The sequence below is a fragment of the Tachyglossus aculeatus genome, chromosome 5, assembly GCF_015852505.1.
Source record: "Tachyglossus aculeatus isolate mTacAcu1 chromosome 5, mTacAcu1.pri, whole genome shotgun sequence".
In the NCBI taxonomy this organism is placed as follows: domain Eukaryota; kingdom Metazoa; phylum Chordata; class Mammalia; order Monotremata; family Tachyglossidae; genus Tachyglossus; species Tachyglossus aculeatus.
In genome coordinates this window covers 39,559,591-39,703,769 of record NC_052070.1, presented here as the reverse complement: position 1 = coordinate 39,703,769, position 144,179 = coordinate 39,559,591, and positions in this window count along the sequence as shown.

Genomic DNA, 144,179 nt, shown 5'->3' with positions numbered 1-144,179 from the left:
CCCATTTTACAGATGAGGTACCTGAGGTGCAGGGAAGTTAAGTGACTTGCCCGGAGTCACACAGTAGACATGAGGCAGAGCCAGGATTAGAACCCACATCCTCTGACTCTCAGGCTTGGGCTCTTTCCATTAGATGACGCTGCTCCTTAGCAGGGAATCTACTGCTAAACTTGGGCTTGGGCTGTCCTGCCCCGGGAAGGGCAAGGTGTGAAAGCAAGGAAGATGGATGCAGAAGAAGAGCTCAGCAGAGCCCAGGGTGGCCTAACTCCATAACTTCGAATCTTTGGAGTTCCAAGACTACTTTCTGCTTGAAACTGCCATGAAGATTGAAGAACTTCTGGGGTTTCTGGAACCATCACCCAGGTGTCTGAGAAAAAGAGTCTAAATACTCAGCAGTAATGCTGCCAACTAATGAGAAAATCAATGGCCATTCCAAATAGTTGGGAACAAGTCTGTCTTCTCATGAGCAATGAAAAAAGACTCTATCCTGTGGCAACTTCATGGACCAGTCAGCATCGGATTCTCCGTCCCACTGAAGGAAAGCTAAAGTGAAATGGCAGTCAACCGAAAAGTAGTATGATCTAGTGGTTAGACCATGGGCATGGGAGTCAAAAGGACCTGTGTTCTAATCCAGGCTCCACTACGTGTCTGCTGTGTGTCTTGTCTTATCTTATGCCATCGAGTCATTTCTGACCCTTAGCAACACCACGGACACATCTCTCCCAGAACGCCCCGCTCTCCATCTGTAATCATTCTGGTAGTGTATCCATAGAGTTTTCTTGGTAAAAATAAGGAAGTGATTTACAATCGTTGCCTTCCGCGCAGTAAACTCGTCTCCACCCTCTACTGTCTCCCCTGCCGCTGCTGCCCAGCATGGTTGAGTTTTGACTTGTAACAGATTGCTTTCCACTAGCTAGCCACTTTCCAAGCTATGAATGGAATGGGTAAGGCGGTGCTTGACTCTCCCTCCTGTAGCTGAAACTGGTAGAATACTGGAAACATTCCAGGTGAGACCCTGAGAGGGGGGGTCTGCTGTGTGACCTTGGGTAAATCGCTTAACTTGTCTGGGCCTCAGCTCATCCATAAAATTGGGATTTAGATTCTGAGCCCCAAGTGGGATATGGACTGTGTCCAACCTGATTATCGTGTATATACCCCAGTGCTTAATACAGTGCATGACACATAACTTCTTAACTATTATCATTATGGTATTTGTTAAGAGCTTACTATGTGCCAGGCACTGTTCAAAGTGCTGGGATAGTTACAAGACAATCGTGTTGGATACAGTCCCTGTCCCACGTGGGACTCACAGCCATAATCCCCATTTTAGAAATGAGGGAACTGAGGCACAGAGAAGTGAAGTGACTTGCCCATGGCCACACAGCAGACAAATGATGGAGCCAGGATTAGAATCCATGACCTTCTGACTCCCAGGCCCATGCTCTAACAACTAGGTCATGATCAAATACCATTAAAAGTTTATTTAATCAATCAGTGGCATTTATTGAGTACCTATTGAGAATTAGGCACTGTATTGAGTGCTTTGGGAGAATGAGAGATGTCAGTTGCACTATCACTGCTCTCAAGGAGCTTAAAACCTAGTAGAGGGGACAGACAAAAATATTTTTTCAAGTAGTGGGAGCAGAAGGAAACCAACACAAAGTTGTACAACTATATCAAGTGAAATAGCTGAATAAATTATTTGAATATACAAATGTGTTCACAAGCAAATGTACATAGTTGTATCTAAGTGCTGAAACTATCCCTACTTTTCACCAGCAATTATATTCAGCCGTAGAAATGACTTGCCTATGGCTTTCTGAGATCCAATCAATCAATCAATAGTATTTGTAGAGCACTTACTGTGTGCAGATTTATTATTTTTAAGGCTCTATATATTTAGGCCTGAGACTGTAAGTTGCTTGAGGGAAGGTATTGTTTCTCCTCCTTCTGTACTTCCCCTCAGCATTGAAAAGAGTTTGTGTGCATGTGTGAATGTGCGTGCCTTGTTTTCCCCCTCAGTCCGTCAGCCTCTCTACGGCAGAGAATGTGTCTCCTCCTCCTTTGTCCCTCCTAGAGAGCCCTATATTTTGTATGTTTGTATATGTATGTGTGCATGTGTGTCTGTGTGTGTGTCCAGTCTTCCCCAATCAATTAATCAATCCTTGGTATTTTTTGAGTGAGTATTTACTGCATGCGCAGAGTACTGTACTAAGTGCTGGAGAGATTATAATACAATAGAATTTGTAGACTCAATCCCTGCCCATAAGGAACTTACAGTCTGCAGGGAGCGACAAATAATAAAATATGTTACAGAGAGGGAAAATGGTAGAGTGTAAGGATATACACTAGGTGTATACCTAACTATACATTAGGTGCTGTGGCACTGGGTTGAGTATCAGAGTGCTTAAGCCAAGTTCATAGCTGACACGGAAGAGACGGTGGAGAGGAAATAAGGACATAATCAAGGAAGGGCCCCAGAGAAAAGATGTGAATTTTGGAAGGATTTTTGAGGGTGGGAAAAGTGGTTGTCTGGGGTATATGAAGGGGAAGGGAGTTCCAGGACAGAAAGAGGACATAGCCAAGAGGACAGGTGGCAAAATAAATGAGACGAAGGAAAAGTGAGTAGTTGGCATCAGAGGAACAAAGTGTGAGGATTGGATAGTAGTAGGAAATCGCTGAGTTAAAGTAGGAAGCGATGAGATGATTGAGTGCTTTCAAACCAATGGTAAAGAGTTTCTGTTTAATGCAGAGGTGGGTAGGGAACCGTTGGAGGCTTTTGAGGAGTGGGGAGATATTTCTGAATTTTTTTTTTTCCAGAAAAGTGATCCAGGCAGGAGAGTAAAGTATGGATTGGAATCCATTCATTCATTCACTCAATCGTATTTATTGAGCGCTTACTGTGTGCAGAGCAATGTACTAAGCACTTGGGAAGTACAGGTTGGCAACATATAGAGATGGTCCCTACCTAACAGCAGGCTCACAGTCTAGAAGGGGGAGACAGACAACAAAACAAAACATATTAACAAAATAAAATAAATAGAATAAATATGTACAAGTAAAATAAATGAGTAATAAATATGTACAAATATAAATATAAATATGTATATATATATATATACAGGTGCTGTGAGGAGGGGAAGGAGGTAAGGCAGGGGGGAGGGGGAGGGGGAGGGGGAGGAAGGGGAGAGGAAGGAGGGGGCTCAGTCTGGGAAGGCCTCCAGGATGCAGGGAGGTCAGTGAGGAGGTTAATGAAATAATCAAGGCAGAAAATGATGAGCGCTTGTATCAGCATGGTAATGGTTTGGATCAATCAGTCATTTATTCATTCAATTGTATTTATTGAGTGCTTACTCTGTTCAGAGCACTGTACTAACTGCTTGGAAAGTACAATTTGGCAACAAATAGAGACAATCCCTACCCAACAAAGGGTCATATTTATTGAGCACTTAGTGTATGCAGAGCACTGTACTAAGCTCTTTGGAGGGTACAATAGAGTTGGTAGACATGTTCTTTGTCTATAAGGAGCTTACAGTCTAGAGGGGGAGGCAGATTTTCAAATAAATTACAGTCATGTACATAGGTACTGAGGGACTAAGGGTAAGGGGACTATCAAGCACTTAAAGGACACAGACACAAGGGCAAAAGTGATGCAGAAGGGAGAGGGAGATGGGGAAGTGAGGGCTTGGTCAGGGAAGGCCTCTTGGAGGAGGTGAGATTTTAATAAGGCTTTGAAGGTGGGGAGAGATGATGATGTCGGACATGAAGACAGAGAGAGTTCCAGACCAGAGAGAGACATGGGCAAGGAGATGTTTGTGAGGCAGAGATGAGGAAATGGCAGAGTCTAGAGAAGTTGTGATGGTAGAAGTGACAGGATTGACAGAATGAATAAACTGAGTTGAATAAGAGAGTTGTCAAGGATAATGCCAAGGTTATGGAAAGGCAGTAGTGTTGTCTGCAGTGATGGAAAAGGCAGAGAGAGGACAAGGCTTGGATGGGAAGATCAGGAGTTCTGTTTTGGGTCTATTAAGTTTGGGCATCAAAGTAGAGATATCTACTACACAATCTACACAATGATTTGTAGACAAATCAACAGCATAAGACAAGACCAAGATATTAGTCCCCTTCTAGACTGTGAGCCCACTGTTGGGTAGGGACCATCCCCATGTGTTGCCAACTTGTACTTCCCAAGCGCTTAGTACAGTGCTCTGCACACAGTAAGCGCTCAATAAATACGATTGAATGAATGAATATCTTGAAGGCAGGAGGAAACGTGAGACTGCAGAGAAGGAAAGAGGTCAAGGCTGGAGAGGTAGATATGGGAATCATTCTCATAAGGTGGTAATTGAAGCCATAGGAGCGAATGATTTCTCCAAAGGAATGGGTGTAGATGGAGAATAGAAGGGGACCCAGAACTGAACCTTGAGGAACTCCCACAGTTAGAGGGTGGAAGGAAGAGGAGAAGACTGCAACTGAGTCTGAGAAGGAGCAGACAGAGAGATAGAAGGAAAACCAGGAGAGGACAGTGTCAGTGAAGCCGAGATTGGATCATGTTTCCAGGTGAAAGGGTTGTTCCATAGTGTCAAAGGCAGCAGAAATATTGAGGAGAATTAGGGTAGAATAGAGCCATTGGATTTGGCAGGAAGGAGGTCATTTGTGACCTCAAAGCAGGACGTTTCCTCAGAGTGAACAGGGCTGAAGCCAGATCGTAAGACCTCAAGGGCAAGGGCCCAGTCTTCTCCTTCCTCTGTTACTCCTCCTCTGGAGCCCAGTGTAGAGCTTGGCATCCAGTACAGATTCAATACAAACTGCTGGATGACTTGCTCGATGTGTCTGCTAACTCAGCAGCTTGGCTTAGTGGATAGAGCAAGGCTCTGGGAGTCAGAAGGACCTGGGTTCTTATCTTGGCTCGGCCACATGTTTCCTGTGTGACTTTGAACAAATTACTTAACTCCTCTGGGCCTCAGTTCCCTCATCTGTAAAATGGAGATTAAGAGTGTGAGCCCCATGTGGGACAGGGACTGTGTCCAACCTGATTAACTTTTATCTCCCCCAGTGCTTAGAACAGTACTTGGAACATGGAAGGGCTTAACAAGTGCCATTATTATTATTATTCTCTCCCAAGCACATAATACAGTGCTCTGCATATAGTAAGAGCTCAATAAATGTCATTGATTGATTGACTGTTGAGTGGAAGCAAAGATCATATAAAGATGGAACTATCAGACTTCAACTAAACGTTCCATTAGCAAGGTTTAAAGGAAAGAGTGTAAGACTGCAAGTTCTACATGCCCAAGTGCCAATTTTGGGCATGAATCAATACATAAATGCTGCAAGAGACTGGCAGGTTGATTTGGACTAAGACTCCCTCTCAGGAAACAGCCAGAGAGCTGTACTGAATATCATCTGATGTCCAAGGTTTGTGAGAAGAGGCAGAGGAAGGTAAAAACACAGTCATTCATTCATTCAATTGTATTTATTGAGCACTTACTGTGTGCAGAGCAATGTACAAAGCACTTGGGAGAATACAATGCAACAATAAACAGTCACATTCCCAGCCCACAATGAGCTTACAGTCTAGACTGGAGAAAACAGACATGTACTGGGCAGCAGAGGAATGGGAGAGAATCGAGGGTGGAGACAGGTTTATTGAGCAGAGGGAGGCAATGGTAAGCCACTTCCGTATTTTTCCCAAGAAAACTCTAGGATCCACTACCAGAATGATTGCAGAAGGAGGTGGGGGGTTCTGGGAGAGATGTGTCCTTGTAGTCGCTAGGGTTGGAGACAAATCAACAGCATAAGACAAGACCAAGATATTAGTGCTGGGAGATGAGGGGAAGAGAAATAGGAGCAAGTCAGGGCGACACAAAAAGGAATGGGAGATGAGGAAAAGTAGGGCTCAGTCTGGGAAGACCTCTTGGAGGAGATGTGCCTTCAAATAAGACTTTGAAGGTAGGGAGAGTAATTGTCTCTCGGATTTGAGGAGGGAGGGTGTTCCAGGCCAGAGCCAGGACATAGGCTAGGGGTCAACGGCGGGACAGATGAGAACAAAGCACAGTGAGAAGGTTAGCATCAGAGGAGCAGAGTGCACAGGCTGGGTTGTAGAAGGAGAGAAGTTAGGTGAGATATGAAGGGGCAAGGTTGTGGAGTGCTTTAAGGCCAGTGGTGAGTTTTTGTTAGATGTGATGGTGCATGGGCAATCGCTGGAGTTTTTTGAGGAGTGGGGTGACATGTTCCAAACATTTTTGTAGAAAAATGATCCAGGCAGCAGAGTGAAATATGGACGGTAGTGGGTAGAGATGGAAGGTCAGAGATGGAAGGTCTACCTTTGTGAAGCTGTCTGACCTTGGGCAAGTCACTCAAATTCTCTTTGCCTTGTTTCCTCATCTGTAAAGCAAAGATTAAAAACCTGTTCTTTCTTCCTCAGACTGAGCTCTGTGAGGGATAGGGAATAAATTCATTCATTCATTTAATTGTATTTATTCAGCACTTACTGTGTGCAGAGCACGGTACTAAGCACTTGGGAAGTACAAGTTGGCAACATATAGAGACACGGTCCCTACCCAACAGCGGGCTCACAGTCTCGAAGGGGGAGACGGACAACAAAACAAAACATATTAACAAAATAAAATAAATGGAATAAATACGTACAAGTAAAATAAATAGAGTAATAAATACGTACAAACATATATACATATATACAGGTGCTGTGGGGAGGGGAAGGAGGTAAGGCGGGGGGATGGGGAGGGGGAGGAGGCGAATAAATCTGATCTGATTGTATCGGATTCACCCCAGTGTTTATTATGGTGCTTGGCACATAGTGCTTAACAAATGCCACAATTATTATTAGAAGATGACAACCTAGTAGAAGACTCAAGGCAGACCTGACACATTAACTGCAAATGATCATGAAACACACAGGAATATGTAGACTTAATACCATGAATTTGTAGGGGACTTTTTCCAAGGACTCTCACATTTTGTATTTCATTTTGTCCTCAAAATGTGAGATAAGTGGTGGCAGGTATCATGATCACTCTGTGGAGGATGAGGAAACTAATGTAGAGAGGTTAAGTGACTTACCCAAGATCACACAATGGGCTTGGGGCTGAGCTGGGTCTAGAACCCAGATCTTCATCTCCCAGACCAGTGTTCTCTCCACTGGACCATGCTGCTTGTTGTTATTTGAGATGTGATAAATGTATACCAAATATACAAGAACCCATCAATCAATTATATTTTTGAGCACTTACTGTGTGCGGACGTTATCTACATTTCCCTAGGTCGTAATCATTCATTCATTCATTCAATCGTATTTATTGAGCACTTACTGTGTGCAGAGCACTGTACTAAGCGCTTGGGAAGTACAAGCTGGCAACATATAGAGAAGGTCCCTACCCAACAGCGGGCTCACAGTCTAGAAGGGGGAGACAGACAACAAAACAAAACATATTAACAAAATAAAATAGAGTAGTAAATATGTACAAATAAAATAGAGTAATAAATCTGTACAAACATATATGCAGGTGCTGTGGGGAGGGGAAGGAGGTAGGGTGGGGGGGATGGGGAGGGAGAGAGAAGGAGGGGGCTCAGTCTAGGAAGGCCTCCTGGAGGAGGTGAGCTCTCAGTACGGCTTTGAAGGGAGGAAGAGAACTAGCTTGGCAGATGTGCGGAGGGAGGGCATTCCAGGCCAGGGGGATGACGTGGACCGGGGGTCGATGGCGGGACAGGTAAGAACGAGGCATAGTGACGAGGTTAGTGGCAGAGGAGTGGAGGGTGCTGGCTGGGCTGGAGAAGGAAAGACTTAGCAGTCTGTATCCTCTTTATTTGACAGTCCTCCCCATCTATGAACCCCCTGAAATTCCAATTCCTCCAGAAAGTTTTCACTACTAATTTTCTCCTCCCCCAGCCCCATCCACCTAATGGCCACCTCAGCACTTCTGCCCTCACAGCAGGACCTGGGTTCTAATCCTGCCTCCACCACTTGAATGCCACGTGACCTTGGGTAAGTCACTTAAGTTGTCTGTGCCTGTTACCTCATTTGTAAAATGGGGATTAGGACCGTGAGCCCCAACTGGGAAATGGACTGTGTCCAACCTGACTCGCAGGTATCTACCCCAGCACTTAGAACAGTGCTTGGCATATAGTAAGCGATTAACAGATACCATAAACCCCCTCAAAAAAAACAGCACATTAGTATATACTGATTGACATATATCCTACTATTTAAGCACAATTTACTCACCCAACCATCTTTTCAATCTTTTCCCTCCTAACTGTAAATTGTTTGGGATCTGTCTCCCCTCTTGTCTTATGCCGTCGAGTCATTTCGGACCCATAGCGACACCACGGACACATCTCTCCCAGAACACCCTGCTCTCCACCTGCAATCGTTCTGGTAGTGTATCCATAAAGTTTTCTTGGTAAAAATATGGAAATGTTTTACCATTCCCGCCATCCGCGCAATAAACTCGAGTCTCCGCCCTCGACTCTCTTCCATGCTGCTGCTGCACAGCATGGGTGAGTTTTGACTTGTAGCAGATTGCCTTCCACTTGCTATCCACTGCCCAAGCTAGGAATGGAATGGGTAGGCCTCTGCTTGATCCTCCCTCCTGTAGCTGAGACTGGTAGACTCCTGGAAACTCTCCAGGTATGGCCCTGAGAGGGGCACACAGGGTTCACAGGAGGGGATCTGTCTCCCCTGTTGTCTGTAATCTCCTCCAGGGGCAGGGAACTTGCTTGTGACCGCTATTGTACTCTCCGAGACCTCAGTTCAATGCTGTGCCCATAATAGGTGCTAAATCCCGTGTTCTTCAAATAGTACGTGCTTGATAAATGAGACAGATTGTTGACCGATGGCTAACTGCTATTCCATTCCACATAATCCCTACCTAAAAGAGAGTCCAGCATTTGGGGGAAGAAGAAAGAGGGGTCTCGTGTACAGAACTGCTTTCCAAAGTAACACCTTGCTCATCAATCAATCAATCAGTCGTATTGACTGAACGCTTACTGTAGTGCAGAAAATGCAATACAACAGAGCTGGTAGACGTGGTCCCTGCCCACAAGAAGCTGTCTGTCTACATCCTACAGTCTCGTCGATATCTTACCCCTATTCAACTCGATGAAAAAATCTCAACAAAAATCCCAAGTCATTCCACCCACTTCCTTCCCTCACCCGCCTCTCAGCTCTGTGCTGGTTCTTGCTGATGGTTTTCTTTTCTCGTTTCCCCCGGCACACTTTATTATTGTAAGGCCATTTTCTCATGGATACATTCTGCATTCCATTATTTCTAGCTTGTACCCCGTGTTGAAAGACTGCAAAAATGATAAATTAAATGAGATGGAAATGTTTAAGAGCCTCTATTCATAACCAAAATACTTAGGGAGTCCGAGGTCATGAATCTTCTGGGCGAAAGTTGAGATGTACATAAAGAGTTTGATTCAAACAGGAAAGTTGAGGACTTTCGAGGATGCCTGATGCTTGGTGGATTTATGGGCAAGGGAGCTGGTATGTAGGGAAGGTTCAGGAGAGCAATTAGTTCGTGGCCGAAATCAAATCTGGACGAACCTTTGGGCCAGTTCAAAAGTTTTCCTTTAAATCCAAATAGGCATGCTTATTGCTAACCACAAAACCCATCTATTTTCCCCAGGCTGCTCCCTTTCTCTGAATGACCTTCTCCCAGGTGTGCAAAGAATAACTAATTGCAAAAACATGTTCCTGTTTAGTTAGGAGAAAACCCTGCGTGCCACATTTTCTAAGTAATGAATTCAAGCAAGTGGCATAGGTACCAGGAGACTCATACGTTGCGGGTATGCGTGCACACACGTGTGTTCCGATCCTTCCCGACAAGAGCTGGCCTTCATTAAAGCTTCCGCTTGTTTTTTGATGGAAAACTCATCTGTGGGCCCATTCTTGACTGGCTGTGGGAGCGATGAAAGGTAGCATAGAGGCAGGCTCAGGAATGGAGGACGGGATCTCTCGGGGGTCAGGAGAATTTGGGTAGGTCCAGTCCCCCTAGACATCCTCCATGCCCTTCTGCAGGGAGTGGGGAGGTGAAGGAGAGGACCGTCTGTTTCTCCCGGCATGGCAGAAAGGGTGAGGTGTGGTGAGATGTGAGGTTGGTTGTGGGAATCTTGCTGGCAGCCTCATAATAATGACGGCATTTGTTAAGTGCTTTCTATGAGTTAACCACTGTTCTAAGTGCTGGGGTAGATACAAGCCAATCAGGTTGGACACAGTCCCTGTCCCCCATGGGGCTCACAGTCTTAATCCCCATTTTACAGATGAAGTAACTGAGGAACAGAGAAATTAAGTGACTTGCCTGAGATCGTATGGCTGACAAGTAGAGGAGCCGGGATTAGAACTCAAGTCCTTCTGACCCCCAGGCCTGCACTCTGTCCTGAAGGCTAGGCTGCCTGGCCTAGTACTGTCTCCAACAGCAGAACCAAGACACTTGGGGGAACCGTGGGCTGGTCTCCCTCCTGGACACTCACCCTCATAGTTAGGGATGCATCATCCAGCCCCTTAGTTCTCAGTCGTATTTATTGAGCACTTACTGAGTGCAGAGCGCTGTGCTAAGCATCTGGGGGTGTGTAATAATAATAATAATGATAATGGGATTTATTAAGCACTTACTATGTGCAAAGCACTGTTCTAAGCACTGGAGAGTTTACAAGGTGATCAGGTTGTCCCACGGGGGGCTCACAGTCTTAATCCCCATTTTACTGATGAGGTAACTGAGGCCCAGAGAAGTTGTGACTTGCCCAAAGTCACACAGCTGACAAGTGGCAGAGCCAGGATTTGACCCGATGACCTCTCACTCCAAAGCCCGTGCTCTTTCCACTGAGCCACAATATAACAGTATAACAGACACATTCCCAGCCCTTAATGAGTTTACAGTCTAGAGGACTAGCTCTCCTCTCTCCATCCCTGACTGTTCCTCCTGTGACCCAGCATGGACTATTCAACCCCCTAGTTCTCCCTTCTCAACTCTCCTCCCAGTGACCTAGTATGGACCATTAAACACTCCTTACACTTCCCTCTCCATCCCTGATTCTCTTTCAAATAAGCCAGCACAGATCAGACAACACCCCAAACTTCCCCTTCTCCATCCCCGACTCCGTCCGGTCACCTAGAAAGGACTAGTTAATGTCCAACTCTCCCCTCTCAATCTGTAACTCTCCTTCCAGTGATCCAGCAGGGAACAGCCAGCACCTCTACTCTCCCCTCCACTCCTGACCTTCCTTCCTTCCTTCACCCTCGGATCTGTCCGAAGTTTTAGGGAACTTTTTATTGTTTCAGGCTGCAGATCTTTCCCACACACTGGGTGAAGAAATGTTTCCTTTCCTTTGAACTTGCTCCCAGGCAGCTCCAGTGGGTGCTGTTGTCCTGGTGCTGTGAGATTTGGAGGAAACAAAATTCTACACTTGCCCTGCCCACATCCTTCAGGGTTTGGGGCAGGATTGGAGGTCTCAGACATGGCCAGTGGGTAGAGTGGTCCCAATGAAGATCTTCTGTAAATAGTTTTATGTTTGTCTCCTCCTTTAGAACAATATCAATACTAGTTATTGAATGCCCTATCGAGTTCAGAGCACTCTAAGGGAACAACTGAGTTAGCCGACAACCTGTCTCAGCCACTTGTCTGCTGTATGACCTTGGGCAAGTTACTTAACTTCTCTGTGCCTGTTACCTCATCTGTAAAATGTGGATCAAGACTGTGAGCCCCATGTGGGACAGGGACTGTGTCCAACCCGATTTGCTGTATTCACCACAGCACTTAATCAGTGCCTGGACCATATTAAGCACTTAACAACAAATGTCATTATGAATGCATAAATAAGTGATCACTCCCCTCAGTGAGCTTGCAGTTTAGAATAAGCCTTTTGAGGACAAGGGACAATGGGCCTGGGAGTTAGGTGACCTGTATTCAAATCCCAGCTTTGCCACTTGCCTGCTGTGTGTCTTTTGGCAAGTACTTTCACTTCCCTTTGCCATTGAGTGGAGATTCAATGCCTGTCCTCCCTTCTTTTTAGATTATGAGCTGTGCTGTGCCCAATGTGATTATCTTATATCTACCCCAGCACTTATTACAATGCTTTGCATATCTTGTCTTATGCTGTTGAGTCGTTTCTGACCCATAGTGACTCCATGGACACATCTCTCCCAGAATACCCCACTCTCTATCTGTAATAGTTCTGGCAGTATAGCCATAGGGTTTTCTTGGTAAAAATACAGATGCAGTTTACTACTGCCTTCTTCCACACAGTAAACTTGAGTCTCCATCCTTGACTCTTTCCTATGCCACTGCTGTCCAGCACAGGTGAGTTTTGACTTGTAGCAGATTGTCTTCCACTCGCTAGCCACTGTCCAAGCTAGTAATGGAATGGCTGTGCCTCTTCTTGACTCTCTCTCTCATAGCCGAAATTGGTAGAGTACTGGTGTGATCCTGAGAGAGGCTTTGCACATAACAAGTACTTAATACTTAGAGAAGCAGCAGGGCATAGTGAATAGAGCACACTCTTGGGAGTCAGGAGGTCATGGGCTCTAATCCTGGCTCTGCCACTTGTCTGCTGTCTGACCTTAGACAAGTCACTTAACTTCTCTGTGCCTCAGTTACCTCATCTCTAAGATGGGGCTATTCATTCATTCAATGGTATTTATTGAGCACTTACTGTGTGCAGAGCACTGTACTAAGCACTTGGGAAGTACAAGTTGGCAACATATAGAGACGGTCCCTACCTAACAATGGGCTCACAGTCTAGAAGGGGCTAGAAACTGTGAGCCCTACGTGACACAGAGACTGTGTCCAACCTGATTTGCTTCTATCCACCCCAGTACTTAGTACAGTGCCTGGCACATAGGAAACACTTATGAAATACCACTATTATTATTAATACATTTATATTATTATTATATTATTATTGCATCATCATTATATATTATATCATTATTATTATATCCCTTCTCAGTGTGAATCTCGATAATAAAAGTAAGAATAACAATGTTAATAATGACAATAGTAGTGGTAATGATAATAATAATAATGATGGTATTTGTTAAGTGCTTACTATGTGCAAAGCACTGTGAACACTTTCTGCAGGCCATGCATTATTCTAAGCCCTGGGGAAAGAACAACAGAGGCAAGAGACATATCACCTGCCCACAAGGAGCTTGTACTTCAGTGGGGAAGACAGAACTAGAATTATTGACAAATAGTGGGAGGAGACTACATAATTGAATGGACAGTTGAAAATATATATGTATATATTTCTACAGGTTCTGTAGATGTGCATAAATAAACATGTAAATACTTGAGGTGTCAGGCAATTAAATTTGAAGTGCTGGGAATGAATTGGCAAGGGCTGGCTAGAGGAGTTAGGGTTTTAAGCCACTTTTGAAGGTGGGGAGAACTAAAGCCTGGCAGATTTGGTTGGGGAAGGGGGTTCTGGGATGAAGGAATAGGATAAGCAAGGGGTTGGAGGCACTAGATTGGAGAAAGGAGAACTATGTGGGGTTGGACGGTCTAATGCTGGGCCACAAAATGGAGGGTGTTGCTCTCCCACCCTCCATCTTGTGACCCAGCATAGACCATCCTCACTTAACAGAGGAGGAAACTGAGGCTGAGGGAGGTTAAGTGACTTGCCCACGGTCATACAGCAGGGCTGGGACAAAACTGGGACTACAACCCAAGTCTCCAGCCACCCAGTTCTGTGCTCTTTCCATTAGTCCACATTGTCTCTCCAGCCTGAAGAGTACAAGGCCCTCAGTCTCTCCTCCTGTGCAAGTCTCTCCATCCTCCGACCATCCAGGTTGCCTTTCTCTGTCTCCTACCCAACTTGTTTTCTTCTGCCTGAGAGGAGAATAGTGGGCCTGCAGAATCAATCAATCAATCTATCAATTGTATTTATTAAGCGCTTACTGTGTGCAGAGCACTGCCAGTGGGGGTGGGGGCAGAGCAGGATGAGGCAGATCCTTGCTTCAGTGGGCATCAGAACTGGTTCTTTGCTTTCCTCGTCTCTCCCCTCCCTGGTGGAGTTCAGCATTTGGGACCCTTTGAATGGCCTTTCTGCTTTCCCAGGCTGGAGCAGGGCATTAAAAGGGAGAAGGAACTCTTGGCAGGATCCCTTGCTGCCCCATCAGGTGGTTGCTGGTGATACAGACAGGCAGCCCGGCGACCACCCCCTGCCCCACACTGGGCCCCAAACTCCCAGTCCAGGACAGGGCTGGTTGGGTTGTCTGTCGATTGAACCACTGGGCCTTTGACACTGTGGACCATCCCCTTCTCCTCAACACGTTATCCAACCTTGGCTTTGCTGAATCTATCCTCTCCTGGTTGGTTCGCCTCATCTCTCTGGCCATTCATTCTCAGTATCCTTTGTGGGCTCCTCCTCCCCCTCCCATCACCTAACTGTAGGGGTGCTATAAGGTTCAGTTTTTGGTCCCCTTCTATTCTTCATCTATACTCACTCCATTGGAGAACTCATTCTCTCCCACAGCTTCAACTATCATCTCTGTGAGGATGACACCCAAATGTATATCTCCTCCTGTGTTCTCTCTCTCTCCTTGCAGGCTTGCATCTCTTCCTGCCTGCAGGACATCTCTACTTGGATGTCTTTCCACCACCTGAAACCCAACATGTCTAAGACAGAGCTCCTTATCTTCCCTGCCAAACCCTGCCTTCTCCTTGACTTTCCCATGACTGTGAACAGCACAACCATCCTTCCCATCTCACAAGGCCACAACCTTGGTGTCATCCTTGACTCCACTCTCTCATTTACCCCACACATCCAATCCATCACCAAGGCCTGCCGGTCTCACCTTCACAACATCACCAAGATCCACTCTTTCCTCTCTATCCAAACCACTACCATGTTAATACAGTTATTCATACTAGTTCAACTGGATTATTGCATCAGCCTCCTTTCTGACCTCCCAACCTCCTGTCTCTCCCCACTTCAGTCCATACGTCACTTTGTTGCCCAGATTATCTTTCTACAGAAACGTTCTGGGCATGTTGCCCCCCTCCTTAAAAAATTTCAGTGGTTGCCTATCAACCTCCATATCAACCAAAAACTCCTCACTATTGGCTTCAAAGCTCTCCATCACCTTGCCCCCTCTTACCTCACCTCCCTTCTCTCCTTCTACAGCCCAGCCCACACACTCTACTCTTCTTGTGCTCACCTCCTTACTGGACACTTGGTGGCCAGTTAGTGGCCTGGATAGGTCCAGGCTCACCCCAAAGGGCTTGACTATTGCCACCATGTTGCTTGAGGCATGGAATATTGGCATCAACATAATAATAAAAATAATACATTATGGTATTTATTGAGCACTTACTCTGTGCCAAGCACTGGGGTAGGTATGACATAGCCAGATTAGACAGAGTCCCCATCCCATGTGAGGCAAACAATCACAGAGGTAGGAAGAGCAGGAATCCCAATTCCATCCTGAAGAGGAGGAAACTGAGGCTCAGAATAATAATAAAAATAATAGTAATAATAATGATATTTGTTAAGCGCTTACTGTGTAGCAACCACTGTTCTAAGCACTTGGGTAGATACAAGTTGGGTTGGACAGAGTCCCTGTCCCACTTAGGACTCACACTCAGTGAAGCAGCATGGCTCAGTGGAAAGAGCATGGGCTTTGGAGTCAGAGGTCATGGGTTTGAATCCTGAGTCTGCCAATTGTCAGCTGTGTGACTATGGGCAAGTCACTTAACTTCTCTGTGCCTCCATTACCTCATCTGTAAAATGGGGATTAAGACTGTGAGCCCCCCATGGGACAACCTGATCACCTTGTAACCTCCCCAGCGCTTAGAACAGTGCTTTGCACATAGTAAGCATGTAATAAATGCTATTATTATTATTATTATTATTATTATTATTATTATTATTAATCCCCATTTTACAGGTGAAATAACTGAGGCCCAGAGAAGTGAAGTGACTTGTCCAAGGTTACACAGCAGACATTTGGTAGAGCTGGGATAAGAACTCATGACCTTCTATCAGGCTTGTACTCTATCCACTAAGCCATGCTGCAAGCAGGTTGCCTTGGGTCACACAAAAGGTCACTGCCAATTTTTATGATGGATTTTGAATGTCTTCTCTAATAATTCAGTTGAATCGAAGGCCCCGATTGGGAATTCACCAAGCAATAGTGCTCTCGTGACCTAATGTATATGAAATGGGCCATTCTATAGGGTGTTGTGTTGGCTAGTTGGGAGAGCGAGGATCTTCAGGTCACGCTGGAAGCAGATCAAGGTGTCCAGGGAGGTGGCATTCCTCTTCAACTCACACATCTGGCATGCTTTGTCCTGATTCAGCTTTGAGTTAATAACTGCTGGTGTCTGTTCCAGGGCAGATTCCCGAATGAAGCAGGGAGGACCAAGTAGGATGGATCAACTGTCCAGTTTTATGCCACGTGGACAGTCCGGTTTCCAGGTGATCATTCCCTCTTCGATTGGAATATGGCACCAGACCCCTTTATTCATTCATTCATTCAACAGTATTTATTGAGCACTTACTGTGTGCGGAGCACTGTACTAAGCGCTTGGGAAGTACAAGTTGGCAACATATAGAGTGATCCCTACCCAACAATGGGCTCATAGTCTAGAAGGGGGAGACAGACAATAAAACAGAACATGTGGACAGGTGTCATCACAATAAATAGAAATAAAGCTAGATGCACATCATTAACAAAATAAATAGAATAGTAAATATGTACAAGTAAAATAGAGTAATAAATCTGTACAACCATGGGTATTTGGCATAACAGAGCACGGGGCTGGGAGTCAAAAAGTCATGGGTTCTGATCCCAGATTCATTCATTCATTCAATCGTATTTATTGAGTGCTTACTGTGTGCAGAGCACTGTACTAAGCGCTTGGGAAGTACAAGTTGGCAACATATAGAGATGGTCCCTACCCAACAGTGGGCTCACAGTCTAGAAGGGGGAGACAGAGAACAAAACAAAACACATTAACAGAATAAAATAAATAGAATAAATATGTACAAGTAAAATAAATAAATAGACTTGTCTACTAAGTGGCCTTGGGCAAGTCACTTCACTTCTCTGTGCCGCAGTTATCTGTAAAATGCGGATTGAGACTGTGAGCCCCATGTGGGACAGGGGTTGTGTCCAACCCAATTTCCTCATATCCACCCCAGCGCTTAGTACAGTGCCTGGGACAAAGCAGGCACTTAACAAATACCACAATTATTTTATGTTCAACGCACAGCCTCCCTCTCCCTCGGTTCCTCCCGCTGAATTTGGTGTCTCGGAAACTGTGCCCATGGTCAGAGAGAACTAGGGGTAGGGAAAGCACCTTCTCTGGAGTTAGGGTGGGGTTCAGGGGTCAGCCAGGGGAAACACTCTCCCATCTAGAGGACTTGGCAAACTTCCCCCTTTAGACTGAAAATTCCTTGAGGGCAGGGATCATGCCCACCAGCTCTGTTGAATTGTAGTCTCTCAAGCTCTTACTATGGTGCTTTGCACACAGTAACCACTTGATAAAAATCATCAATTTATTAACTGATTCTGCAAATTGTCACTTTTTTATGGTATTCTTTAAGCACTACTATGCGTAGAGCACTTATCTGAGAGCTGGGTAGATACAACTTAATCGGGTCAGATAGAATCCCTGTCTCATATGGGATTGTGGTCTAAGTAGGAGGGAGAACAGGTACTGAATACCCATTTTGCAGTTGAGGAAACTGAGTCACATAGAAGTTAAGTGACTTGCCCAAGGTCATACAGCACATAAGTGTTGGAGGCGGCATTAGAACCCAGGTCTTCTGGCTTCCAGGCCCATTCTTTATTCACTAGGCATACTGCTTCAGGCTTAGAGAAGCAGCGTGGCTCAGTGGAAAGAGCATGGGCTTTGGAGACAGAGGTCATGGGTTCAAAACCCGGCTCCGCCAATTGTCAGCTGTGTGACTTGGGCAAGTCACTTAACTTCTCTGGGCCTCAGTTACTTCATCTGTAAAATGAGGATTAAGACTGTGAGCCCCCCATGGGACAACCTGATCACCTTATAACCTCCCCAGTGCTTAGAACAGTGCTTTGCACACAGTAAGTGCTTAATAAATGCCATTATCATTATTATTATTATTATTATTATAAGAAGAATTATAGTAAAAATTATGGCATTTGTTAAGCACTTACCATGTGCCTGGCACTGTACTAAGCGCTGGGGTGGATACAAGCAAATCGTGGACACAGTCTCTGTCCCATGTGGGGCTCACAGTCTCAGTCCCCAGATGAGGATAACAGATGAGGTAACTGAGGGAGAGAGAAGTGACTTGCCCAAGGTCACACAGCAGACAAGTGGCAAAGCCAGGATTAGAACCCATGAACTTCTGATTCCCAGTCCTGGGCTCTATCCACTGCACCATGCTGCTTCTCTATGTTGTCATTATATTATGCTGGGTGCCCAGCATAATACACGCGATGTCATATGTGTCGGGTATCCAAGGGCCAAGTACCCATGAGTCAGTCTGTGCCTGGACCAGAAATGAGGTCAGGGGAGCCAGGGGATGGGGATTGTGGTGGCAGTGATTAGGGGGACAAAGGGGCCAACAGAGGACCTGGATTCTAATCCCCACTCTGCCACTTGTCTGCTGTGTGGCCTTGGGCAAATCACTTCTCTCTGCCTCAGTTACCTCATCTGTAAAATGGGGATTAATTCTGTAACCCCCGTGTAGGACATGAACTGTGTCCAATCTGATTAACTTGTATTTACCCTAGTGCTTAGTTCAGTGCCTGACACACAGTAAGCGTTTAACCAATACCATTAAAAAAAAAAAGCCGTTAGCCACGTTCATCCTGAATTCAAACCCTATATGCACACAGCTGCCCGAAGTACTAAAACCTTCACATTTAAAGCCTCCTTAATATCCAAATTTGTCTGGACTTTCAATTATCCCACCAGTCATGAAAGCACGTCGTTGAAGGCCCGCATCAGGTTACAATCACAAATTCTGACTTCAATAACTGTCATAAAACTGAGACCCCCGAAAGCATGTTTTCCCTTTTTCTTCCAACATTAGCAACTCATCTGATACTTACTCTCCGGTTCCAGTTTCCTGAGAGCTGATGACATGGGAGACCACAAGCCCAAAGCTGATATTATATTCTATGGAATATGTATATGTGCGCGTCCGCAGAAAGCAGAAAACCAACCGTGAAGTGGCAGGCGCAGATGTGTTGTTGGTGTCATAATTTTTTTTCATTAAACACCACATTAGGCTTATCCCGTTTATACCTGAAAATCTCTGAGCGTTAAAGATGAAGAGGACTTTCTCCTGGGGGTGGTTGTGGTTTAACCCTGCTCGGAGCAGCCGAGCGTGGAATCGAGCACTCGGCTTCTCTTCCCTCCGCTTTCCATCTTGTAGCGGGAAACCAGCCTTTCCTGAGCCGATCCCGAAGCAGATCCTGGAGGCAGAGTGAGGGATCTCTGTCTTTGACTGAAGGAGCGATGCTTTCTCAGCATTGCTGTGAGGAAGAGTGGCTCAGCTGGACTCTGGATGTTCACCCGTGAGCCCCCCCAACCTCTTTTCTTCATCTCCCACTCTCTTCTACATCATCTCATGGGCCAGTGGGACAGACTGGCCCAGGTTTCGTCTGTCCGTCCATGGTGGCGGATATCCGTGGGCTGCTTGGGCCCTGCTCTGCCGCTGGATCTTCCGTGTGGTTATATTTCGACATGGAAAGGCCCTGAGAATTAGGTCTTGTCTTATGCCATTGTCGTCTCCAACCCATAGCGATGCCATTGACACATCTCTCCTAGAATGCCCCACCTCCATCTGCAATCGTTCTGCTAGCATATCCGTAGAGTTTTCTTGGTAAAAATATGGAAGTGGTTTACCATTGCCGTCTTCTGTGCATTAAACTCGAGTCTCCACCCTCGTCCCTCTCTTATGTTGCTGCTGCCCAGCACAAGGGAGTCTTGACTTGTAGCGTATTGCCTTCCACTTGCTAGCCACTGCCCAAGCTAGGAATGGAATGGATATGCTTCTGCTTGACTGTCCCTCCCACAGTCAAGACTCGCCAGGTGCGACCCTGAGGCAGGGAGAACTAGGTGGAAATGTAGAATTAAGGGCTAGAAAGCAAAGCCTCGCTTACCTCAAGCCTGTCTGGTCTCTACTCCAAGATGAATAGTACAAGGGACCAACCCAATCCCTAGAGTTCTTAAAGAAGAGTGTGAGCCCAATGTGAGATGGGGACTGTGTCCAACCTGACTAAATTGTATTGACCCTAGGTTTTAGAACAGTGATTGGCACAGAATAAGCAGAAGCAGCATGGCATAGTAGTTGGAGGACAGGGCTGCAAGGCAGAAGGTCATGGGTTCTAATCCCAAATCGGCCACTTCTCTGCTGTGTGATGTTGGGCAAATCACTTCCAGCACTTAGAGCGCTTAACAAATGCCATCATCATCATCGTCATCATCATCATCATTCTCGGGGCCTCAATTACCTCATCTGTAAAATGGGGATTGAGACTGTGAGCCCCATGTGGGACAGGGACTGTGTCCCACCTGATTTGCCTGTATCCACCCCAGCACTTAGGGCAGTGGTACATAGCAAGCGCTTACCAAATGCCACAATCATTATTAGTAAGTCCTTAACAAGTATCATAATTATTAATTTATTATTGTTATTAAGAGGTAACCTTATGGCCCCGGTAGTTTGGCCATTCATCTCGTGGATGCAAGGGGTTGGACCAAATGACCCCTTGAAGCTCCCCCTTTGCCCCAGTTCTGGGATTCTAGGTTCCTACGTTATACCCAGTGACTTTCCTGGAATTCTCAATCTACAAGTGTGCTCCTTTATACTCCTCTTCTTCAACACCAATATCTTCTGGATCCCTACTGTGGGCAGAGCTCTGTACCATGGGCCTATCATGTACAGAGTATAGTCATGGGCCCCTACTATGTGCATAGCACTGGACTGAGCACATGCTGTGTGCAGAGCACTGGTCAAAACACCTACTGTGTGCAGAGCCTTGTCCTGAAAACCTACCATCTGCAGAGCACTAAACTGAGCACCTATTCATTCATGTATTCATTCAATCAAATTTATTAAGCACTGACTGTGTGCAGAGCACTGTACTCAGCACCCGGGAAAGTACAATGCAACAATAAACAGTGACATTCCCCACATGAGACAGGGTCCAATCCAATTCGCTTGTAACCACCCCAGCGCTTAGTATAGTGCCTCGCACATAGTAAGCGCTTAACAGATACCATGATCATTATTGTTAGGATTATTACTCGTGGATCAATGGATTAAATGTCACCGGATTGACCCAGGTGCAGATAGGTGAGGTGCATAAAGAAGCCTTGAGCTGTTCATAATAATTATAAGGTGGTATTTATTAAGGTCTGTGCATAATAATCAGATCAACTCAGTCCCTGTGCTACATGGGGTTCACAGTTTGAGATAGAGAATGGTTATTTCATTCCTGTTTTACAGATGAGGAAGCTGAGGCACAGTGAAGTGACTTCCCCAAGGCCACATAACAGGGAAGATCCAGGATTAGAACCCAAGTCCTCTGACTCCCATTCCCATGCTCTTTCCACTAGGCCATACTCGCTTCTCCCTCTCCATGGGCTGAAACAGCTGGGTGTTACTTTCCCTGTCCGCTTATTGGTATCGACACCTAGCCCCAGAGGTCGTGAAACACCAAACAAAATGATAATCGGGAAAATCACGCCGCTCCGCCCCACGTGCCTTGAACTGATGCCATAACCCTATCACCAATCCAGTTATCATCCAGGCACAACGGCAACTGCTGTTGTGTTCTGGGTGGGGTCCAAGAAGCTGGTTTGCAAAGCCGCTCCTGCTGTTGTCACCCTCAGCAGCCCAACGCTTTGTTTCCGGGACTTTATGTCAGAAAGATCCCTTCTCCTCCCAGATGCTCAGGGGGAGAGACATCTGTGAGCCTTATGTATTTTCAAATGATCTAAACAGAAACATTGACTTCGAAGGGAAGACCTTGGAAACTGCACAGTAAAGATCCTCAATATTTCTCCTTGACATTTTCATGACAGAATCCATGTTAGAACATAATAAAAATATAATGTATGTTTGCTGGAAGGTTTATAGCTCCATAAAACATAAACAAACAGCTTTTTAGATCAAAGTAGCATAAATAACAGAAGCGGCGGCTTTTGGAATAAAATGAATAAATTGTAGTTTTTCAGGTTTAAAAAGATATTTCTAGCGTCGAATATCTCCAGCTGCTCAGAAATAGGAAGGAATGGGAATGAAGGGAGTTAAAATTCATCATGATCATGATCATCATGGCTCAGTGGAAAGAGCACGGACTTTGGAGTCAGAGGTCATGGGTTCAAATGCCAGCTCCACCAACAGTCAGCTTTGACTTTGGGCAAGTCACTTAACTTCTCTGTGCCTCAGTTACCTCATCTGTAAAATGGGGATTAAAACTGCTAGCCCCCCATGGGACAACTTGATCACCTTGTAACCTCCCCAGCGCTTAGAACAGTGCTTTGCATGTAGTAAGCGCTTAACAAATACCACCATTATTATTATTATTATCAATAACATTTACTGTGAAACTACTGTGTACAGCTCTGTGTGGTTACCTATTGTGTGCGGAGCACTGTACCTACTGCTTATTAATAATAATAATCGTGGTATTTAAGTGCTTACTATGTGTCCTGCACTCTACTAAGTCTTGGGTAGGTATAGAAGATCAGGTCCTTCATGGGGCTTGCAATCAGGAGGGAGCACAGGTGTTGAATCCCCATTCTGCAGATGAGGGAAGTGAGGCACGATAAGTGATTTGCCCAGGGGTCACACAGCAGGCAAGTGGTAGAGTTTGGCTTAGAACCCAAGCCCTCTGACACCCAGGCTGGTGCTCTATCCACTAGACCACACCATTTACTGTGGCCACACCACTGGGCTAAGGGCCTTTAGGGTATGGGTCATGGACTAAATGTTTGGGAAAATAACTTAGAAGTAAAAGAAATGACTCTTGCTTTCGAGTTGCTTGCTGTCATATGGGAAAGGTAAGAAACACATCTTGCCAAATCTACTGAATTTTAAATATAGAGTTGTAATAATAATATTCGAAGAAGACACCCTACGAGGCAGTGCGAGGGTGAAAGGGCCGATGTGGGATCTACAGCGCTTAGTATAGTGCTCTGCACACAGTCAGCACTCAATAAATACGACTGAATGAATCTACAGTTCCCGCCACACTGGACGCGCAAAAACGTTGTTCCTTGTGTGTTGTGCTTAATGTTTATAGCACCTGGTGCTATTTTCTCTTTTGCCTCCTTGTTCTCTTTCCATATGCTGCTTTGCTCTTAATGGCAGCATGCTTCAACCAATTGTGTTAACCACTGTACTAAGCGATTGGGAGAATCCAATGTAACAGAGCTGGTAAAAGTGTTTCCTGCCCACGGGGAGCTTACAGTTTAGGGGGGAGACAGACATTATTATAAATAAATTACAGATATTTACATAAGTGCTGTGGGGCTGACAGTGGGGTCAATAAAATCCAAGGGCAAGGGTGGTGCAGAAGCGAGAGGGAGTAGGGGAAATGAGGGCTTAGTCCGGGGAAGGCGTATTAGAAGAGATATGATTTTAATAAGACTTTTAAGGTGGGGAGAGTGATCACCTGCCTGTTAGGAAGTGGGAGGACATTCTAGGCCAGAGGTAGGATGTGGGCGAGGGGTTGGCCACTAGATAGATGAAATTGAAGTACAGTAAGTAGGTTGACACTAGGGGAGCGAAGCATCCTGGTTGGGAAGGAGAATAGTGAGGTGAGGTAAGAGAGGGCAAGGTGACTAAGTGCTTTAAAGCCTATGATAAGGAAATTCTGTTTGATGAAGAGGTGGACAGAGGTTCTTGAGGAGTGGGAAAACATAGCCTGAACATTTTTGTAGAAAAATGATCTGGGCAGCAGAGTGAAGGATGGACTGGAGTGGGGAGAGACAGGAGGCAGAGAGGTCATCAAGGAGACTAATGCAGTAATAATATTAATAATGATGGCATTTGGTAAGCGTTTACTATGTGCCAAACACTGTTCTAAGTGCTGGGGGATATAAGGTAATCAGGTTGTCCCACATGGGGCTCACAGTCTTAATCCCCATTTTACAGATGAGGTAACTGAAGCACAGAGAAGTTGAGACCTGCCCCAAGTCACACAGCCGACAAGTGGCAGAACAGGGATTAGTACCCATGACCTCTGACTCCCAAGCCCGGGCTCTTTCCACTGAGTCACACTGCTTCTCAGTAATGAATGTGGGATAGATAGATGCTTGGATTAACATGGCAGCTGAATGGGTGGAGAGAAAAGGGAGGGTTTTAGTGATTTTGTGAAGGTAGAACTGATAGGATTTGGCTCCTGATTGGTTGTCCTCCTAGTTTAAATTATGAAGTTGCCCGATCGCCATCAGGGGAAAACAACAGGGAAGAAGGAGGACGGACTTCCGGAACTGACCCTCATGGTGGACAGAGTGGTTGCTCCAGCAAGAGCGGAGAGTGGGGTGGCCAGTCTTAATCCCCATTCTAGACTGTGAGCCTGTCTTCTAGACTGTGAGCCTGCTGTTGGGTAGGGACCGTCTCTATATGTTGCCGACTTGTACTTCCCAAGTGCTTAGTACAGTGCTCTGCACACAGTAAGCGCTCAATAAATACGATTGAATGAATGAATGACTCTGGCGCAGCTGGTTAGTGGACCGTCAGCTGGGCATGTATCGGGGTTGGGGGGGGAGGAGGGGGAGGCGGGCTCCAGACTGGCATCTGATTGCATTACATGACTGGCAAATGTCAATCATAGGGGAGGTGGCACCATGAAGGTCATAATTCAACCTCTTCTACTAAGAATTGGTAATAATAATAATAATGGCGTTTATTAAGCACTTACTATGTGCAAAGCACTGTTCTAAGCGCTGGGGAGGTTACAAGGTGATCAGGTTGTCCCACGGGGGGCTCACAGTTTTAATCCCCATTTTACAGATGAGGTAAAAGGCACAGAGAAGTTAAGTGACTTGCCTGAAGTCGCACATCTGACAATTGGCAGAGCCGGGATTTGAACCCATGACCTCTGACTCCAAAGCCTGGGCTCTTTCCACTGAGCCATGCTGCTTCTCTGCCAATGGTAGAATTGATAGGATGCTCACTACACCATGGTGAAGCAAGATGGCATAGTAGATAAAGCCCGGGCTTTATCAGAAGGACATGGGTTCTAATCCCAGCTACACCACTTGTCTGCTGTGTGACCTTGGGCAAATCACTTCACTTCTCTGGGCCTCAGTTACCTCATCTGTAAAAACAGGGGATTAAGAGTGTGAACCCCGTGTGTCCAACCTGATTACCTTGTATCTACCCTAGTGCTTACAACAGTGCTTGTCACACAGTAAGTACTTAACAAGTACCATAATTATTATAATTGTTATGAATATTATTATTATTACATTCATAACCCAACCAAATGCCTCTAAGTCAAATCACATCCCTGTCACATACTCATTTGACAGTCTCCTAAAGATGTTGATTCTGGTCTTGTTGAATTATAGTCTCCCAAATGCTTAGTACAGTGTTCTGCACATAGTGAGCTGCAGTTTTGGTAATGGGCCCATGAAGTGGCTTTGTGTTTTAACTTCAGCAGGCTGAACAGCTGCCAGATTTTGTAGAGGACAATCTGAGGAGGATGGGGATGTCTGTTCCCCAGCTTCAAAGCCTTATTGAAGGCACATCTCCTCCAAGATACCTTCCCAGATTAAGCCCTCCTTTCCCCTTCTCCCACTCCCTTCTGCATCACCCCAACTGGCTTCCTTTATTCACCCCCATCCCAGCCCCAGGGCACTTATGTACATATCTGTTATTTAGTTATATTAATGTCTGTCTCCCCCTCTAGACTGGAAGCTCATGGTGGTCAGAGAATGTGTCTGTTTATTTTATATTGTACTCTCCTAAGTGCTTAATACAGTGCTCTGCATACAGTAAGTGCTCAATAAATACGATTGAATGAATGTGAACAGCTTCTAGCCCCCAGTCTGGGTATTTCCCTCTATACTCCTTATTTTGGAAAAAAACACTCCATTGATCTGCACTAGTAATAATAGTAATAATAATAATTGTGGCATTTGTTAAACCCTTACTACGCATGTACATATCTGTAATTTATTTATTTATATTAATGTCTGTCTCCCCCTCTAGACTGTCATCTCATGGTGGTCAGGGAATGTGTCCACTTATTTTATAGTGTACTCTCCCAAGTGCTTAGGACAGTGCTCTGCACACAGTAAGTGCTCAATAAATACGATTGAATGAATGTGAGCAGCCTCTAGCCCCCAGTCTGGGTATTTCACTCCATACTCTTTATTTTGGAAAAAACACTCTGTTGATCTGCACTAGTAATAACAATAGTAATAATTGTGGCATTTGTTAAACCCTTACTATATGTCAGGCACTGTACTATCGCCTTATCACTTTATCACCTTATATTCTCCCCAGAGCTTAGAACAGTGCTTTGCACATAGTAAGCACTTAACAAATGCCATCATCATTATTATTATTATTATTACTAAGCAGTGGGGTGGATTCAAGCAAATCGGGTTGGACACAGTCCCTGTCCCACACGGGGCTCATAGTCTCAATTCCTATTTTACAGTTGAGGTAATGGAGGCCCGGAAAAGGGAAGTGATTTGCCCAAGGTCACCCAGCAGACAAATGGCAGAGGCGGGATTAGAACCTACATTCTTCCGACTCCGGGGCCCATGTTCTTTCTGCTAGGCCACACTGCTCTCCAAAACTCCCCTGGGGAGATCCCATTTGTTAAATTTCTCTTCATCCTAAACCGTCCCCATCTAACTCAATCTAGTCTCTGCCTCGTCAATGCACAGAACCTGTTGAATGATTATGACGGTAGTGATTAAGCCCTTTCTATGAGCCAGAACCTGTGCTAAGCACTGGGGTACACACGTGTTCATCGGAGAGGACACAACCCTTAGCCCCACACAGGGCTCTCAGTAGGAGAGCAGATACCCTATCCCCTTTTTACAGATGAGGAAACTGAGACCCAAAGACCTTAAATGACTTGTTCAGGGTCAATAGATTTTAACCAATGGCTGAGTTGGGATTAGAACCCAGATCTTCTGACTCCCAGTCCTGTGATTTTTCCACTAGGCCACCCTGCCTCCCGGTATAGAGATGTATGGGGTTGTCCCACTGAAGGTATTGCAAGGGGGGAGATGTGTGTTTATGTGTGTGTGTGTGTGTGTGTGTGTGTGTGTGCGTGTGTGTGTTGTAAGTAGGTAAGACGATATCTGTTGTTTGCTTTGGATGGAGAAATAATTTTTATGTCTTCCCCCATTTTACATTCACTGAATCACTGGCATTTACTGAGTGCTTACCACATGCTGGGGAGTGTTCTAAACACTTTGGAGCATACAACGATACAAAACATACGTTTCCACCTTCAAGGAGCATGTCACCCTTTGGGGAAGCCAAATAAAGCAGGAAGCCATACAAACACATCAGATGAAACAGCTGAACAAATGACTGAATGTACGAATGAATATATACAGAGAATACACACATCAATAAGATCTATTAATGTACGAAGTGCTTAGGATGGAGATTGGGCTGCTGGGAATCGGTTGTTGTACATTCATTCATTCATTCAATCAATCATATCTATTGAGCGCTTACTGTGTGCAGAGTACATGCCTGGGTGGCTCTTCAGAAGCAGGGTCTCTGCTGATGACCCCATCTTCTCCCCACCCTCGCAGTGAAAGTAGATTTCCAGAGGAGGTGGATTAGGCTGGTCGAAAGAGCACAGGTCAGAGGGCAAGAGGCCCGGGCTGTGGTCCCAGCTCTGCCACACATCCCCTGGATGATCTTGGACAAATTGGGCAAATACAGTAGGCACTCAGTAAATACCACTGATTGACTGAATGTAAAATGGGAGAAGATGTGCAAATTATTTTTAAATCCAAAGCAAATAAAATATATCATTTTTCCTATGCGCGGTGCTCACGCACAAAGACATACACATACACAAACACACATGCGAACACAAACCCCTTAACCTTGGATGGGACAACCTTATATGAGAAGCTGCATGGCACTGGGGTGGTTACAAGGTTATCAGATTGTCCTACATGGGGCTCACAGTCTTAATCCTCATTTTACAGATGAGGCAACTGAGGCACAGAGAAGTGAAGTGACTTGCCCAAAGTCACACAGCTGACAAATGGCAGATTAGAACCCACAACCTCTGACTCCCAAGCCCATGCTCTTTCCACTAAGCCACGCTTTTTCATTCATTCATTCAATTGTATTTAGTGAGCCCTTACTGTGTGCAGAGCACTGTACTAAGTGCTTGGAAAGTACAATTTGGCAACAAATAGAGAACCCCTACCCAACAATGGGCTCCCAGTCTAGATGGAGGGAGACAGACAAGAAAACAAAGCAAAACAAGTAGACAGGCATCAGTAACATCAATATAAATAAATAGAATTATATGTATATGTATATATATACATACAGTAATAAAATAAGTAGAATAATAAATATGTACATCTATACAAAAGTGCTGTGGGGTGGGGAGGGGGTAGAGCAGAGGGAGGGAGTCAGAGCGATGGGGAAGGGAGGAGGAGTAGAGAAAAAGGGGGGCTCAGTCTGGGAAGACCTCCTGGAGGAGATGAGCTTTCAGGAGGGCTTTGAAAGGGGGAAATGTGCTAGTTTGGCAGATAGTGTGCTACTTTGCTAAGTTTGGTAAGATAGGGATCATGTTTATTCACTCAACTGTATCGTACTCTTCCAAGCACTTAATCCAATGCTCAGCATAAAGACAGCCATCGATTGATTCGAAGATGCAGTCTTTGTTACTCTTAATTCCGTAATGGGGAGAAGGAGAAAGTGCTCGATGTTGGCAGGAAATGAGAGAGGAGAAACCTTTGTAGAAACGATGCAGATCCACCTGCCAGAAAGCATTCAGGGGGCAATGTTTCACCACCTCTGCTGTCCCGAGCAGGGTTGAATTAATGATAGTCAGTTGATCTTTGGTAAGTGGTGTTCACCGCATCAGCCCTACGGCCTTTGCGATGGAATTTCGATTACTTACAGCGACAAAGAGCATCCCAGCCAGTCTGCAAAAACAACTCGAGGGGGTCCCCTTGTTTATTCCGTCTGGATGGTTTTCGTGTTGTGTTGGCACTGTTTACCAGGAAAGACAAGGTTTGTCACACTGGCACCCACTGTTGGGTAGGGACCATCTCTATATTTTGCCAACTTGTACTTCCCAAGCGCTTAGTACAGTGCTCTGCACACAGTAAGTGCTCAATAAATATGATTGAATGAATGAATACTGGCAACCTTGAAAAGTCAGAGTCCATTATCCATGAGGGTGTAGGGGCACTCCCTCTGATGTGCACATCCCCCCCGACCAAGGCCCTCCCCGTCCCCCCACACCTCCCACATCAGGATGCAAACCTTCAATTTGGATTACGATAATTACAATAATAATAATAATGATAATAATGGTATTTGTTAAGCTCTTACTATATGCCAAGCACTGTTCTAAGCACTGGCGTAGATACATGTAATCAGGTTAGACACAGTCCCTGTCCCACATGGGGCTCACAGTCTTAATACTCATTTTACAGACGGGGTAACTGAGACAGAGAGAAGTAAAGTGATTTGCCCAAAGTCACACTGCAGACAAGTGGCAGAGCTGGGATTAGAACCTGGTAGGAGAAGCAGTGTGGCTTAATAGAAAGAGCTCAGGCTTGGGAGTCAGAGGTTGTGGGTTCTAATCCCGGCTCCGCCACTTGTCAGCTGTGTGACTTGGGGCAAGTCACTTACCTTATCTATGCCTCAGTTACCTCATATGTAAAATGGGGATTAAGACTGTGAGCCCCACGTGGGACAACCTAATTACCTTGCATCTACTCCAATGTTTAGGACAGTGCTTGGCACAGAGTAAGCGCTTAACAAATGCCATCATTATTACCATTATTATTATTAGAACAGTGTGCCCAGTAGAGTAGGTGGCTGGGGCAGCTTGGACCCAGAGAACTACGTGGGGCATCTAGGAGGAAACGGATGGAAAAATCCCAATATTCACCTACAAATTCCTCTATTTTTTATGGTATTTGTTAAGCGCTTACTATGTGCCAGGCACTGTACTAAGCACTGAGATAGATACAAGCTAATCAGGTTGGATACAGTCCATGTCCCACATGGGGTTCACAATCTTACTATCCGTTTTACCGAGGAGGGAACTGAGGCATAGAGAAGTGAAGTGACTTGTCCAAGTTCACCCAGTAGGCAACTTGTACTTCCCAAGTGCTTCGTACAGTGCTCTGCACACAGTAAGCACTCAATAAATATGATTGAATGAATGAATGAATGAATGAATGAATGAAGTGGAGGAGCCGGGTATGGAACCCAGATTCTCTGGCTCCCAGGCACTTCTCCACTCACTTGGAGGGCTATCCCTTCTGACAGGCTGAGAGGGGAGGCTGAGTTTCTGGAAGGGCATTTTCCATCACAATTCCCACCTTCCAAACGAACCAGAGGACCCAGGCCCTCAAAGCAGCGTAGCTCAGTGGCAAGAGTCCTGGCTTGGGAATCAGAGGTCGTGGGTTCTAATCCCAGCTCTGCCACTTGTCAGCTGTGTGACTCTGGGCAAGACACTTCACTTCTCTGTGCCTCGGTTACCTCATCTGTAAAATGAGGATTAAGACTGTGAGTCCCACAAGGGACAATCTGATTACCTTGTATCTCCCCCAGTGCTTAGAATGGTGCTTGGAACATAGCAAGCGCTTAGCAAATACTATCATCATTATTATTATTAACACATTTTTCCTCCTCTAGACTGTAAGCCTGGTGGGTAGGGAAAGTATATACCAACTTTTTTTCATTTTTTATTTTTTGGTATTTGTTTAATGCTTAGTATGTATCCAGCCCTGTTCCAAGACTGGGTAGATATAAGGTAATCAGGCTGGACACCATACCTTTTCCACATGGGGCTGACAGTCTAAATTGGAGGGAGGAGGATTTAATTCCCATTTTACAAATGAGGTGTCTGAGTCACAGAGAAGTGAAATAACTTGCCCAAGGTGACAAAGCAAGCAATTGGCAGAGCCGGGATTAAAACCCAGGTCCTCTGTCTTTCAGGCTGGTATTCTTTCTAGTAGACCATACTGCTTCTCACAGCTCTTTTGGATTATACTCTCCCAAGTGCCTAGTATAGTGCTCTGCACACAGTAAGTGTTCAATAAATACCATTGACTGATTGTTTATCCATCTTTATTTGTCACTGCAAACAAGTTCAGTTTAGTCCAAGACTGTCAACCGACTTGAGTTCATGACTCCCTACACGGATCTGGAAACCAGTCAATCAATCAATCAGTCAATCGATCATATTTATTGAGTGCCTACACTGCATTAAGCCCTTGGGAGAATACAATAGGGTTAGTAGACACTGCCCTGACTTGAAGGAGGTTACAATCTAGCAGAGGAGACAGACATTAAAATCAATTATAGGCAAGGGAAGCAACCTAATATAAAGATATCATGCATTAAGTGTTGTGGTGAAGAGGGTGAGGTGAGTAATTGCTTAGAGGGTTTGGACTCAGATGCATAGGTGATTCATTCATTCATTCAATCGTATTTATTGAGCGCTTTCTGTGTGCAAAGCACTGTACTAAGCACTTGGGAAGTACAAGTTGGCAACACATAGAGACGGTCCCTACCCAACAGTGGGCTCACAGTCTAGAAGGGGGAGACAGAGAACAAAACAAAACATATTAACAAAATAAAATAAATTGAATAAATATTTACAAATAGAATAAATAAATAGAGTAATAAATACGTACAAACATATATACATATATACAGGTGCTGTGGGGAGGGGAAGGAGGTAAGGCGGGGGGATGGGGAGGGGGAAGAGGGGATGCAGATGGGAGGAAAGGAAAGTGGGGAGATGGTAGATTAGTGAGGGAAGACTTCCTGGAGGAGAAGGCTTTTTAGCCAGACTTTAAAGATGGGAGAGGAGTGGCCAGCAGAAAACAAGCCAGGCAGTATGGTCATTCATTTATTTATTGAGCGCTTATTGTGTGCAGAGCACTATACTAAGCCCTTGGGAAGTACTATTCAGCAACACATAGTCTCTGGTCTGATGGATTGAGCACAGATCTGACTTCAGGAGATCTTGGTTCTAAATCCAGTTCTGACACTGTCTGCTGTGTGACCTGGGGTAAATCACTTAACTTCTCTGGGCCTCTGTTTCCTCATCTGTAAAATGGGGAGAAGAGTCCCGGCCTTTCCCCACCTCACAGGGATATATTTGAAGATAGAATGCAATAAATAAAAACTGATACAAAAGTGCTTCAGAGAAAATAGTAGGGCTCGACAAATTCAAAGTATTATTATTATAACTGGATTATCAGGCACATTGTCTTAAAACCAAAGATGACATTACTATCCGCATGGAATTCATCCAGTCCTACAATTTTCCTTTTTGCTGCTCATGCTAGGTGCTAAAACGCTACATTTTAGAAACTCTTTGAAAGAACAACCCCCTCCATTAATCTCCAGGAGGCTGATAATGTGTTATGGACAAGGTTTCTCAGCCCAGACACCCCTTGTGAAAACTGGACTGGGTAATTTTATACCAAATGTGCTTGTCTAAAAATATCTCACTTTCTGTGTTTTTTGACCACATGCCCAGGAATGTGAACATTTTTCCAGAAAAAGAGAGAGAGAAAGAGACAGAGAGAGGGAGAGAGGGAAGCAGGGAGGGAGGAGAGAGCGAGTGAGAGAGAGAGACAGAGAGGAAAAAAGTTAAACTCATAACATCTTGGAATGATTTGACCACTTTCTTCTTAGTACATTCTCTTCTTTTATAGCCTGATGGGCTTTCTCCTGAATTTAAAACATCAAATTGGCCTAACTTAAGGGGAATGTTTGGTCTCCCAAACCATAAAGATCTGAGACCATAAACTGTTGTTTCTTGAGAGTTTCATGGCAAGCGTATTCAAAGCATAACATTAACACAAAGTTTTTCTGTAAAACAATCTGGGAAGTGTAATCACTCTAAGAGGTTTTTTACGCAGCATGGCTAATTGTTCCCGACAATATGATTTTACATCAGGCGCTCTCTGTAAATTCAACACCACTCAAACTTTATAGCAGGTAATACTCCTTACAACTGCGAAAATCCTGACCTCATCTCTATTACCATCGGGCAATTTCAGGGCTCCAATTTTCCCTCAGCAGCGGCACAGTATCTGGCTCTTTTTTTGAGGACGGTGTTTTTAATGAGAGTGCGGCATGTGGAAGATCATACCTGGCCTAATGCAGACCAGGACCACAACAGCTTTTTAACTTCCTGTGTGTCTTTCATTCTCTGCCGGACAGAAGCAGATATTTTTGCAAAGGAGAGTTGTGTTGATTGCTATTTCCCCAAGGATCAGAAATGTTAAAACATTTGGAAAAAGACACGGGAAAATTAGAAGGGATGTAAGTAAAGGGTAAATGCCATTCAGAACTCACCTTCATCCATGTGAAATAGTCCACATCACCTTTACTTTTGATCATTTGAAGCCTTTTCTCTTTTGTTTTCTTCTCTGACTTAAAACTTGCCTCAGTTTACAAATTAAAACAAGATTGCTTTCATTTTCATTTCATGAGAAGCATCATAGTTTAGTGGCATTAGAATATGGGCCTGAGGGTCAGAAGGACCTGGATTCTAATCCTAGCTTTGCCATATGTCTGCTGTGTGACCGTGGGCAAGTCGCAACTTCTCTGGGCCTCAGTTATCTCATCTGTAAAATGGGGATTAAGAGTGTGAGCCCCATGTGGGTCAGGGACGGTGTCCAACCTGATTAACTTCTTTCTACCCCAGTGCTTAGAGCCACGTTTGGCACATAGTAGGAACTTAACAAATACTGTTAGTATTATTTCATTTTGCTTCTCATTTTCTCAGTGGGTGGTCAAGGGACAAAATGCAATTTTGAAAAGGGAATGAAATGCTAATAATAAGAATTCATTCATTCATTCAATCGTATTTATTGAGTGCTTACTGTGTGCAGAGCACTGTACTAAGCACTTGGGAAGTACAAGTTGGCAACATATAGAGATGGTCCCTACCCAACAATGGGATCACAGTCTAGAAGGGGGAGACAGACAACAAAACAAAATATATTAATAAAATAAAATAAATAGAATAGTAAATATGTACAAGTAAAATAAATAGAGTAATAAATCCGTACAAACATATATACAGGTGCTGTGGGGAGGGGAAGGAGGTAGGGCGGGAGGGAGGGGGAGAGTAGGGATGCTTGATATATCTGAAAATGAGGTAAAAATAATTTGCTATAACCTGACTGATGTGACAAAAAGAACTACATCCCTAGGATGTAGAACTTTTCAATGAGTAACAAAACTAAGAATTCCAGCCTGTCAGAAGCAGGCACTCTTCCCTGCATTACATAACAACAACGACCACAGTAATAATAATAATATTTGTTAAGTGCTTACTATATGCCAAGCACTGTACTAAGCGCTGAGGTAAATGCAAAATAATTAGGTTGGACAGCATCCCTGTCCCTCATGGAAGCGGTTGAGAGGAGCTTAAGTGAGTAAGGTGGGTAGGTATTTGATTCCCATTTTACAGATGAGGAAACTGAGTCACAGAGAAGTGAAGCGACTTTTTCACAGTCACACAGCAGGCAAGTGGAAGAGCCTGGATTAGAACCCAGGTCCTTCTGACTCCCAGGGCCATGCTTTATCCAGTAGGGCTCGAGGAGATCCAGGCCCTGAGCATTTACTCACATTTCCTCTAGACTGTAAGCTCATCTTCTAGACTGTAAGCTTGTCCTCTAGACTGTAAACTTTCTGTGGGCAAGAAATGTATCTGTTATATTGTTGCGATGTACTCTCCCAAGTGCTTAGTAGAGTGCCCTGGACACAGTAAGAGCTCAATAAATATGATTGATTGATTTCCAGGGTAAGCGGCACCCCTGCTATCCCCTCACACTTTTACTGAGGTTAAGTTGCCTTTTAATTATGACACGTATCAGTTGTAAGCTCCTTGAGGATAATCATATTTACATAATGAATTGTCTTGTCGTATGCCACCGAGTTGTTTCCGACCCGTAGTAATAATAATAATAATAATAATAATAATAATAATAGCATTTATTAAGTGCTTACTATGTGCAAATCAATCAATTAATCAATCAATCAGTCGTATTTATTGAGCACTTACTGTGTGCAGAGCAACAAGTTGGCAACATAAAGAGACAGTCCCTACCCAACAGTGGGTTCACAGTCTAGAAAGCACTGTTCGAAGCACAAGGGAGGTTACAAGGTGATCAGGTTGTCCCACGGGGGGCTCACAGTCTTCATCCCCATTTTACAGATGAGGTAACTGAGGCCCAGAGAAGTGAAGTGACTTGCCCAAAGTCACACAGCTGACTAGTGGTGGAGCCGGATTTTGAACCCATGACCTCTGACTCCAAAGCTCGGGCTCTTTTCACCGAGCCACGCTGCTTCTCAGTGACATGCTGCTTCTCCGTAGTGACAACATCTCTCCCAGAATGCCCCGCTCTCCATCTGCAATCATTCTGGTAGTGTACCCATAGGGTTTTCTTGGTAAAAAATACAGAAGTAGCTTACCATTGCATCCTTCTGCGCAGTAAATGTGAGTCTCCGCCCTCGACTCTCTCCCATGCTGCTGCTGCCCAGTACTGGCGAGTTTTGACTTGTTGCAGATTGTCTTCCACTCACTAGCCACTGCTCAAGCCAGGAATGGAATGGGTAGGCCTCTGCTTGACTCTCCCTCCCCTAGCCAAGACTGGCAATAATAATAATAATAATGATGGCATTTATTAAGCGCTTACTATGTGCAAATCACTGTTCTAAGCACTGGGGGGGAGTTACAAGGTGATCAGGTTGTCCCATGGAGGGCTCACAGTCTTATTCCCCATTTTACAGGTGAGGCAACTGAGGCACAGAGAAGTTAAATGACTTGCCCTAAGTCACACAGCTGACAATTGGTGAAGCTGGGATTTGAACCCATGACCTCTGACTCCAAAGCCCAGGCTCTTTCCACTGAGCCACGCTGCTACTCTCCAGGTGCAACCCTGAGAGGGGTAGTCAATTGCAGTCTCTCAAGAACTTAATACAGTGCTCTTCACCTAGTAAGCGCTCAGTAAATACTACTGATTGATTGATATTCAGAAGCAAGTAGAGAGTTTTTACTTTTTCCGTTTGTACCCCAAGGGCCTAGGACACTACTCTGCTTTCAGTAAGCAATGAAAACAGTGCTCTGCAGATAGTAGGAGCTCGGTACACAGCTCTGCATATAACAGAGGCTCAGTACCATGCCCGTCACACTATAGACATGCAGTACACTGCTCTGCACCCTCTAGGCACTCAGTACATAACACACATAAATAATGCACACAATAGGCACTCAGTCTGTGCTAAGTGCTCAGTAGAGTATTCTGGGTACAGTAGGTATTCAGTAATTTCTGCTGAATGAATGAATGAATGAATTTGTGTCCAGGGAAGCTCTGTATTCTGGACCCAGAGTAATGTATTTTTTAATTCCTTCTTTTGCATGGACAAAATCATCCCAATACAGAATCCCACCCTCACCATCCACTTTCTGGGTGCCAGTGGGAGGATGTCATGGGAGAAAGCTAGTGGCCATAGCTGAAATGATCTTCAGCTTATTCTGAGGGTGAGGGGCAGGGCTTTGGCAAGCCGAGGGGAGGGCGGTGGACGGGGACTCAGGCATCCAGGCAAATGAATTCTAGAATCGATTAGTCTTTCAATTTATGAAGCAGAAGTAGCATGGCTTAGAGGATAGAGCCTGGGCCTGGGAAACAGAAGGACCTGGGTCCTAATCCTGGCTCTGCCACATTCATTCATTCATCAGGCAAAAACTCCTCACCCTCCGCTTCAAGGCTGTCCATCACCTCGCCCCCTCCTACCTCACCTCCTTTCTCTCCTTCTCCAGCCCAGCCTGCACTCTCTGCTTCTCTGCCGCTAATCTCCCCGGGCCTCGTTCTCACCTGTCCCGCCGTCGACCCCCGGCCCACGTCATCCCCCTGGCCTGGAATGCCCTCCCTCCCAACATCTGCCAAGCTAGCTCTCTCCCTCCCTTCAAAGCCCTACTGAGAGCTCACCTCCTCCAGGAGGCCTTCCCACACTGAGCCCTCTCCTTCCTCTCCCCCTCCTCCCCCACCCCCCCACCTTACCTCCTTCCCCTCCCTACAGCACCTATATATATGTATATATGTTTGTACCTATTTATTACTCTATTTATTCATTTATTTTATTTGTACATATTTATTCTATTTATTTTATTTTGTTAATATGTTTTGTTTTCTGTCTCCCCCTTCTAGACTGTGAGCCCGCTGTTGGGTAGGGACCGCCTCTATATGTTGCCAACTTGTACTTTCCAAGCACTTAGTACAGTGCTCTGTACGCAATAGGTGCTTAATAAATATGATTGAACGAATGAATGAATTCATATTTATTGAGCGCTTATTGTGTGCAGAGCACTGTACTAAGAGCTTGGGAAGTACAAATTGGCAACAGATAGAGATGGTCCCTACCCAACAACAGGCTTACAGTCTAGAAACGGGCTCACATGTCTGCTGTGTGACCTTAAGCAAGTCACCTAACTTCTCTGTGCCTCAGTTACCTCATCTGTAAAATGGGGATAAAAGTGTGAGCCCCATGTGGGACAGGGACTGTGTCCAACCTGATTAACTTGCATCTGCCTCAGCGCTTAGAGCACTGAGTAAGCACTTAATAAGTACTATGTATAAATATAAGTATAAGTATACTTATACTATGTATAAGTATAAGTATACTTATACTATGTATAAGTATAAGTACTTAAGTACATAGTTCAAAGCCCTACTGAGAGCTCACCTCCTCCAGGAGGCCTTCCCAGACTGAGACACCTCCTTCCTCTCCCCCTCCTCCCCCTCCCCACCCCCCCACCTTACCTCCTTCCCCTCCCCACAGCACCTGTATATGTGTATATATGTTTGTACGTATTTATTACTCTATTTTATTTGTGCATATTTATTCTATTTATTTTATTTTGTTCATATGTTTTGTTTTGTTTTGTTCTCTGTCTCCCCCTTCTAGACTGTGAGCCCACTGTTGGGTAGGGACCGTCTCTATATGTTGCCAACTTGTACTTCCCAAGCGCTTAATACAGTGCTCTGCACACAGTAAGCACTCAATAAATATGAATGAATGAATGAATAGTAAGAGCTTAACAAGTACTATAATCATTATTATTATGAAGCCCTTATTAAGGGCTAAGGACTGTGGTAAGCTCCAGGGAAGGTACAAATAATAATAATAACCAGATAATGATAATAATAATAATAATTATTATTATTATTAATGGTCAGATTGTTACTGTATTTCAACAGTGATGGCATTTGATAAGTGCTTACTCTGTGCCAAACACTGTTCTAAGCGCTGGGGTAGGTACAAGGTAATCAAGTTGTCCCACATGGGGCTCACAGTCTTAGTCCCCATTTTACAGATGAGGGAATTGAGGCCCAGAGAAGTGAAGTGACTTGCCCAAAGTCACACAACAGAGAAGTGGCAGAGCCGGGATTAGAACCCATGTCCTCTGACTCTCAAGCTCAGGCTCTTGCCACTAAGCTACGCTGCTTCTAAAAAGAGCAAATCAGACACAATCCATGCTCCAGTTGGGCCTCACAGTTTAACTAGTCAATAATTGGTATTGAGAGCTTACTGTGTGCCGGACACTGTGCTAAGCAACTGGAAAAATACAGGACATGAGTGTCGGTAGACACATTCCCTGACCAGAGGAAAGAGGGAGAGCAGGGATTTTACCTCCATTTCACAGATGAGAAAACTGAGTCCCTGAGAGGTTAAATAATAATAATGGCATTTATTAAGCGCTTACTATGTGCAAAGCACTGTTCTAAGCGCTGGGAAGGTTACAAGGTGATCAGGTTGTCCCACGGGGGGGGCTCACAGTCTTAACCCCCATTTTCCAGATGAGGTAACTGAGGCACAGAGAAGTTAAGTGAGTTGCCCAAAGTCACACAGCTGAGAGTTGGCAGAGTCGGGATTTGAACCCATGACCTCTGACTCCAAAGCCCCTGCTCTTTCCACTGAGCCACGCTGCTTAAATGACCGGCCCATGGTTACACAGCAGGCCCAAAGCAGAGCTGGGACTAGAACCAGTGTCCCCAGACAACCCGTTCGGCCTGCTTTCCACTCCCTGTACTGCTCCTTCTGAGTACCTCATATGCTGAAGGAAGACACCACATTCCAAAGGGAAAAATCGGACTCAGGGTTCCCGCTTTCAGGGTGCCAGGGGATTGGACCCACCGTTTGGATCAGCACCCAAGACCTCAGAGTCTTCTCGGAAGCGGAGCTCTTTTTAGTTCATTTATTTGGGCTGGAACTCTATAAAGGGTTGGATTTTTTTTCCCCCCAGAACTTTCTTGTCCTTGCTGATTATGGCTGGGGTGATTGCCAAGTCCACTCAGAGGCTTGGTGGCTCTCTCAGCTGCCCTCTGGGGACAACCCCTCCACCCCTACCCCAATCATTCCCCCCCTGCCCAGGGCATCTGGGCCTGCTGGTTTCAGGCACCCTCTGGACTTAGCTGGGCGAACCCCCTCCAGACTGGTCAGAATGACCCACAGAAGTGTTTCCATTCAGACACCCCAGGTAGAGAATGCTGGAAACTAGTATTAGCAGTAAAATTTATTGAGTACTTACTGTGTGCAGAGCACTACACTAAGCCCTGGGATGAGGCACAAGTGGGAATTTGGCTTGGTTCCTGTCTCTTTTTTATGGTATTTGTTAAGTGCTTATGATGTGCCACACTGTACTAAGCATTGGGGTAGATACAAGCTAATCAGATTTGACACATCTATGTCCCACGTGGGCTCACAGTCTTAACATGCAGTCACCTTTCCCCTACTTCACAACTTACCTCACTGCTCTCCCACTACAAGGCAGCCTGCCCACTTGGCTGCTCTAATGCCAAATACTACCTTGTCTACATGGTTGCCCTCTAGACTGTAAGCTCACTGTGGGCAGGGAATGTGTCTGTTATATTGTTCTATTGTACTCTCCCAAGCACTTAGTACAGTGCTCTGCACATGGTAAATAAATATGATTGACTGCCTCTGGCCTGGAAAACCCTCCCTCTTCATATCTGACAGATGATCACGCTCCTCACCTTCATGTTTACCAATTCCCTTATATTGTACTCTCCCAAGCACTTAGTACAGTGCTCTGAACAAAGTAAGCACTTAATGAATATGACTGATTGATTTTGACTAATAATAATAATGATGATGGCATTTGTTAAACGCTTACTATGTGCAAAGCACTGTTCTAAGTGCTGGGGAAGTTACAAGGTGATCAGGTTGTCCCATGTGGGGCTCACAGTCTTAATCCCCATTTTACAGATGAGGTAACTGAGGCCCAGAGAAGTTAAGTGACTTGCCCAAAGTCACACAGCTGACAAGTGGCAGAGCTGGGATTTGAACCCACGACCTCTGACTCCAAAGCCCAGGCTGCTTCCACTGAGCCACGCTGCTTCTCTACTTACTTCTATGACAACTACTACAACTATTACTGCAACTACAACTGCTATTACTACTACTATTACTGCACCTACTACTATGACTATTTCTACAATTTGTTGTTATTGTTGTCTTATGGTGTCAAGTTGTGTCCGACCCATAGTGACGCCATGGACACATCTCTCCCAGAACATGCCGCTTCCATCTGCAAACGTTTTGGTTGTGTATCCGTAGAGTTTTCTTGGTAAAAATAAGGAAGTGGTTTACCATTGCCTCCTTCCATGCAGTAAACAAATCTCTGCTCTCGACTGTCTCCCAGGCCGCTGCTGCCCAGCACAGGTGAATTTTGATTTGTAGCAGATTGCCTTCTACTCACTAGCCACTGGCCAAGCTAGGAATGGAATGGGTATGCCTTGGCTTGATGATGATGATTATGGTATTTGTTAAGTGCTCGCTATGGACCAAGCACTTTTCTAAGCACCGAGGTAGATACAGGGTGATCAGGTTGACCCACGTAGGGCTCCGACTTTTAACCCCCATTTTACAGATGAGGTAACTGAGGAACAGATAAGTTAAGTGACTTTCCCAGGGTCACACAGCAGACAAATGACGGAGGCGGGATTAGAACCCACGTCTTCTGACTCCCAAGCCCGTGTTCTTTCCACTAAGCCATGCTGCTTGACTCTCCCTTCTGTAGTCATGACTGGTAGAGTACTAGAAACTCTCCAGGTGTGACCCTGAGAGGAGAATACTACAATTAATCAATCAGTCAATCAATCAATCGTATTTATTGAGCGCTTACTGTGTGCAGAGCACTGTACTAAGCGCTTGGGAAGTACAAGTTGGCAACATATAGAGACAGTCCCTACCCAACAGTGGGCTCACAGTCTAAAAATTAGTACGACTTTAATTACTACTATTACTACAACTATGTCTACTGCTATTATTACTCCTACTAATACAACTACTATTACCACTACTGTTGTCTGGATCTTTTAGACACCACAAAAATCACCCCATGAAGCAGACTGATCTAAGCCTGGTGATACCAGGATAAAGCTGCCCTTCAGGTCAAAGAAACTGGTTCGGATCATTGGAGAAGTCCTGTGAATTCATTCCTGGCGGGAAAACGGAACCCACTAGGGACGTTAAAAAAGACCTGAAAAAAGAAAAAGGAAATAAATTTAGCCACTACTTCCTCGAAGGAGCCAAACTGTTCCATATCCAGCCAGTGACCCTGAGGTCATCCTGAGAAAGTTGTCATAAGGCCTGATAAATAAACAAACCTTCCCCCGCCTGATGACGGGGTCCTGAGCAGGCTAATTAGGTGCGGCACGGGGGCTGAGGTGGGGAAAGATCAACGGCTTGTTCAGTTATTTATTTTTCTATTGGACCTTGGTGTATTCTTCCATGTGCTTCCCGGTCTGTTCCCTTACACCAAATTGGGCAGTTGTGTGAAAGAGGAGAAAGAGTAGGAAGGTTTGAATAAATAAGCGGTTATCCTTTGGTTAGAAGGTATTTTCTTTTCCCCGTGGGGAAGGGAGCTGACATGCTAGACTGTGGAAATGGAGATATCTTCTTGACAAATTTGGCCAGGAGTCAAGTGGACAGAATAGCCTTGGGAAGGAAAACGCCCTGCTGAATAGAGCCGGGTTGGGGGAAGGAGGAAGCAGGACGAATGTGATCTGTTGTTTGTATGGAATGAATGATTGTCTGGGGCTCAGTTAGATGAACAGTGATTATTAATAATAATAGTAATAACAATAATGATGGCATGTGTTAAGCACTTAACTATGTGCAAAGCACTGTTCTAAGCTCTGGAAGCACCGTTCTAAGATTAACAATGCACATCACATCATTGAGCACCTACCGTGTGCAGAGTGCTTCGCCCACAGTCACCTCCAACAATAGTGTCAAGAAACTTAGAGGAATCGGGCCCGCGTGGCTGTGCTTGACAATCTCTCTATCCCAAGTAATAATAGTAGGGAAAGGAGGAGGCACATCATGTCTGACAAAAGAATTAAGTCATAGCAGCACAGCAAGAGGAGTTTATTATTGCAAAACTAACACAGATCTGTATGGATGAGGACAGAGTCAGATGCCTTAAAAGTGGGTTCAACCTCATCACCCAAGGGTGGGAGAGGTAGCTAGTTATAGTTCATGATGGGAGTGGTGTTCCTTCAGTAATAATAATAATAATAATGGTGATATTTGTTAAGTGCTTACTATGTACGGGGAATTGTACTAAGTGCTGCGGTGGATACAAGCAAATCAGATAGGCCACAGTCCCTGTCCCACATGGGGCTCACAGTCTCAATCCCCATTTTAAAGATGATGTAACTGAAGCCCAGAGAAGTTAAATGACTTGCCCAAGGTCACACAGCAGACGAGTGGCAGTGTCAGCATCAGAACTCATGACCTCTGACTCCCAGGCTGGGCTCTATCCATTACGCCATGCTGCTTCATACCAAAAACGGGATCCAATCAAGCCTGGTTGCAGTTTTCTTAGCAGATGACAGGGCAGGCTGAAATGGACGACGGGGTATGCCGAAACCGAAGACAGGTGAAGGCTGTGGCTGGCGTGTGACTAAGGAAAACAGGCTAGATTAAAAGTAAAAATGGAGTCTGAAAACCAAATGGAGCAGAGCTGGTTGAGAGTTGGCTTCCGCAGGCACGAGGCGCCAGTAACAGTAGTTGCTGTAAAGTAATAGTAGTGGTAGTATTAGTACTAATAGGAGTAGTAAGAGTAATAATGATAGGAGTAGCGGTGGCGGTGGTAGTAATAGTAGTAACAGTGGTAGTGCTACAGATATTAGTAGTGGTAGCACAAGCATCAGTAGTACAAGTAGCTGGTTATAAGCAGAGGCTGTGTCTGTTGTTGTACTCTCCCAAGTGCTTAGTATAGTGCTTGGAACACAGTAAGTGCTCAATAAATACAATTGAATGAATGAATGACTAGTTGTAGCAGTAGAAGAAGTAGAATTGCTTGTGCTCTCACTGGATGCCATCACTATACTTAGAGCTTGGGAAGATACAAGAGGATTGGAGCCTCTTGTACTGTCCAAAACGAGCTAATTAATCAATGAATCATAATAATTGAGCATTTACTCTGTGCAGAATGGTACTAAGGGCTTAAGAGAATATGCCATAACAGGATTGGTAGACAAATTCCATGTCTACAAGAAGTTTACAGTCTAGAGTCAAATTTAACATGTCCAATACAGAACTATTCATATTCCCACCCAAATTCTGCCCTCCACTTGACTTTCCTGACACTGTAGACAGCAGCACCATCATTCCAGTCACAAGCCCATAATCTTGGCATTATTCTCAATGCATCTCTCTTATTCAACCCACAAATTCAATTGGTCACGCAATCCTCTTGTTACAACCTTCACAATATTGCTAAAAGTCACCCTTTCCTCTCTATCCAGTCTGGTACCATGGTAATCCAAGCATTTATCCTATTCCTCCACGATTAATTCATCAAACTCCTTGGGACCACGGCCTCCTATCTCTCCCAACTCCAGTGCATACTTCACTGTGCTCCCTGGATCGTTTGCTGACAAACCCATTCAGTCCATGTTTCCCCATTCTTCAAGAACATCCAGTGGTTGCCCATTCACCTCCACATCAAACAGGAATTCCTTACCGTTAACTTTAAAGCACTCCATCTTTCCCCAAAAACCCACTTCCCTGATTTCCCAGTACAACCCAGCTTGCACACTTCACTCAGTATACCTCAGTCTCATTTGTTTCAGCACTGACCACTCACCCACAATCTGCCTCTGACCTGGAACTCCCTCCCACTTCATATCCGACAGATGATCACCCTCCCCACCTTCAATGTCTTATTAAAAGCTCTTTTCCTTCAAGAGACCTTCCCTGACTAAGCCCTCATTCTCTCTTCTCCATTCCCTTCTCCATTGCCCTTGAACTTGGATTTGTATCCTTTTATTCACCCCTCTTTCAGTCCCACAGCCCTCATTTACATACTTATAATTTATTTATTTATATCAGTGTCTCTCAACTCCTCTGGACCACAAGCTCATTGTGGGCAGGGAACGCATCTACCAACTTGGTTATACTACACTCTCCCAAGTTCTTAGTACAGGGCTCTGCACACAGTAGGCACTCAATACATATGATTGCTTGACTGATAGAGGGGAGGCAAACATTCATATAAGTAAACAAATTACAGATATATACATAATTACTGTGGGCTGAGGGTGGAGTGAATATCAAGTATTTAAAGGATGTAGATCCAAGTGCATAGGAGTTGCAGAAGGGAGAGGGAATAGGGGAAATGAGGGCTTAATAAGGGAAGGCCTCATGGAGGAGATGTGATTTTAGTAAGGCTCTGAGGTGGGGAGCATGGTGTTCTGTCCAATAAAGAGGGAGAAGCCATTCCAGGGCAGAGGGATGATGTGGACTAAGGGTCGGCAGTGAGAAAGACAAGATTGAAGTTCGGTGAATAAGTTGGTGTTAGAGGAGTTAAGTGAGAGGACTGCTTTGTAGCAGGAATTCAGTGGAGTAAGGTAGAAGGGAGCAACATGATTGAGTGCTTTAAAGCCTATAGCAAGGAGTTTCTGATGAATGTGGAGGTGGGTGGGTGACCACTGGATTTTCTTGAGGAGTGGGGAGACGTGGACTAAATGTCTAAACCCTCCTCTCCTCTTCTCCCACTCCCTTCTGCATTACCCTGACTTGCTCCCAACATTCATTGTCCCTCTCATCCCCACAGCATATATATATCTGTAATTTAGTTATTGATTTGTATTAATGTCTCTACCTCTAGACTGTGAGCTCCTTGTGGGCAGGGAATGTGTCGATGTATTCTCCTCTCCCAAGCACTTAGTACAGTGCTTTGCACATAGTAAGTGCTCAATAAATACGATTGAATAAATGAATAAACGGTTTTATAGAAAAATGATCCAGCAACAGAGTGAAGTATGGACTGGAGTGGAAAGGGAGACAGGAAAGTCAGTGAGAAGGCTGATTCAGTAGTCAAGGTGGGACAGGATTAGTGTTTGTATCAGAGTAGTAGCAGTTTGGGTGGTGAGAAAAGGGCAGATTTTATTGACGTTATGAAGGTAGAACTGACAAAATTTGGTGACAATGACTATATCTGTTGCTTGAGAGAGATGAGTCAGGGTAATGCTAAGGTTGAGGGCTTGTGAGATGGGAAGCAGTGATGTTGTCTGTGGTGTTGCGAAGGCCAGTGAGAGGATAGGGTTGGAGTCAAAAGATAAGGAGTTCTGTTTTAGACATGTAAAGTTTGAGGTGGCAGTGGGATAACCAAGTAGAGATGAAGACAGGAGGAAATATGAAACTGCAGACAATGAGAGAGGTCAGGGCTGGAGAGGTAAATTTGGGAATCATCTGTGTGGTAGTTAAAGACACGGTAGCAAGTCCATTCATTCATTCAATGATATTTATTGAGCCCTTACTGTGTGCGGAGAACTGTACTAAGTGCTTGGAAAGTACAAGTAGGCAACATATAGAGATGGTCCCTACCCAACAATGGGCTCACAGTCTAGAAGGGGGAGACAGACAACAAAACAAAACATGTAGACGGTGTCAAAACCATTAGAATAAATAGAATTATAGCTATATGCATATCATTAATAAAATAAACATAGTAAATATGTACAAGTAAAATATAGTAATAAATGTGTACAAATAAATACAAGTTCTCTGGGGAGGGGAAGGAGGTAGGGCAAGGGGTCAATGGGGAGGAGGAGAGGAAAAAGGGGGCTCAGTCTGGTAGGCCTCCTCGAGGACATTCCAGGCCAAGGAAAGGACGTGGGCCAGGGGTCGATGGCGGGACAGGCAAAAATGAGGCACAGTGAGGAGGTTAGTGGTAGAGGAGAGAAGGGTCCAGACTTCACTCTGTTCTTCAAGGGAGTGTTATACACAGAAAATAAAAAAAAGGACTCAGAACCGAGACTTAAAGGATTCCCAAAGTAATAAGGTGGGAGGCAAAGGAGGAGCCTGTGACAGAGACTGTAAAGGAACAGTTAGAGAGATAGGAGGAGAATCGGGAGAGGACAATGTCAGTGAAGCCAAGGCTGGATTAGGATGGAGTAGAGGCCGTTGGATTTGGCATGAAGGATGTCACTGGTGACCTTAGAAAGGGAAGTGCCCATGGAGTGAAGGGGGTGGAAGCCAGATCGGAGGATTCAAGGAGAGAATTGGAGGAAAGGAAGTGGAGGCAGCAGGCACAGATAACTAACTCAAGGATTTTGGACAGGAATAGCAGGCTGGCTATAAAGAGCTAACTAGAAGGTCCCATGGAGTCATGAGAGGATTTTCTTAGGATAGGAGATGCATGAGCATATTTTTTAATGGTATTTGTTAAGCGATTACTATGTGCCAAGTACTCTACTAAGCGATAGAGTAGATGCAACATAATCACCCCTCACAGCCAATCCATCACCAAAACCTGCCGGTCTCACCACTGCAACACCACCAAGAATCCACCCTTTCCTCTCCATCCAAACCGCTACCTTGCTGGTTCATTCTCTCATCCTATCCCGACTGGATTACTACATCAGCCTCCTCTCTGATCTCCTATCCTCCTGGCTCTGCGCACTTCAGTCTATACTTCACGCTGCTGCCTGGATCATCTTTGTGCAGAAATGCTCTGGTCATGTTACTCCCCTCCTCAAAAATCTCTAGTGGCTGCCTGTCAACCTACACATCAAGCAAAAATTCCTCACTCTCAGCTTCAAGGCTGTCCATCACCTTGCCCCCTCCTACCTCACCTCCCTTTCTCTCCTTCTAAAGCCCAGCCCGCACCCTCCGCTCCTCTGCCACTAACTTCCTCACTGTACCTCGTTCTTGTCTGTCCCACCATTGACCCCTGGCCCATGTCCTCCCCCTGGCCTGGAATGCCCTCCCTTCACACATCCTCCAAGCTAGCTCTCTTCCTCCCTTCAAAGCCCTACTGAGAGCCCACCTCCTCCAAGAGGCCTTCCCAGACTGAGCCCCCTTTTTCCTCTCCTTCTCCCCATCCCCCCCCACCCTACCTCCTTCCCCTCCCCACAGCACCTGTATATATGTTTGTACAGATTTAATACTCTATTTATTTTACTTGTACATATTTACTATTCCATTTATTTTGTTAATGATGTGGATTTAGCTTTAATTCTATTTGTTCTGATGACTTGACACCTGTTTACCTGTTCTGTTTTGTTTTCTTGTCTGTCTCCCCTTCTAGACTGTGAGCCCATTGTTGGGTAGGGACCATCTCTATATGTTGCCAACTTGTACTTCCCAAGCACTTAGTACAGTGCTCTGCACACAGTAAGCACTCAATAAATACGATTGAATGAATGAATGAATGAATCAGGTTGGACACAGTCCATGTATCACATGGAGCTCACAATCTTAATTCCCATTTCATAGATAAGGTTAACTGAGGCACAGAGAATTTAAGTGACTTGCCCAAGGCCACAGAGCATACAAGGTGGAGCTGGGATTAGAACTCAGATCCTTCTGACTACCAGTTTCTTGCTCTATCCATTAGACCAAGCTATATCTCTTCCGCTTTAAAAGCAGTGGGGAAGAAGCCATAGAGCTAATATTTGAATGCAGGAGGCAGACATAAAAATGCTCACATCTAGTGGAATCAAAATAAATAATTGAATGTCCAGGTGAACTTACATGGATTTACAAGTGCTGACAATGGATATGAATAATAAATAAATAAAATTAATAATGATGGCATTTGTTAAGTTCTTACTATGTGCAAAGCAGTGTGGCTCCGTGGAAAGAGCCCGGGCTTTGGAGTCAGAGGTCATGGGTTCAAATCCCGGCTTCGCCAACTGTCAGCTGTGTGACTTTGGGCAAGTCACTTAACTTCTCTGTGCCTCAGTTACCTCATCAGGAAAATGGGGATTAAAACTGTGAGCCCCCCTGTGAGACAACCTGATGATCTTGTAACCTCTCCAGCGCTTAGAACAGTGCTTTGCACATAGTAAGCACTTAACAAATACCATTTTTATTATTATTATTATTATAAGTGCTGGGGAGGATATAAGATGATCAGGTTGTCCCACGTGGGGCTCACAGTCTTAATCCCCATTTTACAGATGAGGTAACTGAGGCTCAAGGAAGTTAAGTGACTTGTCCAAGATCACACAGCAGACATGTGGGGGAATTGGGATTAGAACCCATGACCTCTAATTCCCAAGCCTGTGCTCTTTCCACCAAGCCACGCTGCTTCTCTAAGTAAAATAAGTAAAGAATAAGTAAAAATATGCTAGATGTGGCTGTTGGGTTTATATGACTCAGTGTTGGGAATTAATGGGAAAAGTCTTGTGGGAAAAGGGGGAATTCAAGAGGGCTCTGAACATGGAGAGAAGCAGCGTGGCTCAGTGGAAAAGAGCACGGGCTTTGGAGTCAGAGGTCATGGGTTCAAATCCCAGCTCTGCCAATTGTCAGCTGTGTGACTTTGGGCAAGTCACTTAACTTCTCTGTGCTTCAGTTACCTCAACTGTAAAATGGGGATGAAGACTGTGAGCCCCACGTGGGACAACCTGATTACCTTGTAACCTCCCCAGCACTTAGAACAGTGCTTTGCACATAGTAAGTGCTTAATAAATGCCATTATTATTATGGAGAGAGTTGAGGTTTAAAAGATTTGGTGCGGAGGGAGTTACAGACTGGGGAAAACATGGAGAGAGTTGAGGTTTAAAAGATTTGGTGCAGAGGGAGTTACAGACCAGGGAAAACAGCATGAACAAGCTCTCCGAAGCAGGAAAGTTGAGAACGAGGTTCAGTCAGAAGGTGAAGCGGGGGCGACATTCTAACTTTCCCTCCATTGACCATAATGGACCATTCATCCATGGGTTTCTTCAAACCCCTTTGGGCTCTAGGTGCTTCTGGCTGCAGTTTTCCATAGAGAACAGAGTCCTGATGCTCACCCACTAACGGGAAAGAAGTGTTTAATGTTTTGTTTTGTTTTTTAATATTATTTGTTAAATGCTTACTATGGCTCAGTGGAAAGAGCACTGGCTTTGGAGTCAGAGGTCATGGGTTCAAATCCTGGCTCTGCCAATTGTCAGCTGTGTGACAAGTCACTTAACTTCTCTGGGCCTCAGTTACCTCATCTGTAAAATGGGGATTAAGACTGTGAGCCCCACGTGGGACAACTTGATCACCTTGCATCTCCCCAGCACTTAGAACAGTGCTTTGCACATAGTAAGCGCTTAACAAATGCCATCATTATTATTATTACCAGTCACTATCCAAAGCACTCAGATAGATAGATACAAGCTTCTCAAAGTCCTTGTCCCACACGGAGCTCACAGTCTTGTTCCCCATTTTACAGATGAGGCAATTGAGGTACAGAGGAGTTGAGTGACTTGCCTAAGGTCACTCCGCAGACAAGTGGCAGAGCTGGGTTTAGATCCCAGGTCCAGCGTGGTTCAGTGGAAAGAGCATGGGCTTGGGAGTCAGAGGTCATGGGTTCTAATTCCGGCTCCGACGCTTGTCAGCTGTGTGACTTTGGGCAAGGCACTTAACATCTCTGTGCCTCGGTTACCTCATCTGTAAGACTGTGAACCCAACGTGAGACAACCTGATCACTTGTATCCTCCCCAGCTCTTAGAACAGTGCCTCGCATATAGTAAGCACCTAACAAATGCCATTATCATTATCATTATTATTATTATTATTATTACTAACCACTAGGCCATGCTGCTTCTCGCATTTTTGTTGATTTAGTAACTGTAACCCTCCAGTTCCAATAGTACGTTCCTTCCCCAGGTGCTGAGACACTTGAGGCACTACAATTCCATCTCCTTTCTGGTTTGAGAAACTCATTTCTCCAAAGGGAAGAGTCCTGCCCATTCAGTTAATCCTTTCTTCACTAGTGATGGAGTCCTTTTCAAGTGGAAAGGACAGCTCTCAATCAATCCATAAATAAATCAATGGGATTTAATGGGCACTTACTGTGTACGTAGCACTGTACTAAGTGCTTGGGAGAGTACGATATAACAGTGTTGGTAGACATGTTCCCTGCCCACAGTTGAGCTAACAGTTATATGGAGTTTCTCAAATTAGGGACTGTGGAGGCGGGAACTGGACCCATGTGGAAGGGAGAGAGTAGAGGTCAGTTTAAGTAGGTGGGGAGAACTTTCCCCTCCTCTGTTTGCTCTCTCTGCCTCAAGTCCATTGGGTTCCATGGAGCCCTGATCTTCCACCGGCCCTTGGGGAAGCTTTTGGCATTCGGGACCACAGTCAATCCCATTTTGCTAAGCTGGAGTTCTCAAGCTGATCTATGATTCTGATTCATATTCCCCACCTCCCCCCGCCCCCCTTCCCTCAAAAAAATCATACAAAACCTTGTATTCAACTCCTGATACCTTATAAAATATGACTTATAAAATCTTTATGGGCCCTAGTCCTCGAGGGACCTCATTCCAACCCCAAGAACGCCAAAACGGGTCAGTTTTATGGCCGCCCGGTTGAGTCAGTGGCGATGCGTGGGGAGTCGAGTTATTCAGCACAGAATTAGACCACACAGGGTGGCCAGGGTGATCTGCGGGGCAACGGTGGGCTTGTTAGATAGAAAAGGGCAGCATGAAGGTAATGACAACACTGTCCAGTCGGCTACCTGGCTGCAAGCCATGCTTAGGATTCCATGATTCCCCCACAGTAGGTTTTTGTGACACTCCCCCTCCAACCCCAATCCTCCCCAACTCCTCCAACAAGAACAAAAACTGTTGGATTCTTTCTTTCTGGATGGCTAAGCAAGTTTGAAGGCCAAGTGAAGGAAGGTCCAATAAAGGTATCAGAGGAGGAAGTGCTGGCTGATTTGCCCCTTCCATTTAACCAGCCCCCACTGCCTCCACTACTGAGTCGAGCCACACTGTTTGCCGTTGGATTACCTATAATACTGTCTGCTATGAGGTTACCCATATTTCTGTCTGCTTGATAAAAACAATATACCATGGGGCAACAGGAACAGTATACCATGGGGCAACAGGGCTTCCAAAAGCCCAGGGGGAAGGAGACCAATGAGTCCATTGTGCACTGTTTCAGGCCTAGCAGAATCTAAAAAGATCCAGAAGCCAATACTGGGGCTACTGAAACCACAGAGGGAGGACAGGAATCAGGAGAGAGCCTCCTGCCACGGAGGAGACGATGTTATATCATTCTCTTCGTGTTATATCTTCATCTTCTGGTTATATCCTTTCTCATTCTCCTGCTCCCATATTGGCAATTTTTATCTGCTTTCCTCCCTTAGATTATAGGACCCCAAGGGCGGAGAACGTGTGTTGCTTCTGTTTTACTTCACCAAACGCTTTATATAGCAATCAGTGGATAATCAATCAATCACCTTTATCGAGCACTTACTGTGTACAGAGCATTGTACTAAGTGTTTGGGAGAGTACAATATAACAAAGCTGGTAGTCCTATTCCCTGCCCATGAGGAGCTTACCATCTAGATAGGGAGAAAGACATTCATATATATTCATAAATTACACATATGCACATAAATGCTGTGGGTCTGGGGGTGGACTGAAATAAAGGGTGCAAATCCAAGTGCAAGAGGGAGGAAGAAGGGAATGGGAGAAGAAGAAATGAGAGTTTAGTCAGGGGTGGCTTCTTGGAGGAGATGTGACTTTAATAGGGCTTTGGTGGTGGGGAGGGTGATAGTATGTGGGATACGGAGGAAGAAGGAATTTCAGGCCAGAAGAAGGATGTGGGCAAGGGGTCAGTGGCGAGATAGATGAGATCAAGGTACCGATGGTAGGTTGGTGATAGAGGACCAAAGTGAACGAGCTGGATTGTAGTAAGAAATCAGTGAGGTAAGATTAGCGGGGGCAAGGCGATTGATTCTTTTGAAGTCATTGGTACGGAGTTTCTGTTTGATGCAGAGATAGATGGGCAACCGCTGGACTTTCTGGAGGAGTGGGGAGACATCGCCTGAATGGTTTTGTAGAAAAATGACTAGGGCAGCAGAGTGAAGTATGGACTGAAGTCGGGAAATATCGATTAATTGATCGACAAGAGTGATCATCTGCTCCAGAGTTTCTAGCAAACAGGAAGCATTTGTCTCTAAGTTGAATGGCCTGAGTGCGGAATTCTGTGGAGGATGGAACAGAAGAACTTTCCAGCCAGGCAACTGCTGAGTGAGGATGTACATTTGTGTGAGCTTAGTACAGGGCTCTGCACACAGTAAGCACTCCATAAATACGATTGAATGAATGAACGAATGAATGTGAGCATTGTTTGGCTTATTCCACTTATTTAATCATTTTTTGCTTGCTCTAGTTGTTACCAGTGTAGTTGTACTTTCCTTCTTGTCCCCTGTCCTTCCCGTCACTGTAGATGGCACCTCCATCCTCTCCGTCTCACAAGCCTGGAACCTTGGCATTATCCTCATCTCATCTCTCATCTAGCCCACATATTCAATCTGTCACCAAACCTGTCAATTCTACTTTCCCAACATCTCCAGAATCAGCCCTTCTTTCTCCACTCAAACTACTACCAAGTTGATCGTAAGGCTGGGAAGCAGTGTGGCTCAGTGGAAAGAGCATGGGCTTTGGAGTCAGAGGTCATGGGTTCAAATCCCAGCTCCACCAATTGTTAGCTGTGTGACTTTGGGCAAGTCACTTAACTTCTCTGTGCCTCAGTTACCTCATCTGTAAAATGGGGATTAAGACTGTGAACCCCCCGAGGGACAACCTGATCACCTTGTAACCTCCCCAGCACTTACAACAGTGCTTTGTACATAGTAAGCACTTAGCAAATGCCATCATTATTATTATTATTGTATCCCACCTTGACTACTACAGCAGCCTCCTTGCTGATCTCCCTGCCTCCTGTCCCTCCCCATTCTAGACCTTACTTCACACTGCTTCCTAGATCATTTTCCTGAAAAAAACAGTCAATCCATATTTCCCCACTCCTCAACACCTCCAATGGTTTCCCATCCACCTCCACAGCAAACAGAAACTCCTTATCATCAGCTTTAAGTCACTCAATCAGTTTTCTCCCTCCTATCTTACCTCGCTGATCTGCTCTAACCCAATCTGCTCTCTGTACATCGATTTCACCTTTGCCGCCATTGTCTTCTTGCCCAAGTCTTCCCTTGGGCCTTGAACTCCCACCTCCCCTCCCCACACCCCATATCTGGCAGACCACCACTCTCCCCACTTTCAAAACACTCCTAAATTCACATCTCTTCCAAAAGATCTTGCCTAAGCCCTCATTTCCCCTATTCACTTTCCCTTCTATGTCACCTACACACTTGGAACTTTACTTCTTTAAGGACTTAATATGCACTCTGCCCTTAGCCCTACATCACTTGTATACATATCCTTAACCCTGACATCTTCCCAAGCTATATTTTTTTCCACATCTGTCTCTCCCTTTAGCCATAAACTCTTTGAAGGCAGAGATTGTGCCTACCAACTCTATTTGTCTGTACCATTTCTCTGGGACTCAGCAGGTCATGGCTTCTAATCCTGGCCCTGCCACTTTCCTGCTGTGTGGCCTTGGGCAAATCACTTCACTTCTCTGAGCCTCAGTTACCTCATCCCATGCAGTGGGGATTGAGATTGGGAGCCCCACGTGGGATAGGGGCTGTGTCCAACCCAATTTGCTTGTATCTACCCTAGTACTTAGTACAGTGCCTGGCACATAGTAAGTGCTTAATAAATACCACAATTAATTGCTTAGTACAGTGCTCTGTACATGTAAGTGCTCAATAAATACAACTGCTTAGTTGCTCTGTTATTTGGGTATACTATCTAGAATCAGCTAAACTGTCATGTTTGTCTCACCCATGCGATGGTAAATGCCTTAAGCAGTAAAACAACTGATGGTATTTCTTGAGCACCTACAGAATGCAAAGCATGATGCAAGTGTTTCTGGAGAGTTCAGTAGAAGCCCAGGACACATCCCTGTCCTCTAAGAGCTTACATTCTAACAAGGAAGACAGATATAGAATTATTCACAACAGTGGAATCAGAATAAATGAAATAGAATGTTCCCTGGAAAATACATACATACACACAAATATTGAGGATGGGCATGACTAAATTTACAGAGGAGAAAGAGGAGACTGCAGGGTTGATGAGATTTGGAGTGCTGATGATGAGTTGGGGAAAGCTTGTTGGGAGAGGGGGACTTTAGGGAGGACAAGAAGGTGGGGAACACTGAGGCCTCCAGTTTGGGAGGTAAAGAAGTACCGAGGGACCCAAATAAGGGATCGCATTGTGGCTTTCATTTCCATTTTATTCTTCCATGTCAACTAAAATTGGGTCTGGCACACAATATGTACTCAATGAATGCTATTTGGGGGAGCCCGTTGTTGGGTAGGGATTGTCTCTATCTGTTGCCGAATTGTACTTTTCAAGCAATTAGTACAGTGCTCTGCACAACAGTAAGAGCTCGATAAATACGAGTGAGTGAATGAATGAAAGTTTAGAGGAGGGGATGGACCTTGGTTTGGGCCTTCTGATTAACTCAAGACTTGGCAAGAGGGACAGCAGGTGCCTGAGATGTTTTGTTGTCTGTCTTCCCCTTCTAGAGTGGGAGCCTGTTGTTGGGTAGGACTGTCTCTATATGTTGCCAACTTGTACTTCCCAAGTGCTTAGTACAGTGCCCTGCATACAGTGAGCGCTCAATAAATACCAATGAATGAATGAATGATAGCCTGGGCTCTCACCTCACCCTCCTGCACTGTGCCTTCAGCCAATCTGGATTCTGGGAGGGGGCCTGAGGCCCTTCAGGGCAGCAGTGAGGAGGTTGGGGTCGGGGGAGAGGGGAAGGGAGGAGGGGACGGCTGTGATTGGGATTGGAAATGACTGAGATCTGGCCTGCAAGTTAGAGCAAAATGCTGCCATCGCGTTCCTGGCTCAAACCAGAAGTGGAGTCGGCTGTATGAGGCTGCATGGCTCAATCCCCCAATACTGTCCCAATCTGCTCAAAGGGACCCTTCTGCTCTCCCTAAATGAACTTTTCTTCTGAGTAAATATTTCCAAAAAACCACGCTTCCCCACGTATACACACCAGCGTGGCTCAGTGGAAAGAGCCCGGGCTTTGGAGTCAGAGGTCATGGGTTTGAATCCCGGCTCCACCACATGTCTACTGTGTGACCTTGGGCAAGTCACTTAACTTCTTGGAGTCTCAGTGGCCTCATCTGTAAAATGGGGATGAAGACTGTGAGCCCCACGTGGGACAACCTGATCACCTTGAATACCCCCCAGAGCTTAGAACAGTGCTTTGCACATAGTAAGTGCTTAATAAATGCCATTATTATTATTATTATTGTTATCTGCTCATTCTCGGAAAGAAGAGAGGGAGGCGCTGCTTGGGAGCTGGGGCTGGGGGAGGAGTGAAGGAGGACATAAGCTTTTCTGAAATAATCCATGGAGAGAGCTGGAATCTAAACAGCTGACCCTCTAACTTCTGTAGAAGCCACCAGTTGGCATTAGGAAGAGACATCCCTGGTCATTGGAGCCGGGCAATGTTTCTCTTTAAAATCCCAGCTCCGCCAATTGTCAGCTGTGTGACTTTGGGCAAGTCACTTCACTTCTCTGGGCCTCAGTTCCCTCATCTAGAAAATGAGGATGAAGATTGTGAGCCCCCCGTGGGACACCCTGATCACCTTGTAACCCCCCCAGTGCTTAGAACAGTGCTTTGCACATAGTAAGTGCTTAATAAATGCTATTATTATTATTATTATTATTATTATTATTATTAAACAACGTGAAGCCAAGCCATATTTGGAGAGGAGAGGTGGGCTGGAGCTCCTCCTCAGTGGGCACCTCCAACCAGCTGTCAAACTTCTCTTTGCTTCTTGGTCAGGGCCCTGACTGTCCATACATTAAGGATTTCTCATCCACCACCACCTCTCCCACCATCAAAACCACTATTACCACACCGCCATCTCCACCGCCTCTACCATCTCTGCTACAGAGAATCAGCGTGGCTCAGTGGAAAGAGAACGGGCTTGGGAGTCAGAGGTCATGGGTTCAAATCCCGGCTCCGCCGCTCGTTAGCTGTGTGACTTTGGGCAAGTCACTTCACTTCTCTGGGCCTCAGTTACCTCATCTGTAAAATGGGGATTAAGACTGTGAGCCCCACATGGGACAACCTGATCACCTTGTATCCTCCCCAGCTCTTAGAACAGTGCTTTTCACATGGCGCTTAACAAATACCAAAATTATTATTAAATTATTATTATTACCATCACCGTCACCACCATCACTATTTCCTCCACCACCTCTACCATCACTCCCGTCATCACCGCTATTACTACCACCACCTCCACCGCCACCATCATTATGTCCACCACCATCTCCACCATTCATTCATTCATTCAATCGTATTTATCGAGCGCTTACTGTATGCAGAGCACTGTACTAAGTGCTTGGGAAGTACAAGTCGGCAACATATAGAGACGGTCCCTACCCAACAACGGCCTCACGGTCTAGAAGGGGGAGACAGACAACAAAACCAAACCATCACCACCACCCATCCCACCACCATCACCGTCCCCACCACCTCCGCCACCTCCATTATGACCTCTACCACCTCCACTACTTTCACCTCCACCATCACCACCGCCATCACTACCAATGCCATCATCATGAACATCATCACCCCTCCAGTACTTTCACCATCATTACCATGACCATCATCGGCTGGAGAAGTAGCAGCAGCAGCAGCAGAAACATTTAAGTGCCCAAGCGATGTGATACCCTGTATTATATACTGAAGGACATTACAATTATCTCAGGCAAAATCCCTGCCTGAGGGTGCTAACAGTTAATGAGAGAAACAAGCAAATCCAAACCAGGACATAAATACCAAATCGAATGCATATGTGTGTTGGCCTAGGGAAGCTATAGGGAATGGTGTGACAGGGAAGTGTTAACTTAGACAACGAAGGCTTCATGGAGGAAGAGGATATGAAATGTAACGTCCTGGAGGGTAAGGATAATACGAATAATGATAATAATAATCCTCACCACAATATTTATTGACTGCTTACTTTGTATTGAAGTGTTAGGGCAGAGTTAAGACGATCTGATCAGAAACGGTCCCTGCCACCATTTGAACCTACCGATCTAAGAGCTAGGGAGAGCAGATATCTTATTCCCATTTTACAGATGTGGAAACTAAGGCCCAGGCCCAGCGATTTAACCCTGGTCACCCGGTGGGCCCATGGTAGATTTGGGATTAGAATCCGGTTCTCCCAACTCCTGATCCCAAGATATTTCCATTTAGCTCAGCTGCCTCCATCGCCAAGAGATTTTCCCAGGGATATTCATGGACGCTGTAGTTGTGATCATTTAGGTGCCCCATTTTCCAGGAACAGAATAGGGCTGGAATGTATCGTAAATGTTTACTGCCCATCTGGCCCGTACTGCACGAGGTTCTATTTAGAAGCTCGCCGGCGCCCACACCCTGTCCTCCGTTGCCAGACGTCTTCAGAACCAGTGACCTCAGCTTCTCGGCTTCTCAGATCAAGTGACTCCCAGTGAATCCCACAGCTCTCTCCTGGTGGGCGGAGGGATGCTCTGAGCTTTGCGGACCTACACCTTCCTGGGATTGCTCCAGGATCACTTCCTGTTTTCGAGAGAGATCACCACTGGTCAACACCTCTCCAAAAGGGCCAGGCTGGGGGGTGTCTCAGGACTTAGTACAGTGCTAAGCACTTAGTACAGTGCTCTGCACACAGTAAGCGCTCAATAAATACAATTGATTGATTGACTCAGACCTGGGGTAACAATAATAATAATAATGATAACTATAACAACAATTAAAATCGTGGTATTAGTTAAGTACTTTCTACGTGCCAGGATACCATACTAAGCACTGGGGCAGATACAATGTAATTGGGTTAGACTCAGTCCCTGTCCTACATGGGGCTCACAGTCTTAATCTCCACTTTCCTGATGAGGCAACTGAGGAACAAGGCCCCATCCTCTGTTCCTTCTCCTTCACCCCCATGCAGAGCTGGTGGCCTAGTGTATAGAGCATGGGATTGGGAGTCAGGAGGACCTGGGTTAATAATTATAATAATGATGGCATTTGTTAAGCACTTACTATGTGCAAAGCACTGTTCTAAGTGCTGGGGTGGATACAAGGTGATCAGGTTGTTCCACGTGGGGCTCACAGTCTTAATCCCCATTTTACAGATGAGGTCACTGAGGCATAGAGAAGTGAAGTGACTTTTCCAAAGTCACACAGCTGAAAATTGGTGGAGCCAGGATTTGAACCCATCACCTCTGACTCCCAAGCCCGTGCTCTTTCCATTGAGCCCCACTGCTTCTCTAATCCCAGCTCTGCTACTTGTCTGTTGTGTGTCCTCAGGTGAGTCACTTTACTTCTCTGTGCTTCAGTTACCTCATCTGTAAAATGGGGATTGAGACGGTGAGCCACACATGGGACAGGGACTGTGTCCAACCCTATTTGGTCGTATCCAAATATGTAGAGCTTAGTACATTGCCTGGCACATAGTAAGCACTTAGTAGATACTATTATCATTAGGATGCAGCTTCGCTCACATCAGACTTCAGGCCAGTCCCAAGAGCTTCAAAGTCAGGAGGAAATGACCCAAAACGGGTCTTCCCAATGCACGAACTCTTCAAAGCCTGCTTACCGCTCTCCAGTCCTAACCACCACACTATCCCCCCACACTTCAAAGATCCCCAGCCCAGTGACCATTTCATCTGCCATGACTCCAAACAAAGGTCAGGGAGAGCATTGGGAGATAGCTAGCTCTCTTCCTCCCTTCAAAGCCCTACTGAGAGCTCACCTCCTCCAGGAGGCCTTCCCAGACAGAGCCCCCTTTGTCCTCTCCTCCTCCCCTTCCCCTCTGCCCTACCTCCTTCCCCTCCCCACAGCACCTGTATATGTTTGTACAGATTTATTACTCTATTTATTTTACTTGTACATATTTACTATTCTATTTATTTTGTTAATGATGTGCTTCTAGCTTTACTTCTACTTATTCTGATGACACCTGTCCATGTGTTATGTTTTGTTGTCTGTCTCCCCCTTCTAGACTGTGAGCCCATTGTTGGGTAGGGACCGTCTCTATATGTTGCCAACTTGTACTTCCCAAGCGCTTAGTACAGTGCTCTGCACACAGTAAGCACTCAATAAATACGATTGAATGAGTGAATAGCAGACATAACAGGGCTCTCAGGACTTTGGCACAGGACAGGCAGCTGAACAATTTCAGGAAAGGAATAAAGAGGATTAAATTCATCAACACTGCAGCAGGGCCTAGTTGAAAGAGGACGGGCCTAGGAGTTAGGAGACGTAGCTTCTAATTCCAGCTCTGCCACTTGCCTGCTGTGTGACCTTGACCTAGTAACTTAACTTCTCTGTGCTGCAGTTTCTGTAAAAATGGAATTAAGATGCCTGTTCTCCCTCCACCTTAGACTATGAGTCTCACATGGGCTGGGGACTGGGTCCAACCTGCTTATCTTGCATCTTTCTCAGCGCTTAGTGCGATGCTTGGCACATAGTAAGTGCTTAACAAAGGGACCCTACTTGTAACTTTCCCCTCCCGTCCCTGGGGAGAGTGTTGGCCAGGTTATTAAACCTTACAGGGAGGAGCAGGGTCTTTTGGGCCTGGAGTTTCTAGGAGATTTGATGAATGAATGAATGAATCAATCAATCACCAGAGAAGCATTGCTCCAAGTGAATGCTCAGCCCAGACCACTTACAGAAAACATAGGTCTGAAAGGGGGAAGAGTTTAGTCTACAAAGTGCCAACCCCAGAACTTGCAGAACCTGCCAATGTCTTCATCAGTGTGGACTAGACTGTGAGCCCACTGTTGGGTAGGGACTGTCTCTATACATTGCCAACTTGTACTTCCCAAGCGCTTAGTACAGTGCTCTGCACACAGTAAGCACTCAATAAATATGATTGATTGATTGATTGATTAAGAATCAATCATTTGATCCATGGCATTTACTGAGTGTTCACTATGTGCAGACCACTGTACTAAGTGCTTAGATACAGTGGGAAGGGATTGTCTCTATTTGTTGCTGAATTGTACTTCCCAAGCTCTTAGTATGGTGCTCTACACGCAGTAAGCACTCAGTAAATACGATTGAATGAATGAATGAATGAATGAACTAGCTGAGCGATTCAACCAATGGTGGGGCAGCCGTAAGGGTTGTGACTCTCTCTCCCTCCACTTTGGCTGCCACTGATCGATCCCTCTCAGAAGCAGCTTCCTGATTCACCGGGTCCTGAGAAGGGAATACAATAGCTTCTGAGCAAGCTGGGGTGATCAGGAGGTGACCCCAAAACATTTCCTCACACCCGGGGGTTCAGATGGATACAGTAGGATTGATAAATAATGATAATAATAATAATAATAAAAAGAATGATTACAGTAGTATTTGGTAGGTTCCTACTATGTGCTAAGCAATAGAGGTAGATTCATTCATTCATTCAGTTGTATTGAGTGCTTACTGTGTGCAGAGCACTATACTAAGCGCTTGGGAAGTACAAGTTGGCAACATATAGAGACGGTCCCTACACAACAACAGGCTCACAGTCTAGAATGGGGAGACAGACAACAAAACAAAACATGTGGACAGGTGTCAAGATGTCAGAACAAATAGAATTAAGGCTAGATACACATCATTAACAAAATAAATAGAATAGCAAATATGTACTCCTAAAATAGAGTAATAAATCTGTACAAACATATATGCAGGTGCTATGGGGAGGGGAAGGAGGTAGATACAATGCAATCAGATCAGACAGATCAGTCAGATCAGACACTGTCCCTGTGACATGGAGTGGGTGCCACAGTTCAAGCGGGAGAGAGAACAAGCATTGAATCCCCAGAAGTGAAGTGACTAGTTCAAGGTCACAAAGCAGACACGGGCCAGAGCCAGGATTAGAAACAGGTTCTTTGGCACCCAGTCCCATTCTCTTGCCACTAGGTCACGTTGCTTCTCAGCTGGGGTTTGTGATGCATATGATGTCATCACGATTCACCGCATGCCCAATGTAACACACGTGACATCAGGGGTCTCTCCACAGCCAGTACATGCAACTGACAGTAGTGTGTCCCCTACCCAACAGAGACGGCGGACCTGAAAAACTCAGAGGCCCCCCCAAAATTACTTGTTCATCAACACCAGGAGGGCTCATCTAGCCTCATCTTTTCCCCTATGCTTTGCCCTTGTAAGCCCAGTCTGCCCTGGTCAGCTCAGGAGGCTTTTCATTTCATGAGATTTTTTTTATACATGGCCGGAACAGACTTCCTGAGCCCACCATTCATTTATCCCTCCCTTTTCCCTATCCAGGAAGGAGACTTCGAGGGAGACTTTGAGGGAGGGTCTCACTCATGGATAGAGTTTTTCAATACCAGGACATGAATTTTTAAACTGGGCCTCTCCGAGGAAAGGCTCAAAATCGGGGATCCTTCTCTATCTCTTATGGACTAACCTCTCCCCATTTGGGTTTCTTTCATTCAATCGTATTTATTGAGTGCTTACTGTGTGCAGAGCACTGTATTAAGTGCTTGGGAAGTACAAGTTGGCGACATATAGAGACGGTCCCTACCCAACAGTGGGCTCACAGTCTAGAAGGGGGAGACAGAGAACAAAACAAAACATATTAACAAAATAAAATAAATAGAATAGATACGTACAAGTAAAATAAATAAATAGAGTAATAAATGTGTACAAACATATACATATATACAGGTGCTGTGGGGAGGGGAAGAAGGTAAGGCGGGGGGGGATGGGGAGGGGGAGGAGGGGGAGAGGAAGGAGGGGGCTCAGTCTGGGAAGGTCTCCTGGAGGAGGTGAGCTCTCAGTAGGTCTTCTGCTCCCCTGATGGGTTCAAGAGGGCGAATATCTACCCAACTCAGAACTACCATGTTGGGGAAAGGTGTCCTCACAGACATGCCGCTGTGGCCACCATACCTGTCCCCGGGAACCTCCACTCCCTGTTCCCATAATGTTGTTCTTCTGAGCCCTCAAAGGGCTTTTTCTCCATCCCCACCCTTATCCTCCCACACCCCTTGGCTTGGGTGCCCTCTCTCCAAATCCAGGGTCGATGGTGGTTGTTCTGGCCAGCTCAGAGGGCTGGACTCTGTCCCCATTCTACCCCTATCCCCCAACCAGCAGCAAACGGACCAGGAGACAATAATAATAATAATAATAATAATAGTAGTATTTGTTAAGTGCTTACTCTGTGTTGAGCACTGTCCTTGAACCCATCAGGGGAGCCGAAGAAACACAAATGGGGAGAGGTTAGTCCATAAGGGATAGAAAAGGACCCCCGATTTTGAGCCTTTCCTCGGAGGGGCCCAGTTTTAAAGTTCTGGCGTAGGTACAAAATCATCGGGTTCCACATGGGGCTCATATTGCAAGTAGGAGGGAGAACAGGTATTGAATCCACATTTTACAAATATGGCAACTGAGGCACAGAGAATTTACATAACTTCCCAAGGTCGCACATCAGGTCAATGGCAGGTGCAGGATTAGAACTCAGGTCCTCTGACCCCTAGGCCCATGCTCTTTCAATCAATCAATCAATCAATCGTATTTATTGAGTGCTTACTATGTGCAGAGCACTGTACTAAGCGCTTGGGAAGTACAAATTGGCATCACATAGAGACAGTCCCTACCCAACAGTGGGCTCACAGTCTAAAAGGGGGAGACAGAGAACAGAACCAAACATACCAACAAAATAAAATAAGTAGGATAGAAATGTACAAGTAAAATAAATAAATAAATAAATAAACAGAGTAATAAATATGTACAACCATATATACATATATACAGGTGCTGTGGGGAAGGGAAGGAGGTAAGACGGGGATGGAGAGGGGGGCGAGGGGGAGAGGAAAGAAGGGGCTCAGTCTGGGAAGGCCTCCTGGAGGAGGTGAGCTCTCAGCAGGGCCTTGAAGGGAGGAAGAGAGCTAGCTTGGTGGATGGGCAGAGGAAGGGACACACTGCTTCACATTCCCTTACCATGCCAGGGTTCCATCCTGACCTAGGATCAGGCTAGACCACCACCCTCCCACCCCCCGGCTGCTCTACACCTCCCCTCCCCGCTCCTCCCCGTCTGCCGGGAAACAGAGCTGCTGAAGAGGTTCAGGCGCACTGTGAGGTCAGTGGGCCCGAGGAAAGCTGCAAAGCTCTCTGGGACCGGTGGTTGCAAGAGGCCCAGACCTTTCTCATTACGCAGGAGATATAACCCTGTGAAATTATAATGCTAACAACATCATTTATTTCGACAGCATCGAAGCAAAGGGCTTTACGATGGTGTTTAATATGCTACATGTGCGCTATAAATATTTCCATAAAAAAGTGGATTAAAATATAAAAGAGAACACAAAAAAATGTTGAAAAGGAAAGGAAAGCCACTGGTTAAGCAAACATTACAGCCCAGGCAGAGGCCCTGCCATGGAATCAGGAAGCGCAGCCTAAGAGGGAGGGAGACTGCGGAACATATCACCAGTTTACAGATGAGGAAACACTGAGGCCCAGAGAGGTGAAGTGACTCCCAAAAGGTCACACAGCATGGACAGGGCAGAGCTGGGCCTAGGATCCCAGTCTCCTGACTACCGGCCGATCTTGGGTGTGCCAATCCAGCTCTGCTCCAGGACTGGAAGAGTCCAGCAGCATTTCCCAGGGGGAGGGACAGGAGCCCCATGTGGGGCAGAAACTATGTCCAACCTGGTTTGATCGTATCCACCCCAGCACTTAGTACAGTGCCTGGCACACAGTAAGCACCTAACAAACACCACAATTATTATTATCGATTCCGTATGGGAATTCCGGGTGATGGCCATGAAATGTTGTCCGATCCAGAGTGGCACAGCATGGAAATGTGTCCCTGACTACTGGATGGCTTCCCCCACTTCCCCTCCTTCCCAAACGTTCACAAGAGACAAGACCACGGGAACCCCCAACTCACTGCTCCAACCCAAGAATGCTCATCCACTCCATCCTCAGTTGGGTGACTCATACTTGGTTCAGTGCTCTACATGCAGTAGTTCTCTGTAATAATAATAACAATAATAATAATAATATCGGTATTTGTTAAGTGTTTACTATGTGCCAAGCACTGTTCTAAGCCCTGGGGTAGATACAAGGTAATCAGGTTGGACACAGTCCCTGTCCCACATGGGTCTCACAGTCTTAACTTCCATTTTACGGATGGGAAAACTGACACAGAGAAGTTAAGTGATTTGCCCAAGGTCACACAATAGACAAGTCCTAATACAGTGCTTTGCACACAGTAGATGTGCAGTACATTGCCCTGTCCATAGAATGCACTCAATTCGGTACTCTACATGCAGTAGTGCTCTGAACAGTGCTCTGCACACAGTAGATTCTCAGTATGTTTCCCTGTCCACAGAGGAACTCAGTTCAGAACTCTGTACACCACAGTGCTCAATACGGTTCTCTGCACCAATTAGGTATTCAATACAGTGCTCTGAACATAGGAGATGCTGGGATGATGATCATGAAATCCTTTCATTCATTCGTTCAATCATATTTATTGAACGCTTACTGTGTGCAGAGCATCCTTCTTTATTGGCATTGACATTTTGGTCATAATAATAATAATGGCATTTATTAAGTGCTTACTATGTGCAAAGCACTGTTCTAAGCGCTGGGGAGGTTACAAAGTGATCAGGTTGTCCCACATGCAGCTCACAGTCTTTATCCCCATTTTCCAGATGAGGTAACTGAGGCACAGAGAAGTGACGTGACTTGACCAAAGTCACCCAGCTGACAATTGGTGGAGCCAGGATTTGAACGCATGACCTCTGACTCCAAAGCCTGTGCTCTTTCCACTGAGCCACGCTGCTTCATGGAAGCCCAACCAAGCTTCCAAAACAAACTTTCTCTCCTGCTTCCAGGCAAGAGGCTCAATCTGGAGACTCACCAGGGGTCTGTCCGGGTCTACAGGACCTTAACAGCTCACAAGCAGAGCAGCCTCAGTCCCCACCCTTCAAGTTCTCTCTGGCTGGGGCCACAGAAGCAGAAGAGCAGGAGCTTGGCAGACCGGAGAGGTCATTGGGCTACTGCTGGAGACAACGAGACTGTGGTCTGGTGGATCGAGTGCCAGCCTGGGAATCAGAGGACCTGGGTTCTAATCCCAACTCTGACACTTATCTGCTTAGGGTTATCTGCTTTGGGTAAGTCCCTGTCTCACGTAGGGCTCACAATCTTAATCCCCATTTTACAGATGAGGTAACTGAGAAAACAGAGAAGTTAAGTAACCTTCCCAAGGTCACCCAGCAGGCAAAGGCGGAGCCGGAATTATAAGAACCCAGGTACTCTGACTCCAAAGCCTGTGCTCTTTCCACTAGCCATGCTTCTCATATTCATTCATTCATTCAATTGTATTTATTGAGCACTTCATTCATTCATTCAATCGTATTTATTGAGCGCTTACTGTGTGCAGAGCACTGTACTAAGTGCTTGGGAAGTACAAGTACTTCAATCGTATTTAATGAGCGCTTACTGCATGCAGAGCACTGTACTAAGTGCTTGGAAAATACAATTTGGCAGCAGTTAAAGACAATCCTTACCCAACAATGGGCTCACAGTCTAGAAAGAGGGGAGACAGACATCAAAATAAGTAAATGGGCATCAATATAAATAAGTAGAATTATAGCTATATACATATGTACGTAAGTTCTGCGGGGCGTGGGGGAGAAGAGTAAAGGGAGTGAGTTGAGGTGACACGGAAGGGAGGGGGAGCTGAGGAAAAGGGGGCTTAGTCTGGGAAGGCCTGTTGGAGAAGGTGCACCTTCAGTAGGGCTTTGAATGAGGGAAGAATGATTGTTTGGTGGATATAAGGAGGGAGGGTGTTCCAGGCCAGAAGTAGGATGTGGACCAGGGGTCAACGGCGGGACAGGTGAGATCAAGGGACAGTGAGAAGGTTAGCACCAGAGGAGTAGAGTGTGTGGGCTGGGATGTAGAAGGAGAGAAAGGAGCTGAGGTAAGAAGGGGCAAGGTGATGGAAACCATTAAAGCCAATAGTGAGGACTTTTTGTTTGATATGGTGGTGGACAGGCAACCACTGGAGAATTTTGAGGAGGGAGGTGACATGCCCTGAACGTTTCTTTAGAAAGATAATCCGAGAAGTGGAGTGAAGTATGGACTGAAGTAAGGAGAAGCAGGAGGTTGGGAGGTCAGAAAGGAGGCTGAAGCAGTAATCCAGTTTGAGTAGGATGAGAGATTGTACTAGCGTGGTAGCAGTTTGGATGGAGAGGAAAGGGCAGATCTTGGCAATGTTGTGGAGATAAGACCAGCAGGTTTTGGTGACAGATTGGATGTGTGGTATGAATGAAAGAGCAGTCGAGGATGACGCCAAGGTTATGAGCTTGTGAGAAGGGAAGGATGGTTGTACTGTCTACAGTGATGAGAAAGTTTGGGAAAGGACAGGGTTTGGGAGGGAAGATAAGAAGCTCTGTCAGCCTGCTTCTGATCACATTATCTTATAGCTATCCCAGTGCTTAGCACCGTGCTTTACCAAAGTAAGTCTTGGGTAAATAGTCTTGTCATTCAAGCCTGCTTATAAGAAAAATGCAGGGTTTAGTTGGTTTCACAGACAAATCTCTTTCTTATGGGAACAGAAGGAATGCTTGAGAAAGTTGTGTGCATGGGAGTTCCTTGGTTCTCTGCACCATTGGACTTAATGCCTTACTAAAAGTGCATTCATTAGAGGACATTGCTGCGGGGTGGAAATGACTGGGACCAATGGGAAACTTCAACCAACTGTGGTATTTAAGTGCTTACTAGTGCTTACTATACTAAGCACTGTGGTAGATACAAGCAAATCCAGTTGGACATAGTCTGTGACCCACGTGGGGCTCACAGTCTCGATCCCCATTTCACAGTAACTGAGGCCCTGAGAAGTGGAGTAACTGCCCAAGGTCACACAGCAGACAAGTGGCAGTGCTGGTATTAGAACCCACGACCTTCCGATATGTTTGTATGCATTTATTACTCTATTTATTTTATTTGTACATATTTATTCTATTTATTTTATTTTGTTAATATGTTTTGTTCTGTCGTCTGTCTCCCCCTTCTAGACTGTGAGCCAGCTGTTGGGTAGGGACCATCTCTGTATGTTGCCAGCTTGGACTTCCTAAGTGCTTAGTACAGTGCTCTGCATGCAGTAAGTGCTCAATAAATATGATTGAATGAATAAAAGAATGAATGATTCCCAGGCCTGTGCTCTATCCATTACGCATGTTGCTTGAGTCTGGAGGAATCAAGGAATTCATTGGGCGGGTGTTTTTCCACCCCTGCATTATGCCGATCAGCCACCTATACTGATGGGAACATTTCTGGGAACCCCAACGGATTGGTGCATTTTGCTCTCGTGAATCCAGAGAAATATTGATTCGAGATGATCTGATGAATAAGCGCATTGTATCATCTCTTCATCGATTGTCTTTATAATTTAAATTTTGAGGTAATTCACTCATTCAATTGTATTTATTGTGAGCTTACTATGTACAAAGCATTGTACTAAGCACTTGGATACTGTACTAAGCACTTGATGATCATGATCTGGAGACCATAGACTGGTGCCAGGGACGGGGGTGGCCAGAATTTCCTCCAAAGCCTCCCTGGGCAGTGAGGAGGCAGCGGGGATGTCCTGGAGGGACTGTGCGGGTGGGTGGAAGGGCCTTCGTCATTTCTTCTGCCAGATGGAGGGCAGGGCACCATGCTGGAGAGAGATGGCAACATATGATTAGCAGATGTCAATCATGTATATATGTTTGTACATATTTATTACTCTATTTATTTTACTTGTACATATCTATTCTATTTATTTTATTTTGTTAGTATGTTTGATTTTGTTCTCTGTCTCCCCCTTTTAGACTGTGAGCCCACTGTTGGGTAGGGACTGTCTCTATATGTTGCCAATTTGTACTTCCCAAGCGCTTAGTGCAGTGCTCTGCACACAGTAAGCGCTCAATAAATACGATTGATGATGATGATGATGGTAAGGGATACAGCACCTCACTGGATCAGAATTCAACCCTTTCTGCTAGAGATTGATAACAACAAACACCTTATGCAAATCACACTCCTGTTGTGTACTCCTATTTCTGTTCTTTTCAATTTTGGAGGGAGCCCCAGGACGAGTCCAAATCCAGCTTTCCAGTGAGAGGAGCCAGGACCTCCCCAGAGCAGGGAGAAGCCAGGGCCCCTGTGGGCTGTTGCTGGAAGAGCCAACTCTGCCAAGGGTTTGGATGTTGAAGTGGCAATCAGCACCACTTTAGACAGTAAGCTCTCTGTAGGCAGAGAATGTGTCTGTTTATTGTTGCATTGTACTCTCCCAAGCGCTTAGTATAGTGCTCTGCACACAGTAAGCGCTCAATAAACACAATTGAATGAGTGAATTTTACCACCCCAGAAACCTCAGCGTAATCTCAGAATGAACCCTTTGACTACAGTCAGTCAATCAATCAATCGGTGGTATTTAATGAATGCCTGCTGAGAGTGAGGCACTGTGCTAAGTAAGCATCAGGGAGAGCAAAACCACAACAAAAAACACGTTCCCTACCCTCCAAGTGCTTACTGCTCAATGGAGACTGCAGACAGGTAGAAGTCATTTACCAAGAGTAGTTAAATTTATATTTGAATTGAAATATATATGTAAGGTGCTGAGTGTGGAAATAAAATACAATTTTAAAATTTTAAGGAGACTGTTTATGTAGCCAAGACGACTTGGGTGTCATGAAGCAGCATTGCCTAGTGGATAGAGCATGGCCCTCAGAGTCAGAAGGTTGTGAGTTCTAATCCCTGATCTGCCACTTGTCAGCTGTGTGACCTTGGGCAAATCAGTTTGCTCCTCTGGACTTCAGCTACCTCATCTGTAAAATGGGGATTACTATTAGGAGCCCCATGTGGGACAGGGACTGTGTCCAAGCTGGTTTGCTTGAATCCATCCCAGTGCTTAGTACAGTGCCTGTCACACGGTGAGTGCTTAACAAATACCATCATTATCATTACTAGGAGTTTATCGGGGAATGCTTCTTGGAAAACACTGGATTTCAGAAGAGTTTTGAAGATGTGGAAATCTGAGGTAGATTGTCCGCTGTGTGACTTTGGGCAAGTTACTTGACTTCTCTGTGCTTCAGTTACCTCACCTATAAAATGGGGATTGAATCTGTGAGTCTCCGTGGTACAAGGACTGTGTCCAACCTGATTATCCTGTATCTATTCCAGCACTTAAGGGCTTGGCACATTGTAAATGCTTAGCAAACACCGTTAAAAAAAAAGTGTTGAGAGTGAGGTACAATCAAAAGGTGAACACCGGAATGCTGCTTAATTTTCTCTCTGATATTTCAGAACAGAAAACTCATCTACAGAACTGTCCAAATCCTCTGAATCCTGCTGGTATTTTCCACATGAGCTTAGAGATCAAAAGCTCTTTCAATCATGAATTTTCTATCAAATCTTCCCAGTCTGTTCCTCATACCAATTTGGGGAGTTGTGTGAAAGAGGAAGTAGTCCAGGAGGGTTTGAACAAATAAGCAGTTATCCTTTGGTTAGTAGGTATTTTCTTTTCCCCATGGGGAAGGGAGCTGACATGCAAGACAGTGGAAATGGAGATATCTTCTTGACAAAGTTGGCCAGGAGTCAAGATGGAGGGAATAGCCTTGGGAAGGAAAACGCCCTGCTGAATAGAGCCGGTTTGTGGGAAGGAAGAAATGGGAAACAGAATCTGTTGAATGTATGGAATGAACAGGATCTGGGGCCAGGTTAGATGGACAGGAATCAGTAGTGCGCATCCCATTATTGAGTGCCTACTGTGTGCAGAACATTGTGCCCACAATCGTTTCCAAAAGCAGCATCAGGGGGCTTGGAAGAATTGGGCCCAAGTAGCCCTCCAGGATAACCACCCCAATAATAATAATGGTCAATCAATCAATCAATCAATCAATCGTATTTATTGAGCGCTTACTATGTGCAGAACACTGTACTAAGTGCTTGGGAAGTAGAAGTTGGCAACATATAGAGACAGTCCCTACCCAACAGTAGGCTCACAGTCTAAAAGACAGTAGGAGGGTAAACATTATTATCATCCCAATAATAATAATGGTAAACATCATTATTATTATTGTATTTGTTAAGCAGTTACTATGAGCCAAGTGCTGTTCTAAGCACTGGGGTAGATACAAGGTAATTGGGTTGAACACAGTCTGTGTCCCACATACGGCTCACAGTCTTAACCCCCATTTTACAGATGAGGGAACTGAGGCACAGAGAAGTTAAATGACTTGTCTAAGGTCACGTCGCAGATAAGTGGCAGAGCTAGGATTAGAACTCAGGTCCTTCTCTCTCCCAGGCCTGTGCTCTATCCACTAGGCAGTGCTGCTTTTCTATGGTTCAGGATGGACCAGCCAACACTCCTGACTCTCCCCTCACTATACCAAGTTGTAGGAAGAGGAGGAGGAGGAGGAGCAGGAGTAATTTTAGTAGTAGCAGTAGGAGTAGGAGTAATAATAATAATGATATTTGTTAAGCATTTACTATGTGCAAAGCACTGTTCTAAGGGCTGGGGTAGATACAAGGTCATCAGGTTGTCCCTCGTGGGGCTCATAGTCTTAATCCCCATTTTACAGATGGGTAACTGAGGCCCAGAGAAATTAAGTGACTTGCCCAAATTCACACAGCTGACAAGTGGTGGCGCCAGGACTAGAACCCATGACCTCTGACTCCCAAGCCCGGGCTCTTATACTAGTAGGAGTAGCAGCAGAAGTAGTAGTACTTGTAGTAGAGTAGTAGCAGTAATAATAATAACCACTGTGGTATTTGTTAAGCCTTACCATGTGCCGAGCATTGTGGTAAGTGCTGGGGTGGACACAAAATAATCAAGCCAGACAAAATCACTGCACCACATGGACAGTAGGAGGGAGAGCAGGTATTGAAACCCCATTTTCCAGTTGAGGAAACTGAGGTCCAGAGAAGTTAAGCGACTACCCTGAGATCGCACTGGAGGCAATTAGCAGAGTTGAATTAGAACTCAGGGCCTCCAACTCTCAGGCCCAGGGTCTTTCCCATAGGCCACGCTGCTTCTTCAGTAGTGGTAATCAATCAATCAATCAATCAATCAATCGTATTTATTGAGCACTTACTGTGTGCACAGCACTGTACTAAGCACTTGGGAAGTACAAGTTGGCAACATATAGAGACAGTCCCTATCCAACAGTGGGTTCACAGTCTAAAAGGGGGAGACAGAACAAAACCAAACATACTAATAAAATAAAATAAATAGAATAGATATGTACAAGTAAAATAAATAAATAAATAAATAGAGTAATAAATATGTACAAACATATAGTGGTAGTACTAGTAGTAGTTGTTGTAGTGGTAGCAACAGTATTAATGGTAGTTGTAGTAATACTAACAGTAGCAGTAGTAGCCATAGTAGTAATAATACAAATAATAGTAGCCCAAGTAGTAACAGTAAGCTCATTGTGGGTGGGGAACATGTCTACCAGTTCTCTTGTATTGTACTCTCTCAGGTGCTTAGTACAGTTCTCTGCACATAGTAAGTGCTAAATAAATACCATTGATTGAGAATAGAAATGGTATTTCTTGAGTACCCACTGGGTGCCATGCAATGTACTGAATACAAAAGAAAAGACAAGAGGCCCCAAGACTCAAGGTGCAGATAAAAAGGGAGCTAATATTTGAACAGGAGAGACTGGCATAAAAATATTCACATCCAGTGGAATCAAAATAAATGACCAAATGTACAATTAAATATCCACCTATCCACAAGTACTGTGGATGACTATGAATGAATATGTACATGCCAGAGGTGACTGTTGGGTTGATCTGACTCAGGTTGGAAGCTAATCGAGGAAGACTTGTTAGAAGGGGTAAGATTTTGGGTGGCTTTGAGCTTAGGTAGAGCTGAGGCTGTGAGCTTGTCATGGGCAAGGAATGTGTCTATATATTGCTATATTGTATTCTTCCAAGAGCTTAGTACAGTACTTTGCACACTGTAAGTGTTCAATAAATATGATTGAATTAATGAATGAATGAGGTTTGGAGGATTGGTTGGGGAGGGAATTCCAGGCTGGTAGGATATCACCAGCCCAGATTCGGAGATGGAGAAGTTGAAATCCCAGCTCCGCCACTTGTCTGCCGTGTGACCTTGGGAAAGTCACTTCACTTCTCTGTGTCTTAGCTCATATGTAAAATGAGGAAGAAGATTGTGACCTCCCCATGTTGGGCAGGGACTGTATCCAACCCGATCACCTTGTATTTATCCCAACGCTTAGTAAGTGCCTGGCACACAGCTAGAAGTGAAGCTTGGAAGGAGAGAAGTATGGGATCTGGGGAGAAGAGGGCGATGGGAGCTGATACGTCAGATGGTGGGAGCCTTGATGATATCCAAAAATCCTTTTTCCAAACCAGCTTGTCAGGTCAGTTTGTCTACAAGTATGTTCCCATTTAAAACCTGCTCACACACATGAACCTCCAAACCATTAAATATACATCTCTTTCTGCTTTCCCCATTTCCACTGCGTACACCTTTCTTTCCTTATTAAAAAAAAAGTGTTTTCCGCTTTCACTTTTATCCCCTGCAAATTCCTCTCCCACGTTTTTGCATGTTTTAAATATTCACGCATAAGAAAACAGACTCAAAACCTTGCTCAGTTTATTTATTATTTAGCATACTTTTTCCTGCGATAAAAAGGCAGCGAGCTAAATAGGAGTTCGCGTTTTCTCTCTACTTTATTTCCATTAAGGGCTTCTCGTTAAAGTTTAAAAATTGCTCTGTTTCTTGACTTTCAGGATTTATATTTCAGTCTGTGGGGAAATAAGGTCGGCTTGCTGACATGATGGAGGGAGGGAGATGTCGGGCAGGGCGGCAGGAGGCTGGGTGACGAAGAGGAGCAGGCCACTCACGGTTGAAGGGGTGCGGCAGTTGTGGGTGGGTGGCAGGGATGGACCTCTCTCCCCCGGTGATGCCCCCAAGTTGGCCCTGTCCGGGCCGTTCCCTGTGGAGGGCAGAATGGACGTGGTCGGACATGGGCCACCTTTCTGCAGATGACGAAGCCCAGATTGGCAGGCAGAGGAGGGCCGGTTTATTGCTGGCAGAGCCGGTCCCGGGGTCTCCGTAGCCCGAGGTGAGCTGAAACCAGCACCTGCAGTCACGTACGCACACCATAAACAGCCACTAAATAACTGTGCAGGTCGCTGGGCAATTTCCCAACTCTGGGGGCCGAGGGCAGGGGGCTGGGCAAGAGGAAGGAGGAGAACCGGGTGGCGGGGCGAACCGGGCCTAGACCTCTGATTCCCAGGCCAGGGCAGAGCTGAGCCCTGCCTTGGTCCTAGAAAAGCAGCATGGCCTAGTGGAAGTGGCTTGGGAGTCAGAAGGATCTAGGTTTTAATCCCGGCTCCGCCACTTGTCTGCCGTGTGACCTTGGGAAAGTCATTTCACTTCTCTGTGCCTCAGTTACCTCAACTGTAAAATAGGGATGAAGACTGTGTCCCCCATGTGGGAGAGAGACTGTATCCAACCTGATTACCTTGAATCTACCCCAGTGCTTAGAACATAAAATGCCCTGCACATAGGAAGGACTTAACAATAATACAGTTATTATTATTATTATTAGGAGTCTGGCTCGAGGGTTGAGCAGCTCTGGTATTTGGTACAAACCATGTGCCTAGCACTGTGCTAAGCCCTGGGGTAGACCATCCTCACCCATTGTATGGATTGAGTCTGCCACACATGCAGATTGCTGCGTGCCTTATGCGTGTCAAGCACTGTGCGGGGCACCAAGTACTGTATTGAGTGCCTGCTGAGTACATAACAACTCTGGGACACACAGAAGAAGGAAAAAAATACTATTCTGGCACTCAGAGAGCTTACAGTCTGATGGGGGAGGCAGTGAGCATAAATCGCCGAATACAATAAAGTGAGAAATGAAAATAGATATAAAAATGGACAGAGATAATTAAATCAATCTGCAACAAATGAAAATACAGGCTGGAGTGGTGAGTGGCACAATGTGACCAGAAAGGTGCGGGGGAGAGTGTGATCAAGGAAAGCTTCCTGGGGGAGGTGGCTTCTTACAGGACTCTGAAGGAGCAGAAGGACATGACTTGGTAGAAACTGATTGAGAAGGAAGTACTGGCAGAGAGAGGATGCAAACCGTGGGTTGGAGAGAGAGGAATCACGAGGGAGATATTGCTTCAATCAACCAATCAATGGTATTTATTGAGTGCTTAATGTGTGCAGAACACTGCACTAAGCACTTGGGAGAGTACAATACAACAAAGTTGGTAGACACATTCCCTGCCCACAATGAGCTTGCAGTCTAGAGGGGTCCAGTCATCTGGAACCAAAGTCACTCTGTGGCCAGTGGGGGTTGGGGGAAGAAGCCTGAGGCCACCATTTCATCTTGAATTTTCATTTGTTTCTGCTGTCCACATATTGGACCTTCCCAACCCAGATTGGGAACCCATTGAGCAGGGCCCCTGTCTGATCTGGCTATGCTGTACCTACCCCTTTGTGCTTAGTACAGTGCTCAGCCCAGCATCAATGCCTTCTAAATGCGATAATGATGGCCAGGGAATACGTCTACCAACTCTGCTGAGAAGCAGTATAGTGGATACAGCATGGGCCCGGAAGTCCAGAGGTCATGAGTTCTAATCCGGACTCCTCTACTTGCCCTCTGGGTGGCCTTGGCAAGTCACTTCACTACTCTGTGCCTCAGTTCCCTCATCTGTAAAATGGATATTAAGACTGTGAGCCCCATGTGCAGGGACTGCGTTCAACCTGATTACCTTGTCATCTGCCCTGTGCTTTGAACAGTGCTTGGCACATAGCAAGCGCTTAACAAATACCATAATTACTATTATTATTATTATATTGTTCTATCCCAGTCAGTCAGGCACTCAGTCAGTCGTAATGACTGAGTGCTTACTGTGTGCAGAGCACTGTCTTAAGCGCTTGGGAGAGTACAACATAACAATAAACAGACACATTCCCTGCCCACAGTGAACTTACAGTCTAGAGTCCAGTAAGTCCTGTCACTTAGTACAGTGCTCTGCACCCAGTAAACACTCAATGAATCCCATTGATTGATTGATAGTAAGAGAGGTTGAGCAGGTCTCCCAGTAAGGAGAGGGCTCCAACTCTAATGGGAGGGATTTCAGTTAGACAGAAAAATAATTTCCTGCCAAAGAGAGCGACAGGACACTGGGTTGGAATGGGCAGCTGAGGTCAGGCCAGGGGCTTCTAGTCAGGTGGAATTTTTCTCTCAGAGAAATTTCATGTTGCTGACCTCTCCGGAAGGCTCTGAATTGGGTCAGATTCTGGATTCAAGAGATGTTTGGAGGTAATTTCATTTTGTATCATTTTCCTCTTTTTCTCTCTCTCTTTCCCCTGGGCTGGGGGTTTGAAGTAAAATCTTCCCCTGTGTTCCACACAGAGTGCTCTGCACAGTGCTCAATAAATTCCTTTTTTTAGAAAAAGGTGGGGATAAAGGACAAACTATCAATTCATGGTATTTATTAAGCATTTTTTGAGCACTGTACTAAGCATATGGGAGAGTACAATAAAATAGAGTTGGGAGACATGATCCCTGCCCTCAAGATAGTTGCAGTGTAGAAGGAAGCCAACCATGAAAAGAAATTATCAATAGGGGAAATGGCAGAGTACGATGCCATGGACATTGGTGCTGTGGGGTTGGGGGTAGGCTAAGTCCATAAGGTATTTGTTAAGCGCTTACTATGTGCCAAGCACTGTTCTAAGCGCTGGGGTAGATACAAGGTAATCAGGTTATCCCATGTGGGGCTCATAGTCTTAATCCCCATTTTACAGATGAGGTAACTGAGGCACAGGGAAGTTAAATGACTTGCCCAAAGTCTCACAGATGGTAAGAGGCAGAGCCACAGCCTCTGACTACCAAGCCTGTGCTCTTTCAAGCAAGCCATACTGCTTCTCTACACCATCATTATTAAGGGGCCAGGACCAAATCGGTAAGTCAGTCAGTCAGTCAATCGTATTTATTGAGTTTTTACTGTATGCAGAGCAGTGTACTAAGCGCCTGGGAGAGTACAGTGTAATAATATAACAGACACGTTCCCTGACCACAAGGAGCTTACAGTCAAGAGATGGAGACAATAATAACAATGATGGTATTTGTCAAGCTCTGTTCTAAGCACTGGGATAGAGACAAGCTAATCAGGTTGGACACAGTCCCTGTCCCACGTGGGGCTCACCATCTTAATCCCCATTTTGCGGATGACATGACTGAGCCACAGAGGAGTTAAGTGACTTGCCCAAGTCACACAGCCGACATCAATATAAATAACTAAATGACAGGTGGTGCAGAAGGGAGCAAGAAGAGGGTGGGGAGGTGAGATGTTGGGGGTGAGAACCCCTCTGCTCCATCCTCCTTCGGCCCACACGTGGCCTTGGGACCTCAGGCCATCAGACCAGTCCGACGATGTCCACAGAGGGTCCCCCACAGTACCCAGAGCCCTACCAGGGCTCCTTGGCTCATCCAGATCGGGGAATTTCTCATTCCCGATCCTTCGGTTGGATTGAAGATGCCTTTCTGGAGAGACGGCTCTCTGCTTCCCTCTACAGACGTCTGACTTTGTGAGGGCCTGGCTTCCAGAGGATCTGTGTCCATGCGTGTGCATGTATGTTTGTGTGGGGATAAATTCATGTGTACATACGTGTGTGTTTGGGACAGGTTGCGGGCGAGTCTCAGCCCACGCAGGTAATTCTGTGGCCTTTTGCTAAAACCCCCTGTGAGGTGAGTCTTTCACCGAAGCTTAGTGCAAATAGCTGAGCAGCCCCCCACCCCTAAAAATACCCTGTGGCTCCAAACTTTTTAATATAGTTTTCCTAGAATAGCTGTGTGGTGGAAGCAAAAATGCATGGGTTTTTGTCAAGGCTATCCAGATATTTTGCCAATGTGAACTAGGTCTGTGTAGACCTGCCTCCCCTCACTCATCCTCTTCTCCCCTAAGCCCAGGTACACACACAGACTCAATCAGATTTTCCCACACAAGTCCCAGCATCCACACAGATTTGCACACTCAGGTGCACGCTCATGGGAAGAGGAAGGGGAGAATGAGGAGGGGGAGAAGGGAGAGGAGTCTCAGTCCAGTCACAGAGAACCTTTAGGATGGAAAACCTATGGAGGAATGGATTGTAGCGCTGGTGGTTTATGCAGCACCATTCACATACTGATGTTCTCGTTGGTCATGCTCCTATTGTGGCCCCGATGTGCAACGAGTGTGTACACAGTCCAAAGAGGAGCACTTTGCAAAGGGCTCACAAGCATTTTGTGAATGAAATCCACTGGAAGCAGCAGGGCCTATTGGAAAAGAGCAGGGGCCTCAGAATCTGGGGACCTGGGTTCTCATTCCAGCTCCACCTCTTGCCCACTCTGTGATATTGGGCAAGTCACTTAATATCTCTGGGCCTCAGTTTCCTCACCTGTAAGATGGGGATCCAATACTTGTTCTCCCTCTCCCCCAGACATGTCAGCTCCATATGACAAGAAGCAGCATGGCTCAGTGGAAAGAGCCCGGGCTTTGGAATCAGAGGTCATGGGTTTAAATCCCAGCTCCGCCAATTGTCAGCTATGTGACTTTAGGCAAGTCACTTAACTTCTCTGTGCTTTAGTTACCTCATCTGTAAAATGGGGATTAAGACTGTGAACCCCCTGTGGGACAACCTGATCAGTTTGTAACCTTCCCAGTGCTTAGAACAGTGCTTTGCACATAATAAGCACTTAATAAATGCCATCATTATTATTAATATATGGGATGAGGATTATGTCCCCCTCCTGCCTCACCTCCCTTCTCTCCTTCTACAGCCCAGCCCGCACCCTCCACTGCTCTGCGGCTAATCTCCTCGCTGTGCCTCGTTCTTGCCTGTCCCGCCGACGACCCCCTGCCCACATCCTCCCCCTGTCCTGGAATGCCCTCCCTTCACACATCCGCCAAGCTAGCTCTCTTCCTCCCTTCAAAGCCCTACTGAGAGCTCACCTCCTCCAGGAGGCCTTCCCACACTGAGCCCCTCCTTCCTGTTCCCCTTCTCCCCCTCCTCATCCCCCCCGCCTTACCTCCTTCCCCTCCCCAAAGCACCTGTATATATGTATATATGTTTTACGTATTTATTACTCTATGTATTTATTTATTTTACTTGTACATATTTATTCTATTTATTTTATTTTGTTAATATGTTTTGTTTTGTTTTCTGTCTCCCCCTTCTAGACTGTGAGCCTGCTGTTGGGTAGGAACTGTCTTTATATATTGCCAACTTGTACTTCCCAAGTGCTTAGTACAGTGCTCTGCACACAGTAAGTGCTCAATAAATACGATTGAATGAATGAATGAATGAATGTCCGATCTGAATAACTTGTATTTACCCCAGAGCTTTGAACAGTACTAGGCACATAGTAACCATTTAACCCAGTACCCCAGTTATGATTTTTATTTGTGGCCAAAGTGACCACAACACAGTGGTACCACAGACCAACTGACACTCTCCAAGTTCACAGACTGATGATGTTGATGCAGTCTCCATCAGATTTTTCAGGGTTGAAACTTCAGGGCCGAGAAGTGGCATGGAGGTTATGAGGCCGGTGCCAGGGGTTTGCTCTGTGCCATGCTTACCCTTCCATCCACGCCGGCCCTGTTCCCACTAGGGCATGGCCTGGGTGCACTGAGCTAGGAGGGGGGCAGCAGATGGCAAAGGGCCCGGGTGGTCCAGGCCCTGCAAGCCCACTCCAGACTGCCAAGATGAGAACCCAGGCTTCCTGATTCCCAGAGTAGGCCTCTTTCCATGGGCCCAGCCTCAGGAGTCATGTCGAGACACAACCCTTGAAGCATCCCTCAGTAGCAGCATGGCCCAGTGGATAGAGCATGGGCCTTGAAGTCAGAAGGACCTGCCACTTGTTTTCTGTGTGACCTTGGACAAGTCACTTAACGTCTCTGTGCCTCAGTTACTTCATCTATAAAATGGGCATTGAGACTGTGAGCCTCATTTGGGACAGGGACTGTGTCCAACCTGATTAGCTTGCATCTACCCCGGGGCTTGAATAGTGCTTGAAACATAATAAGCACTTAAAAATACCATTATTATTATTATTATCTCTGAATTTAATGGAACGGCCAGACAGAGAATGAATTTCCAACAGGAGGTGGGAAATGATCCCTGGATCCAAGATAGATTCCTGGGGGCTATATCTTGGTGATAGAGCTGAGCAATGGTCAAACACCCTTTTTGCTGCTGACCCAGCTGGAGGCTAGTTCATACCTCCCAAGATTTGGACAATGGAAGTGGGACTGGCCTTCTTGGCTGTACCTGAAAGTCCATCATAAATCGCTGATCTGTGCCCGGGCTTGAGCTATCCACTCGGTTTGGATTACCGACTGCTGGAGGGAGGCTCCATCCACGCTGGACTTGCTTCTTGGAGGAGCCGTGGCTGGGTGATTAAGGAGACGACCCTGAAACCCACTGGGGTGTCCCCACACAGGCTCGATTCTGCTGACTGTGGTTCAATTTGCTCTTTATCCCTCTAGACTGGAAGCCCACTGTGGACAGGGAATGTGTCTAACAACTCTGTTATAGTGTACTCTCCCAAGCACTTAGTACAGTGTTCGGCAGACAGTAAGTGCTCAATAAAATCCCACTATCCTCCCTATCTCACAATCGATAACCTTGGCATTGCCCTTGATTCATCTTTGTCATACAACCCCCATATCCAATCAGTCACCAAATCCTGTCAGTTCTACCTTCACAGTATTGCTGAAATCCTCCTTTTCCTCTCCATCCAAACTGCTATTATACTGGTCTAACCAAGCACTTATTCTGTCTGGCCTTGACTACTACGGCAGCCTCCTCATTGAGCTCCGGGCCTCCTTGTCTCTCTTGTCTCCAGTCCATACTTCATTCTGCTGCACGGATCCTTCTTCTACAAAACCTTTCAGTGTATTTTAGATAGATTGATATTTTAGATTGATAGACTATAAGCTCAATGTGGGCAAGTAACATCTCTACCAACTCTGTTGTATTGTACTCTCCCAAGCACTTAGTACTGTGCTCTGCACACAGTAAGAATTCAGTAAATGCCTTCGATCAATAGCAACAGCATGACCTACTGGAAAGATCATAGCCCTGAGAGTCAGAGGACCTCAGTTCTAATCCTTGATACGTGTCTGTTATGTGACCTTGGGCAAGTTATCTAACTTCTCTGTGCCTCAGTTGCCTCATCTGTAAAATGGGAATTCAATCCTACTCCCTCCCTTTAGATTTTGAGTCCCATGTGTTACAGGGACTATGTCCAAGCGGTTTAACTTGTATCTACCCCAGTACTTCAATACTTAGAACAGTGCTTGGTACATAGTAAGCGCTCAACAAGTGTCACAATTATATTACTGATTGAGTGAGGATCAGTGAACTAAGTACTTGGGAAAATACAGTAGCGGTCAAAGACACAATCCTGTCCTCAAAGTAGCTTTACAGTCTAGTGGCAGAGCAGACACTAAAATAAATTACAGAAGCAGCATGGCCTAGTGGAAGAACTGGGTTCTAATCTCCCTCCTGCCACTTGTCTGCTCTGAAACCTAGGGCAAGTCACTTCACTTCTTTGTGCCTCAGTTAGTTCACCTGTAAAATGGGGATTGAGACTGTGAGCCCCATATGGGACATAGACTGTCCCCAACCTGATTATCTTGTATCTCCCTCAGTGTTTAGTACAGTGCCTGGCACATATTAGGCACTTAACAAATAGAATTTTAAAAAATAGAGGAAGCGGAGGAGTGTATGCAGCCGAGGATATGGTGAGTACCTAAGTGCTTACGAAGTGCCTGAACATGTAGGTGATGCAGTAGCGGGAGAATAGGGTGGAGAAATAAGCGATTAGACAGGGAAATCCAGAGCTTTGTTCATAATATGCATCCAGTACACTGCTTTGCACACTGTAATAATAATAATAATAATGGCATTTATTAAGCGCTTACTATATGTAAAGCACTGTTCTAAGTGCTCGGGAGGTTACAAGGTGATCAGATTGTCCACGGGGTGCTCACAATCTTCACCCTCATTTTGCTGCTGAGGTAACTGAGGCATAGAGAAGTTGAGTGACTTGCCCAAAGTCACACACTTGACAGTTGGCAGAGCCGGGATTTGAACCCATGACCTCTGACTCCAAAGCCAGTGTTCTTTCCACTGAGCCACACTGCTTCTCAGATACTGCGCACTGTAAGTCCCCAGTACACTGCTCTGCACACATTAAACATCCAGTGTAGGGCTCTACACATTGTAGGGAGTATGACTTAGTGGATAGAGAGTGGCCCTGCGAGTCAGAAGATCATGAGTTCTAATCCTGGCTCTGCCACATGTCTTCTGTGTGACCTTGGGCCAGTCACTTCACTTCTCTATGTCTCAGTTACCTCATCTGTAAAATGGGGATTGAGACTACGATCCCCACGTGGAACAGGGACTGTGTCCAACCCGACTTGCTTGTATCCACCCCAGCCACTTAGTACGGTGCCTGGCTTAGCACGGTGCTTTGCACATAGTAAGCACTAAATCAATCAATCAATCAATCATATTTATTGAGTGCTTACTTTGTGCAGAGCACTGTACTAAGCGCTTGGGAAGTACAAGTTGGCAACATATAGAGACAGTCCCTACCCAACAGTGGGCTCACAGTCTAAAAGGGGGAAACAGAGAACAAAACCAAACATACTAACAAAATAAAATAAATAGAATAGACATGCACAAGTAAAATAAATAGAGTAATAAATATGTACAAACATATATACATATATACAGGTGCTGTGGGGAAGGGAAGGAGGTAAGATGGGGGGGATGGAGAGGGGGACGAGGGGGAGAGGAAGGAAGGGGCTCAGTCTGGGAAGGCCTCCTGGAGGAGGTGAGCTCTCAGTAGGGCCTTGAAGGGAGGAAGAGAGCTAGCTTGGCGGATGGACCCCAGCCACTTAGTACAGTGCTTGGCACATAGTGCCATAATTGTTATTATTATTACATTGTTCTGCATCAAGTGACATATTAAATATGGACACTGATGCTGCGGTCTGGAGGCCAAATGCCATAATAATAATTATTATTACATTGTTCTGCATCAAGTGACACATTAAATACGGACACTGATGCTGTGGTCTGGAGGCTACCTACACACCTGGTCACCCTTCTGCAGTCCTGCTGGCCAAGTAGGCCGGCCCCTGCCTCCAAGCTCGCCTACCCCGCTGCCCCGGGGGAGAGGGGAGGAGTGGGCGAGTACGCAGAAGCGCTGACACACACTCTGGCATTCTCCTCCATCTGCTGCTCCCATGCCAGACGCTTACGTTGTAACATTCCCCCGTTTCAGTTCATTGAGAAGTGCTGGAAACATGACCCCTAATTACTGTTTCTACTCTAAAAAAAAAAAAAAAAGGAGAGAAAAGGGTGAACGTACTGAAGCTGCAGGGTGGTGGAGTGACAGTTTCTGAGGTGTAGCGGAAACAGGCGGAAACAGCCTGGGCCCGGGATGCAGAGGATTTGGCTCCTCATCCCGGCTCCACCACTTGCCTGCTGCAGGACCTTGGGCGAGTCACTTCACTGGGCCTCAGTTACCGCATCTGTAAAATAGAGGGTCGATGCTTTTTCTCCTTCCTACTGAGACGATGAGATAGATGAGGCACAGGGGCTATGTCCCACTTGATTATTTTGTGTCTACCCCAGCACTTAGTGCAGTGCTTGGCACAATCCTGCCATGATCGTTGGCATGATCGTAGAGAAGCAGCGTGGCTCAGCGGAAAGAGCATGGGCTTTGGAGTCTGAGGTCGTGGGTTCGAATCCTGGCTCTGCCACATGTCTGCTGTGTGACCTTGGGCAAGTCACTTAACTTCTCTGAGCCTCAGTTACCTCATCTGTAAAGTGGGGATGATGACTGTGAGCCCTGTGCAGAACAACCTGATCACCTTGTATCTCCCCAGCGCTTAGAACAGTGCTTTGCACATAGTAAGTGCTTAACAAATGCCATTATTATTATTATTATTATCGTTATCAGAGAGGTCACGTCCACTTGCACTCTTGACCTCCCTGGGCTGTGCAGGTCGGGCACCTGTCTTCTACACGAAGGGGCAGGGGGAGCTGAGGCCAGCTGTGTTCTGGGCCTTCTTCTCCCCATCTTGACCCTCTCTGGGCAGGGTTGAAGCAATGAAGTCGTGCCTCCGGACAATATCCGCGGCCACATTTGGCAATCGGGAAAACCGTGGAGCTGCACCCCCGTGACAACTCCCTGGGGCAGCTGAGGGCGGAACACCAGGGAATGATGGGAAGTAATGGAACTGCTCCGGGTGATGGGGTTCATTCATTCATTCAATCGTATTTATTGAGCGCTTACTGTGTGCAGAGCACTGTACTAAGCGCTTGGGAAGTACAAGTTGGCAACACTGAGCCAGTGTGAAAAATCAGGGAGCTTTCTTTGAAGCTGCTCATGTCTACGTCTACACTGTCTACACTGAAGCAGCGTGGCTCAATGGAAAGAGCACGGGCTGTGGAGTCAGAGGTCATGGGTTCAAATCCCGGCTCCGCCAATTGTCAGCTGTGTGACTTTGGGCAAGTGACTTCACTTCTCTGTGCCTCAGTTAACTCATCTGTAAAATGAGGATGAAGACTATGAGCCCCCCGGGGGGACAACCTGATCACCTTGTAACCTCCCCAGCACTTAAAACAGTGTTTTGCACATAGTATGTGCTTAATAAATGCCATCATCGTCATTATTATTATTATTACATGATTGAAGTCACATGAATGATGTTGTTCTAAAGGGAGCGAGGGATGTCCAGCCCTGGGAACATCACCGTGCCTTCTCTGTTGCTCCTACTGAGCAGCTTGGCTCAGTGAAAAGAGCCTGGGCTTGAGAGGCAGAGGTCATGGGTTCTAATCCTAACTCCCCCACTTGTCTGCTGTATGACCCTGGGCAAGTCACTTAACTTTTCTGTGCCTCAGTTGCCTCATCTGTAAAATGGGATCAAGACTGTGAGCCCCACATGGGACAACCTGATAACCTTGCTTAGAACAGTGCTTGGCACATAGTAAGCGCTTAACAAATACCATCATTATTATTACTGCCCTGTGCAGACCCCTGTGTCTGCTCCCCGGTGGCCCATCCAACACCGACTGATCCATCAAGGGGATCACCTGAGTGGCAGCTGAGGGCCCAGAGACGGGATGGAGCCTCGAACGCTGGGCAATGGGAAAACTCCGGCCCACCCAGGAGGCCAGGAAGGAATCAGTGATCCTTGGAACAGCATGCATGGTGTCCCTCATGCCCTCATCCCCGCAGTGTTCCTGCTGGGGCCTCGAGCTCCACAAGCAAAGAGACAGGCCACGGGATGGCACACGGCCAAATGCCAGTGAGAATCGTATGTTTATGGCCAAAGCGAGAGCAGCCCGGTTCCGGTGCCATAGTCACTATTTCATTCATTCATTCAAGCATATTTAATAATAATAATGGTATTTGTTAAGCACTTACTATGTGCCAAGCCCTGTTCTAAGCACTGGGGTAGATACAAGGTAATCAGGTTGTCCCACGTGGGGCTCACAGTCTTAATCCCCATTTTACGGATGAGGTAACTGATGCACAGAGAAGTTAAGTGACTTGCCCAAAGTCACAAAGCTTGTAAGTGGTAGAGCCGGAATTTGAACCCACGACCTCTGACTCCCAAGCCCAGGCTCTTTCCATTAAGCCACACTGCTACTGTTTGCAGAGCACTGTACTAAGTGCTTGGAAAAGTACAAGGCAGCAATAGCGTGACAATCCCTGCCCATAACGAGCTCACAGTCTAGAGGAAGGGGAGGCAGACATCAGTACAAATAAATAAAATTACAGATGGGTACATAAGTGCTGTGGGGCTGGGAGTGGGGAAGAGCAAAGGGAGTAAGTCAGGGCAATGCAGAAGGGAGTGGGAGATGAGGAAAAGTGGGGCTTAGTCTGGGAAGGCTTCTGGGAGGAAAGGTGACTTCAATATGTCTTTGAAGTGGGGGAGAGTAACTGTCTGTCGGGTTTGAGGAGGGAGGGTGTTCCAAGCCAGAGGCAGGATGTGGGCTAGGGGTTGGCTGCCAGACAGGTGAGATCAAGGCACAGTGAAGAGATTAGCACTAGAGGAGTGAAGTGTAGGGGCTGGGTTGTAGAAGGAGAGAAGCGAGTTGAGGTAGGAGGGGGCAAGGAGGTGGACTGCTTTAAAATCAATGGTGAGGGAGTTCTGTTTGATGCGGAGGTGGATGAGCAACCACTGGAATTTTTTGAGGAGCGGAGTAGAAAGCTTCTGTAGAAAGCAGTAACTACTGTCATCTGTACCACCCACCCGCATTAGCCAGCTGTTCTTCAGGAACCCCACTGGGCTTCTCCATCTCCGAGAATGCCCTAGGTGGCCCTTTGGTCAGACACCTTCACCACCACTTGCTTAGAGAGGCAGCGTGGCTCAGTGGAAAGAGCCCAGGCTTTGGAGTCAGTGGTCATGGGTTCAAATCCCGGCTCCGCCAAGTGTCAGCTGTGTGACTTCGGGCAAGTCACCTCACTTCTCTGGGCCTCAGTTACCTCACCTATAAAATGGGGATTAAGACTGTGAGCCTCTGTGGGACAACCTGATCACCTTGTAGCCTCCCCAGCAATTAGAACGGTGCTTTGCACATAGTAAATGCTTAATAAATGCCATTAGTATTATTATTATTATGGCCATTTCACCCCTCCCTGGCAGTGAGGCACAGTTGACCTAGGCAGAGGGGGTCCTTAGGAGAGTCCACCAAATGTAAGACTGGCAAATTTGCATCAGGGTATCAATCCAGAGTGTGGATGCTATGGGAGCTATAGAGGGGGAATCTGAGAGCCCCCACCTCACCATTCACTTTGTCATCCAGGGAGTGCCTAACAGATGGGAGAGGCTCTCTGCTGATGTCCTGGACCACTCCTTTAATAATAATAATGGTATTTGTTAAGTGCTTACTATGTGCCAGGCACTATACAAAGCACTGGGATGGATACAAGCAAATTGGGTTGGTCCCACATGGGGCTCCCTGTCTTGATCCCATTTTACAGATGAGGTAACCAAGGCACAGAGAAGTGATATGACTTGCCCAAGGTCTCACAGCAGATAAGTGGCAAAGCTGGGATTGGAGCCTATTACCTTCTGAGTCCCAGGCCCGCCATGCTGCTAAGCGTTTAGGAGGGTACAATATAACAATAAACTCATTCCCCGCCCACATTGAGCAGCAGGGGCAGTCATGAAGCCTCAGCCTCCCAAGCACTTAGTACAGTGCACTGCAGCCAGAAGGGGCTCAATTAATACCCGTTCCTTTTCTCCCCCATTCTGGTAGACCCAAACACCCAGGCTTGGGCTCCAACCCCACCCACCAAAGAGCTGCTTGGTTTTGGGGCGGGGTCCTGCTGCCACAGACCACCAAACTAGCCTTTGTTTAGCATCTGAGGCAGGCAGTGCGGTCCATTGGAAAGAGCACCGGACCGGAGAGTGGGGACTCCTAATCCCAGTTCTACCATTGCTGCTGTGTGACCTGGGGCAAGTCAATTAACCTTTACAGGCCATGATTTCCTCATCCAAAAAAGGTGGGTGAGAATCATGGTCTCTCCCTACTTGTTGGGGATGTTGGGAGAATCACATTGATGGGAAAGCACTCTGGGGACACAAAACATTGCATTATCATCGGAGCCACCTCCCCTGCCTCCCACGTTGTGACCTCACCAATAAGATCCTCCCTTTGCTCTAATAATAATAATAATAATAATGGCATTTATTAAGCGCTTACTATGTGCAAAGCACTGTTCTGAGCGCTGGGGAGGTTACAAGGTGATCAGGTTGTCCCACGGAGGGCTCACAGTCTTAATCCCCATTTTACAGATGAGGTAACTGAGACACAGAGAAGTTAAGTGACTTGCCCAAAGTCATACAGCTGACAATTGGCGGAGCTGGGATTTGAACACATGACCTCTGACTCCAGAGCCTGTGCTTTTTCCACTGAGCTATGCTCCCCGCCCCACAGAACTTGTATGTATATGTACATATCTATAATTCTATTTATTTATATTAATGCCTGCTTTACTTGTTCTGATGCATATATATGTCTCTAATTCTATTAATCTATACTGATGCTATTGAAGCCTGTTTACTTGTTGTGATGTCTGTCTCCCCACTTCTAGACTGTGAGCCAGTTGTGGGCAGAGATTTCTCTCTTTGTTGCCGAACTGTGCTTTCCAAGCTCTCAGTACAGTGCTCAGCACTCAGTAAGCACTCAGTAAATACAACTGAATGAATGAATGAGAGACACAAAATCAAAGCTGATCCTAAGGGTTCAATCCTCCTGGGCAACCCTCATGTCCTTCTGAAACCCAAACGGCAACAACTTGCACGGGTGACTGGACTCAGTGCTCGCTGCTTTTTCTCACAGGGTGGCTCGATCCCTGAGCCCTCCCGGGATCTGCCGCCCAGCCGCCCTCCTACCCCACACTTCATGTTTCTCCTTTGGGAAGGATCTGTATCCCGTCCTCCTCTCTGGGTTTAAAACCAACAGAAAATCATAGCGGAATTGGGGCCGAGCCTCCCAGCTCCATATATCCTAGGAGCCATTCCATTTCCCCTGCTCCGATGACAGTCTCTCTAAATGCTGCTCTGGCTTGGGAGCATTCAATCCCCCCAGGCAGCCAGGGCCCTGACAGGTGTGTGAGGGACACCGATGTGTGTGGAGATTTATGGAATGGGCCTCTGATGGAAAGGCTGGGATCGCTGGGCCCTCCTGAAGCCACATTATCTCTGGCAGGAATAAAAATCAGCTGAGCAGTGGGTTTTGATAGGCCACAATCTGTTAGCAGAAAATTGGACTGTCACCTCATGTGCCATGTTCATTTGGGCTGATTAAAGAGACATTAATCTACTGTCACCCTTACTGCATTTGTCACCCAAAGAACCAAAGGGAATATTCAGATGATCGCAGTGGATATATGGGGAGGAGAAGGAGATGGGGAAAAGATGGAAGTTGGGAAAGAGGAAAGAGAGGAAGAAGGGGGAGGGGATGGAGGACTAACAGGAGGAGGGGGCAAGAAGGAAGATGAGGAAGAGGAGAGGGAGGAGGAGGAGGAGAAAGAGGTGAAGGAGGCTGACTTACCTATCCCCCTCCCAAGACACCTTTCTCCATCATGACATCCCGGCAGCTCTTTTGTGTAGCCTGGCTTATTTATTTGTTATTTATGGGTTTAAGTGATGACGTGTTTTTATCATGGGTGTTTAGGCTCTTGCTCTTTTCTTCAGTGTATATTTGTCAGCTTTGTCAGCTGTCCTCTGAGTTCAATGGGGAGCACCTCAAGGGCAGGGATTATGTCATATATTTTGGAAATGGCATGAACTAGTGGAAAGAGCCCAGGACTGGAGCCAGGAGAACCTCTTGCTAATCCTGGCTCCACTGCTTGCCTGCTCTGGTACCTTGGGTAGATCATCTAATTTCTCTGGGCCTCAGTTTCCTCAGCGCAAAAGGGGGATAAAATCCCTGTTCACCCCACTTCTTTGAGCCCCAGCTTAGACAGGGATTGTGTCTTGTCTGTTTATCCTACTTGGATAAAAAACACCATGTTTGGCACACAATAAGTGCTTAACTAATTACTTTTACTTCTTTCCCAAGCACCTAAGTGCCCATTATTGTACTGTGCACATAGTAGGGGCTCAGTACAATGTCCTACACACAGTAGTTGTTCAGTACAGTTCTCTGTACCTAGTAGACACCCAGTACATGCTGGGGTCCATAATGAGGAGGAGAAGGAGGAGGAAGAAAAGAAAAAGGAGCATAGTAATAATAATGATGATGATAATAATCATGATAATGGTTGCCATATTTGTACTTACTCTGTTCCAAACCCTGTACCCAGTGCTGGAGTAGATATAAGATTATCAGGTCCCACATGGGGCTCACAGTCTAAGGAGGGAGAAAAGGCATTGGGTCCCCATATTGTAGAAGATGAAACTAAAGCATAGAGAAGTGAAAAGACTTGCCCAAGGTCACACAGCAGGTATGTGGTGGAGCCTGTATTAGAACTCAGGTCCTCAGTTTCCCAGGCCCGAGCTCTTTCCACTAGGCACACAACAGCAGGACGCATTGGCCAGATTATTAATGTTAACTTGATGTGTTATATTGATCTCAGCAAAAATTGAAGCTGTTTCCCCTTATGAAGAATATGACATATTTCACTTTAGGTAATGAACCATTGCTCCAGGTATCGATGGGACCTACATGGGAATCCAGACATATTGTGGAGCAGGGGGCTGTCTTCATTTCTTTGCACCACCCCCATTTGTCTCCCAAGTGGATCTCTCAAGGGGGTCCTGGAGCCGACCTGGTTCAGTAGGGTTGCCTAAAAGCCCCCCAAGTTACCCTATACCTCCACTCTCCCCTCCTCTAGACTGTAAGCTCGATGTGGGCAGGGAATGTGTCTGTTTATTGTTATATGGTAGTCTCCCAAGTGCTTAATGCAGTGTTTTGTACACAATAAGTACTCAATAAGTATAACTGAATGAATGAATAAATGCTGTTTCCAAAGCATTACACACTTAACCACTGCGGAGGAATGGTTTTGGGGTTGCTACCTTTAAGTAGACCAGTGATGTCTGCCTCCCCCATTGGACTGAGGTTTCCTTGAGGGCAGGGATTATGTCTCTTACATATCACACTCTTTCAAGTGCTCAGTACAATGCTCTGCACACAATAGGTTCTCAGTATAGCTCTCTGCCCACAGCAGGCACTCAGTACAGTGCTTTGCAAGCAATGAGTGCTGAAAACACTGCTCTGCACAAAGTCAGTGTGCTGTGTAGCTCTCTGCACACAGTAGGAACTCTGTAGAGTGCTCAGCACAAACTGATGGATCGAATCCAAAAGAGACCTTCACTTTGTCTCGCCAAGGCACGGCCCAAGGAGAGAGGAGCAGCTGTCCGAGGAAAGGGTCCAGATATCCCTTGTCTCCCTCTAAATTAAAGGTTGATTCTCTCAACGGAAATGAGAAATTTCCGAATGAGCCAATGAACGTCTGCTGGACAGCAAGGTGAACGGCAGTGGGGGTTCTGAACTTGCCCAAGCCAACCTCTGGGGCTTACTATTCATTCAATCGTATTTATTGAGCATTTACTGTGTGCAGAGCACTGAACTAAGCACTTGGGAAATACAAGTTGGAAACATATAGAGATGGTCCCTAGCCAACAGTAGGCTCACAGTCTAGAAGACTGTTGCCATGGAAGCAGTCGCAATCCAACAGCTGAGGTAAACCCTCATTATCTTCTTCAGTCCACGTGACAGACGTCTCGGCATGTGGAGAACGTGGCGGCTAGCTGGAGAATTCTGCCTGCATCTGGCCACCCTCCTGGGATGTGGAGACCTGGTGACCAGCTGGAGAATTCCTCCTGCATCTGGCCACCCTCCCCAGATCTTTGACTCACCAACACCTGTCAAGATGTGGCCACAAGGGCCAAAGCCGATCGAAAGCCTGGTCCAGAGACAATAGAACCATTAGAAAGAATAAGGGGCTTGCTGTATGACCTTGGACAAGTCATTTTACTTTTCTGGACCTCATCTGGAAAGGGGAGTAAGATATCTGCCCTCCCTACCTCTTTGATTGTGAACCCCACGTGGGTTAGCTCCTGAAGAGCAGAGATCATGACAACAAACTCTATTATACTGTTAGTCTCCCAAGCATGTACAGTGCTCAGTACACAGTCAACATTCAATAAATCAATCAGTGGTCAATCAAAGGTATTTAATGAGCACTTCTTGTGTGCACAGATTGTACCACTGTACAATCGATAAATATCATTGATTCAGTCAGGGACTGAATCTGATTGTCATGTATCTACCCCAGTGCTTAGCACAGTGTTCGGCACTGAAGGAGTGCTTAATAAATATTCTAACTAAATTATGGAGGGGATTCCCCAAGAATGATTAATGGAGAAGCAAGGGACTCAAAGGGTTAGAGAGACAGGTTGGATAATCCATGTTGGGTACTAGAAGGAGAGTCAGAATTGAGAAGAGAGGGTTGAGTTAGGATGTTGGCTTCTAGCTCCTTCACTCCACAGAAACTACTCTCTCAAAGGTCACCGGTGATCTCCTACTTGCCAAATACAATGGTCTCTACTCCATCCTAATCCTCTTCGACCTTCTCAGCTGCGTTTGACACCGTGGACTATCCCCTGATCCTGGTAGCATTATCCAACCTCATTTTCGCTGACACTGTCCTCTCCTGGTCCTCCTCTCCATCTCTTTTATGGGTTCCCCTTCTTCCTCCCACCCACTAACTGTGTGGGAGCCCCTAGGTCTCCTTCTATTCTCCATCTACACCCACTCCATCAGAGAACTCATTCACCCAGCGCTTAGAGCAGTGCTTAGCACATAGTAAGTGCTTAACAAATGCCATAACTAGTATTCACTCCCATCGCTTCAACTATCACATCTACTCCGATGATTTCCAAGTCTACATCTCCAAACCTGATCTCTCTCTTTCCCTTGCAGTCCATATTTAACTCTGTAGCCCAGATCATTATTCTACAAAAATGTTCAGTACGTCTCCCCACTCCTCAAGAATCTCCAGTGGTTACCTGTCTACTGCCACATCAAAACAGAAACTCCTTTCCATTGGCTTTAAAGCACTCCCATCTCCTTGGCTCCCACTGCCTTACCTCACTGCTTTCATATTACAACCCAGCCCACACACTTAACTCCCCTCATGCACCTACTCCCTGTATCTCAATCTCATCTATCTTGCCTCCGCCAGTCCTGCATCTAACTTGGAATGCCCTCGCTCTTCCATATCAGACCAATGATAACTCTCTCCATCTTTAAAGGCTTATTGAAGGCACATCTCCTCAAGAGGCCTTCCCTGACTAAACCTTCGATTTCCTCTTCTCCCGATCCCTTCTATGTCACCCTTGCACTTGGTTTTGCACTCTTTATTCACCCCTCCCTCAGCCCCACAGTACTTACGTATATATTGGTAATCTTTTTATTTATATTAATGTCTGTCTCCCTCTCTAGACTGTAAGATTGTTATGGGCAGGGAATATATCTACCAACTCTGTTATGTTTTACTCTCCCAAGGTCTTAATTCACTGCTCTGTACACAGTAAGTACTCAATAAATACAATTGACTGCTGTTGGATTGTCCACCCTGGGTCACTGGAGAGTCAGGGATGATGAAGGGAGAATTAGGGGTTTAGATGGTCCGTGCTGGGTCGCTTGGGGAAGAGTCAGAGATGGAGATGAAAGATTAGGGGCATTGGATAGTCTATGCTGGGTCATTGAAGGGAGGGTCAGGGATAGAGCAGGAGGAGTTGGGGGTCTTGAATGGTCCATTGAGGGTGGGTGTCCAGGAGAGCAACTGGCTCTCAGTTCTTCCAAGCATTCCATTGCCCCTAGAGGTGCCCCAGATCTAGTATTCACTCCCATCGCTTTAATTATCATCTCTACTCGGATGATTTCCGAGTCTACACCTCCAAACCTGGGATGGGAGTGAATCCAGGTGGGATTGACCTGGAATGACTCATCAATTATGTGCCATGCCTAACTGCCACAGAGCCTCTTTCCTCCTCTTCCAGTGTTCCCAGTAGTGGTGGCAAAGTACATTGGAACAGTCCCTCCTTTCCTCAAAATGGAGTCCCCACTTATTTTGTCAAAAGAAAAATTGGCATACCAACAAGAGGTTGAATTAAGTCATCTTCACTTTTCTATTGAGCCCAGCCTCTGTGAGGGGGCCCATTTTCTCCATGGCTTCACCCAGAAATCCAGAAAGCCCCTGGCTCAGTCTGAACAATGGGGTCTTTCCTGAGCATTAGATTGGGTACACCAAATGTTAAATCACCCCGATGCGGGCTCCCTCTTTAACGCCGCTCAGAGGATTTTAAGTTTTAATCAATAACTATTTTAATAGAGGCTAGTTGGGGAAAAGCTGGATTCAAATTCCTCTGACACGGTTACATCAACATCCCATTCCGGAGCCTTTCTGCATATGACTCATTAAATATTGAAAAGATTTCTATTATTGAATTAACTATTTATTGATTTATAATTTAAAAGATTTATGCTCACCATTAAAAAAAAAAAACAACTCCAAACAGACTTTCACTTAAAAGAGTTGTCAGGTGCTATTTGCAAGAGGAGATTGTCTGCAGTACCCTTTTCACCCCCACAGTGGAGAGAGGACAATTATTCAAGGACCCCAGGTTCAATATTCATCCTGCTTGGAGGAGTGGGGAGAGGAGTGGCTTCTTTTTAATTCCCCCACCCAGCCCCCGGCTCTGGAGACCCCTGGACCACCCAGCTGCTTCCAGAGGGTATTCAGACCCTAAGCAGTGCCTCGCCTATGCCGGTAATATGCATTGCAGTCTAACAACAGAGTCTGCAGTCTTTCTCCTGTTAGCCTTATTAATTTAAATCCCAGATAAATTTCACACCCTCTAGCACGAGGCGCCGACTGGATTTTCTGCTGTAGCTCTGACGGCTTCTTTCCCATCAACATTTAGTGGTTTTCCTTCCTCCCCTCTTGCGCCATTAGAGATGAGAGGGATTGAGGTGGGCACTTTGCTATTTCATAGTCAGGCCTCAAATTCTGCTCAATTCTGCTCCATCTCAGAATTCTGAAATTCTTAATGTTTCAGGTTGGGAGGATCCCCTCTCTCCCCACCCCTGCCCCTAACTTCCCAGGCAGTCAAAGACCTTTCATCCAAGTTGTGGTGTTCTATCATTTTTTTTTTCAGCTAACCTGCAGGGAGGTGCTCTGCCCCTACCATGGTGGAGGGCACTGTGTGCAGGGTGGCTACTGGGGGCATTGGGAATACCAGACATAGAGATGCTTGTGAGATACCAATTGCTCCATCAATCAAACATATTTATTGAGCATTTACTGTGTGCAGAACACTGGAGTAAGTTCTTGGGAGAGTACAATGTATCAGAGCTTATAGACATCTTCCCTGTCCACAAGGAGCTTACAGTTTAGTTCATGGGAAGCAATATGGACTAGTGGAAAGGGCCTTGGCCTGAGAGCCATAGAACCCAGTTTCTAATGCCAGTTTTACAACTTGCCTGCTGTGTGAGACCTTGGGTAAGTCACAGCACTTATGTACATATCTGCAATTTATTTATTTATATTAATGTCTGTCTTCCCCTCTAAACTGTAGGCTCATAGAGGGCAGAGAATATGTCTATTTATTGTCATATTGTACTCTCCCAAGCGCCTAGTACAGTGTGCTGAAAAAAGTAAGTACTCAATAAATACAATTGAATGAATGAATGAATGAACTGAACATGTCTGTGCCTCAGTTTCCTCAATTGTGAAATGGGGATCCAATACCTGTTCTTCCTCCTACCTAGACTATGAGCCTGTATGTGCGAAAGGGACTGCATCCAACCTAATGATCAGCATTCAGTATAGTTCTTGGCACATAGTAAGTCTTAACAAATACCACAGTTACTATTTTTATTTTGGCACTTGCATCACACCAGACATGTGGCATTATATGGTGATGTCATACAGGGTACATCAGAGCTGCTGCATCACACAGGACTTGGTGTAGGTGCCATTTTATGGAAGTAACAGGAGCTCACCTGAACACAGGGCATTTCTCCAGGAGATCTATAAGTCCCATCACGCTTGCTCCGGAGCACCTGCGTTTCTCTGTCAGACTCCAGGGCACACGGAGGATCTACCTGTTGAAAACCAGACTGTTGCATTAAAAACCAGTTGGATGATGACCATAGCTACAATCGTGTTCCAGATAGATTAGCCCAAACCCAGAGAAACTGAGCCACATTGCTCAGGAAGCCGATGGCCAGAGATGGACTTTGGAAATGTTGAGGTGAGAGGCCGCCACTCCAGTACCTTCTAAGACAGTCTTACCCCAGGAAACACAGGTGACCAGCCACTACCACTGCAAGTCCTCACCATTGTAGAGGAGAAAACAGAAAACTCTCAGATGAGAAGTCAGCAGTGGATATGATCGGTAGCATTAAGGAGAAGCTGCCCATTCATCCAGTTTTATAGTTCTGGGATAGTCTGGTCTGTCCCCTGTCCATTATCAGTGTGACACTGGACTGTAAGATCATCATGGGCAGGGAATGCATCTGCCAACTCAGGGGTACGCTCTACCAAGCTAGTAGCATGGCCTAGTGGAAAGAGGATGGGTCTGGGAGTTAGATGACCTGGGGTTATAATAATAATAATAATTAATATTTGATGGTATTTGTTAAGCATTTACCATGTGCCAAGCACTGTTCTAACCCCAGCTCTGCCACTTGTCAGCCATGTGACCTCAGGCAAGTCACTTCACTTCTCTGTGCCTCAGTTCCCTCATCTGTAACACGGGAAACCAAAATTTGTTTTTTGGGGTTTTTTAATGGTAGTTGTTAAGTGCTTACTGTGTGCCAGTCACTGCACTAAGCACTACGGTAGATACAAGTTAGTCAGATTGGATACATTTCATGTCCCACAAGGGGCTCACAGTATTCATTTCCATTTTACAGGTGATCAACTGAAGCACAGAGAAGTGAAGTGATTTGCATAAGGACACATAGCAGATTACTGGCAGAGACAGGATTAGATTTTGACACCTGTCTACATGTTTTGTTTTGTTGTCTGTCTTGTTCTTCTAGACTGTAAGCCCGTTGTTGGGTAGGAACCGTCTCTATATGTTGCCAACTTGTACTTCCCAAGCGCTTAGTACAGTGCTCTGCACACAGTAAGCGCTCAATAAATATGATTGAATGAATGAATGAGCCCAGGTCTTCTGACTCCCAGACGCTTTCTCTATTCACTAGGCCACGCTTTTCTCCCTCCTACATAGACTGTAAAACCCCATGTGGGATCTGTTTATCTTGAATCTCTCTCTCTTCATATAGTGCTTGACACATAATAAGCACTTAATTATAATAATAATAATAATAATAGTGGCATCTGTTAAGTGCTTACTACGTGCCAGGCACTGTACTGAGCGCTGGGGTAGACATAAACAAATCAAGTTAGACACAGTCCCTGTCCCATATGGGGCTAACAGTCTTAGTCCTCATTTTAGGGATGAGAGAACTGAAGCCCAGATAAGTCAAGTGATTTTGTGGCTCAGTGGAAAGAGCACGGGCTTTGGAGTCAGAGGTTATGGGTTCAAATTCCAGCTCCGCCAACTGTCAGCTGTGTGACTTTGGGAAAGTCCCTTAACTTCTCTGTGTCTCATTTACCTCATCTGTAAAATGGGGATTAAAACTGTGAGCCCCCCCATAGGGCAACCTGATCACCTTGTAACCTCCCCACTGCTTAGAACAGTGCTTTGATATAGTAAGCACTTAACAAATACCATCATCATTATGATTATTATTATTTGCCCAAAGTCCCATTGCAGACAAGTGGCAGAGCTGGGATTAAAACCCAGGTCCTTTGACTCTCAGACTCCTCCTTTATTCACTAGGCTATGCTGCATCTCAATTACAAATGTATCACAGTGCTTTGCACACAGTATTTTTATTTACTGCCTCTGGCCTCCCACTGTCTCAGCTCCTGCCCCAAGTTTTGAGTCTCAGAAGCAATACGTTTGTTTAGCAGGACCAGGGGCAGGGGGCAGGGGACCCCACAGAGACATGCTCTCAGTTCAGGAGAACTCCCACAAAAGAATCTCTCTCGCCAAATCATTTTTTTTCCAGTCTGTACCTGGGTAGCATTACTAAAGCCATGAGAGACTGGTGTTTGTACATTTCTATCCTATCTATCCTATTTATTTTGTTGGTATGTTTGGTTCTGTTCTCTGTCTCCCCCTTTTAGACTGTGAGCCCACTGTTGGGTAGGGACTGTCTCTATGTGTTGCCAATTTGTACTTCCCAAGCGCTTAGTACAGTGCTCTGCACATAGTAAGCGCTCAATAAATACGATTGATTGATTGATTGATTGATTGGTGATCCAGTATCTAGGAGCCCCAGAGCAGGCCATCTTAGATGGCCGCTTTAGTTGGCCACTCTAGCCAAGGAGATTCCCTGGGAAAGAACAAGTCTGCCTGGTGAAGAAACCAGCAACCATCTGTTCCCATGGAGCAAGGCCCAACCTCTGATTAGGCTCTCTCTCTGCTTGCTTTTCTGTCAACTTTGGTGACTCCCGTATTAGTGATCCACACATCTTCCTCTCTGCTATCTGTTAACCCTGCAGGTGACAATTTGCACCTAGCTGACACTGAGCTAAAGCAGGAGAAAGTCATAATGCTTCAGAAACCCATGCTCCGGCTTGCAAATCATTGAATTACAAACTCTGATTCCCCTGAATTGAATAAGCACACATCATAAATGATACCTACTTTAAGACCCCCGTAGAGAAGCCCTAATCGTGTTGGTGGCTCTGTCATTTACCTGCTGGGTGACCCTGGACAAGTCACTTAGCCTCTCTGTGTTCCATTTCCCTCATCTGTGAAATAGTGATCTGATACCTGTTCTCCCTCCTGCTTAGACTGTGAGGCTTATAGTATCTACTTCAGCTCAAAATACAGCACTTGGCACATACAATGCACTTAACAAATGCCACAATTATTATTACTGGTAAGAGGTGGAGATTAAATGTTTGAAGATAATTATTAGAATATCAGATGCAAAATGGTAATAAAGTTTCTGAAAAATGAGACTGCGGAAAGAAACCTGGGTGTAGCCAGCCAAGGGGAGAGAAGTGAGCTCTTTCCTTCAGCGTGGCCTAGTGTCTAGAGCATAGGCCATGGGGTCAGAAGAACCTTGGTTCTAATCTAAGCTCTGCCACTTGTGTGCTTTGTGACCTTGGGCAAGTCACAACTTTTCTGTGCCTCAGTTATCTCATTTGTAAAATGGGGATTTAGACTGTAGCCTTATGAAGGACATGGACTGTGTCCAACCTGATTAGCTTGTATCTACCCCAGCACTTAATACAGTACCTGGCACATAGTAAACACGTAACAAATAACATTTTTTTAAAAAAAAGTCCAACAGGAACACTGCATTCAGGTGTGGAACATTTTTGGAGAGAGAATATTCCTTGCATACTTACACATTGTATGCATGGAAGCCCAGCCATGTCCCTGTCGGGCGTCTTGCCAAACAAGTGAGCATCAATTAGGGTACCAATGGAGAAGAGGGGAAAGGGAGACCCGCTTTGAGTTGCTGGAGTGAAGTTGGTTTGCATAGAACCATCCACACTCTCCCACCCAGTGCCCCTGAGGCCACTGGATATTTCCCTCAAAGTCTACTTCCAATAAGGCATTGTCAGTGATGACTTCAAGTCCTGCAGCTAGACAGCTGATATGAGGATGAGCTTTTTCCTGTTAGGGCTGTGGCGATGAGTATGAGGTTAACAGTGATTCCCCAGGAAGTCCACTGGGAATCCTTCTGAGGGTTGAGGGTAAGTTAGGCGCACTCCCCTTACGACAGCCAGGGACAGGGGAAGGGTCACTTTTGATGACCTGTTTGCCAAATCTGGTAACCCCATCCTCCAGAGTCTGCTCAAGAAGAAGGAGCAGAATTAGGCCCAGAGAAGAGGGATGGGTTGTGCTCCCGATTCTTATTGGGCATCTTTTCTCTCCTGCTTTCTATGTGCGACCTGCAGCCCTAGGCTGTCCCCAGAGACCTTGGACGAGGCTTTTCCCAAAGGCAGAAGGACCCTTGGAAATATTCAAATGAGGCCCTCTTAAAGACACACCCGGGCTCTATCAAGGCCTCTCCTCTCCCGAGAGGGACACCTCTGCCAGGTGGCATGGTTATTGGATTTGTCAGTTTTAATGGACTGGAAATGGAAGGAGCCATCAAGAGATGACACAATGAAGATCTTCCTCTCTCTCAGAGAGCCAGATCTTTCAAGTGGAATAAAAGATGTGCTGTCTGACCTGTCAGCAACGATGGGAAGGGTAGCCATGGCCTCTACCTGTTAGCGCCCTTCTCCCCCTCTACCAGGAAAGGAGAGAGAGAAGCAGGAAGAGTTTGCTGCCTATGGTTGTCATTCACAAAATTGCTTCAGCCTTCTGCCCAGGATTTCCAGGGGAGAGAACCCCGGAGGGTCCAATGGGTGGGAGATGGGTCAAAACCCTCTTTCACTCACTCACTCAATCAATCATAGTTATTGATTACTTACTGTGTGAAGAGCACTGTACTAAGTGCTTGGGAGAATATGTTATAACAGACATATCCCCTACCCATGAAGAGCTTCCAGTCTAGAGGAGGAGACAGACGTGACTACAAATAAGTAAATTACAGATATTCATATACATGCTTCTAGACTGTGAGCCCGCTGTTGGGTAGGGACCGTCTCTATATGTTGCCAACTTGTACTTCCCAAGGGCTTAGTACAGTGCTCTGCACACAGTAAGCACTCAATAAATACAATTGAATGAATGAATGCTGTGGGACCGGTAGCAGGGATAAATGAAGGGAACAAGTCAGGGTGACGAAGAAGAGATTAGAAGAAAATGAAAAGGGGGCTTAATCAGAGAAGGTCTCTTGGGGGAGATGTGCCTTCAGTAAGGCTCTGAAGGTGGGAGGGGAGTAACTGTCTGTGGGATATGAAGAGGGAGGGCTTTCCAGGCCAGAGGCTGGATGGGGACAAGACTAGGCAGTGAGGTAGACGAGAACGAGGTACAGTGATTACTGGCATTAGTAAATTGGCAGTGTGTGCAGACTGGCTTGTAATAGGAGAGTAGCAAGGTGAGGAAGGAAGGGTCAATATGATTGAGTGCTTTAAAGCCAATGGTAAGGAGTGTCTATTTGATGCGGAGAAGCAACATGGCTTAGTGGCAAGAGCAAGGGTTTGGGAATCAGGGGACATGGGTTCTAATCCCAGCTCTGCCACCTGTCTGCTGTGTGACCTTGGGCAAGCCACTTAACTTCTCTATACCTCAGTTACCTCATCTGTAAAATGGGGATTAAGACTGTGAGCCCCACATGGGACAACCTGATTACCTTGTATCTGCTCCAGTGCTTAGAACAATGCTTGGCACATAGTAAGCACTTAAATACCATAATAATAATAATTATCATTACTATTGGGTGCCTTTAGATCAATGATAAAGAATTTCTTTTTGATACAAAGAGGGACAGGTAAACACTGGAAGTTCTTAAAGAAAGGGAAGATAAGGACCGACTTCTTTTTAGAAAAATGATCAGGGCAGCCAAATGAAGTATTCACTCATTCATTCAAATGCATTTATTGAGCACCTACTGTGTGCAGAGCACTGTTCTAAGCACTTAGAAAGTACAATTCAGCAACAGGAGACAATCCCTACCCAACAATGGGCTCACAGTCTAGAAAGGGGGAGACAGACATCAAAACAAGTAAACAGGCATCAATAGCATCAATATAAGTAAATATAATTATAGATATATACACATCATAATAAAATAAATAGAATAATAAATATGCACATATGGACCGGAGTGAGGAGAGACAGGATACAGGGAGGTCAATGATGAGGCAGTTGCAGGCAGGAGAGGATTAAGTACTTGGATCTGCACATTAATAGTTGGGATGGAGAGGAAAAGGCAAATTTTAGTGATATCATAAAGGAAGAACAGACAGGATTTGATAGTTTAAATATGTGTGTTGAATGAGAGAGATGAGTCAAGGATAATAATGCCTTGGGTATGGGAATGTAGATAGGGAGGGTAGTGGCATTGTCAACCATAATGAGAAAGTTAGGGGGAAGACAAGGTTTTGGGTGGGAAGATGAGGAGCTCCGTTTTGGACATGTTAAGTTAGAGGTGTTAGTGGGACACCCAAGTAGAGATGATCTATTCACTGGGGTGTCACTAGACTGTGAGCTCATTGTGGACAGGGATTATCACTGTTTATTGTTGTATGTTTTTTCCCAAGTGCTTAGTACAGTGCCCTGCACACAGTAAATGCTTAGCAAGTGTGAATGAATGAATAAATGAGTTAATATGATAACTTAGAGCTGCATCAGGCTAGTACCTGTATGCCACTTGTATCATTTGCAGATGGAGAACCAGGGAAGGAGCAGCTTGAGGTCCTGAATAACCCTAGGGACTTAGCACAATTTTCTATGCCACTTTAGGTGCTCAACACATATTGGCCGATGGTGAGAGCTGATTCTCTGGCCCCATTATACAATAATAGTGATATTTATTAAGCTCTTACTCTGTGCTAAGTGTGTACTCTGTGCCAGCACTGTACTATGAGCTGGGGTATATTAAGTAAAGGCAGGTCAGACTCAGCCCCAGACTCCGTGAACTACAAGGGCTTCATGGTCTAACTGGGAGGGAGGACAGGTATCGAATTTGCATTGTACACATGAGGGAACTGAGGCACAGAGAAGTGAAGTGATTTGCCCACTATATGAACTTGGAAGGTGGCAGAACTGGGATTGGAACTCAGAGCTTCTGACTCCCAGGCTTGGGCTCTTTCCGCTGGGCCACGATGTTTCTCTTGGGACTCAGGTGAGGGTGAGAGTGGCCAACAGGAAAGATCTATTGACTAGCACTAGATAGCCGGGTGGCTCCTCCACTTATTTCAGTCAGTCAGCCGGTCATTCAGTCAGTTGTATTCACTGAGCACTTACAGTGAGTAGAGCACTGTTCTAAGCTCTTGGGAATGTACAATATAACAACAAACAGACACATTCAGTGCCTAAAACGAACTGGTAGAGGGGAGGAAAGGTCCCCTCTTCCCTTCCCCCCAAATCCTCTTTCTTCCTGCTCTATGGATGCCCACCCCTACAGTGCCCCCCACTCAACCCCAACACCTCACGGCAGGGGACACAGACTCCATCATCCTCCAGTCTGGAGTCCCAGTCCCAAAGCCGGGGCCCGGCCTGGAACACCAAGCCTGAATTCACCGCCGCTGACATGCCGGTGACTCCGGGTTATAAATCCCGGCCAGGCACGCAGCCGCCCGGCCACCTGGCCCCCGGACTTAAGACCAGAGGATTTGTTTTATGATATTTACTTAAACTTGGCTCATTTGGTGCTAAATTAGGTCTCTGGTGCAGTATGAATTTTCTGGCCAGGGCCTTTTCCCCCCACCACCCAGGGAGGGAGGGAGGAAGTGAGGGAAGGGAGGAGGGAGTTTGGAGGGGGAAGGAGAATGGGCGGGGGGGAGGGAAGGAGGAGTAGAGGGGGTCGAGGGGTGGAGGGACGGAGGGGCTGGAGGGCGAGAAGACAGAGACAACACAAACACACACACACAAATGAATCCTCACACACTCAGACATATACACATAATAATAATAATAATAATAATAATAATAACGGCATTTATTAAGTGCTTACTATGCGCAAAGCACTGTTCTAAGCACTGGGGAGGTTACAAGGTGATCAGGTTGTCCCACGTGGGGCTCACAGTCTTAATCCCCATTTTACAGATGAGGTAACTGAGGCCCAGAGAAGTTAAGTGACTTGCCCAAAGTCACACAGCTGACAAGTGGCGGAGTCGGGATTTGAACCCATGGCCTCTTTCCACTGAGCCACACTGCTTCAACTGAGCACATACACAATCACGCCCACTCACACACAATCACACACTCAGGAGGGACATGCAGTCAGACTCACCCAAAGACACACACTCAGGAGGAACACACTTGCTCTCGTGTGCACACACTCAGACACATACAGTCTCACATGCACACACCCCCTCTCAGAAGCAGCCGTGTGTACACACAGGTACACACAGTTACAGAGATGCAGACCCTCAGCTCCATCCATGTTGATATAGGCACTCATGAACGCGCACTCATACCCAGGCACACACACAGACACATCACATGTACATAAGCACCCCTCCACATGCCCACATATACATTCATTCACTCACATGCACACACACACGAATGCACACAAGCACTCAGACATACAGACACACTGGTGGTCAAGGGTGTAAGAGCTTTCAGAAGGGCAGGAGGGGAAGGACAGTCATTTCCCTGGATGCTTTGAGACACGCAGACATGTAGACTGATCTCTGGGTCTTTCAGGGCTGGGACCCTCCTGATCCCAAGGTCTGAAGGAGCCCGTTTGGTTGTCAGCACTGCTCCAATTAACCCTGTAATTGCCACCACCACCCCCAGCCCATCCCTCTCTGGCTCCCTCCCTCCCCGTCCCCCTGTTCCTCCGCCCTGACCAACGGGAACAGTTTGAAGAGGTTCCGGTGTCTGCAGGAGCTGTTGCCCATCTGAAAGCATTTATCCATTTCAGGGGCCGGGCCCCGGCTGGGGAAGCAGTCTGCTCTAACTCTATTGGGGACCCTCGCCCAGAAAACAGGCCTAGGTTACCTGGGCTGCCTGAGGATGAGGGAATGTGCCCTGGACTCGGGCTGTGCCCTCATGAGTGACACAGACACTTCCACACCAGCTGCACACACACATGAGACTTCCCAACCAACCACATCACTCTCATGCCAGCCAACTCTCCTTCCCTCCCTGCTACTTAAGCACTAACCCATGGGTGCAGCTCCTTCTCCTCCTCCTCCTCCTCTTCCTCTTCCTCCTTCTCCTTCTCCTCCTCCTCTTCCTCCTCTTCTTCAAGCTCGTCTCTAGACTGTCAGGTCATTATGGGCAGGGAACGTTTCTGCTCATTCTGTTGCATTGTACTCACTCAAGCACTTAGTGCTCTGCACATAGTAAGTGCTCGATAAATTACTATTGATTTGATTGATTCTCCTCCTCCCCCTTCTTCCCCTCCTCCCCCTAGAATTAATTTTAACATCTGTCTCCCCTGCTCGACCATTAGGTCCTTGAGGGTAGGGATCACGTCTACCAACTCCACTGTGTTGTCCCCTCCGAAGCAGTTAATACAGTGATCAACTGACTGATTGACAGGGGCTTGGCGAAGTAGGAGCTGAGGGGGCATTCATGAAAGGGGAGGGTGGAGACAGAGGAGGTCCTGCTGAGCTGAGGGGATAATAATAATAATGATGGCATTTGTTAAGTGCTTACTGTGTGCCAAACACTGTTCTAAGCACTGGGGGGATACAAGGTGGTCAGGTTGTCCCACGGGGGGCTCACAGTCTTAATCCCCATTTGACAGATGAGGTAGCTGAGGCACAGAGAAGTTAAGTGGCTTGCCCAAAGTCACACAGCTGACAAGCGGCAGAGCTGGGATTAGAACCCACGACTTCCGACTCCCAAGCCTGGGCTCTTTCCACTGAGCCACGCTGCTTCTCATGTGGAATGTGGATGTGGATGTGGAATGGGAGCCATGGTCCCAACTTTTCCCAGCCACCACCCTGGCAGCAGAGTCTTTTCCGGGAGTCAAACTTAGAGGGGATGGGGTGGTGGGAGCAAGGATATGTTGTTGTTTCGCTCCCACCCTCTACCCATCTTGGCTTGGTGTAGCTTAGCCTGGGCTTTCACATCTGACAGAGTAACCAGAGGGGAAACAGGGTTGGCAGCTTCCTGGGCACCTTGAACTCCCGAGGGCACCCTTTTCACCTTCCTCAGCCTTCTGCCCTGAACCTGGGCTTTCTCCCAGCTTTCCCCATCTCACACAGCTACTCTCCTCTCCTGCCGTTCCCTAGCTCACACTCTTTGCTCCTTCCAAACTTCCCTTCTCACTGGGCTTTGCTCTCGACTCTCCCACCTCCCTCCAGATTGTAGCCCTTCCTCATTCATTTAGTCATATTTATTGAGCGCTTGCTATGTGCAGAGCACTGTACTAAGCACTTGGGAAGTACAAGTCGGCAACATATAGAGCTCCCCACTGGCTTTCTAACCTACCAGATATGAACTAATAGTTGTAGTTCATTCAGTCATGAAGTTATATTTATTGAGCACTTACTGTGTGCAAAGTACAGTACTAAGTGCTTGGTATTTGTTAAGTGCTTACTATGTGCCAAGCACTTTCCTAAGTTCTGGGGTACATACAAGATAATCAGGTCCCACATGGATCCCACAGTCTAAATAAGAGGATGCACAAATATTGAATCCCCATTTTGCAGATGAGGGAACTGAGGCAAAGAGAAGTTAAGTGACTTGCCCAACATCACCTAGCAGATAAGTGGCAGAGCCAGGATTAGAACCCAGGTCTCTGAGTCCCTGGCCCATGCTTTTTCCATTAGGCCATGCTGCTCAGCTCTCCTATCTTCAGTGGCCTTCTGAAGCCCCACCTCCTATATAATAATACTAATAATAATGGCATTTGTTAAGTGCTTACTATGTGCAAAGCACTGTTCTAAGCACTGGGGGGATACAAGGTGATCAGGTTGTCCCACATGGGGTTCACAGTCTTCATCCCCATTTTACAGATGAGGCCACTGAGGCTCCAAGAAGTTAAGTGACTTGACCAAGGTCACACAGCAGACATGTGGCAGAGCTGGGATTCGAACCCATGACCTCTGGCTCCAAAGCCCATGCTCTTTCCACTGAGCCATGCTGCTTCTCTATATGACCTTCTGACTCCCAAGTCCATGCTTTATCCATTAAGCCATGCGGTTTCCCCACAGGAAACCTTCCTCAATTCACCTCCTTCCATCCACCACCGCGGCACTTACACACTCATGGCTACTCCATCCACTTTTATGTGGCTCAGTTCGCACACTCAGTTATTTAAGTATTTATTGTTCACCTCTCCATCTTTGCGTTTTCTCCTACCTATAAATTATAGCTTTTTGATTAGTTTTTGTGGTATTTGTTAAGTGCATATTAGTTGCCAGGCATTGTACTAAGTCCTGGGGTAGACACAAGATAGATTTGACACAGTCCCTGTCCCAGGTACAGCTCAGTCTTTATCCTCATTTTAAAGATGAGGTAACTGAGACACAGAGAAGTGAAGCGACTTGTCCAAGGTCACACAGCTGATAAGTGATGGAACCGGAATTAAAATCCAGTTCCTCTGACTCCCAAACTCTTTCCACTAGGCCACACTACTTCTCAGTTTCGGCCTTTGCTGAAAGCCTGTAAGCTACAGTCAGTGCCAAGTGCACAGAAAGTATTCTAGAAGTGCCAATGATTGAAAATACTATCAAATGATGGACCGATTGGACACTTGAAGAGAAAGAAAAAAGAGGGTAAATTGGCATTAAGCCAGATTTTAGCAGGCATGGAGGAAGAGGAGGAGAAACCATGAATCAGGACCCATTTTGGGGTCCCCCTCCCCCCTGCCCACTGCCATGATCAGGAAGAGAATGTATTTGCCAACTCTGTTCATTCATTAGAGAAGCAGCATGGATCAGTGGAGAGAGCACGGGCGTTGGAGTCAGAAGTCATGGGTTCGAATCCCGGCTCCGCCACGTGTCTGTTGTGTGACCTTGGGCAAGTCACAACTTCCCTGAGCCTCAGTTCCCTCATCTGTAAAATGGGGCCTAAGACTATGAGCTCCATGTAGGGCAACCTGATCACTTTGTATCCTCTCCAGTGCTTAGAACAGTGCTTTGCATGTAGTAAGCACTTAACAAATGCCATCATCATTATTATTATTATTCATTCAATTGTATTTATTAAGCGTTTACTCTGGGCAGAGCACTGTTCTATTGTACTCTCATAAGAACATGATACAGTGCTCTGCACACAGTGAAAATTTAATAAATATGAATGACTGATTGATCAGTTGATCGATCCTCGGGGACTGCCATTGGAAATGTGTGCTTTGCACTTGAAGAACGATCTGCAGAGCCGGGGGTGGTTAAAGGCTACAAGCCCACAACAACAAGCCCATGGTCACAAGCCCATGGCAGAAATAGAGTCAAGTTCCCAGGTTCTGTGGGTAGGGTGTGGGCGCAGGGCATGGCTCGGTGGAAAGAGCCCGGGCTTTGGAGTCAGAGGTCATGGGTTTGAATCCCAGCTCTGCCACATGTCTACTGTGTGACCTTGGGCAAGTCACTTAACTTCTCTGGGCCTCAGTTACCTCATCTGTAAAATGGGGCTTAAGACTGTGAGCCCCACGGGGGACAAATTGATCACCTTGTATCCCCCCCGCCAGTGCTTAGAACTGTGCTTTGCACATAGCAAGTGCTTAACAAATGCCATCATTATTATCATTATTATTATCATCATCCTCTGCCATGTCCATTGTCCCCCTTGCCTCCTCTGCCCTACCTCCTTCCCCTCCCCACAGCACTCATATATTCAATCGTATTTATTGAGCGCATACTGTGTGCAGAGCACTGTACTAAGCACTTGGGAAGTACAAGTCGGTAACATATAGAGATGGTCCCTACCCAACAACTGGCTCACAGTCTAGAAGGGGTAGACAGACAACAAAACAAAACATGTTATTACTCTATTTACTTGTACATATTTACTACTCTATTTTATTAATGATGTGCATATAGCTATAATTCTATTTATTCTGACAGTTTTGACACCTGTCTACTTGTGCACTCAGTAAGTGCTCAATAAATACAATTAGAGAAGCAGCGTGGCTCAGTGGAAAGAGCACAGGCTTTGGAGTCAGAGGTCGTGAGTTCAAACCCCGGCTCCGCCAATTGTCAGCTGTGTGACTTTGGCAAGTCACTTCACTTCTCTGGGCCTCAGTTACCTCATCTGTAAAATGGGGATTAAGACTGTGAGCCTGCCAAGGGACAACCTGATCACCTTGTAACCTCCGGTGCTTAGAACAGTGCTTTGCACATAATAAATGCTTAATAAATGCCATCATTATCATTATTATTAATTGAATGACTGAATGAATGAATGTCCCCAAGCAGACAGAATTTCCCACTTCTGATTATTTTCACTGCCAAGCTGTAGGGGTGCACACTACTTGGAAGGTGCACAAACTCTGCTGTGTTATACTCTCCCAAGAAATTTGTACAGTGCTTTGCACACAGTAAGCACTCAATAAATATGATTGATTGATAGCACAGACAACAGACATTGCCCTTACAGAGCTCCCAGACTAATTACAGAGTCAGAAACTCACCCTCAGATGACCCACTTGTGAACAGAGGGGTCCCCAGCAGAAGGTTGTTGGATTTCTCTGGTGGGCAGGAGCTTGGGTGGGAGCTTTCCTGGAGGAGGTGGAATTATGCCTTGATGCCTTCAGGTTGGACTCTGGCTGGATCTATTGTCACCCATTTTGGGGCCAGGTTCATTTTGGAGCTCAGACATATAGGAATTCCCATTTTTGGTGGGAATTGACTGACTTAGAGAGGGACAGTTGAAGTGGGGGCAGAGACAGAGAGGGTAAGAAAGAGGGAGAGAGATAGAGGGGGAAGGAAATGACATTTTATTTCTCCTTCTCATAATAGTAGTAGTAGTAGTAGTAGTAGTAGTAGTAGTAGTAGTAGTAGTAGTAGTAGTAGTAGTAGTAATGATAGTAGTAACTGAGCCCTCTCCTTCCTCTCCCCCTCCTCCCCCTCCCCATCCCCCTGCCTTACCTCCTTCCCCTCCCCACAGCACCTGTATGTATATATATATATATATACATTTGTATATACAATATTGTATATACAATATATATATGTACATATTTATTACTCTATTTTACTTGTACATATTTATTCTATTTATTTTATTTTGTTAATTTGTTTTGTTGTCTGTCTCCCCCTTCTAGACTGTGAGCCTGCTGTTGGGTTGGTACCATCTCTATATGTTGCCAACTTGTACTTCCCAAGTGCTTAGTACAGTGCTCTACACACAGTAAGCACTCAATAAATATGATTGAATGAATGACTGAGTAATAGTAGCAATGGTACTCTCATCTTATGAAATCTCTCGCTCCATCCCTTCTCCCCTCCTTAACTTCCATCTTCAACCGCTCACTCTCCACTGGTTCCTTCCCCTCTGCCTTCAAACATGCCCATGTCTCTCCCATCCTAAAAAAACCCTCTCTTGACCCCACCTCACCTTCTAGTTATCGCCCCATCTCCCTCCTACCATTCCTTTCCAAACTCCTTGAACGAGTTGTCTACACGCGCTGCCTAGAATTCCTCAACAACAACTCTCTCCTCGACCCCCTCCAGTCTGGCTTCCGTCCCCTTCATTCCACGGAAACTGCGCTCTCAAAGGTCACCAATGACCTCCTGCTTGCCAAATCCAATGGCTCATACTCTGTCCTAATCCTCCTCGACCTCTCAGCTGCCTTTGACACTGTGGACCACCCCCTTCTCCTCAACACGGTATCTGACCTTGGCTTCACAGACTCCGTCCTCTCCTGGTTCTCCTCTTATCTCTCCGGTCGTTCTTTCTCAGTCTCTTTTGCAGGCTCCTCCTCCCCCTCCCATCCTCTTACTGTGGGGGTTCCCCAAGGTTCAGTGCTTGGTCCCCTTCTGTTCTCAATCTACACTCACTCCCTTGGTGACCTCATTCGCTCCCACGGGATCCCATGATCCCACTATCATCTCTACGCTGATGACACCCAGATCTACATCTCTGCCCCTGCTCTCTCCCCCTCCCTCCGGGCTCGCATCTCCTCCTGCCTTCAGGACATCTCCATCTGGATGTCCGCCCGCCACCTAAAGCTCAACATGTCGAAGACTGAGCTCCTTGTCTTCCCTCCCAAACCTTGTCCTCTCCCTGACTTTCCCATCTCTGTTGACGGCACTACCATCCTTCCCGTCTCACAAGCCCGCAACCTTGGTGTCATCCTCGACTCTGCTCTCTCATTCACCCCTCACATCCAAGCCGTCACCAAAACCTGCCGGTCTCAGCTCCGCAACATTGCCAAGATCCGCCCTTTCCTCTCCATCCAAACCGCTACCCTGCTAATTCAAGCTCTCATCCTATCCCGTCTGGACTACTGCACCAGCCTTCTCTCTGATCTCCCATCCTCGTGTCTCTCTCCACTTCAATCCATACTTCATGCTGCTGCCCGGATTATCTTTGTCCAGAAACGCTCTGGACATATTACTCCCCTCCTCAAAAACCTCCAATGGCTACCGATCAATCTGCGCATCAGGCAGAAACTCCTCACCCTGGGCTTCAAGGCTGTCCATCACCTCGCCCCCTCCTACCTCACCTCCCTTCTCTCCTTCTCCAGCCCAGCCCGCACCCTCCGCTCCTCCGCCGCCAATCTCCTCACCGTACCTCGTTCTCGCCTACTGACACCCTCCCTTGTCCGGATGTCGGATTTGAGTCCCACCAGGTAAAGAAAATAATTGTGGCATTTATTAATCACTTACTATATGCCTGAGTGCAGTGGTGAGACTCAAGATAATCGGATCAGACACAGGGTCCTGGCCCACCCAGGATTCACAGCCTGAGAAGTGGGGAGAGGCAGGGACCTAATCGCCATTTTACAGATGAGGAAACTGAGTGTTATGTCGCCAACTTGTACTTCCCAAGAGCTTAATACAGTGCTCTGCACACAGTAAGTGCTCAATAAATACGATTGAATGCATGAATGAATGACTTGACCAAAGTCAGTGGTAAGACTGGCCCCAGAACCCTGCTTTCCTGTCTCCCAACTCCATGCTCTTTCCACGAGGCCACACTGCCTCCCTACAAGAGTCCTTTCAGTCCTCTAAACTATAAGCTCGTTGTGGGTAGGGAGCATGTCTACCAATTCTGTGGGCAAGGAATGTGTCTGCTTATTGCTGTATTGTACTCTCCTAAGCACTCAATAAATATGATTGACTGACTTATACTGTATTCTGCCAAAAGTTTAGTAAAGCACTCTGCCCACGGTAAGTGCTTAATAGATACAGCTGACTGGCTGACTTACATTGGACTCTCCAAAGTGCTTAGTACAGCACTCTGCATGCAGTTAGTGCTCAATAAATACAATCGATTGATTACAACGAGGCAAGTGTGATTCAATCTGCCCTCCCTGTTCCATACCCGGTGACAGGCTTTGACACAGCTCAGTGCTGTGGAGTGCTCTATCCACACCCGGGTATTCAGGAAGCCACAAATGTTAGTTACATTGACCAAACTGCAGCCACGCATGACTTCACAGCAGAACAACTGATACTTATGTTTCCTCATCAAGGATTTTCTCCCTGGCCCCCCTCCACCCACACCTCAGTCCCCCTCCCTCTCTTTCAGCTGTACAGTGTCTCTCCCTCTTTTTTTGGCTAGAACTTTCGGCCTAATTATCTGTACCCTTCTGTTCGAAGATTGCTGTCCTTGCCTGATACAAACCAGTAACTTTGAAAGCAAACTGGGTCTTAATTTTCCTTGACAGCCCGGCTTGAAGCATGCGGGTAGAGCCTGGCTTAATTAAACACACATTCGTATTTCAAACAAATTAAGTACAATTAAGGACTCTGAGTTATGGGTATCTATCACTCGGTGATGTTTTTGTAAAAATTACCACATTTAGATCAAAGTCAGAGGACTCTTTGCTTAATTGCTTCATTAGGGTCTAGTGCAACAGGTCTCATAAATACAGGGTCTGATGTCTCCCTGGGAATTACCCCAAAGACTGCTCTTAGGGTAATTGCTTCCATATTCTCTCTGGCCGCGGCCCTCCGGAGATCCAGGAGTCCAAATGGGATGCCTTTGGGGCTCTGGTTTTCCGGCCATGGGGCTAACCTGATTCTTGCTCCCGCCGGGGTTGAAAAACTCTGTCCTCTTAGCCCTGGGGATGGGCCTGGTCGTGCCTCTGCCTGGACGGGGGCTGAGGGAGGTGAGTAGTGGGCTGCCCAGGGTTGTGATGGGCTCGGGCGTGTTGATGGAGAGTGTGGAGGCAGACCCCGGCTTCCAGAAGCCAATGCGGCCTAGTGACAAGAGCCCAGGACTGGGAGCCTCCGCACCTGGCTTCTAGTCCCAGCTCTGTCTCTGGCCTGCTGTGTGACCTTGGACAAGTCACCTACCCTCTCTTGGCTCTGTTCCCTCAACTGAAAAAGGCTTTCCCTTCCTCCTAGATTGTGGGCTCTTTGTGGGACAAGGACCAGTGGAGTATTTGATGATTTTGCTTTCACCATAGTCCTTGGCACAAAGTGCTGAATAAATGCTGCTATTATTAACAGGAGTAATTCTAACAGTACTCTCCCGTGAATCAGCACCTTATCATGGGAGGATAGTTTGCGTATGCTGTTGAAGCTTAGAGCTATGTCATATAGGGCTACCCATAATGGAAAGGTCTAAGCCAAAAAGTCAAAGTCAATTCACCCGTCCTGGGCAGCAGTGGCGTGGGAGAGTCAAAGGCAGATGATCAAGTGATCAAAACATTGACCGAAGACAATGGCAGAGATTCAAGTTTTTACTGCGTGGAAGAAGACCATAGTAAACCACTTCCACATTTTTACCAAGAGAACTCTATAGATACACATACCAGAATGACTTTATGACAGAAGATGAGATGCTCTGAAGAGGGCATATCCGTGGAGTCTCTATGGGAAGGAAAAGACTTGACAGCATTTGAAGCAGAGTACTAATAGTATTAAGACCTAACCAGGGGACCATTCAATGGTGAACTTTCCTCAGAGAAAGAATCAAGCAGGCAATTGTGAGGAGGGGCCATGTGGTGGCAGAGAGAAAGAGAGGGAGAGAGAGAAAAAAAAAAGAGAGAAAGAAGCAGCATAGTCATCATCATCAATCGTATTTATTGAGCGCTTACTGTGTGCAGAGCACTTTACTAAGCACTTGGGAGGTACAAGTTGGCAACATATAGAGACAGTCCCTACCCAATAGTGGGTTCACAGTCTAAAAGGGGGAGACAGCGAACAAAACCAAACATACTAACAAAATAAAATAAATAGAATAGATATGTACAAGTCTAGTGGTTAGAGCACAGACCTGGGAGTCAGAAGGTCCCAGGTTCTAATTCTTGTTCTACCACTTGTCTGCTGTGTGACCTTGGGCAAGTCACTTAACTTCTCTGAGTCTCAGTTACTTCTTCTGTAAAATGGGGATTAAGACTGTGAGCCCTAAGTGGGACATGGATTGTGTTCAGTCTAACTAAATTGTACCTATTTGGTGCTTGGCACAAAATAAGCACTTAAGCTCTGCACATAGAAAGCGCTTAATAAATACAATTGAATGAATGAACAAATGCAAGGAGAGAGCGAGCGAGAGAGCAAGAGAGAGAGAGAGAGAGAGAGAGAGAGAGAGAGAGGAAAGGAAACAGTGGTTTTGGACCCTACTCCTTCTCCCTTCTGAGTTGTTTATGCACATAGATCTGTTCCCTTTTGAGGCACTTGATGGACTCCGCACCCTCAGCCCCACAGCACTTTATGTACATAGCCATAATTTATTTGAATATCTGTCTCCCCCTTTGGACTGCAAGCTCCCTGTGGGCAGGGAGCATGTCTACCAACACTATTGCACTGTACTCTTCTAAGCACTTAGTACAGTGGTCTCCACACAGCAAGCGCTCAGTAAATACGATTGATTGATTGAGAGTGGAGACTTTCTGGACTAGCCTCTCATCCAGAAAGAGCTGCATGTCAGGAGCCAAAGATGTTGAATGGAAAAAACTGTATAGCCAACCCTCCCAGTCTGATTCCACTGAGCATAAGGTCATCAGGCCACGAGTCACAGGCCATTCAGGGGTCAGCCTCCAGTTCGTCCAGCCTAGAGCTCTGTCTCTGGCTGAGGAATCATTCATTCATTCATTCAGTCAGTCAGTCAGTCAGTCAGTCATATTTATTGAATGCTTACTGTGTGCCGAGCACTGTACTGTGTACCTGGGAGAGTACAATATAACAATAAACAGACACATTCCCTGCCCACAAAGAGCAACAGGAACAATTTGTTAGTTGCCCCAGGTTCTAATTACATGAGGATAAGAGGAGCGACTGATAGGCCCAAGGCTGTTCAATTCAATTCAACATTCATTCATTCATTCAATCGTATTTATTGAGCACTTACTGTGTGCAGAACACTGTACTAAGTGCTTGGGAAGTACAAGTTGGCAATATATAGAGATGGTCCCTACCCAACAGCAGGCTCACAGTCTAGAAGGGGGAGACAGAAGAAAACAAAACATATTAACAAAATAAAATAAATTGAATAAATATGTACAAATAAAATAAATAAATACATAGAGTAATAAATACGTACAAAGAAATATACATATATACAGGTGCTGTGGGGAGGGAAGGAGGTAAGGGAGGGTATGGGGAGGGGGAGGAGGGGATAGGAAGGAGGGGGCTGAGTCTGGGAAGGCATCCTGGAGGAGGTGAGCTCTCAGTAGGGCTTTGAAGGGAGGAAGTGAGCTAGCTTGGCGGATGTGCGGAGGGAGGGCATTCCAGGCCAGGGGGATGACGTGGGCCGGGGGTCGACGGTGGGACAGGCGAGAATGAGGCACGGTGAGGAGATTAGCGGCAGAGGAGCGGAGGGTGTGGGCTGGGCTGGAGAAGGAGAGAAGGGAGGGGAGGTAGGAGAGGGCGAGGTGATGGAGAGCCCATTGAGCACTTACTGTGTGCAGAGCACTGCATTGGAGCTGTATTGTCAGTCTCTTCCAAGGCCTCGGACAAGACCCAAAATGGTGGTTTTCTGGTCTGTTCAGTCTGAGATGTCTCTACATTCGTTCTTTCAATTGTATTTACTGAGTGCTTGCTGTGTGCAAAGAACTATACTAAAGTGCTTGGGAGAGTACAATTTAGCAACAAACAACTCTGTTAAGTTGTACTCTCCCAAGTGCCCAGTACAGTGCTCTGCATTCAGTAAGAGCTAAATAAATATGATTGGTTGATTGATTGACTGGAACTTCCTGCTCCCAGTCCTCATCACCTCTAAAATTCCTGTACATTTTTTGCCCCCACACTCCCCACAATAAAACATTAGCACCTAGGCTGATTGGCCTCCTCGATGTACTGCTCTCATGGTGAAGGTTGAGAGGATGTAGAGAAGCAGCGTGGTCTAGTGGAAATAACACAGATCTGGGTGTCAGAAGACCTGGGTTCTACTCCTGGCCCTTGTCTGCTATGTTTACACAGATACACTTGTCTACTGTGTATCCTTGGGCAAGTTATTTAACTTTCCATGTCTCAGTTTCCTCATCTTTAAAATGGGGATTAAATACCCATTCTCCGCTGCCTCAGACTGTGGCCCAGGTGGAACAGGGACTGGGTCCTACCTGATTATCTTGTTTCTATCCCAACATTTAGCCGAGTGTTTGGCATATAATAAGCACCTAACAAATATCACAAAAGTAAGAGCATAAATGGAAATTATATAAACAAAGCAGACACATGAATGTATTTCAGACAAATAAACCCTCCCCTCTCACCGGCTCCCATTCCTGTCAAAACTCTCTGAATGGTTTGTATACAACCACTGCCTTTACTTCCTTTCCGTCAACAATCTTCTTGACCCACTATAGCTTTCTGACCCTTTCACTCAACCATTCAATCAATCAATGGTATTTTTTGAGCACTCGGGAAAGTACAACACAACAGAATTAGTAGACAAGTTGGTAGTCTTCATCCTATTTAGACCGAGAGCCCCATGTGGGACCTGATGATCTTCTATCTACCCCAGCTCTCAGTACAGTGCTTGGCAAATGTTAAGCGCTTAACAAAAACTATGATGATGGTGATGATGATGATGATGATTATCATTATTACATTCCCTGCCCACAGGGTATTTATGATCTAGAGGGGGAGACAGACTTAAAATAAATTAAGGATCTGTACACAAGTGCTGTGGGGCTGAGAGAGGGGCAGATATTAAGTCCTTGAAGGTTACAAGACTGATGCAGAAGAGAGAAATAGTAGGGGTAACTAGGGTTTAGTTGGGGAAAGCCTCTTAAGGGAAAGTTGTGACTTCAGTTAGACTTTGAAGGTAGGGAGAGTAGTAAAAAAATTTTTTTTTGGTATTTGTTAAGCACTTACTATGTGCACAGCACTGTTCTAAGCACTGGGGAGGATGCAAAGTGATCAGGTTGTCCCATGTGGGGCTCACAATCTTAATCCCCATTTTACAGATGAGGTAACTGAGGCACAGAGAAGTTAAGTGATTTGCCCAAAGTCACACAGCTGACAAGCGGTGGAGCTGGGATTTGAACCCATGACCTCTGACTCCCAAGCCCATGCTCCTTCCACTGAGCCATGCTGCTTCTCTAATAATGACGGCATTTGTTGAGCGCTTACTATGTGCAAAGCAATGTTCTAAGCACTGGGGGGATACAAGGTGATCAGGTTGTCCCACGTGGGGCTCACAGTCTTAATCCCCATTTTACAGATGAGGAAACTGAGGCTCAGAGAAGTTAAGTGACTTTCCCAATGTCACACAGCAGACATGTGGTGGAGTCTGTATTCGAACCCATGACCTCTGACTCCAAAGCCTGTGCTCTTTCCACTGAGCCAAGCTGCTTCTCTAATAATAATGATGGCATTTGTTAAGTACTTACTATGTGCAAAGCACTGTTCTAAGTGCTGGGGAGGTTACAAGGAGATCAGGTTGTCCCACGGGGGGCTCACAGTCCCCATCCCCATTTTTAAGATGAGGAAACTGAGGCACAGAGAAGTTATGTGACTTGCCCAAAGTCACACAGCTGACAATTGGCAGAGCAGGGATTTGAACCCATAACCTCTAACTCCAAAGCCCATGCTCTTTCCACTGAGCCACACTGCTTAGTCTGTTAGATATGAAAGGAGAGGGATTTCAGGGCCTGAGGGAAGATATGAGGTCAGTGGCCAGATAAAGATTGAGGCACAATGAGTAGGTTGGTGTAAGAAGACCAAAGTAAATGGGCAGAGTTGTAAGAGCAAATCGACCTGGTAAGATAGGAGGGGGAGACTTGATTGACTGTTTCAAAGCCCATGTCAAGGAGTTTTTGTTTGATGTGGAGAGGCGGGAAGTGGGGGGTAACCACTGGAGGTTCTTGGGGAGTGGGGAAACACAGCCTGAATGTTTTTTCAAAAAGATGATCCGGGCAGCAGAGTGAAGAATGGATTAAAGTAAGGAGAGACAGGAGGCAGAGAGGTCAGCAAGGAGCCTGATGCAGTAATCAAGGTGGACTATGATAAGTGGTTGGATTAACGTGGTAGCAGTTTGGATGGAGAGGAAAGGGTGGATTTTAGCGATGTGGTGAAGGTGAAATTGACAGGATTTAGTGACAGATTAGGTATGTGGATTGAATGAGCAGAGGATAATAATGAGTAATAATAATAATGGTATTTGTGAAGTGCATATTATATCAAGCACTGTTTTAAGCACTGGGGTAGATACAAGGTAATGAGGTTGTCCTACATGGGGCTCACATTCTTAATCCCCATTTTACAGATGAGGTAACCGAGGCACAAGAAGTGAAGAGGCTTGCCCAAGGTCACACAACAGACAGGTTGCAAAGCTGGGATTAGAACCCACGTCTTCGGACTCCCAAGTCCATGCTCTTTCCACTAAGCCATGGAGACAGGGAGAAAAGTAGTGCTGTCTACAGTGGTGGGGAAAATAGGAGGAGGACAGTACTCTCCCAGGTCATCAGTGACCTTTTCATAGCTAGATCCTTGACCTCTCAGCTGCCTTTTTTTTCAAGGTATTTATTAAGTGCCTTTGACACTGTGTACCCTCCTGTCCTCTTTGAAAATCTTCTACACCCTGGATTCACTGACATGGTTTTTCTGCCATACTGGTTGCTCCTTCTCAATCTCATTCGCAGCCTCCCGTTCCACCTCTCATCTCCTAACCATGTGTGTCCTGCAAGTCTCTGTTTTGGATTCCCTATTCCTCTTGCTGTCTTGGAGAGCTTACCCACTCCTTTGGCTTCAGCTAACAAATTTGGGATGACTCCCAAATCTACCTCTCTGGCCCTGACTTCCTAACTATTCTACAATCTCTTATTTCATCCAGCTTCCAGGGCATCTCCACGTGGAACTTTGTCTAACATCTCTCACTCAACATATCCAGAACTGACTTAAACACTTTCCTTCCTAAAACAGTTCCCCATCCTAACTTTCCTATATCTTTCAATAACACTCCCATCCTCCTTATCCCGGAAGTCTGTAATTTTGGTGACATCCATGACTACTTACTGTTTCTTAACCCTAACAGAAGAGTGTGGCCTAGTGGACTGAGCACGGCCGGTGAGCCAGAAGGACCTGGGTTTCAATCCCTAATCCTCCACTTGTCAGCTGTGTGACTTTGGGCAAATCTCTTAAATTCTGTGTGTCTCAATTACCTCTTCTGTAAAATGGGGACTAATTCTGTGAGCCCCACGTGGGACAACCTCATAACCTTGTATCTATCCCAGCACTTAGAACAGTGCTTGGCACATAATAAGTGCTTAACAAATACCATCGTCATTATTATTATTCTAAACTCATCTCCACCATTTGTCTGCTCTGTGACCTTGGGCAAGATACTTCATTTCCCTTTCCTAAGTTACTCCATCTGTAAAATGGGGACAAAAACTGAGAGGTCCATGTGGAAAATGGACTGTGTCCACCTGATTATCTTGAATCTGTGGGGGATTAAGACTGTGAGCTCCATATGGGACATGGACTGCAACCAACCTGATTACTCTGTATCTACCGTAGCGTTTAGAATAGTGCCTGGCCCATAGTAAGCACTTAATAAATACCATTAAAAAAATTAACTGCTAAATCCTCCACATCATTTCCCAGATGTCTTCCTCCTCTCTATAGGCTCTTATCCAGTCATGGTGGGGCTGCTTTATTCATTCATTCATTCAATCGTACTTATTGAGTGCTTACTGTGTGCAGAGCACTGTACTAAGCGCTTGGGAAGTACAAATTGGCAACATATAGAGACGGTCCTTACCCAATATTGGGCTCACAGTCTAGAAGGGGGAGACAGAGAATAAAACAAAACATATTAACAAAATAAAATAAATAGAAAAAATATGTACAAATAAAATAAATAGAATAATAAATATGTACAAACGTGCATATGATTTATTGCCTCTTCACTGATTCTGTGGCCTTCTAGATCTCACTTGAATCCATTCTCCCCTCTGCTGCATGGATTGTCATCTTGCAGGGTCATTCATTCATTCATTCACTCATTAATCTTATTTGTAAAGTGCTTACTGTGCACAGAGCAATGTACTAAATGCTTGGGAGAATATAATGCAACAAAAACAGACATATTCCCTGCCCACAATGGTCTTACAGTCTAGAGGGACAAACTTACAGTCTAGGGGTCACTCTGCTTGCATCGCTTCAGATTCTCAGAGTCTACAGTGGCTACCCATTTCCCCCCACATCAAGCAGAAACTCCTGACCCTTGGTTTCAAAGCTTTCATTCATTTACTCATTCATATTTATTGAGCACTTACTATGTGCAAAGCACTGTACTAGTGCTTGGGAAAGTACAATACAACAATAAAAAGTCATGTTCCCTGCCCACAGTGAGCTTACAGTCTAGAGTGGGGAAGACAGACATCAATATTCTCTCCCTCTTACATCAATCAATTGTATTTCTTGAGCACTTACTGTGTGGAGAGCACTGTACATAGCTCTTTACCCCCCAGTTTAAACAGCCCGCTCCTTCTGTACCAAGCCATCGATTCTCCCACACCCAAACTCTCACATCTTTTCCCCCAGATGCTTTTCCCCCAGTTAGGAACTCCCTCTCTCCATAGACTGGAAGATCCCTTTGGGCAGGGGATGCATCTACAAATACTATTTTTTTATGGTATTTGTTAAGTGCTTACTTAGTACCAGACACTATAGTAAGTACTGGGGTAGATAGAAGATAAGTCCCATATGTGGCTTTACAGATGAGGTAACCGAGGCACAGAGAAATTAAGTGACATTCCCATGGATACACAGCAGATGAATGACAGAGCTGAGATTAGAACCCGGGTCCTTCCAACTCCCAGTCCTGTGCTCTATCCACTAGCGAATGCTGTTTCTCAACTAGGCCACACTGCTTCTCTATTGTACTCTCCCATGCACTTAATACAATGCTCTGCACACAGTAAAGTCTCAGTTAATACGATTGATTGATTGGCCGATAATCCAACGGATCACAACTCTCCCCATCTACAAACCTCTCAAAATCCCACATCCTCCATAAAGCCATTTCCAGTTATTTCACAACATGCCACTCACGTCAACCCAGCCTTAACAGATGTGCATTTTTTAATAGTATTTGTCAAGTGTTTACTGTGAGTCAGGCACTATTCTAAGCACTGAGGTAGATACAAATTTATGAGGATGGACCCGGTCCCTGCCCAACATGAAACTCACGGAATAAGTAGGTGGGAGACGAGATTTTGAACCCCCATTTTACAGATGAGGAAACTGAGACACAGGGAAGTGAAGTGACTTGCCCAAGATCACACAGAAAGTAATTGGCAGAGCTGAGATTAGAACTCAGATCCTCTGACTCCCGGCCCTGTGCCCTTTCCAATAGATCACACTGCTTCTCATTTCTATTGCATTCTATTTCTATTCCTCCCCTCAGATATTGCTTTTTTGGCCTATCAGATTATTTGTTTAGCTATTTCATTCTGATATATTTGCACTACTTCCTGCTCTGTTTCTTCTTTCTCCTACTTTCACCATTATCAATTAATTTTCATCACTTTCTCCTTTAAAATGTAGGCTCATTGAAGGCAGGGAATCTGTGTCTTGCTACCGTTACCCTCTTCCATACACTTCCATACCCACTTCCATACATCATAAACAGTGATGACCCTCTCCATACACTTAGTATAGTGATGACCACTTAGTAAACCTTGGTAAATGTGTATGATTGATTAATAAATGGATATAAACGTGAGCACTCACATGCTACTATCAAGTTGATGTGGCTATATCAAGGAAGGCACCCGGAGGTAATGACTTTTTCAGACGGTTTTGAAGAAGGTGAGGGAAATCGTTTTGAGGATTTGAATGAGGAGGGAGTAGTACTCTCCAAAGTGCTTAGTACAGGGCTTGGCACATCACAAATGCCTAAGGAGTGCCATTGATTAATGAAGCTCCTTGAGCGGGGAAGATATGAGCATCCTGAACCCCTTTGCTTCTAAGCATAAACTGCCCTACCTCCAGACTGCAAATTCGTCCTGGGCAGGAAACGTGTCTACCAACTCTGTAATATTGTACTCTCGCAAGTGCTTTGTACAGTACTCTGCACACAGTAAGAGTTCAATAAATACCATTGATTGATTGATTGGAGCTCCTTCTTCTCTTTCAGAGCATCACTGCCCACTTAGCACTTAGTACAGTGCTCTGCACACAGTAAGCGCTCAATAAATATGATTGAATGGACGGGTGGTGACATATTCAGCTTGGATCGGAAAGGTCCCACAGTCCGGCATAGTCTCACACCCTGATATTGAAGAGCATAACTCCCTAGGGAGACAGTGTGGCCTAATGGAAAGATTTTTGTTTGTGAGTATTTGTTAAGCACTTACTACGTGTCAGCAACTGTTGTAAGGGCTGAGTTAAATAGAGGTTTATTGTGTCAGACACAGTCTCTGTCTCACATGGGGCTCACAGTCTAAGTAGGTGGGAGTAGAATTTAATCCCCATTATAAAATTGAGGAAACTGAGGCACAGTGAAGTTAAATGACTTGCTCAAGCTCACACAGCAGGAAAGTGGCGGAGCCAGGATTAGAATGCAAGTCCTCTGACTCCCAGGACTGTGATCTTTCCAGTAGGCCACAATGCTTTTCAAGAGCACAGGTCTGGGTGTCAGAGGACCTGCATTCTCATACCGATTCTGCCACTCGCCAGCTGTGTGAGCTTGGTCAAGTCACTTAACTTCTCTGTGCCTCAATTTCCTCCTCTTTAAAATAGGGATTAAGCACCTGTTCTCCATCACCTTTAGACTGTGAGTCCCACGTGGGACAGGAACTATCTGACCCGATTAACTTGTATCTATTCCCAGGGCTAAGTATAGCACTTGGCACATAGTAAGTGCTTAACAAATACCATAGTTACTATCATTCTTATTATTATTATTATTATTATAGGAAATAATAATATTTCCTATTGTTCACCATCAACAGCATGGCCAATTTGGTATTCAATGCCCATCACTATTCTCCTATGATTCCCACAGTCTTTCTCCAAACCTGTTTAGCAGAGCCACTCTGAGCCCCTGACCCTGCTGGAATATATCCAACTCCTATCTGCTGGACTACTTGGTAGTCTTCCCAGATATGAACCCATTTATTCTCCCCACTACATGCCCTTGTGGTGAATGACGGAGCGTGGACAGAGAAGGATAATCCAGAAAGGCCACATCCATGTTGGAACATGCTCAGTTCATGCCCAGATTCAGACTCTCTGCATTCTAGGCCTTGAAGCATGAACATCCCTGGATGTGGGGGTCTTCAACCCCACACTCTCCTCTCCCCAACATCCTCAACACTTTTTAAGTCACCAAGAAGGGAAGGGGGAGCACAGTGGCATAGGCTGCAGATTTGCTGTCGTGACTTTTCCGCAGAAATAATCTGGTCAGCTATATATGAAGGAATTTCTCTAGCAAGGCCCAGCACCCCCACCAGGGGTTTTATATTGGACAATCTGGTTTCCAGTAAGTCTGTTCCTACCTGGGATGGCTATGGCAGCAGGCGTCTAGGTGTCAGGATTTTATTTTTAATGGCATTTATTAAGCACTTACTATGCACCAGGCACGGTATTAGACGCTGGTGTAGGTACAATCTAATCGGGCTGGACCCGGTCCATGTCCTACCTGGGGCTCACAATCTTAATTCCCATTTTACAGATGAGGTAACTGAGGCCCAGAGAAGTTAAGTGACTTGCCCAAGGTCACACCTCAGACAAGTGGCAGAGTCATTATTGGAACCCAGATCGTTCTTACTCCCAGGCCCGTGCTTTAACCACTAGGCGACAAACCTAGCCTCCTTTCATCTTGGATCCTGCCTCCAGGTTCTGTGACTTGGAAGTGTCTCCACATTCACGGGAACAGAGAAGGAATTGTTTCACCTTTGGAGCCAGTGGCATGGGGATTCGGGAAATCTCACCTCCTCCAGGAGGCCTTTGCAGACTGAGCCCCCCTTTCCCTCCCCATTTCCCCTACTCCCTCCCTCTGCTCTACCCCCCTCCCTGCCCCACAGCACTTGTGTATATATGTACATATTCCCTATTCTGTTTATTTTATTAATGACATGTATACATCTATAATTCTCATTATTTACATCGATGCAATTGATGCCCATCCATTTGCTTTGTTTTGTTTTGTTGTCGAGGCGTGGTTCAGTGGAAAGAGCCCGGGCTTTGGAGTCAGAGGTCATGGGTTCAAATCCCTGCTCCTCCAATTGTCAGCTGTGTGACTTTGGGCAAGTCACTTAACTTCTCTGGTCCTCAGTTACCTCATCTGTAAAATGGGGATGAAGACTGTAAGCCCCTCGTGGGACAACCTGATCACCTTGTAACCTCTCTAGCGCTTAGAACAGTGCTTTGCACATAGTAAGCGTTTAATAAGTGCTATTATTATTATTATTATTATTGTCTGTCTCCCCTCTTCTAGACTGTGAGTACTTTGGGTAGGCATTGTGTCTATTTTTTGTTGAATTGTACTTTCCAAGTGCTTGGTACAGTGCTGTGCACCAAGTAAACGCTCAATAAATACGATTGAATGAATGAATGAATGAATGATGAATGAATGAATCCAGGCTCCCTCCGGCATCACCCCACCCCCCAACCCGGCAATTCTCTAGATTCATTCGTTCAATCATATTTATTGAGCGCTTACTGTGTGCAGAGCACTGTACTAAGTGCTTGGGAAGTACAAGTTGGGAACATCTAGAGACGGTCCCTACCCAACATGGGCTCACAGTCTAGAAGGGGCAGCCAGACAACAAAACAAAACATATTAACAAAATAAAACAGAGTATGTACAAGTAAAATAGAGTAATAAATACGTACAAACATATATACATATATGCAGGTGCTGTGGGGAGGGGAAGGAGGTAAGGCCGGGGGGGATGGGGAGGGGGCTCAGTGTGGGAAGGCCTCCTGGAGGAGGTGAGCTCTCAGTAGGGCTTTGAAGGGAGGAAGAGAGCTATCTTGGCAGATGTGCGGAGGGAGGGCATTCCAATATATAATAATAATAATAATGATGGCATTTATTAAGCGCTTACTATGTGCAAAGCACTGTTCCAAGCACTGAGGATGTTACAAGGTGATCAGGTTGTCCCTCGTGGGGCTCACAGCCTTAATCCCCATGAGGGAATTTCTGGAAACTGCTACTGTTCTAGGAGTTCGGCTTGGGTCTTGGCATGGAGCCTTAACTTCCGGAGAGTAGCTTACATGATATGGAATTTGCAGCCTTTCAGGTAACGGCAGCCATCCTGGACCTGCTGATTAAGTCAGGCCTGTCAACAACTGTGCTCAGACAACGGGAGAGAGGGACAAATACCACCCCTGACCCGCCTTGAGAAGTTGTGTGTGCTTTCCCTCCCCGGCTCCCAACTCCCAGCCAAGCAGGCGGGCTTCAGACCCAGTGGCTTGTCAAACACCGCAGGCGGCTTGGAGATGGGGCCAGTGCATTGACGAAACCAATTTTGCCCTCCACCATGAAAAAGTGCCGGGCTGTCCATCCCGGCGGCTGGAGGGCTGGCATCTGAAGCCCCGTCTCCCATCTGACCCCTGCTCTCTGGCATTCTGCTCGCTAATTCTGCGGGCTCACCTTTCTGTGGAGGTGGAAGCCGCCCGGGCGGTTTTTCTCTTGGCTATTAATGCCACATCACAGGGTGAAAACGCAGGGGCTTTAATCTCCGGACCCTCAGGAGATGGAACTGAAAGCGGAGCAGGCGAGCCTCGTGTCTGGAAATGTCAAGGATAAACACTGCTTGAAAGGGGAGGGTGGTTGATATTAACGTGAATTCCTAAATACTACATTGGACTGAGAGCAGGCACAAATCTGGGTTGCTTTTGCTCCCTACCCAATAGCAGTTAGTGCATGTGAGACTCACATCCCAAGGAGTGGTGTTGGAAAGAGAATTCAGGAAGCCATCCATTGTGCCAGGAAGGCTAGATTGGATATATGCTGATTTAACGGGGAGGGGAGGCAGGCAAGGTGGGGAGTGGCAGAGGCACAGAGGATCCAGTCTTCTAAATTTGGTAACTTCATACACAGATGATGTATTCACCACCTTCTCCCCCTTCATCTATTTCCCCAGGTTTCTGTTATCACTTCCCCAACTGCTACCTGACAAGCAATTAACTGGAGCCTGAAGCTTTGGGGGATGCTTATGCATTCGGAGCTAAGCTAAGGCTAGTCCAGCAGAGGCCTGGGTTTTTACCCTGGCAGCTTCTCTCAGGTCAGAAGCAAAGGGTGAGACAGGAGTGACAGGTAGGAGGTGACAGTCAATTCGACCAAGAATTTTAGAGACCATCCCTCTTTCCAATCCGGACCATCCTGTTCCTCCCAAATTCCCCCCATGGTGTAGGTGGCTGCATTCCAGTGCTAATAAAGACGGTGGCTTTTCCAGGAGCTACTGTTCCTCTGTTCTGAGGAGAGAGAGGTCCCGAGAGCTTTCTTCCTCAGAGCCCGAGACGTTCTTCACAATTAAAAGGTCAGCAATAACCAGCCATGCGTCTCCCAGCAGCGTGCGCTGAACCCCCACGGGAGTTTCGCCAATCACTAAAACCTTGGAAATTCACAGGTTCAGGGAACCGAAGAATGGGGCTGAGAAAGAAATGGCAGTGGAGGCGGGGGGGGCGGAGGGGGAGTCTAATCATCTGGCTTCTTGTTTTAATAGCACGGAGAGTAGAGAGTCCAGTCAGGCTGCATCATCAATCACAGAACCTGTGATTTTCCTGGTTCTTGGTGGAGGGTTGCGGGCAGAGGAGAAGACCCCAAAAAGGTAGTAGGGCTGCCCTGGTGTTCCCGGAAGGCCCATTCTTCATTGACAGGGTTTGGCCTGTGGAGTCCATGATTGCCGAAGAGCTGTGGAATCACCCCAATCCTGGAGGACATGTCCGACATGACTTTAAAACTTCTGGAACTGATGCTTTGGAATCTTCCTCTGGCTGAGGCAATCCAGAGTCATCTTAGTGCCCCATCCGCCATGTCCAATGTGGCAAATCCACCCAGGGGGCTTTTCTCATTACCCTGCTGCTCCCAGGGTGCCACTCTGGGGCAGGAGCCCAGGCTGTGGCCGATGGCCCAACTCCGATGGTCATTTCTCATTTCTTTCTTTCTTTTTTTTATGGTATTTGTTAAGCGCTTACTATGTGTTAGGCACGTTATTAAAGTGCTGGGGTTGATACAAGCTAATCGGGTTGGACACAGTCCCAGTCCCACATGGGGCTCACAGTCGTAATCCCCATTTTCCAGATGAGGAAACTGAAGCTTTGCCATACACCTTTCCTCACTAAGAAGTCTTAGTAGCTCAGCATTGGGTGGCAAGGCCTTTTCCAATAGGGCCTTGACCCACCTGCATGTCCAGCCTCCATTGGACCTGAGGGCCACTGAGGTGCTTCCCAACTCCCACCTGGAACTCTTATTGGTCCTGTTTTGGTCCCACCACAACCGTGCTTAGAACCGTGCTCAGTGCTTAGAACAGTGCTTTGCCCATAGTAAGTGCATAACAAATACCATTATCATTATTCAGCAGCTCTGGCACAGCCCCTGGTGCCTTTATGTCTGATGTCTCGGTGCCAAGAACATGGGATGTCAAGAACGTGGGAAGCAGCGTGGCTCAGTAGAAAGAGTATGGGCTTGGGAGTCAGAGGTCATGGGTTTGAATGCCGGATCCACCACTTGTCAGCTGTGTGACCTTGGGCAAGCCACTTCACTTCTCTGTGCCTCAGTTACCTCAACTGTAAAATGGGGATTAAGACTGTGAGCCCCACGTGGGACAACCTGAACACCTTGTATCCTCCCCAGCGCTTAGAACAGTGCTTTGCACATAGTAAGCGCTTAACAAATACCATTATTATTATTATGTCTTTCCTGTGAGCTTCCGACTTGACTCCCTCCCTCGAGTCCTGCGGCTCAGAGGTGGTGCCCATGTGCCCAGCAATCCAAGAGGGGAGCCCGGCAGCTCTGGAGATGGTGAGCGAGCCGTGTGTATGAGTGTGTTTGTGTGTGTGTGTGTGTGTGTGTGTGTTTGTGTGTGTGTGTGTGTGTGTGTGTGTGTGTGTGTTGAGAGTGGACAAGGGCCTCCCCTGGTGACACCTTCTTATGGTTTTCCATATATCAGTTTTCTCTGGCAGCATGACCTTACACGGAGTAACTTGATTAAGTTCAGCACATAAGGTAATGCAAACCTCTGGCTTCTGGGTGGGTAAAGTACAGTGCTAAGCACTTGGTACGGTGCTCTGCATACAGTAAGCACTTAAAAAATATGAGTGAATGAATAAAGGGGCTTCAGGTCGGGCGTATGAGAGTGCCCAAAGTGGCTACTCTCCCCTCCCTTCAGATTGGCCCTGTCCTCTGCCTGGTTCAGAAAGCCCTGGGATCTAGCGGGTGTGAGAAAGAGGAGGAGAAGGTGAAGGAGGATGAGGAGGAGGAAGAGGAGGAAGAAGAAGAGGAGGAGAATGAGGAGGATAAGGAGGACAAAGGAGGAGGAGGAGGAGGAGGAGGAGGAGGAGGAGGAGGAGGAGGAAAAAGGAGGCGGAGGAGGAACAAAAGGAGGAGGAGAAACAGGCTAAAGAAAGTAAAGAGTGAGGAGGTGGAAGAGGGAGAAGAAGAAAATAGGAAGAGGAGGAGGAGGCTAAAGAACGTAAAGAGAGTAAAGAAAAGGCAGAAGAGGCAGAGAATAGAAGGACAAAGAAGAGGAGAAGGAGGATGAAGGAAGCAGAAGACGAAGAAAAGGAAAAGAACCAGAAGGTGGAGGAAGTGGGGAGGAAGAGGAAGAGAAAAAGGGTAAAGAGGGGGAGGAGGAAGAAGAGGAGGAACAGAAGGAGGCGAGGCCCATTAGGACTTGAATCTCAGGTCCTATTCCATGGCTCGGGCCTGTTTGTAGTAAAACAGGCGGCAATTCTCCTAGTCCCCGGCCCGGCCCGGCCCGGCCCGGCCCGCACGGCACCGCACCGAGATGTGAAGATGACTGATAATCCGGGCCCAAGCCCCTCGCTGTGATCATTACCCCAAGTGCTCGGAAAGGAATTCGCTTCTTATCTCACACTGACAACGCTAATAGAATATGCAAAGCCCTATTACCATACGCGATAATAGCACCCCAGAGGGGACAGAGCCATAAAACTTTAAGTAGAAATCAAAACAGAAGGAGGGATGGGAAGGGAATGTTGTGAAAAGCAGAGGGAGCCAAGGGAAAGGAGAAAAACGCCGAGCGCCCAAGGGTGAATTTTGCTGTAGCTTTGTGCACGGAGTCATAATTCTTGTGCCACTCACCATGCAAATGGTAATAGGCCCCGGTCCCATGAATACTATCAGTGCCATGTTTGCTGTGAAACATTAATTGACATAATGGGCCCCTTTCGGATGCAAGAGGGAGTCATATGTCACTGAGTACCATAACAGAGGGAAGACTGCCTGTTCGTGTTCCGCCTGAAATATTCCAACTCTGCCCAGGACGCAAGAGGCTTCCAGGGCAGCTGCAACTGGGGGCTCTTTGCCCGGGACCACTCAGAGGGGAGTCGGGGGGCATGTGGCAGATGACCCTCACTCTTGGGAGTGAGGAGGTCACTCCCTGAGTCCAGCAATGTCCTCAAGCCCTGGACCGGCCTGTCCTGAGTTGTCCCCAAATTGACACACGTTTCCCCCTTTTGTTCCTCTCCAAGCAACCTTCCCCCAAAATCCAAGATTGCCCTTTTTCCAGGCCTGCCATGCGACCCCTCTGCTTCATGAAGCCCCTCGCTGGGGCCTCTCCTGTCCTACCGGTAGGCATTCTATTTGCCAGGAACAGCCCCCAGCAAGTCTGTGACACTTTGGCAGGAGGCTCGGGATTCAATAAGATGGTATCAGTCAGGTTCGGGGTATCTGGCCTCCAAATTTATCGTATTTGTTAAGCAATTTCTGTGTGGCAGGCACTGTACCAACAGCTGGGGTGGATGCAAGCAAATCGGGTTGGACACTGTCCCCGTCCCATGTGGAGCTCACATTCTCAATCCCCATTTTACAGATGAGGTAACTGAGGCACGAAGAAGTGAAGTGACTTCCCCAAGGGCACACAGCAGACAAGTCGTGGATCTGGGATTAGAACTCATGACCTTCAAACTCCCAGGTCTGTTTTCTAGTGCCCTATCCACTATGCAATGCTGCTTCTCAAATGACGGCAGGGCTGCCCTCCCCGAGGTCCGACAGAGGCATCAATCCAGGCAGCTTCTGGTCACCACGGAGGGGGCTGATCTTCCTATCAAATGGGAAAGAAGGAAATCTGTGATCTAGTGGGGAGGCGGGGAGGGCCATGTTGTAGAGGAGAGAGCACGGGCTTGGTTATGGTTCTAATCCTGACCACCACTTGTCTGCTGTGCGACCTTGGGGAAGTCACTTCATTTCTCTGGGCCTCAGTTACCTCATATGTAAAATGGGGATTGAGACCATGAGCCCCACGTCGGACAGGGACTATGTCCAAACCGACTGGCTTGTTTCCATCATTCATTCATTCATTCAATCGTATTTATTGAGCGCTTACTGTGTGCAGGGCACTGTACTAAGTGCTTGGGGAGCAACATATAGAGACGGTCCCTACCCAACAATGGGCTCACAGTCTAGAAGGGGGAGACAGACAACAAGACAAAATATATTAACAAAATAACATAGAATAGTAAATATGTACAAGTAAAATAAATAGAGTAATAAAGCTGTACAAACATATATACAGGTGCTGTGGGGAGGGAAAGGAGGTAGGGTGGGGGGGTGAGGAGGGGGCGAGGAAGGATGGGGCTCAGTCTGGGAAGGCCTCCTGGAGAAGGTGAGCTCTCAGTAGGGTCTTAGTACAGTGCCTAGCACATACTTACCAAATACCATTATTATTATTATTATTATTATTATTATTATTATTATTATTATTATTATTATTAAGCCCTAGAGAGAAGGGCTTTCTTGAGGTTAGAGGACTGGGCAGAAGGGCTGTTTGTGAGCTGAAGATATAGCTTCTGCCCCAACCAGGCTCAGTGCCCCCAACACACTTTCCACCCCTCCCCATGCATAGGCTGTTAACAAGTGCCAACTATATGTTGCCAACTTGTACTTCCCAAGCGCTTAGTACAGTGCTCTGCACACAGTAAGCGCTCAATAAATACGACTGAATTGAAAGTGCTGGTATCCCATGATGCAGTTGGAAAGATTTTGTAAGGCCTTGGGGGTGGCCAGGGGAGCAAGAGTCCACAAGATTTTACTGGGTATTCTAGGACACAGGAAGCTTTGGAAGGGGCTTTTGTCATACAAATTCCTGCAGGCTGTGTGAATTTGGCACATACTTTGTGGGGACATAGGCCCGAAGGGGCTGCTGGCACTTTAAAGTGATGGATTTTGCAATTTGACCTGACTGGGAAAGACTAGAAGGAGAGATGTAAGTGAAAAGCATACTAGAGAAGATGGGAGAGGACCACCGAGGCCACGGAGGGGAGAGTCAAGGATGGAAAGGGGATGGTCAGAGATGTTGGATGGTCCATACTGGGTCCCTGGAGGGAGAGTCTGGAATGGGAAGGGGGGAACTGTGACCATTATGGGTCACTGGAGGGAGTGTCAGGGATAGGGAAGAGAGAACTGGGGTATTGGATGGTCCATGCTGAGTCACTAGAGGTAGAGTTGGGGCTGGAGAAGAGAAGGTTAGAGGTGCTGCGTGGTTTCTGTTGAGACAATGGAGGGATAGTAGGGGGAGGAAAGATGAGAATCGGGGATGTTTGATGGTCCATTCTGGGTCCCTGGTTGGATGTTGATGATGATGGTATTTGCTAAGTGCTTACTATGTGCCAAGCACTGTTCTAAGTGCTCAGGTAGATGCAAGGTAATCAGGTTGTCCTACGTGGGGCTCACAATCCTAATCCCCATTTGTATCTCATCTGTAGATGAGGTAACTGAGGCACAGAGAAGTTAGTTGACTTGTCCAAAGTCACACAGCTGACAAGTGACAGAGCCGGAATTAGAACCCACAACCTCTGACTCCCAAGTCCATGCTGCAAGTGTCAGGGATATTGGATGGCCTATGCTAGATCCCTGGATGGAGAATCAGATTGGAGAGGCAAGAATCATAGGTGTTGGATGGATCATATCTGACCATGAAGACAGCTGTGCAGGAAGTTCTTCTAAGTGTCCTGATGCCCCTATTGGACCTAGAGTCCTGGGATGGACAAATCACAGGGTTAACCCAGATGACGAGGATCTGATGTTAAGAATATTTCTATTGTAGCAGAAAGATCACAGTTCTGGGAATCAGAGGACCTTGGTTCTAATCCCAGTTCTGACACTGGCTTGCTGGGTGAACTTGGGTGAGTCACTTAACTACACTGTGTCTCAATTTCCTCAACTGTACAATAGGGATTCAATACCTGTTCACCTTCTCACTTGAAATGCAAGCCCCTTGGGGAACAGGGTCTCTGTCTGGCCAGATTATCTTTTACCTTAACAAGCACCACGATTATTATTCCTATTATTATTATTTGATTGTTATTATTCTTACTGTCATTATTTGGTGGGCATAGCACAGGCTCTAATTCCGGCTCTGCCACTTGTCTGCTGTATGACCTTGAACGAGTCACTTAACTTCTCTGTGCCTCAGTTACCTCATCTGTAAAATGGGGATCGAGACTGTGAGCCCCATGTGGGACAGGGACTGTGTCCAACTTAATTTGCTTGTATCCATCCCAGTGCTTAGTATCGTGCCTGGCACATAGTAAATTCTTAACAAATACCATAATTATCACTATTGTTATTATTAGCCTGATATAGTGCACTGCACACAGTAAGCACTCAATAAATGTGATTGAATGAATTGATTGGCTAAAGTACTAGAATCCGGTTGCAGCCTCAGACATGGAAACTTTCTCATAGGATTCTTCCTGCAGATTGGAAGTTATCCTCCTTCTAATCTGAATGCTTCTGGGCATCTTGACCTTCACCTTGAAGGGACAGGTTGGTGAGACCCCTCCCTGGAGGAGAAGTGACTCCCCTGTATGAATATAATTAATGCCCGGAACTGGCGGTTTCCCAAGGATGCCCTCATGGGAGGAGCACATAGTAATTGTCATTATTATTTTCCTCATCCTTATTATTACCCACAGTAAGAATAATTGCGGTATTTGTTAGGCACCTACTATGAGAGGCAGCATGGTCTAGTGGAAAGAGCACAGACTTAGGAGTCAGAGGACATGGGTTCCACTTATCTGCTGCGTGACCTTAGGCAAGTCACTTCTCTGTGCCTCAGTTGCCTCATCTGTAAAATGAGGATTAAGACTGTGAGCCCCACGTCTGACAACCTGATTACCTTGTATGTACCCCAGTGCTTAGAACAGTGCTTGGCACATAATAAGCACTTGACAAATACCATCATTAATTAATTAATTAATGTGTCAAGCATCATTCTCGTTCTAAGCACTAGGGTAGATACAAGATAATTGCTTTGGACACAATCCTTGTCCAACATGGGGCTCCCAGTCTAAGTAGGAGGGAGAACGGGATTTGAATCTACATTTTGCAGATGAGGAAACTGAGACACAGAGAAGTGAAGTGACTTGCCCAAGGTCACATAGCAGACAAGTGGTGGAGGCGGAATTAAAACCCAGGTCCTCTGATGCCCTGGCCCATGCTCTACCCACTAGGCTGCGCTCAGTAAAGAAGTGTCCCACTCCGGGCAGTGGCCCTAACCTGAGGGTAATTATTTTCCAAGATAAATGTATTCAAAGCTGACCACCAAGGGGAGGGAGGGCCAAGGGAGGCAGGGGTTCACCCTCTAGACTGGAAGCTCCTCGTGGGCAGGGAATGTGGCTACCAATTCTGTTATACTGAACTCTCCAAGCGTTCAGTGCAAGTGCTCTAAGGTCACATCTCCTCCAAGAGGACAAATGTCCAAAGATAATCTCCCCACCCCTAATCCCACAGAATTTCCGTACAGATCTTTAAATTATATGTTATAAATGGATTATTTACTCATATTAACATCTGTCTCCCCCCCAGACTCTAAGCTTAATGTGGTCATGGAACGTGTCTGCTAATTCTCTTGTGCTCTCCCAAGCCCTTCGTACAGTGCTCTGCACATAGTAAGCGCTCAATTAATATGATTGATGGGGTGGCCTAGAGATAGAAGGGATCTACTTATGGCTGGGAAAATCAATCAATCAATCAATCAATCAATCAATCAATCGTATTTATTGAGCGCTTACTATGTGCAGAGCACTGTACTAAGCGCTTGGGAAGTACAAATTGGCAACACATAGAGACAGTCCCTACCCAACAGTGGGCTCACAGTCTAAAAGGGGGAGACAGAGAACAAAACCAAACATACCAACAAAATAAAATAAATAGGATAGAAATGTACAAGTAAAATAAATAAATAAATAAATAGAGTAATAAATATGTACAACCATATATACATATATACAGGTGCTGTGGGGAAGGGAAGGAGGTAAGATGGGGGGATGGAGAGGGGGATGAGGGGGGAAAATGAGAAGTCGAAACCCGGATGATTTCTGATGGGTCGGCGTTGCCTATTTCTGTTGCCGAATTGTACTTTCCAAGCGCTTAGTAAAGTACAGTGCCCTGCACACAGTAAGCACTCAATAAATACGATCGAATGAATGAATTAATGATGTTTATGTTTCTATAATTCTATTTATTCTGATTATATTGATGCCTGTCTACTTGTTTTGTTCTGTTGTCTGTCTCCCCCTTCTAGACTGTGAGCCCACTGTTGGGAAGGGATTGTCTCTGTTGCCGAATTGTACTTTCCAAGCACTTAGTACAGTGCCCTGCACACAGTAAGTGCTCCGTAAATGCGATTGAATGAATGAATGAATGTCCCACGATCCCCGGGGACAGTATAGGTTTGGCTCTTAGGGGCTGTTAGGGATGACCGACACCAGACAACCGGGCCTGTGCCTTTCGGTAATTTTTGCATTGTGTGATGACACCCCCACCCCCAGGGCCGCTGCAACGACGTCCAGCATCTGGTAGTGTTTAAGGTTGTTCATGCACGGGGAGGGGATTGTGTTTGATGGGGGGCCGGGATCGCTTTCCAAACCTAATCCTAACAGACCGGCCGTGGAAACGGAGCCCTCAGCCTTAAGTGGTCATTATCCGGGAAAGGGAGGGCCGGGTAGGATGTACCGTGAGCACCGTCATTATGGGATAGGAGGGGAGCCGCTGTCTGCATTGTATCTGCTAAATTGGAAGGGGCAAACCGGATCACCTTCGAGACACTACACACTGGTGGGTGGGACCGGGATAAGGACGGCCTTTTTGTTGACCGGCCCAAGTCTGGATGAGTCTCGGGGGCTGCGCTGCCTCCTTTAGCCCACCCTTGGGGTGCGGAACAGCCGATGCTGCGGGGGCAATACGCTTTTCAAAAGGGCATCTTTCTAAAGGCCGAGATGGCTGGCCACCAGGAACCGTATATAATAATAATAAATGTGGTATTTGTTAAGTGCTTACTATGTGCTGGGCGCTGTACTAAGCGATGGGATGGATACAAGCAAATCAGGTTGGATGCAGTCCCTGTCCCACGTGGGGCTCACAGTCTCAACCCCCATTTTACAAATGAGGTAAATGAGGCCCAGAGGAGTGAAGTGACTTGCCCAAGACCACACAGCAGACAAGTGGCAGAGCTGGGACTAGAATCCATGTCCTTCCAACTCCCAGGTCCGTACTCTATTCACTGTGCCATGCTGCTTCTCTCAAGTGATGGAGTCTCCTGTCACTGACACATTTCCTCTTCTCCCACTTGCTCTGGCATTGCCCTTGCACTTGGATTTGCAACCTTTATTCACCCCTTCCTCAGCCCCAGAGCACTTCTATACATATCCATAAATTATTTATTAATATTATTGTCTGTCTCCCCCTCTGGACTGTAAGCTCACTGGGGGCAGAGAATGAGCCTACCAACTCTGTTATACTGTACTATCTCAAGTGCTTCCTCCCCCTCCCCAGCCCTCCCGCCTTACCTCCTTCTCCTCCCCACAGCACCTGTATATATGTCTATATGTTTGTACATATTTATTACTCTATTTATTTATTTTATTTGTGCATATTTATTCTATTTATTTTATTTTGTTAGTACGTTTTGTTTTGTTCTCTGTCTCCCCCATCTAAACTGTGAGCCCACTGTTGGGTAGGGACCATCTCTATATGTTGCCAACTTGTACTTCCCAAGCACTTAGTATGGTGCTCTGCACACAGTAAGTGCTCAATAAATATGATTGAATGAATGAATGAAGTGCTTAGCACAGTACTGTGCCCACAGTAAGTGCTCAAGAAATATTATTGATTGATTGATTGATTGATTGATTGAGAGTTTACACTAAGCATGGGATTGTACTGAGCCCTGGGGAGAGAACAGCAGAAGCAAAACACACACTCCCTGCCCACATGGAATTTCTCATCTAATGGAGGTGCATAAACAACAGATGAGCATTGGTCACATCACAAAGACTTCAATACTAAGAACCTGAAGCAGTGTTGCCTAATGGATAGAGCCCAGGCCTGGAATTCAGAAGGTCATAGTTTCTAATCCCCGCTCCACCGCTTGTCTGCTGTGTGACCTTGGACAAGTCACTTCACTTCTCTGTGTCTCCGTTCCCTCATCTGTAAAGTGGGGATTAAGACTGTGAGCTCTATGTGGGACAGGGACTGTGTCCAACCTGATTAGCTTGCATCTAGTCCAGCTGTTAATACAGTGCCTTAACAAATAGAATAGAAAAACAAAAACCTGCACAGACAAGCTGCTTGGGATGTTAGCGGGTGGCACAGTGGTATTCGCACAGTCACTGTCCTTCAGGGCTGGATCCAGGAAGGACAATGAAAGCAACAAGTGAATGTACAGACCAGGGGGAAGTAGACACCAAACTTTTACTTGCCATTAATGGCCAAAGTGATGCTTGAGATCCTCAGACCAGCAGGCTATGGCCAGGGGAGCCACCTTGGAGCTGACTCCCAAAGAACATTTGTGTGAGTGTATGTGGTTATGTGTGTGTGCATGTGTACATTTGTGCACACGTGTGCTTGTACATAAATAGGGGTGTGGGCACACATAAGTGAGTGTGTATTTGTGCACACATGAGTGTGTGCATGTGCACACGAGTAGGTGTTAGGGCACACAAGAGTGTGTGTGTGTGTGTGTGTGTGTGTGTGTGTGATGAAATGGCAGACAGACTGAAAGGACAGGATTCTCCAGTCTGGAGAGGCACAGGCTGAGTAGGGACAAGATTTAAGTTTCCGGAATCAAGAATGGACAGGGTTCCTTGTACCCACCCCAGTGCTTAGTACAGTGTCTGTATGCAGTAAGGGCTTAATAAATACCAAAATTATTATTATTATTATTATTATTATTATTATTGTTATTATTATTACTGTTATTATTATGTACAATTCCTTTTCTCCAAATTCCACCCCAGAGGTTCAGAGGAGCTCCCTTTGAAGCAACTGGGTGGCAGCCTCAAACAACCAGAGAAAACACCGCTTCACCTAACAGCGGAAGGAGTGGTGTCAGTGCAGGTGATGGACGCAAGGAACTCATTCTGACAGGCGGATGAGCACCTGAAAGAACCAGCAGGTACAGGGGACTTGGGACAGATCCACAAACCAGTGATCCTTCCCGAGTCACTGGAGGGACAGTCGAGGGGGTGGAGAAGGGAGAGTTAAGGGTGTTGGTGAGTCCATCCCTGCCCATGAGGGTGGGTGACCAGAAGGATCTCCCACTCCCTTCTGCATCACGCTGACTTGATCCCTTTGCTCTTCCCCCCACCCTGTTTCCAGCCCCATGGCACTTATGTACATATCTGTAACTTTATTTGTATTGACATCTGTCTCCCCAACTCTAGACTCTGAGCTCATTGTGGGCAGGGATTGTCACTCTTTTTTTTTTGTAGTTTCCCAAGCGCTTAGTACAGTGCTCTGCATACAATAAGTGCTTAATAAATGCAACTGAATGACTGAATGAATGAATGACTTGAGGACCACCAGTCCACGGTTCCTCCACACTTCCTGGTTGCTGCTATCAGAGGTAGAACCCTGGATGGGGTGGAATCTGGGTTGTTTTTGGATGTGGTTTGATGTTCCACGTAGTGTGTGTGAGTTTGTGTGTGTGTGTGTGTGTGTGTGTGGTGTGTGTGTGTGTGTGAGAGAGAGAGAGAGGTATGTATGTGCATGCTGGCTCACACCCCATGGGGCCGAGAGAGAGCCTGAGGGCTAGGGCGAGGAGCATGTGGGAGAGAGATTGGACCAGTTGGGCCGTGGACTGGAATAATCCCTCTTGGTGCCTAGCATCATGACGGATGTTTGCATAACCAGGCCCAGAAGAATAGCACTGTTTCAGCGGCAGCTTTATTAAGACATGAAAACATTATCTAGGAAAATCCTTAATAGACCAAGACATCCAATAAGCCAGAGGAAGCAGCCTGGATGATGTTATATTGTTATTAAGTTGTACCGGGGCCCATTTTGCAGCACGGCCGCAGTTTATCTCATAAATATCGAGTGCCAGGTAGAAAATGGGAAGAAAATAACAACATAAAAAATTTATCTTTGGGAGGGAAAAAAAAATTATGGGGAGAAGGTGCTTGGGTCTTGAGCCGCCATAGACAATACTCTTCTGTGAGAGGCCGGAGTCGGGGCTGGGGCCGGGGCTGGGGGCGAGGCTGGGGGAGGGAGGGAGGGAAGGAGATCGCCTCTGTTTGTTTGTTTTAAAGGGAATTCTGGTTGTGGGCTAGGTCAGCGGGTGACCACCGAGAGAAAATGAATCCCTCAGGCTATAATAATTGTAACTGTCAGGGAAAAAAAGTCAAGGTCTGCCTTAGCACTGGTCTGCTCTGAATCCTGGCCATAGAAATACACACACACACACACACACACACACACACACACACACACACACACGTGTATTATACATATACATACATATACATGTAGTATATGTATCTATGCATATATATTTATATCTGAATCTATACAGAAACTGTAGCCCCTGCACAGTGAAGATTAACCCCTGCCAATTTGGGCTGGTACGTCTCGAAGGCCCCATCTGCCCAGGGGTTGCTTGGGTATACTCATCTCCAGGTAGGGGTGACTGCACAGACATCCAGTTGGTATCCAGACATAGTTCTTCAACAATATTCCCCAAAAAGAGGCAAGATGTTAGGTGTAAGCATTGAGGGAAATGAAAGGGTGGGGAGGGAGGCGGGAGAAGAGATCAGCAGGATGAGGGCTTTAAAAACCCAGGGATATTTCTCAGACACAGAAGGTCAGGGAGGGTAGGGACTTTTCCACACACAAACACACACACATGCACACACACGCTGCCCCCCCTCCCCTCCACCCCATCCCTTTTTATTTATCCAGGGAGGTAGAGTGGTCTAAAGAGAAGACCACTGGTCTGCGAGTTAGGAGACTCAAGTTGTGACTCAGTTCAGCACTGGTCTGCTATGTGATCTTGGGCAAATCATTTTAACCTCCCTGGGTCTCTGTTTCCCTACGTGGAAAATGGGGTTAATAGCCTCTGCAGCTTCTTATCTCACAAGGATGTTGTGAGGACAAAATGAGATCATTGAGGTGAAAGTCCTTTGGGAAATAAAAGAGCACAACATCTTCAAGGTGGGATTCTCCTGGTCCCTCCAAGAATCACAGTGGTTGTCTCCAAGGACCCTGGCATTTAACGGCTTATTTTGCTCCAACAGGAGAGGGAGAAGACCGTAGGTCTCTGAAACATTTAACTTGTGAGTTCAATTTTCTTAGTTAGCTTCAATGTAATTACATTCACGTACCATTAACTAGTAACTTTCCGAGAGAAACGGAAGATAATTAATTTTCCACTGCATTCGCCCCTACGAATATTCATCTCGATACCTGGGACATCTGATTAAAATTGGAAATTAGATTCATGAAGGCTGTTTAATGCACTGCCTGCTTTCCAGGCATCCCAAGTCCCTTCGCTTCGAAGTGGATACAACTGGTTTGGAAAAAGATATGCTCTATGGTCTTGCTAGATTGAACAGCCTTCTGGCTTTCAACTGCTCTGACCGCTGTCCTTTGTGTTTCATATTTTTATTCTGGAGCAAGTCGGGGTTCAGACACCCCTCCATCCCTTGGAACACATTCCAAGTTCAGGTGAATTTGGGATGCTTCCCCCTAATGGCACCCCGGATAGAAGCTGACTGTGGGGAGGGAACTGTCTACCATCTCTGTTGTATTGTATTCTCCCAAGTGCTAAGTACCATACTCTGAACACAGTAAGTGCTTTCAATACACACAATTGATGATGATGATGATGATGATGATGGTTGTCATCACCCTACTTTTGTCCCCAACATAATGCATGTGGCATCATGGCTGTTGCTTTGTGTGGCGTTCTAGAGAGCTGTCACTAGTCACCCTATTTCCTGGCCTTGGCTACATAGGACTAGAGGTATTTGCGAAGACGATTTATCTGAGAAGATGGACTTTACTCATTTATTTTCAAAATGATATTTTTAAGTGTCTATTACGTGCCAGACACAGCACTAAACACTGGGGTAGATACAAGATACAAGACACAAGGTACAAGATACAAGTCCCTGTCCCAGATGGAATTCCCAGACTAAATGGGAGGGAGGAGGATTTAATAACCATTTTACTGATGAGGTAACTGAGAAACAAAGAAGTTAAATGACTTGCCCAAGGTCACCCGGCAGACAAGTGGCAGAGCTGAGATTAGAACTCAGGTCTTCTAATCCTCAGGCTCATACTGTATTTGCTAGGCCTCATTGCTACTCAGTTTTCATTAGAGAAATCTGGTTTTGGTCCAGAAGTGTGATGGCTGAGTCCTTTACTGAGAAGTTTCACAGATTGCGCCATGAAGCCATGCACCAACACCAGTCCTGCCTCTGAGTGCCCCCAAAGACACTGGTGTCAGCTGTCTTTCAGACAGAATGCCACGTGTCCCTAAGTTTGCTATCACCCTGGGGGGCCTCTAAGACAGTCTTCAGATCTTAGACCAGCCACCACCCCTACTCCCTTCTGAAGACAGCAACTGTCAATCAGCTAGGTTCTCAGGATAATAACAATAATGGTGTTTGTTAACCACTTACTATGTGCCAAGCAATGTATTCAGCCCTGGGGTAGATACAAGATAATCAGGTTCCAAATGGGGCCGACAATCTAAGTAGGAAGGGGAACTGGTATTGAATTCCCAGTTTTGCAGATGAGGGAAATGAGGCACAGAGAAGTTAAGCTATTTGTCAAAGTGAAGAAGTCGGGATTAGAATCCAGGGCCTCTTGATTCCCAGGCCCATGTTTTTTCTCTAGACTGTAAACTCATTGTGGGCGGGTAATGTGTCTGCTCATTCTGTTATATTGTACTTTCCAAGTCAGTGCTGTGCACATAGTAAGTGCTTTATAAACACAGTTGATCAATTGATTGATTAGATCATGCTGCTTCTCCTGGCCAATCACAAAGTTCACTTAATAACTTCCTCTCATAGCAAAAATGCACTGTTTACACAATTCCAAACTTGCCTTTTCCAATGAGAAGTCACTACCTCTTCTAAAAGCCTCCCCTGGTCATATTAACTTTTCAACTACCCTCTGTACTTGTGTGTATATCGATATACTTGGCTCAGTGGAAAGAGCCCGGGCTTTGGAGTCAGGGGTCATGGGTTTGAATCACGACTCTGCCAATTGTCAGCTGTGTGACTTTAGGCAATTCACTGGAAGCAGCGTGGCTCAGTGGAAAGAGCACGGGCTTTGGAGTCAGAGGTCAGGGGTTCAAATCCCGGTTCCGCCAATTGTTAGCTGTGTGACTTTTGGGCAAGTCACTTAACTTCTCTGGGCCTCAGTTACCTCATCTGTAAAATGGGGATTAAGATTGTGAGTCCCCTGTGGGACAACCTGATTACCTTGCATCCCCCCAGCGCTTAGAACAATGCTTTGCACATAGTAAGCGCTTAATAAATACCATCATTATTATTATTATACATATTAGACAGATAGATAGATAGAAAGACAGACAGACAGACATATAGGTAGATAGACAGACAGACAGACAGACAGACAGACAGATAGGTAGATAGATATTGGGGGAAAGGAGGAAAGACATGTTTTTGTTGTGACCAGTTGTAGCTATGATTTTCTTCCTGTTCCCACCGTATGAAAACAGTTTGTGTCTCCTTATTTTCTCTGTTAGTTCTCAAGCTCCACGAGGTGAGTCCCATGCCTTTTACTCATTATAATATGTACCCAAACATCCTGCACAGCACTCAAGACTCAATAAGTGCCTAGTTCAGTACTTTGAAGGACAACAGACACCCAACGCAGAGCTCTGCACACAGTAGATGTTCAAACTCTATTAATGAATGAAGGGCTGAAAGAACCTCTACTATGCTGAATTTTAAAAACAAGAATTACCCACAAATTATCCGGTCAGCCCGTTGTTGGGTAGGGGCCGTCTCTATATGTTGCTGACTTGTACTTCCCAAGTGCTTAGTACAGTGCTCTGCACACAGTAAGCACTCAATAAATATGACTGAATGAATGAATGAATATAGTTAGAACCTTTTTGACAAGGGTAGGGTCCAAAAATCAAGTCTTTCTTCCCATCTCCCTCTCTGTCTTCCTCTCTCTCCTGCCTCTCCACCTCTTTCTGTCTCTCTCCGTCTCTCCCCCTTTCTCTGTCTCTATGTCTCGGTGTCCTCTGTGTATCTCTCTGTGTTTGCCTCTCTTCCCCTCTGTCTGTCTCCCTTTCTCTCTTCCTGTCTCTGTCTCACTGTCCTTCCCCATCTCTGTCTCTCTCTTCCTCTCTGTGTCTGTCTCTTTCTCCCTCTCCCACTCTCTCCATCTGACTTTCTCTTTCTATATATGTCTATGGAGATAGCGGACCAGGGCCAGGCCAGAAATATCAGCTACGGACGATTCCGACCCACAGGGTTCTCTGACATTATTCTTAGTGCATTTCTTTCCCCACCAGAAAAAAACAGAAAAACCCACCCCCCTAAGCCTGGGCTTTGGGCTACCCCTGCTGGCTTAGCAGCAGCAGTGTCAGTAGTGGTCACAGAGAGCTCCGGGCCCCTCTGGCATCATTAGAATATGGTGTGGCGGGACAAGGTGCCACGTAAATGGAACACGTTGTTAATAAAAGAAAAGCAGCCGCGTTTATTACAGCTGTCGGGAAAACGCAAGGAGTGACAAAATGAAAATAGACAAAATCAGTCGGGGCAAAAATGATTTCCAAGCCTCGAAAAAGAGGGGACATGTGTACAGCAACGTGAATAAAATGACATTGTCTTCTCAGAAACTCATGTTCAATCTGTTCGTTAAATGTGTAATGTGTGTTAGTGACAATATGGATATCATTTGGCTGTAATTACCATGTGGACTGAAGAGAGGCTGCCATGGAAGTGACTAGAATACTATCCAGATGAATAGCACCTTGGGTTTGGATAGCACATTTTCTCTTGATGACATTAAATCCCCTTTCTTATGAAAGGCCTGTTTTGGTTCACGAGTGGGACAGGGACTGCTCCTTAGTTGTTGTCTCACATTGATTCCAAGCACTGAATTCAGGGCTCAGCATATGGTCAGCGATATGTACATCTCTAACTGTATGTACAACTTTCCAACCCTGCCCCATTGCTGATACTTAAAGAAGGAAGGAAAGACCCTTAGGATGGGTTTTCCCAGAAGAGAGCTTCTCCCTGTTTCTGAGCCTGCCTCTTCGTGTCCTGATCTCCTGATCACTGCCCCCCAGGTTGGTCTGTCAACGGGCAGTGGTCTCCCAGATGTCTACTGCTCTGCTGCATTGTTTGAGACCATGCTTTACTGTGCCTTTAAATAACAATGCCAATAACTAAATCCGCTGACCCTTTCCTCAGTCATTCATTCATTCAATTGTATTTATTGAGAGCTTACTGTGTGCAGAGCACTGTACTAAGTGCTTGGGTAGTACAAGTCAGCAACGTATCGAGACGGTCCTTACCCAACAATGGGCTCACAATCTAGAAACTCACAGTCTCAGTCCCAACCCCACCAAGGAATGCCACTTGGTGGGGCATTTTGAGCAGCTTAAATTTTCCTCATTTTCTTCTGTGGACTAAATCCCACATGTATGTCTGGCTGGAAGTCTCTGACAAGAGGGAAGCATAATCTCTCTTTGGAAAGTGCTTTTTCTTGATGAAAAATCTAGCCTGGTCAGCACAAGGTGAAAGCATCTCTTGTTTGAATCAATCAATCGTATTTATTGAGCGCTTACTGTGTGCAGAGCACTGTACTAAGCACTTGGGAAGTACAAGTTGGCAACATATAGAGATGGTCCCTACCCAACAGTGGGCTCACAGTCTAGAAGGGGGAGACAGAGAACAAAACAAAGCACATTAACAAAATAAAATAAATAGAATAGATATGCACAAGTAAAATAAATAAATAAATAGAGTAATAAATATGTACAAACGTATATACATATATACAGATGCTGTGGGGAAGGGAAGGAGGTAAGGGGGGGGGTGGAGAGGGGGAAGAGGGGGAGATTGATACAATTGATTGATCGATTGATTGAATAAATTCTGCCCACTCCCATGTCCAGTGACAGTATAAGTCCTCCAGGTGCTCTAGAAGCAGCATGACCTAGTGGATAGAGCACGGGCCTGAGGATCGGAAGGGACCTGGGTTCTAATTCTGGCTCTGCTACATCTTGCTGTGTGAACTTGGGCATGTCACTTAACTTCCCCCTTCTAGACTGTGAGCCCACTGTTGGGTAGAGAACATCT